The sequence below is a fragment of the Trachurus japonicus genome, chromosome 24 (assembly GCF_045865225.1).
Source record: "Trachurus japonicus isolate A0001 chromosome 24, Traja_1.0".
NCBI classification, from domain to species: Eukaryota; Metazoa; Chordata; class Actinopteri; order Carangiformes; family Carangidae; genus Trachurus; species Trachurus japonicus.
The window spans coordinates 13,515,330-13,659,508 of NC_140930.1; the positions used below are offsets into that span (position 1 = coordinate 13,515,330).

General features: G+C 43.8%; 1 protein-coding gene across 1 annotated transcript; it reads left to right on the forward strand.

The window, feature by feature from the left end:
• Positions 1-7,914: 7,914 nt before the first annotated feature.
• fut8b (fucosyltransferase 8b (alpha (1,6) fucosyltransferase)) lies at positions 7,915-103,260 on the forward strand. The gene is made up of 10 exons (XM_085770280.1): positions 7,915-8,168; positions 58,368-59,000; positions 68,878-68,996; positions 71,406-71,568; positions 76,164-76,278; positions 83,459-83,696; positions 90,017-90,263; positions 99,396-99,572; positions 99,666-99,816; positions 101,336-103,260. Exons 2-10 carry the CDS (start codon positions 58,798-58,800, stop codon positions 101,672-101,674), a joined length of 1,752 nt encoding a protein of 583 aa, XP_085626406.1. The 5' UTR covers positions 7,915-8,168; positions 58,368-58,797; the 3' UTR covers positions 101,675-103,260.
• The last annotated feature ends 40,919 nt before the right edge of the window (positions 103,261-144,179 follow it).

Sequence of the window (144,179 nt, forward strand, 5' to 3'; positions counted from 1 at the left end):
TTACTTTTCTAAAGGTTGCTTCTACACCCAAAAGCAGCTTGTTGTACATAAAGTATTTTATGTGGCAGCTGTTTTACAGCTGTAATTATAATAAATGCAGGCCATGATCTCATAAAATCTGCAGGGGTATGTGAAGAGGCTGTATGTGCACCGTAGTGAAAACCTGAAGGATGCACAAGGCTGAACAGATGACATAGATCATATATATTTATTACAGCAGAAGTTCATATTCAAGTTTGTTTTATTGCGCAAGAGCTGCATTAAGAGATTTATTTTCATCAGGTTTGAGGAGGTAGACAACAGCGTTTAAGATTCAGGACAAGCCTTCACGTGTTGCATCAGCACAGTAACATGATCCGTGTTCTTACAGCTTAAAAACCTTTTTCCAAAGTCAACCCATTTATTTGATATTCATTGAATGAACAGGCAGTGCCCAGACCCATACATCAAGTAGACAAACGGTGTTATTCAGTTTCTGCTGAATACGCTCGCGACCTGCTAATGGCTCCCTCCGCTGGTTCAGATTCAGGCAGCAGTGTTTTATTTCAGAGAGAGAAGATGAGCAGTTTGCAAAGGGAATGAGACGGAGGCTATCTGTGTCAATCTAGAACAACCGTCGACGAACACAAGGACAAACTGTGACACCAATATTTAGCTCCTCAATGTGACAGCCTTGAAAGACCTTCACAGTAAATTCACAACTTTATTCATATGACTCTCAAATGACTGAGATGATAAAATTGACCATATAAAGAACTTCTTTTAAAAAAAGAACCTTTATACCTTAGCATTAATGTCAAATACTGTATATTAAATGCTTATTATCCATCTTCATTCAACCTCCTCCTCTCTTTACTCCTGTATTCATACGTTTTCTACTTCCATTTATTTTATTTATAAATGATTTATTTACTTTCAACAGATTGGTCCAAGCTTTAAACCTCATCTTGTAAGATTAGTTTATTCACAAACCACCATTCTTTTCTAATTAAATATTGAAAGATGAAAAATGTGTTGCTGCAGCAACACTGAAAACGAGATCACATGTCTGTCCCCAATGAGATTCATTTACACAGCTGGCAGAAATTCACTTCAATCAAACTAAATTGAAGTGTTGGCTAATCATAAAATGAACAACAATTTGTTACATTGTATTTAATCAGATTTGGAATTTATGAGGAAATTTTAATTTGAGTGAAATTTTCACTTTAGGAAACAAGTTGTCTTAATAAACTAGAGACCCTCCTTTGAGATAGCATGCTCAATTTGCATGCATATGTAGTATGAAATGTGGCATGAAATACCCGACTCAGACAAAACTCAGCATCCACGATGTCATGGAATACACAAATAAACAAAATGTAATTAAATAACGCGGTGTTGGTAAATTAATACCATAGTCACAGTCATACTCATTGATTTATATCACTAAAATACAGGTATGGTAAAAACATATGGTGTCTATCATATTGTGAAAACCATAAATTGCTGTTTCAGTGCATTGAATCCTCATCAAACATAATGTACATACAAAACGCATCAAATAGAGCCACGACACAGTCGTCTTATCCTACCTCTCCCATACATAAAATGTCTTATCACTATCTGACATATGGGTGCATTCCTGTTGACCAGTATATGACGAACACTGTGAAATCTTCAAACATACAGGAAGCTCCTCGTGCCATCACTGGAGGCCACTGGATGTTTCTCCATATGTCTCCTATTATATCTCCATCACAGCTGATCAGCTGCATACTGTACATAATAATGCAAATGTATGCAAATTTATATACGTGATGCAGTGATGAGCTCTGGCAATCAGACAAAACTTTAATCACTAGTTTTACCAATTTCAAATGACACTTTAAAACATGGTATGAACACGATAGAATCCGAGCAGCATTAAATTATTGTGCAGTCCCACATTATATTATAATTGTACAGTGTTACAGGCAAATTGTAAGATTTAATGAGCTGCAGGGTAGCATCAAAGTAGACAGAGCTTCACACAGTGTACACACACTGAATCAGGCCTTGTTATTGTTTTTGTGGAAACAAAAATTACTCTATTTTCCATCCAAATCCATCATTTGGACATCAATCTAAACTTAAATCATTCAGCTACCTGTCTGTAATTGACACAGACATTAAATAGAGGCTAACTGGTTAGCTAAGCATTGATGAGATGGTGTAACAAATTGCTGCAGTGCTCATTAAAAACAGTAATAAACATTAAAGAGCCCATAACGGAGCAAGCTGTCTTACCTTGAAGCAGGTGTTTGTTCTTTGCTTTCCTCTGTTCAGAATTAAACATCTAATTCCAGGAGACTGAGCAGATTTGTCTTGTGGATTAGTTCGCTCCAGATATCACCACCCTGAAAAACAACAAAGCTTCAACTGCCATATAGGCACAGCCAAACTGGGACTTCCTCCATATAAGCCTCTGTGTTTTCACCCCCTTGACCTTTGACAAAAGTTTTCACTCCATCACCATCTTCCTCAGAGATACTGTTGTAGCTGCATGTTGGTAGTTCAGTTTGTAACAATGTTTGGGTTGGTCTGTATTATAACACCATTGCTTGGTTAACCCACACTCTTTGCCTTACAGATACTGTAGAAAAACCCTGTGCATCAGTGCCACCCACTGGAGCTTGCAATAAAATCATGATAATGTGACAAAGAGTATACTGTCTGTACCTTATCATTCTAATCTATCATTCATTTGGTTTGCCATGAATCAAAAATTATGATTACATGTTTTGTATCTAATTAATTTGCTGTCTAGGCATTGCTGTAAATTTGTAGTTCAAACCTATACTAACTCTTAACTCTTCAAGGGATAGTTCAACATTTTGGCAAATTGGCCCATTGCCATAATAGTAGTAATAGTAGTAATAGTTTTAGGAGTAGTTTGGTTACCTTTAATTGTCGGTGCAAGCTATTTTTAGAACAGCGGAGCAGAGCGGCGAGCTGCTCAGAGCTACGCTATGGAGGCTCGTGGGATTTCTTGGTTTCCCTCATCAAACTGATCAATACACAATCCAACAACTCCAAAACGCTCTGGTGGACAAGTTGTGACCTGCACATTCACCACGCTATGAGATAATAACGGAACGTTACGAGACGGAGTTGTTTTCTAGGTAAATTCATGCAAAACCACAGATGCGTGTTCCTGTCAGGGCAGTTTTTCGGCAATCAGTCTCTGCATTTGACTCGAAAACAACTCAGACACGTTCTGTTCTGTTATTATCTCATAGCGTGGTGTATGTGCAGGTCACAACTTGTCCACGACAGCGCTTTGGAGTTTCTGTTGGATTGTGTATTTGATGAATTTGATGAGGGAAACCAAGAAATCCCATGAATCTCTGCTCAGCTCTGAGCAGCTTGCGGCTCTGCTCCGCCGTTCTAAAAATAGCTTGCACCGACAATGGGACAAATGTTGAACTATCCCTTTAAGTTATACTGTATATATATATATATATGTGCAATTTGTTATGTGTTCAAAATAATCTACCATCACTACTATATTATACTATATTTACAATTGTCAAAACAAAGAAGCGTTCACCAGCTGAATACCAGCTTCTACATGATGGATAGTCTCCATGAAGACACTTCATCAGTGCAGTTTACACATCTCATCAGGCTTCACTATCGCACCCTGAGTCAAGCCAACATCATTAACAGCAGGTTGGTCTCTCTTACTATTCATACACCATTTTACTTATCCCTTATTTAGCCAGGAAGGTACCACTGAGATTCAAGAGACCGGTCATGACAGCAGCACAAGCCGTGCCTGAACAAGTCATAATAACGCTCCTGCCACAAACGGAACAATTCCATCTGTGCCACTCACACCGTCAGCGTTGGGGGTCAAAAGGGGCTTTATTGGTTCTGACCTCATTTCAAAATTCATTATAACTTTTAATTTGCAATTTCCGTGCAAGCAAAAACCAACCCTCCTAGTGTTCTCATTTCTCAAAAGTTTAATTTCTGCACAAGTAGTACAATACTGTTTTTTTAAAGAGGCTTCAAACACCTGAAGGTTTTATTTCACTGGTCTAATTCTGCCTTCATAAAAAGACCTCACTTTACCTTCACTTTACTTGAGTAGTGCAGTTTGGCCTGGCATATTTAGGCCACCACAGGCTCCACTGGTGCTGTTGTTCATTAAATAATGCAAGTAAAATCCATGATACACCTCTTGTTTCATCACATGTTAAACAGTGTACAGGAGGGAATACTTCACTGAATACGTGACAAATTGTCCCCCATTGAGATAAACACAGGTTGAGTCCAGTCAGCTACAAATGCCATGTAGAGCAGAGTTCAGTGCCCCACAACAATCAGTGTTGATTATGATTATGTTGCTGAATATGAACAGATGGATCATACTTAAGATTCCAGTCTATTGCTCCTCAATAGAGGGCTGCGGTGCAGAAGATCTTGCTTTCCTAACCACGTCTTTTGAATGCACAGGATGTTACCATCCCCGAAATGCTCTTCACCCACAAAGCTCCCCAGCCAGAAATGAAGTAGGGATGTTGCAATTACATGTTGTGAATAATAAGATCTTGGACAGCTCTGAAGCAGAATGCCCATGAAATGTATTTCATAATTAAAATGTTCTTGGTGTCAAACATTTCATAAAATGTTTAGTAGCACAGAGAAATATATTTTGGAAAGGCTTTATTAGTGCCACGGTGATGCATTCCTTCCCAAGTGTTACAAATTAATGTTGGTAATGATATTCTAATGATGCTCTAATCATATTTTAATTATTCGGTTCCATTTTGTTAGTTTCATAGTATGAGATGCATTTTGTGGCATGGTAAGTGACACTCTGCCCAATGTGCATTTGTTCACGCCTCTAAAAGCCTGCTCACATCTTGGATTTTTTTCTTCTCCCTCTTCTGAGAATTAAATAGCGGTCCAGTCTCATTATCAGCCTGCATTTTCATACAAAGTGCAGCATCTGGCTCACAGTAATCCATGCTGGTTCTGCATCCCTAAATTGAGTAGAGTTCCCGTGTTCTCCCTTTAGATTCTCTACCCCAGTATCTCAATCTGAAAAGGTCAACGCCGACGGAAAGGTCGGCAGTGATCGAGCTGCCTTTTCCCCACTGAGAACACCAACAGTGATGATGTTATCACAGCGGACAGACAAAGTTCTCCCGTGTATGTGGTCAGGGAGGTGTAGGTGGGTGGTTTACGCATTTAACCACGGTGATGTGTTTATTTTCCCAGCGGATGACACATGACTGAAATGTCTCCTGAGTCATATAGCCTTCTGGAGAAACCACCCCATACTGACTCATCTTTTCCCCTCTCTCAGAGACAATGCACTGTGTCCTTTGCACCACATGATGGCGCTACTGCATCAGCTTTTATGGGTTCAGAGCCACTAAGTAAGATGGAAAATATTTGTGTGCTAAAAGCAGGTGGGGGTTGTTATTGTGATTCAGCTCCCCTCCACGAGAGTGAGACTTCTCTGAGGCAAGCAGGATATTTTTCAAAGATGGATTTTGAAGCAGCAACAAATGAAAAGCCTTTGGGTATTATGAATTTGATTTAGTGGCTTAATTCTCAAGTGAGTCTAAAAAAAAAGGAGGAGGGGGGGGGTAAAAACATTCACATACAGTAGTTCACAGAGAGTTGCACAGTAAATTACATGTTCAAGGGCAACAAATTGCCACCTGAAAGCCTGTTTACTGTTGCACAGCAGCCATCCACACAGGCAGCCCTTGGCCTCTCTTTACTCTTCACTGAGATTTTCTTGACCCCAACAACTTATATGAACAGAATGGATGTTTACACATTAAATAGCAGCTGCTGCACTCATATTCTTCATGTGACATAGTGAGGCACACACAGGGAAGCTTTGTGGAGTCGGTCAAGTTGATGAACTTCTGCTGCGTATACGTACAGTTGACCAGCTCAAATTACTGTAAAATGAATGTCATGTAGTCTGAACCATGACAGTGAATTACTGAATAAGCAGGTTTCACAGGAAGACTGCTGAGTGCGATTATGTGCAGCCTTACAGTGTACAGTGGTTTGGAGTGGTGTGACTGATGAGTAGGTCTAAAGCCCTGTCCACTTAGCTACTTATATAGACAGGCTAAATATGATGAATTATGCCATTTTTGTTTACAGCAAATTAATAAATAACCTCTCAATAAGCTTTAAAGTTGTGAAATGCAATACAGTCAACAGGACTTAAAGGTTTAGGTTACTTATGCTGAGAACATACTGTTCTTGATCACTGTTTTAATTTGCCCCTGCAGGCTGCCAGCACTGGTTCTACAACATTACACCCGAACACACACAATTACACAATTTCACAATTTCTCACACTGCTCTTATGACAGGTATCCAACCTCACAGAGATTATTGATTTATTTGACAAGGTAAAGCTTTTGAGAAATCAAATCCTTGGCTCACCCCAGCACCCAGGGGCTTTCATTTTGAACTAACCACAGTCACTATGGCAACACTTTCACTTTTGATTTCCTTGTTTTATTTCACATCTTCTGTTGTTGTTTTAGTCCTTTAGTCCTGTACTCCAGTTGTTATCTCAACCAACCCAAAAATAGCTAAGCATACTGTGTTTGGGTTTTCTTAACAGATAATTGAGATGTAGTTTGTGCTGATTGCATTGGGAAAGGGGGATGTGAGACCATTAATCTTTCAGGTGGTTGGAGATGAGTAATGGTGGAGTATCGGTGGGTGTCAGTATGGTCAGTTCCGATATGTGTGAGGTCTGCTTATGACATTAGGCTTAGTGGTAGGCTATGTCTTGGAGAGGCTCTGCCCTGCACCGATGCTGCTGAGCCCAGTGTGAAGGTCGGACAGACTGTCATCCTTTAGGAGGAGGAGTGGAGGAGTGGAGGTGGAGGGGGGGTGGGAGTGGAGTTGTGACCTCGCCTCGGTGGCATCGGTGCATGCCATCGTGTGAGCCCGCCTGCAGTACAACAACCGGACACTGGTTCGCGCACTGCAGCTTCCACTTCCATCTGACTCCCCCAGCACGGTCTGCATCAGCCGGAGTCAAGCCAGACAACCAGAGCCGGGTACGAGCCGGAAGTCACACCGCTGCGCCTCCAAGATAAAAGACACTAAACGACAAAGTCGCATAAATGTGATCATACATCTTTATTTCAAAATTATCATCAAACTGGTATTGGGAAAGAAAGTATGTTTGAATTAAAACCCAGAAAAGGGAAGTAAAAAAAAAGAAAAGAAAAGAAGTAAAAACAACAACAGAGGCAGTTCATGATGTTTTACACAAAAAACAAAATTATATTTCATTCAGTAGGCTACAAAATAGATAGATAGATAGATAGATAGATAGATAGATAGATAGATAGATAGATAGATAGATAGATAGATAGATAGATAGACTCATTTGGTAGCATAACAAATGCATACATTCTGATAAATTAACTAGGCTATGTCTCCAAATAGCCTACAAATAAAGAAAAAATAATCTGTTCACATTAGACTTATACCCCACAAGACCTTGAACAGTTGACAAACAGTTAAAGAATATCATCGATTTATTAACTGATTGATACTTATTCACTTTTATTTAGCCTACGTGTTTCCTTCTTGTACATACAGTAGCTACTTTATGTGATTGGATGTATTTATTTATTTGTTTATGTTTTTACAGATTTATTTATTTATGCTTTTATCTCCTTCTCTCTATATCCTACTATGTATTTATTTGTTTGTTTATTTATCCATGTATTTTTCAAGGTAACTAACAACCTAAATTGACTGACCAACTAACCGACTGACTTATGTTATTACTCTATGGAAAATTTGAGGCTATTATTTTGAAAAGTGCAGACAGGATGTTGAGTGTCTTCCCCCTGTAGTCTGGTTGACAGCGGCCGTCCAGCAGATCCCCACAGAGCACCCTCGCCTCGACTGCCGTATTCGGAGATCCCAGCTCCGCCAGTTCCTGTTTCCGCCGCAGCCTTTCTCTTCTATCTCTCTCTCCGTTTTCTGGAGCAACAAATCTCGACTGCCCCTGCTGCGTCAGTCAGACCCTGCCTCTTCTTCTTTCTCCACCTCCACCTCCTCCTCCTCCTCCGCAGCAGCAGCCGTCCAGTCCAGTCGGATGCCGCTGGAAGCCGGGCGGCGTATATCATGACAAGGTAAGATGGTTAATAGCGCTGGTTGGTTGCATGGCGGAAATGTTAAGAAGGGAGCAGCGGCGGTCGGCAGACAGAGATCTCCCCCCGCTACACCGCTACATCCCCCGGCCTGTTGACTGCTGCTGCCGCCGCCGCCGCTGCTGCTTCTGCTTCTGCGTCGCACATAGCGGTCACGGTAGGCAGGGATACCTCGGATCCGTTATTCCTCCTACAGCAGCGGCTACACGGCTATTTTTCCCCCCTCTCCTTCCTTCCTCTGTCTTTCTTATTTTTTTTGGTCGCTTTGCTTTCAGACGGACGTTGGAGCTGCTGCTGCTGCTGCTCAACGTAGCCTAGGCTACAACGTTACGTTACGTTACGTTACATCCCCACTAACTAACTGACTGACTAACTAACCCGCGTCCTCCTTTTGCTGCGTTGTTGGAGAGACGTTGAGGCAAGTGGGCATGTTCACAACAATTTGTTTTTTTGTTTTTTTACAGAGATATCCGCTTAACGTCGTCGGCCCCAGGGAGTAACATGTTTTTTTTTCTTCTCCCTTTACCGTTACCTGGGCTTTGGAGGCAGTGTTGATGAATGAACGAGGAAATCAAAGCGGGTTTCGGTTTTTATCAGGCTTTATTAACGCGGCTAAAGGCATCAACAGTGCTGGGTGCGTGTAGCCTCTAAGCTAGCTGCGTCTGTTTTTCTGTTTCTGTTGTGTCGTCGGCATCTTCGGCTTGATACGGTTTTAAATGAGAGACAAATGACGTTTGACCTCCACCTTTGTATACACACACAGGCACACAACGTGAAAATGAAGACACATGACAGACGGGAGGTGTAGGCTATGACAAGTGTGCCTCTTTCTCTCTGTCTTTCTTTCTCTTTCATTCTCTCCTGTGTTGTAGTAGCTATTATTGCAGGGCTCCAGACTGCACCCTAAATAAGGGGAAGCATTTTGCCCCTAAAATTTGAGACAATGCAAGTACATTTTTAATCTACTTGCAGGAAGGGGCGACTCAAAGACTATGGTATCTGTCATTACAGGTGGCAGGCCAAATGTAGGCTATGTGACGATCATGAATGAAAAGGAAATGTTGAATATTTGCTTTGCAAGTCGATTTACAGTGTGTGCACCCTTACATTTTCAGCTCGAGCTCCTAAAATTTTAAGTTAGGGGCCACCGTGCTCCTAGTAAGATAAGTTAGTCTGGAGCCCTGCAGTCTGGAGACCACATTTTTCAGATCTTGGTCTCAGTCGAGCTGGACTCAGGTTTTTTTCTCAAGACCAGTCAAGACCGAAGCTGCAGTGACAGCTTTTAACAGCAAATGTCTCTCTCTGTCACTTTGGTTTATGTAATGTAATTCAATAACTGTAAGGTAATTACGATAGTCTAAGATAGGTCTTTTCTTGGTCTTAGGCCTATATGCTCTTGTTTTGGTGTTGACCCTCGATCTTGGGTTAGATGGTCTTGGCTACAACACTAAGTTTCTCTCTCTGTCATTTAGTGTCTTTTCCTTCATTGTGTTGTATGTGTGGCAACTAGACAAAGCTCCCTGTGTTTCAGCCTTAGTGATGCTGGCTACTATCAGGATTGCTATGTAATAATCAACCCCATCCAGGTGTGCGTTTGTTTGCCGTATCCGGTGGCGTTGTTGACTGTGTAATAAAGTCTCTCTGATAGGTGATTATGAAATGAAATGGCTCATATTTTCCGGGGAGGAGTCTTTCCTCACCATCACCCTCCTCACACAGAGCCCTGATAATGGTGATGTGATGATAATGTGGATGGCAGCACCCACATACGTACACAGACAGTTGTGTTTGTGTTTCAATGGAGCTCAGCTGACTGGTGGCGCCAGCACTTGGGAATAGTTAAGGTTCACTTCCCCAGCAGGGGCACCCATTAGAGGATGCACGCCTTCAACATGCCACCAGTTGGCATGTAAAAAAATGTAGGTGGGTGTAATATTGTCATGATTACAGAACAAAAGCCAGAATCAAAGCATGTCAAGGAAGAGTCTTCTTTTTAATAAGACAGTTTGAATGGAAAATTAGCACAATATTTTGTGGCTACAAGGTGTATTTCTTCTGTGCACAAGTGATTTTTCTTTCTTTGACAGATAATGGTTCGACGATAAATTATTACCCCGTCATGTTGTGTAGTGACACGATTATCCCCAAGATTCGATCCCTTTGCAGCCAATGTCCATTGTGTCCTCATTTGAATTGTAGCTGCTGACAGGGGAGAAACTCAACACCTATGGACGACTAATGCATCATTAATGTTATCTAATAAAGTCAGCCTTGGTAACTGGAACCAGATTGATTGAGTTAGTAGCCCTAATCCATTCATGAATAAGTAAACAGGCACGTGTATATATATACTGCGGTGACAGCAGCCTATGTCTATGCCACAGCAGGCGAGCTGTTGTCTTGGATCCCAGTGCCAGGGACTGTGCTGCTACAGATAGACGCCTGTTTGAATTTGAACTGCTTAAAAACTGTCAGGGGCCAATTATTTTACATAAAGAAAAGTGACTCATGCTTTGGCAACAATTTGCTTTGATCTGGGCTTTGCCATTTTTGGAATGAATAGGCATAGCCATGGGTGGACCCATTTATATATCAGCCCAGTGCAAATAATAACATCAGAGCAGTTCATTTTAGGCTGCCTAATTTGTTGATGGAAATAAAAAAAAATGCTTTTAAATCAAATAGTTGTGATAACACTCCAACTAACCCTAGAAATTTACTTGGCAGGTTTGAAGGTTTTTGCAGATTGTGTCGCCCAGATTGTGTCGTTTCCGCGTTGCTGAGCTCATTGCATTGGACAAATGTTGCATTTGCTGCCATGCACCTACTGTGACACACGATATCACATCTATAATACAGGAGGCTGTGCTTTCTAGAGAAGTAGCACCCCCCGCCCCCCACCCCCCAACTTCAACTGATCTATTTTCTCTCTTTCCCCTTTCTTCGTTTCCCTTCCTATTTTCTCTCTCTCTCTCTCTCTCTCTCTCTCTCTCTCTCTCTCTCTCTCTCTCTCTCTCTGTCCTTTGTGCTTCCACTTTCCATGCATCATGCCACTGTCTGTCTTCATTCTTGACTAATGAGTTCATTAAACATATTAGTGTTGCTCTGCCAAAGAGGTTAGATGCAGTGCGGCGAGCAGAAGAAATGGGCGGTGACTTTATTTTATAGTTTTATCTGTGTTTAACACTGTGCACATTTGTCACGTGGCGAGCACCATTTCTCTGTTTGGTTTAGTGCAGCAATCCACCGCCAAGTGGAGTTTTATTTAAAATAGCACTTGGATTTGTTTTTCATTTCAGTTCTGTCTGCAATAACAGCCTGTCACCTGCACAGCAGCCTCTGTTTGCATGAAAAGCCATTCTAATTTCAAGCATCACAGTGTTTTGGCTCAGTGTACAGTGTGTGTATAATGCTTGATATTGGCTTCAGTGTGCTGTGTATACATCCCCTTTTTGCACCCTGTTGTCCCAGATATAGCTGTTTTTTTTTTTTTTTTGAGAACGTCAGACGGATGAGAAGAGAAGGCTGAATAGAGCTACGGCGCAGGAAACAAACAACACATTTTGAAGTGAAGAGGCTATGCAAGACACAGCAATGCTTGTAGCAAGCTGCATGAAACAATGCAACCAAAAAAGGAAGCTTCATCTGGTTGCATTGTTTTGTTGGTATTGTTAATCTCTGTGCAGTGATTTTCAGCTCCCCAAAACAAGATAATGTACTGCAAATAGAGCAGAAGTCACTGAAAGGGAGCCTCTGCCTCCATTGTTCCTGCTTTGAGGAAGGGAAATATTGTTATTATCATATAGGGATACATGGACACCCAACAATTTCTGATCCTTATTATGAAAGACTTGGGATGTCAAGACAAGGAAGATAACAAATAGCTGGTTCATGCACATGGTTCAGCGAACAATCACTGTATGTCCAGTGCTGGCATTTGGTTGGCATTTATCATGTGAGACTAGAGTTTGGTGTCTGTTTTCTCTCTCCTCTCTCCGCTGTAGGCTTTTTAAGACACCAACATAGAGATATGAAAATATTCATTAACCTCTTAAGATGTTAATGACTTTGTGGAGAATGTTAATGATGTCTTGTGCATTAGGGTAAAGACTGTAGAGCTAACCGACTGCGGGCCATGTGCAGCAGCGTACCTGCAGCCTCGTATAGCTTCTTGTGAGCTTGCAGAATGCAGCGTTTCTAAAGGGCAAAATCTGTAGGAAAAAGGCCTTTGTGCCATCACTCTCATCCTGCCGGAGGGGCCATTATTATCTGAATTGTAAGACAGAGTGTCTGTCTAGTGATCGTACGAGCCAATCACAGGGCGAGTGTGGGGCAGGTTTCCATGGAGAAAAGCGGGGCCGGGCCGTGAGGCTGCTGGAGATCAGCTTGAGCAGGCTAGCCTGATCCAGGCTGATAGCATTCTCCGGCAGCAGAAAATGAAAAGGCCCCAGCAGGCCTGCCCTGCTCTCTGCCTGTCTAAATGCCTCGCCGCTTGTCTACCTGTCTTACTCAGCTGAATGTCTGAAGACAGGGTGGAAGAAGGGGAGATCTGAAAGGGAATTCAGTCAGACAGGCACAATAGGAGCTTGGCCCCATAGCCATGTGGCATCAGATTGGATTTGTGTAGCGACTGGATCTAGATCACACACTGCCTCGGCCACAGCTGTCTAGAGTGGGTTTTGGGAGGATGTTTGTATGTGTACTGGCCTGCGTTTGGGTTGAGGGATGGCTCTGAGTGCGCCCTGTCCCTCTTACTGTTGTTGTGACCAGTCAGAGATCCTGACCTGGACTTCCCCTCAAAGAGTATGTTACCCTGGTTCTGTTTGGCCCTGCAGGGAGGCTGCCCAGCCTGCGGTGCACTCACATCAGAGAGGATGTGTGTGTGTGTGTGTGTGTGCACACTCACTTATGTGTGCTTGCTTTTGCTGTATCTCGGGGAGTTATTGCTGCAGCAGCCTGAGCTGGGAAGTGGGTCTTACGACATTTCTTCTCGGCTCATTGGAGCCATCCAGAAATAGGCATGTACCCATCCACATGCTGCACTTAAATTCTCTCCTTCCTCGTTTTCCCCCTTTTCAGTAGGAAGCACTTAACTGCCCCTTGTTGCACCGTCTCCTGTGTGCCTTTGCATTAATTCGTACCTATACTGCTTTCAATATACTTATATCTCAACCTGTCTGTGTGTATTTATTCTAGTTTTTTCACTGTGTCTCTGAATGTTTGCCATGAAGGCAAGAAGAATGCAGTGAAGTTTGTGGTGCCTCCTTCCCACAAGGAACTGAATTCACATGGGTATGACACACAGGGAGAATTTTTAGCTCATCTGAAGTTGCTGAGCGACTGACTGCGGGACACAATCAGCCACCCAACCCCCCCTGCTCCCTGTCAACCTACCAACCTACCAACCACCCACCTACCGACAAAATCCCCTGATGTTCAGTGCTCATGGCCCATCAAACAGCCATGTCAGCCCCTCTGAGTCCACAGCTCAGACCAGGATCAGAGCAGGCATGGAGGGCTGGAGGGATTCAGGGATGCTGCTAAAAATGCTCAGCCGCCTGACAAGATACACTCTTTGGATCTTGTGTACCCCACAGCCTCTAACTTAAAACAGGATCCAAACCTTCTTCAGTCTCCAAAAGGGGCTTTTTTTCTAGCACCGAAGCATCCTGACAGCACAAACCCACACCAGTGGCATGCACGGATGGATGGGACAGAAATTTGGAGAGCAGGAGAGGCAGATGGGAATGGAGGGGAAATTAGGAGAGGAGACAGAGGTAGTAATTGGGACAGCTGCGCAGCCGGAGGCATAAAGCAGTCAGATCACCAACCTCTTTCCAATCCCACCCCAAAAAATAAAACAAGAGAGCCAGAGAGCCAGATGCTGACCATTAGGATCACAGTGACAATAGCCCAACTTCATTCTGCGGCCTGAGCGCAGAACGTAAAGGCCCACAAAGACGCACACATAGGGACAGAAAAGAACAAGACCATGAGTCCATCTGACAGAATGGGTGCATTTCCCACTCATGGGTAGAAAGGTTGTTTGACAGCCCTGCCTCTGCACAGGGGTTTGTGGATATTATGCTGTTTTCAACAGGAAGCCCAAATTCCCAACAGCCACTCCACCTCTACCCACACTCATGAGGATTATTGAATGGCCTCCATTTAGCCAGTGGTATCTGATCCAGTCCTGGCCAGTACTGGGTGGCCTGCATGTGACCTCCCCCACAGGTCCTGAGAGAGTCCCACCCCGGGCTCCTGGAAAGTGGGACCTGGACCATGATGAAAGGCCTGCATTATCTTTCTCACAGGCAGGGGGGCTATTTATGTCATTGTTGCCTTTCCTGCTTTCTGGAGGGTTTGTTTGTCATGGCAGGGGGCTGTGTTTGTGTTTTTTCCTTTTTTTTTGCTGTTCCACTATTGATCCCCTAAGGGGTAAATTCATCTCTGTGACCTCCGTTGAGAAGTCAGAGTGGAGGGTCAGCGTCACTGTCCTCTAGTCCTCTTAGCTGGAAGGGATTCACTTAGCACTCAACGCCCCCGACGTCTGTGCCAAGTTCACGCGAGGTGAGGTGGTTAATGTGCGCGTGTCCATCTCCATATCTATCAAAGAGTTCATTGTAAGTGTGTGTGGCATGTGCAGTGTGTGTTACTCGCGGCTGGTAGTGTAGGGCGGCGGCTGAGAGGATTGCGAGGGATCGTAGAGGATTGGCCTGATTGGATTTCCGTTGCAGGAGTCTTGTCACCTGGCCCAGCACGGCGCTCTGGAAGACGGCAGGGTAGCAATCAGACAGCAGTGACACGGTGAATATCCAGCAAAATCTGCATCCAGACACTGCAAATACAAATATCTGCTGCATGGATGTAGGGAGAATAGACTTCCAAATACCAAGTGCCAAATGTCTGCCAACTCCTTGATTCACATCTTTTGAAAAATCTTCCCTTTTTGGAAAATAACCCACATCCGACAGTTAGGAATTCATTATGGTGGATAGTGTGCTTGATGGTGTTTTTCCTGTTGTCTATGAAAACGACCAAATGCAGGGTGTGTAACGTCATATTCTTTTATATTTGATAATCCCGACTCTTTCACATCCACTGCTCAGAATCAGCTGCTATGCTGGTGGAAATGCAGGCAGCAGTGGTCGTTTCTCCAATAAATATCCTCAAAAGACCAGAATGCAATGCAGCTACAATACATTTTCTGTTGTGTGACTTGACAGTGCAATGCTCCCAACTAAAGCTCTGATATGATTCTTTTTTTTCTTCTCCCCTCCGTTACATATAGGTCTATAACACACCACTAAATAAACAGCTTGTTCCATTGAGCTTGTCAGGCCTTTTTCTCTGGAGGCTGTTGAAAAGCACTCTGGGAAATATAGGAAATCACTAACTGAAGTCAAATTAGACAAGGAAGGCTGAAGGAAAGTGGGCACAACAAAATAGTAATTATAACAATTGCAGAATAATTCCTGGAGTGCATTGTTCATCACATATTGATGGTTTTCAACAGTGTAAGAGTATCTGAGGGTGGATTGTTCTCTGTAGTTCTTCTCTCCTCTAGCGCTGAGATGAGTTTAATCGAGGATATCAGTGAAGGATCAAGGCGGTATTTTACAAAGAAGGGCTGGAATTATCATCAGATAACTGAGGCGCTTTGAGTTGGACACATCTGGTCATTAATTGTACACAGCAGTCCTTTTTTGGACTTTTCTAATTTTGTCCATGGAGTGCACCTGCCCATAAGATGCAGTGATATGTCTGCGTGTTTACTGTACATACTGAGGTGTTGAAGAGTGCACTACTTAGCCTATTACTTTTTCACAGAAAAACAGCAAAGACCAAGATCTGCTGCAAAGTGGGGATAAACCATACATCAGCATCATTTTTGACATATATTGCTGTTGCAGTGCATTTGAAGAATAGATTTAAGGTTATATTAACTCAATAAATGTGACTTGAAACATTTCCAGCAGCTTCGCCCTTCGGACCTTTCAGTGATGTCCAGTCTCTTGTTACTTAATGGTATTTCTGGGCATTAAGAAGTTCTGCGTGCCAGAAAAGTCTCATTCCCAGCATTTCTGTTATTGATTGAGTTATAAAATGAATTTATAATCCTCAAGTTGCAGGCTTTGCATTATGGATATTGCATTCTTTGACACTGCAACATCAATACGAAATTCTCAGCCACTGAACAGTGGAGAAAGGAGCTTGTTTGTAGGCTGCAAGGGCAGTTACTGTATGTAATGCGCATGTGAAGTGAAAGTAACATGTGTTATCATGACATCCACACAGATTGACTCACTGGCTGAGTTTTCCTTTGGCCCATTGATTTTTCACTTTCACATCGCTTCTGAAATAAATAATTGTGGAAGTGAAAAAAGCTGTGCATTCCTAAGTACACATATAACCACAATGTTGAGGGTAATTTGAGCTGTGCATTTACAAGAAACGTGCATCTCAGTCTGTCTCATTATCTTCATGTGTCATCCTGTGGCCTCTGACATCTTTCCTGTGATGTCGCGAACGCTGAACGTGTCGCTTTTCTAATGGTGTTAAGAGACAGAGTTCTGTCTGTGTTTCCTCCAGCTGAGAGCAGTGTGGAGCCCTGCAATGCAAAACCTGTGGTCTCCCAGTGGTGGAACCTTATCCATCCCATCTACATGAGGCACATGTGGTTTCTCTCAGCACAGAGCTGGTGACAGACACAGTGGAGGGTTAAGTGTTCATCTGGTGTCTCTGAAGCATCTGCAACACAGAGTTCAGCTGGTTTCTTTTTTCCCTTATTCCTTTTGTCTCTCTCGTCGCTCCACCGCACAGTTTCTTTATCTCTGGTTTTCTTTTGAGCTGGTGTCATAGAGGTCACTAGTTTAAACTAGGGATGGAAACGAGAACTCAAGCACTCATTGTTGACCTCATTATTTGAGTAGTGTTTCACTTTTCACCTGCAGTGTTTCTGGCTACAGTAGTTTAACATAATTGGTATTATATGCACCGTGGCATCCAGTTATGTTAATAAAGCCTATTTACTTTATTTACCTAATTTACGATTTAGGCTGTTGATTGAGAGATATGCAACATACTACAGAAGTCCAACAATGTAATTGAAGTGCCTGTTCCAGTTGTTCAGTAAATGCATTTGAAATTTCACTTGTTTACTGTGTTTTCAGTCTCACCTTTTTAATGCTAATATATATAATTTGCATATGATAGGCTATATATACATATAGCCTATCATATGCAAATTATCATCACATACATATCATTTGCGAGTACTTATTGATGGGGTAATCAAATGTTGAAAATACTTGAAATGCCCATCTCTAGTTTAAACTCTGAACCCAGCAGGATCTTCTGATCCCTGCACTAACCTCTTAGTCAGACTCATAGACCACCTCTGCTTTACAACGTCAACACCTCTCCACTACACATCCAACTGCCTCTGCAAGCTTGTCGATGCCCCCCTCAGTCCTCTGTGTGTGTTTGTGAGACTGGCAGCAGTGGCATTCACCTATGGCAAAGCCTTTGGCAAATCAGCATGAGACCATTTGCATCTGACATGCCTGTCATGTAGCCCCAAGGCTGTGGAGCTCACAGTGTCATTTCCTCCTCTTCCTTCTTGTCTTCTCATGTTGTCGCAGTAGCACATCCTCCACCGTAACCCCACCACTCCTCGTTGCCGGTGCCATAACTGCAGCGAGGACTTTAAAGGTCCCGCCTGACTGTTCCATCGCTCAGTTTTTTTTACCTGTGGTCTGGGAGAGCAGTAACAACATGCCAGTGAGATATAAGAGTCCCTAATAGGACTCAATGAGATGACACAGCAGTCTGAGGCCTATTATGCTGCTTGAGCTGTGGGACAGACGGGGAGAGAGGAAGAGGGAGAGGGCAAGAGCGAGTGACTGACCACCTACCAAAAGAAACCGGTGAAGCATGCCTCATGGAAACAGCAGGATAGTGAGACAGAGGGCCGGATGGACAGGATGGAGGTAGCCTGAACCAGTGGGATGCATTCTGTCTGTCTGTGTCGGTGGCCCAGAGCTAGTTTTGATGAGTAGCGAGGAGACACTCATGTGATGGCAGCCACGCTACCATGTTTTCAAAAAAAGCATCTATGGAATAGCTGTGTGACAAGCCGATCCAGAATCAGAAAACAGTTGTGCCTGTTTTTTTTCCTTCTTCTTTTTTTCTTACTTTTCTTTGATCTTGTGACAACAGCAAAGAATTGAAGTTGGCATATCAACTCAACAAAGAGCTTTTAACACCCAGCAAGGGTTTTGCCACCTCCCTTTGATTTGTGGAGTAAATTAGGGATTATTGTAGATGAATCCAGTGTTATGGTTGTCCTCCAACCCTTGATATTTTAACAAAGAACCAAGACGCTGCAGCCACCTGAGCTGCTGCGCTGTCGCATCAGAAGATGAATGAGGCCGGCCACAAACATGCATGGCATACTTATTCATCATTAGTGCTCATGCGTACCATTGAGAATGTGTTATTGAGAGTGATAATGGTACCCTGTAGTCATCGCAGGATAACCTGCCCCGGCTGAATTTGAGAGTTAATTACATGTTTGCAATCCAACTACTTGTCGCAGTGAGTGGGGAAGTCTTTACAACATGGAGAGGGCCAGGGTGGCCAAGGTCAAGCTGCGAGGGTCAAGCTTCATCTGTATGCTTACCCCTCTATTTGAAAGCTGACCTATCCACTCGTCTGAAATAACAAAACGCCTTCTGCACTGGGTCTCGTTTTCCGTTCGTAGCGGCATCATCCGCCTCACTCGGTCTTTGCTCTCCTCTGGCAATTGGCGCCCTAATTGAGGCACTCTTGAGCCATGTTTAGCACCGTGGCAACGTTGCCCTGCAGATAATCATTGTCTTGTGGATTAGCATAACAACAGAGGAGAGGCTTTGCTTTAATTCCACTAACACTGGACCAAGCTCCTTTGTGTCGGCTCGCCTGCCGGGCTTGTCTTAACTGGGATTAGAAGCATGGCCTGCTAGCGCCCACCAGGCCCCCACATTGCGCTCATGCCCCTGCTTTTGTTCTCCAGTGAAACCTCTTAGTGCCCTTGGATCTCTCTCAACGGCAAAACCAGAAAATCACAATTTCCACCTCACCATTGTGTTCTGAACCATGCCCGAGTGTTAAACTTTAGCACTCTATTCCAAAACTTAACTTGAAAAGAGAGAAGTTGGGCTTGAACTACTCATGTCCGCCGAAAGCCAACACACAGAAGAATTACCCCCAGGTTTCATCCTGGCCTTCTCAAAGGACTAACATTAACAAGGCTATCTTTGTATTGCCAAAGAAAGGTGGAAACATCTGCCAACTTTCTCCAAACAGCTTGCTCTGCACCGAGTTGTAAATGTCCTTTTATTAGTAGGCTACTCTCGGTCCTTGAAGGTGCGCATGAACCCTCCAACCCTTATGAAGTAAATGATGTGTTTCAGCTCAGGAGTCACTACGCTAAGCGTCATCTTAAGATGGAAAGTATTTATAACCGGCTCCAAACGGCCACTGCCAACTATGGAGAGGAAAGCTTGTTGTCATAGAGAGGGATGCGACAAGGTGGTATAGAGCGCACTCTCAGACAGTCTCTCCTTAAGGGCATTCATGATGGTGAAGGGAGTGAAAGGAGTACTTGTGGGAAGCGAAAAAGAAGAAAGAGAGCTGGAGAGAAAAGTTTAGATCGTGTATACTTCCTCACCTACGCACACCTGGCCAATTCTCGCAGGAAGTGGGCGTGCTATTCAGATTTTCCATTTTCAGCCGTTTTCAGAAGGTGATACCGAATTCGCTGGATGCCGTCCCGCCAGCTCTGACTTAATAAAGGTGTGGGGGAGGGGATTTCAGGCCCTGTCTGATGATCCGACAAGCAATTTGTTTGAAGCGCACTGATGTCTTAATCCTTATTGGAAATCAGAAACTATTATACACCCGAATGTATATTAAAAAAAAAAACACTAGAGAAATACTCCAGATTTTTAATTAAAATTACGAACATGTTGCTTTTTTAACATGAGTGAAGTGGCCTGCCTGGCTGGTTTTTATGAGCAGTGAGTCACAGTTGGTAGCAAGTGGGTTTGGTTGGCGGCAAGTGCAGGGAGAGAAGGCAGGCGTGCGGCGGGAGCGTGCCATCCTGTCCTATCCTGATCTGTTGGCGCAGCGCGCTAAGAGCTCCCATGGGAGACTGGGTGTAGCCACTTGTCTTGTTTCTGCTGGCAGAGGGGAGCTCAAGAGCAGAGAGACGGAGGAGTGAAGGGGAGAGGAGAGACATGGCGGTGGCGGTGGGGGGGGAGTGGGGGCAGCCGCTGACCCTGTAAGCACACGAGATTAAGAGGAATAATAAAAAAGGGGTCTTGGCAGTGCTTCACTAATGTGCGTGGTAATTTAAAGATGCTCCGAAAAGAAATGTCAGTGATGCGTGGGTGGGCGAATTTAATGTGCGTCTGTGTGTGTGTGTGTGAGTGTGAGCTAGAGTGAAAGATGCACACATCAACAATCTCCATGGAGGATTCCTGTGGTAAAGCATTTCTCAGTTTCCCGAGCAAACAAGTGGTTGAGGCGTGTAAAAGGAATTTCAGGCCCTCTCAAAAAGATGACCACACCAACGGAGCTCCTTTTGAAAGATTAACAGAGTCTACACACTTTTGACACACACACACACACAAACACGTCTTTGTCGCATAGCTGATTTATTCTGTGGAACGGTGGTTTCACACTTTTTCCTTGCCGCTGACATTATCGTGGTATCTCTCCCTTTGCCAGGCTTTTTCCAGGCTAATTTACTGTGTTTAAGGCAACCAGCTCACCAGCCAGCAGTGTTTAATTCAGCTTAACTTGCAGTGTCAGTACTTGGCAAAGCCGCGGCAACACAACATAGCCGGTAGCTCTGGATAGCATTTCTCCTATTTAATACCAAGGTTTCTTTTCTCGAGGACTCCTACGATCATTTGCTGACCCATGTTCGGATCCCGCGAAGACAATAGGATTCAGACTGAATAGCTAATGACACTGTGGGCTACTTGTGCTCGCCTCTAGTGTAGTGGGCTGTTTACAAGTGGGCACAGTGTATAGGGAGGAGGGAGGGCGAGCGGTGTGAGGCAGGACGCAGGAGCAGGTGACATCTGTGACCCAGCACAACAGTGGTGGATGCTGGACACATGCTCCTTCCTCAAAGGCTACTGGCACAGTTTCTGCCTCGTTGGGCTCATGCCCACACACACACACTCACACACACACACGCCCTCAGACTCACATGTTTGAAATGCTTCATCTGAATGAGTTCACTGTATATGAGCTTATCTTGAAATGATAACCTTCAGCCAGCAAAACCTCGAACATATACAAGCTACAAAAAGCCTCACAACTTACAGCGACTGGAGATAATTTTCAGCTTTTTTTCCCCACATCATCAACATCAGGATGGACAGCTTAGAGAGAATGACCTCCCAGTATGTGCAGCTAAAAGCTCAGACGAGGTCAGTTTGTCTATTTCACACCAAAATCAAATGGAAATTACGGCTGTCGCAGTAACCCGCAAATCTGTAATATCGCATTATAGAAGAGGCATTCATGGTGGTGGGTGCCAAGCAACCGTGCTGCGTTCATGATTCTCTGTCAAACTATGGTGCAGAACAAGTGCATTTATGGGAAAACGGTTGTAAACTGGACAAGCAGGATGTATCAGGACACTTGACTTGGACACTTTGTCCTGTCCAAGTATTTAATACAACATGACACACATACCTAAAATCCCTTCACCACAATAGCCATCTCAGGAATGGGTGTCGCCCTGTTCTCATCAATGATAAAATAGAACTACTTAATCACAGAGAGTACACACTGACTGTACACTTATGGACACACACACACACACACACACCCATGTGCTTCGTGGAACTTTTTCTCCAGCTTCACAAAATGACAATCAGATGATTGATCTTGCTTGGTGAGTTATTAACCCATTATATTTACCAAGCTATTAGCTGCCTGATAATTGAACTGTTAATTAAAACAAAGGCTTTAGTTCCCCCTATTGAATCCCCAACTCCCCACACAGAGCTCAACACCATTATATACTCTAAAGAGCAGAATATTAACTCTCTATCCATTGTCCCACTATTTTCACAGATCCAACAGAATCCACACAGGTTTTTGTCACATTGTTGAAAATCTTACTCTAAGTCAAGAGGTATTAATGTTTAATTATCTTTTAATGCAGGGCTACATGATTTACATACAGTCTAACACCGTTCTTCACTCCCCCCCCCACCCTTCTCCATATTGCCCATCCCTTCTCCTCCCCTCTCCCTGGAGGGAGTGCATTTCTCCTCCTGTTTTCTCATTGCACTCTGATAAAGCAGACTCTCCCTCTGATGTCTCTTATCTCCTCTCATCTCCCGCAGTAAAGACAGTCTCTGTTTGTTTTATGCTTCCTGCCAGCCCCCCCCCCCTTTCCTTTACATTTTTTCCTCTCTACTCCTCTTAGGTGATGCCCAGTGCCTCTTCCCAGTTCTGTATGCAATGGATCAAAACTGTCAGAATAATTTAATGGAGTGCTGACCTGCCGCCTGACCCCCGCTGTTTATCAAATTTCTATCATATACTGTAGCTAGAAACCCCCCCGCCCCCTCAGCACCCTCACCCTCACATTGTGTGAGAGGTATAGATTTGTTGCTCCATATTTCTGGCAGTGCAGTGCAGCACTCTACCTGCTTGCTTGCTTACTGCCGTTGACAGAGTGTGTGTCCAGTGCAGGTTATGCTTGGGTGCGTCAGGGTAATGCTGCTGGCTAGCACACATCCAGGAAACAAACAACATATATTATATTGGAGGCAAAAAGAGTGGTTATCACCGCAAAGAGAAGGAAAGGGAAAAAAAGGGAAAAAGGTCAAATGACTGCTGGGAACTGCTGCCAAACAGAAATCATAAGACTACAGTAAAATATCCAAATCCAAACTGCAAAAACTGAGAAACACAATCCATTTATAGTCATAACCGCAATAATGTTAACACAGGCTCAAAATTGCAACTTTTCCACCAATAAAAGTTCTCTAACATAATGTTAATATTGTACGTAATTGCACCTATATTGTATGTATTTATATGTAAATATTTAGAAAGGTGGTGTTAAAACCTTATTGAAGTACAATTTAGATTATACAAAGCCTCAAGTTTCTTTCTTTCAGTAAACCTTAAACACAATACTTAATATTTTAACTACTGTGCAGATGAAAGTGGACACACTAACAATAAGCTTTAAGATTACAGCGAAACATTACCATCTGAAGAAGTGCAAAATAAACTGAAATAGTGAAAATATTGTAGATGTGTCAATTAAAGTGGGGCTGGAAACCTAATTGCAAGTAAAGTACACATCATTACAGATTCTAAAACACTCACGCATTCAGATGTAAATTATGGTATCAACCAATTATTCATAAACAGTTCTTCAGAGACGCTCTTGAGGAACTGAACAAACACAATTTGAGCTTTTCTATGTGGGGTCTTGTGTTTTTTCCAGGGTTACTGTCATGGTGAAGTCACGATTTTACCTTTCACAGGTGGAGAAAGTGACAGTGTATTGTTGAGCTGAAGTGGTTGTGGTGTTTTTCCAATTCATTTTTTCCATAATAGTCTCCTGACCCCTGGTGGCTTTATATAGCTCTGATAACATATGTGGACAAACATCACACTGTCTTTCAATTCAGAATCCCTATAGGTCTCTGTAGTCACAGTCACAGTAAAACAGCTTTAAGTATAAGTTTAAGTATGACGTTTGAATGTCATGAGGGTCATGATGTGTCTTTAAGAAGGGTCTATTCTGTGGTTACCTTGGACTAATATCTTGTCTTATACTACAGTTGATGCTTCATAGTGATGGTTGCTCATGATGACTGTTGGTAAAGAGGATGCAGACAGCACTGAACAAATCAAGAAGCTACACTTACATAACAGGTTTGAGTGAGAGGCAAAATCTATCGAACATCTGGACTTGACAATGACTTGTCCAGATAATATTCTATAAGATTGTAGAACTGCTTCTTGCTTCCTTTTTTGTGGAAATGTCCAGCCGACTTGCATTGCAATGCACCCCCACAGTGATATAAATCCTACCAGCCAGCACAATGGAAAAGTCATAGCAAACAGTGATTTTGTACCAGACTCAGCTTTGTCAGGATGGGTGCCTATGTGAAGCATTGATGCAAGCTACCAAATAATATACTGTAGAATGTGCATGGTTTTGTTGTTGCTTAATCATTTTTCATTATAAATTATTATTATTATTACACCTGACGAGTTGTTTTCTGGAACATGGGAAAGAAAGAGGAATCCATTGTTGTACAGTCAAGTCCAAATATGAGCCACGCTAATGTGCTAACCACAATTAGCCTCTGAATTAGATACTCATCTTGATGAAGTATTGTACGAACACACACATAGAAGCTGTGCAGATCCCAGTGGCAGCAGCAGCTCGCCCACTCAAACAGACGTATTTTCAAACTTGATCAAAGAAAGTCTCCCCCAGTTGCCAATAACACTTGTTTCAGTGTGGTAACATGGCAACTGCAGCCAAAGATGTCTCGATCTAAGGGAAAGTTGTTGTGTAGTTCTTTGGTAGGCTGTTATATACAGTATATATTGAAGTGGTCAAATGTTGTTCTTATTGTAGTGTAATTTAAAGTTTTTAGGTGCCCACATTCAATTCACTCAGTGGGATACATGGCAGTGGTCAGTCATTCAGTTCCTATGTGGGTGGGGTGTGGTTGTGACTGGCAGTTTTGTGGGGCCTACAACAACCACGGAGCCACAACCCGATTATCAACTTGTAAAAACCCTAACCCTAACCTGATACACACCAGGTTCTGCTCCGCAGGATTTAAAGCTTATCCCTTTTGCTTCTAGTACTCCCTGTCTATTGCAGCGTGTTGTTTTCCCTCCTTACGTTTCCTTTCCACATTTCTCTGTTATCTGATTTATTGCCATGCATGCACTTGTACTCAGTGTGTCATCAGAGAGTGGGTGTGGCCAGCGCTGTGAGATGCCTGAAAAATTCAACCTCGAGAGCAGTCCAGCTTTGTAGTATTTAAAAAGAGTATGTATTATGCATTTTTTCAAATATGCATACGGCTTTCTGATATTTTATTCATCAAATGATCAATGGAGATAATACGAATAAGAAATTGGTGATGAAAAATAAGTGTTTGATGCAGCCTTGAATTCAATATCTGTGCCTTTTGATTGTTGGTCAGACAAAACAGTTCGGAGATGTTGATTTTCCGTTTCTTTAACCAAACTGGATTGATCATTATTTTGTTGCAGCAGACGACTCAAGTTTGTCTATGTTACATTCACACAGTTCCACAAAAAACAGAAGGAAAAAAAAGAGCAGCTGTGAGTGAAAACAGCAACATGAGTAGCTGAATAAATCATTCTATGAAGAGCTGGTTCGCCATAAAGGTGGAGATATCCTTTTAACAGGCTAAGCAAATAATGCCCCAAAATGATTAATATAGAAATAGCTGACTAGGGGATGTTTGCAAAGAGATGAAAAAAAGAAGTGAACCTGGGAGAGGGAACTGGAGAGCAAGGCGACTTTATTTTATGATACATAGCGGGACATATAAATCTTACATCTGAGTATTTAATTAAACGGATCAGCCACTTGATCAGCGTGCATCCAATAAATTAATTCACAAACGGTAACTCACACCTTCATAGCAGCAACCTTGTTCATGTATTCTGATTTTTTTAAATTTTTTTTATCATTCTCTGCATAGACTATAATGAGTCTCCACACTTGTCATTTTCCCAAACAATGGAAAAACAGAGGGGGTGGAAGGACATATCAAAGGACACAGTGTTTGATAAAGGGTGTTGGTTCTGGTACGTGAGACAGAAAAATTAATTTTCTGATGCCGAGTGTGAGCACGTAGGCACCTTATCACCATTAGCTCTGATGTCACAGATAATGGCGGCGCACCTGCGATGTTTTCAGTCCAGTTGCACTCTTGAGGGGGGAAGGGATGGAGGGGGTGTGGGGCACGTGTGCAAAGGATTTGACTGCGCTGTGGAGTCTGAAGCCAATTCGAGGCTTTGTTTTCCTTCACTAACCCCTCGCCCAAATGCCTCCGTCTGTCCCCCTGAAACCACTCAAATTAATTTTTCCACTAAGTTTACCGTTGGCTTTAGTAGCCATGAACTCTGTTAGAGAAAGGGCTCTCACTCAGAAGCAGGGCCGTTGTATAGGGGAGAAAGGTGATGATAATTCTAGGGGCCCACAAAAAAACCCAGTAGTCTAATCTTTGTATGACTGATTTATTCTGCATAAGACCCTGACTAATACTCATAGTAATGTTGCATTAGCATCAAAACAAAGTAGGCTGAATAAAAAATGATAATACATATGTAGTCTAAGAAAAAAAACTGGAAAAGTTAGGGGGTAGGGGCCCACTTTAGTATTCTTTAAGGGGGCCCAGAATTCTTAGCAACAGCCCTGCTCAGAAGTAAAGGTGGCGGAGGAGTCTGGGTGGTTTTCTCTGTAATTACAGTACTACGTCCTGTCCGGTCGACGTTGACGCATCGATCCCATTTCCTTTCACATCTGTTTACTGTAAAAGAAATAATGTTGGGTAATTTCCTTTCTCCTTTTTACATCAATCTGTCAGCCTCTCTCGTAGCACTTGCCATTCATCCAAAAGGCTCAGGTCATGTGATTAATATCAAAGGAGGAGTATTTGTGTTTTGAGGCGCCCGTGTCAATATGGTCTGACGCACTTATGATATCTTTTTTTCCCTCCATCTGTCACTGTCCCTCACACTTCATTTGTGTGTGTGTGTCTCAGCCCATTTCCCTATGATATGATCTATGTAAACACAGGCGGCTGACAGATCGACAGAGTTGTATCAAATGACCATATGAACACCTCCTCTTGATATCCAGAATGTTCACTCACAAATACACACATACACAGCTAGACAGACAGAGATCAGGTGTGTGTATGAGATGACAGCCTGCTCTCTCTGTCAGCTCCTCGTCTCCCACCAGCCTTCCAGATGGCCACGGTGTCGCCGCCACACCTTTATGCCCACACGACACTCCCTACATCCTCCACCCCCCGCCCCCTCGCCCACACCCCCTGCTTCCTGCTACAAAATACGCAGTTAAAAAATGTGGAAGTGACAAATAAATAAAAAAAAACATCTTGTACAAAATACCTAATTAGCATTAACCTCACATTGATTATAGTTCGGGGGATTTCTGGCACCACTTCACCTACAGTGCATCCCAAGGTGCACGGAGGTGGGGAAGTCAGATCTCAGACAGCACTTATTGTGAGACCAATGCATTTCAAGGAAACACACAACTCTTTCACATTATTCTGTCGAGTACTATAAATAAGAAAATATTCTTCAATGACAAGAAATGCACAAGGCGTGTTAGAGACTATGTCTGACACTCAGTTTTCCAGCCTGAGCTATAAACAGAAGTGACAGACTTTAGTTCCTCAAAATCCTACTCTCATCAGGCACAACATTAAAGCCAGTTCCCGTTTTAATGTTGACTTCATGTTAGGCTAATATTTGCTGATAAGTGTACATATAATGTATTTATGGAGGTTTTTTTTTTCCCAAACATACAGTACTACATGCCATTAATTATAATACCAGCCACAACATTAAAACAGCTGAGTAACTGACTAACTGATCAGTGTATCATATAGCATGACCACCATTAACTTTTGCCATTCCAGTGTGTCCCACTTTTTACCAGCAGAAAAGAAAAAAAACTGTATAATGAAAAATAGTCATTTGGGTTTATTCTGTTTGAATGAGGCAACCAAATAAATTAAACACACGGCAACGATTTTGTAATTTAATCACAAGCTTTTGGTGCTTTTCCTTTCAGTCGCACTTTTATGAATTGTGGCTCTATTTCAATAAGCTTCGTGTCAAGGGAACGATTGAAAGAAAGAATGAGGTTGGTGCTGATGTTTAGGACTGCAACTAAGGATTATGGCGGTGACATAACATTTCACACACTAACACCCTAGAATCTAAAAATATACCATTCATTATCACATTTGAAAAAAAAAAAGCAGCAAATCCTCACAATTGAAAACCTGAAACCAGAGGGATTTGGCATTTTTTGCTTTCAAAATGAGCTAAATGAATATTATCCCAGTTATTAAAAGAGGCGCAGATTACTATCTTGTTGATTGACTAATCAATTAATCAAGCAGTCGTTTCAGCGTGTTACCATCCTCCAAATGTGTTTGATTTTTCAAATCAAAGGAATTTGCCATGGGAAACGACCAACAGTACCACACACTGTTTTTACAACAGCAAATGAAAAAGCTTTCACAAAAAACAGTCCGCAGATTGAATCGCTGTTGCTTTGGATCAGTGAGGGAAAGCAAATACAAAAAAAAAAAAAAAATACTCAGGAGTTTTATTTTTTAAAACACAGGTCATTAAATTATTCAGTGAAAGTTTGCAGAGGGGCGCGTGTTCTTCTCCTGCTTCACATTCACACGGCAAACTCAGATTCGCTCGGGGAGCTCTGCAGGAGAACCGCACGTTTGTTGTTCTTCCTCTTCTCCTTCTTCTTCTTCGTGCTACACCGGAGCAGATTGGACAAGAGACTGCTCTGCTCGTTGGGTGTAAAGGGAATGACGGGGCGGTGGGTGTTGGGGAGGTGTAGGGGGCGATGGGTACCAGGGGTATTTATTTATCCTCCTCAGCAGGGCCAACTTCCTCCATCTCCTTTTTGACCTGTTGCAGTTTCTTCCCATGTTCCAGCTGTCAGCGCGGCCACTCGTTCATCTTTTGATTCTGTTCCTGTCATCAAACCTTTTCACTCATTATTGCTTTGTGCTTCCACCTATTCAGACGCTGTATTCCCATTCACTCTCCCTGTGCTCCTCGGCGCCTCTTTTCATTAACGTGCTCCATTCACTCCATGTTGTTCTCTATTAATACATTCCTTCCTTCGCCCCCCCTCCCACCTCCTCCTCCCACCCCCCTTTACCCCTGGTGAATTCCTCTGTACTGTACTGTATATATAAACTCCCCATTTGTTGTCACAATCATCTCTCCTGCTGCCCCACTCCTCCTCTTTCTTTCCGTTCCCCTCCTTCCCAAGCGTCTCTCCGCCATGTGCTCTCTGTACAACCCCACCCACCCCCCCACCACCCTCCTTCCTCCTTGCATTTGTGTCTCTCCCTGCCTGCCTCCATCCTTACTGCAGGGTTGAATCATCCCCCATTTCTGCTTGCCTTGTCACGTTTGGCCCCCGTGTGCATCTGTCCGGGCCTCATCACACGGCGATGGCGCTTGCCGGGCTGACATCTCGCCGCAGCGCTAAGGGCCTGTGATGTCCATGACTCCGGCGATGACCTGTCCCTCACTCCTCAAAGCACTGACATCATCAAATCAAGACACATCTCCGCCCAGGGGGCTATTAATGGCCAAGTATGATATGAGCCACGTTTTTATCTACGCCATATCTAGAAGAGGAAACGGAGACAAGGGGGGTTTATATCTTTGTCTTTTCCTTTTCTTTTTCCTTTTTCTGTGCTATCAAAGACACATTCTAGCTTGCTGCAGATTTCCACGCTTTTTCATGTAGTTCGCATCCTGCCGTCTCCTCACTTGGCATTCTCCGGGTGTTGTCGGAAAAAGGGGACCACATCAGCACTATTCTCTTCAGAAGCGTTTCCTTCACAGGGGAGCCACCCCTCCCACCTTCCCCGCGTTACTCCCCCACTTCAAAACGACACACCTCGGATCACACGCGCGCACAACGCTCACATGCGCACGTACACTCGGGAACAGCAGAACCTCCATCCTTGATGCGAAAAAAAGGAAAAAAAAGTGCACACAAATGAAAGCCCCGGCATCCTCCTTGGTGGAAAATTGAGTCATGGTCCTTCTGCTCTCGTAAACTGACAGACAAGCCAAGCGAAAAATGGAATCAAAATGTCCCTATATTGGGGGGAGTGAGTGTGTGGGCATGAGCAGTGGCACTGTGTGGTTCTGTAACAAGCACATGCAAATCAAGTCAAACCAACCCCAGGCTCATTAAATAAAACATGGGAGTAAGGACAAAAGCCTGCTTCTACTGTAACCTTGCATATTCATAATGAGCGCTCTTTCCTAATGTGTTACGCAGGGTGACATTATGTGGCTGCGTGCAGGGTGTCGTACGAGCTACTTCTGTTTTTCAGGTTTCTAATTTGAGAATAGAAGAGGCAGACTAACTCTTTTTAACCCTTTGTTGCCAAGAACTCCTTCCTTCACTAAGATGTTGAGTTTTTGTGTGTGTTGTGTGTGTGTGTGTAGTTACACAACATTTGGTTTGCAACTAAAAATGAACATGCACAGCAACTATTTACAGAAGCTCCACAACAGTTGCTTTCCAGTTGCACAGTAACGCAAAAATAGCTATCAACACAAAGACACAAAGCTTCAGTGAAGGATTTTATTCGACATTTCAAAAAACTAGAGGTCATCGGAGAAAAGAGCAAAAACTACACAAGGCTGCAAATCAACCTTTTGATGTAATTCAGTTCTTTTTAAATCCTGCACTCGTTTTGCAGGGTAGACTTTTCCATATGCTGCCCCCTCACCCGCCCCCTGTTTTTAGTTTGCTGACTGATCCACAGGTGAGAATCAGCTCAGCAACTTGTGATAGGTGGGCAGAGGGGCCATTAGATGCCTCCACTGATCACTGTAACCCCCCCTCCACCTCCTCCTCCCCCTCCTCCCCCTCCTGCCAACCGAGCCAGAGGAAAGTGAAAGAGAGCCCATTTAGATCAGGCCACGCCGATCCATCGCCCAGAGTGACGGGTGAGAGATCTGCAAAGAGGGGCCGGGGCTGTGACAGGCAGTGTTCATTAACGCTCCAGCCCCTGCCGAGTCCAGTCAAGGGGCTCCACACACACACACACACACACACACACACAAGCCCCCTCAAACACTAAAGCTCTCCCCACACACACACATACACATGCACACACACACACACAGGGCTATCCAAGCAATGAGACAGGCGGGCTAAGCGTGGGTAGTGATGGCTTCACCGCTTCAATTGATGGGTGCTTAGAGGGGAGTGAAAAAGGAGAGAGCTGGAGATATGGGCCCGGCGAGGCTGAGCGTGAGAGATGCAGCGGCGGCGGTGGCGGTGGCAGTCGGCGGCGGGGTCCGCTGTGTGTCGATGACTCTCTGATAGCCCCAGCTTATAGCGCCACTTTCTTTCTGCTCAACATGCAAATCCATTACATTAACCCACATGCTGCCCAGCTGTTTCCATCAAAACGCCTCAACCCTGAAAGTGTCTCTCCCTCTCCCTCTCTCCCTCGGCTGTCACCAGACGCACTACAACCCTAATAATAAAGCGTCCTCACTATCCAGGTGTTGAATTACACTGGTAAAAAAAAAGCGGTGTTATATTTTACGGATATTAGGCGTTTAGCCAGTGCTTGTATTCAGACTGAGTCACGGGGAGGGCAACGATAGAATTAGTTTATAGCCGTAAATTGCCAACATTAGAGGGAACCAATATTGCATAAATATCAGTCTCCAGAAGGAACTGGCATGGCTCCGTCTGTGGCAGAATGCGATCGTGAATCTACAGTTGCTGCGGTGTGACAGACTTGGCAGCGAGCGGAGCAGTGTCTGTCACAGTACAGTGCCTGTTTGTACTGTCATTCAAATGTTTACCCCCCCCAAATATCCCATCTGAAATGTAATCAGCAATGTGTGCATTGATTGTAAGCCTGTTTGGTGGTCTGATTGACTCAAATACTGGACAAACAGGCCGCGGGTGGCTGCGAGCATTTTCCTTAGATAAAAAAAAAAGGACAAATGCTGACTGCAGGAATGTCGCCCCTGATCTGTCCTTGACTCAGCTGGTGGGGAAGACAGTGAGAAAATGAGAGTGTGTAAGGCGGAGGGTGTGCGAGGTGCTCTGTGAGCAGTCTGCTGGGTGCAGGTAATAGGAGCTATTCTTTAAGGGCAGATCCAGGTTAATAATTCCTGCTCATACTCTTGCACACTGCAAATACTCAAAATCTTTCCGAGAATATTTGTCTTATTTCTTGTCAAAATGTCTATTTTCTACCCGAAACTAATCTTTTTCCACTTAAAATAAGACTCTTCACCTAAAAGGATCTTGTTTTTAGATAATTTTCACTAGTTTCAAACAAATTTCCATGCATTCCTATGCATTTTTTTTTTTCAAATCACACAGGTCGACTTCTGTCATACATGCATTATTTATGATTTATGCAGCTTCACCTCTGACATCTGGCGTCATATTCTGTCTTTTTTTTTTTTTGAGTCACAATCATGTAAAATCTAGTTTTAACTGCGTGCTGTCCGTCAGTTGGCTTGAGCAGGAGACGGTGCCACAGAAAAGCCACAAGATGTTTTATTTAAAGCGAAGACACAGAAACAGGAAGAGAGATGCTTCCCCCTGGCTCATTTCAGCTCTTGCATTGTTCTCAAATTTGCACATTAATATGACACAGAAGCAGGAGCTCCATTCAAAATGGGTGCGTTTATAGTTTGATGCAATTTTACAAAACGGATTACAGAAATTCAAAGTCTCTAGTGTTGTTATATTTGACATTTAGAATTAAATGGGGATGAAGAGATTCAGTAAAGCAGATTTTAGGACGACTTAAGTCGTGGTGCATGCATGGAAAAAGGTTTTAAAGCCATGTGGGAGTCCTTTTTTTTTTAGGAAAGTGCAATATTCCCGCGGGAACACGTATCTGTTTCAAAAGTGGATGCCTTCCCTCTCTTTTAATGAAAAAGAAAGGATTCTCAGGTGCCTTCAACACCCTTCATCAGGCCCTGTTTTCTGGTTTGAAACTGTCATGCACTCAACAGTGTTACAAAAGACTTCAGTGAAAGTAGCAGTGACGGTCGCCTTCCTCTGATTTGCACGGATGGCGCTTTTCCCCAGAAGAGTCTCGAGTGTGATCACATGAGACAGTAGGAGGCAGACACGGGACCAATCAAGACTCATGAGCTGAGCCCGTACATGTGTGTCGACTGTATGCAGATGAGCAGTTGAGGGGCCGCTGGACATGTCACAACCGGTGTGACTTGATTTAAAGCTCCACTCAGTGTGTATATGTGTGTGTGTGTGTATCCCTTGGAGCAGTTGGGAATGAAAACAGATCAGGTCTTGCTCCATCAGGAGTGCGGCGTCAAGCAGGGTAATGAATTCCAGGAGGCTGAGCGTGCTATCGAGTTCATTATTCCAGCTTGGTTTAGGAGTAATTACCATTTCGCATCCGAAGCCGTTCAAGACTGGGTTGCTCTTGTCAAATTAAGCCAAGTGTGAATTCAGATAAATATTTGCATAAGCGTGAACGGCACAAGGTGGGACTCGGATGGAGTCTGAGATTGGCATGGACATACTGGGTTGTTTTTTGTTTTTTTTTCTTGTTCCCACATCCGTAGTTGTGGTGGTGGTTAGCTGATATCCACATAGCAGAAGGGAATGTGTGTGTGCTCCTCTCGTTGTTGAGGAGCTGATGAGGAGAACATCCCTGAGAGGCCTGACGTGAACTTGTGACATCCTTTTATTCATGCTCGTCTGCGTTCCTTTTTTCTCTTGTCATATCCCTGCATGAGATTGAATATGGCATGATCCTAATAAGCAGCCATGTATAGAGCCTACATCAGATAAGCAGGCTCATTTAGGTCTCTGAAGAACGTCATTAATTATAAAAAACAGCAGGCCCCTCTAGGTGTCTGTGTTGGTACACTCAACTCAAACTCCCCTGACTTCCCTGAGCGCACGGTCATGATGGCGAACGCGCAAATGTATCCGCAGGCGATTGACAGAGCAGCGTCAATCGCCAGCGTTCACTATCACCAGGAAGATTCATCAGGAACATCCCTATGGGCACGTAGCGAGACCAGACTCGGTTCTCTGATGTCTGTGGAGTTGGTAGCGTCGGGAGCAGCTTCACAGTTAATAATGGCACCTCCTGGCCTTTCTCTGCTTAAAAAGGATCCTCAAAACAACTCTCGCAAAATTTCAATAACGTGATTTTGCAGCCTCTGCAGATTTAGCTAAAATTATTTATAGATTTGAGATCCCAAATTTGCAATTCAAAACCTTGAATTAATAATTTGCACGTATTCCCTAGTAATTAATTCCCCTGACTGTGGGATTTGTACGACAGTGTATTGGGGCCAAAAAACAAGCCGGAAGAATTTTCAAAGTTTAAAGTCGCAAATTTGCAAGAAAATATCTTTTTCGATGCATGTCACACTTTACAAGGTTGGCCCTATGTTGCTTGTTTTGCATTTTGCCTACAGTGGAAGATCTTTCTTACTTTTTCCTCATAAAGTTGTGACTTTAAACTGGAATTTTTTGAGTTTTGAACCACCAAAACTGAACCACCACTTCCACCCTGTCTTCCAGCTTGTATCTTTACAAATACCGCTGTGGATTTACTTATATTCTTTGTTTTTCTTTTCTTCCTCCCTACGCTGTGTTCAAGGATGTGTGTTAACTCAGAAGACAGTCATTCATCACCCATGCATTTCAGACTGTATGAAGCCATAAAGCACACGGGAACTGTGATTACGCTTCATTATGTTTAACATCACATTACGTGTATAAGAGTTTTGTCTCTACTTTGTGTGGAGCCACATTAATTCTCTGCCCATGATTTAAGTAAATAATACATCTGCAGCTGTTTATCACGCAGACCCGTAATGTAGCGGCAAAGACAACACGCTGTTCAGGGGAGTAAAACACACTTTTCTTCAAAGAGCCCTGAGCTGACGATCAGTATCATGATGCATCTCCACAAATAAATTGGTAATATTGCCGCCTGTGGTATGAGGCACATTCTGCACTGATCAGATACAAAATGGACTGGAAATGGTACATTACCACAATGCTGACTGTGTGCACAGTGAATCCTCACCCAATGGTATTTATCACAGAGGGCCTTTGTTGTCTTGAATAAATAGACATATTACTGCGGGTCCAGAGTTCAGACCACACTGCCGGCTAGCCACAGGCACACGCCCAGCGTCTGAGGGAAAAATAAGTTAACTGCTTGCAGGGATTGAAGTGAAGTCGTTATGACGGATTACCGTCAGTCGGATTCCAGAGAGGCCGCGTATGAGATCACTGTGGATCCGAAGGTTGGGGAGGGAGAACAGCAAGGGGAAGGGGGGGAGGTGTTACGCAGAATGTGGCGGCCCTGTAGGCTCACTGTGCAAGTTGTGCAGGAGCCTGCAAATTATGTAAGAGCCCCGATTCCCCCTCATATCAAAGCAGGTGTCAATGTTTACAACTTGGATGAGAGATGGAAGTAGAGCGATCCTTCTGGTCATGAAAACAGAAAAACAAAACACCACGAGAGGGAATAGCAGGGTTTCTTCCTGTGTATTCCAAGCCCGACAGCCCACCGAGCCTGAATCGACCCCCGCCCCCCCACTGCGCCTAAGCATGGTGGAATTTGGGGCAACTCGGTTGGAAACTTTGATAAAATGCCTGGAAAAGCTCACCAGCGACTTCCGTTTGTTAAAAACCTCAGGTCAACAAAGAGCAGCCAGCAATAAACCCGTCCCGAGTAACACTGCTGGAGCCACAGCTGAAATGGCCATGGAGCATAGTGGGATAAATCCCAGTGGATCCCATCGGTCAAAAAAAAGAAACGAAAAATCCATCATGGTTTTATTGGCCCTGTCTGTCCCTGTCTGCCTTCCCTTCACGTCATCACACCACCAGGTGATTCAGGTTATCAGGCACAGCCTCGTTTTTTATGGAAGGAAAGCTCCAATGTATCAGAGATTAATCAAACTGTCAAAAATAAATGGAGATGAGCTTGGCAGGCCTTTTAGTTCATGGTGCAGAAAAATCAAACAGCCTGGTGTTTCTGTGGTACACCACAAGAGAACTCAGTATGACAGTAATGGCATAAAAGTACCTGCATTAGAAAAACGGCGGCGATGGTCATGTGTTGTGGGGTGGTGGTGAAATCGTAATTTAACTCATAGCAGGCGTCAAGGGGCTGATGGAGAGTACCACTGTCCGCCCTTTTTCTTGGCTACCTCCTGAATAGAAAAAATATTTCAATATTTTACATAATAAGGCAAAAAAAAGCTGGACAAGCTGCTCCTCTGTAACTTCCCTGGAAAAAAAGAGTCAGAAGATGTTTTTCTTGAATCTCTCTGCCTGAGCAGTTGGACGGGTCAGTTGAAATATGACTTTAACATTTGTTTCAGCATTCAAAAAATTCCAGATGGCTCTGAAAGGGATAGACACGTCTTGGCTCTCTATTAATAAAAAAAACAAGTTATTGTGAAACGCAGCAGAAATGATGAGTTTCCTCACTGAGGGGTTTCTCTATTTCAGAGTGGACCCTTACTTTAAAAAAAAAAGGGGAAAAAAAGGACGACACAAAGTTAAGTTTACTGTGGTTGGAAGTTCACACGTTTATAATTCATTGAGAAATCCGAGCAGTGACGGAAAACGTTGAGGGAAATAAACCTGGATACTTTCTGGCTGGTGCATTGCACAGTCAATAAAAAAAGAGCCCTGCAAGGCCAAAACCTCTTATTAATTTATGTTATGTTGACTTAATCACATGCACAGCAGCTCAACTGTAATATGTTGTTTACAGGCAGTGCATTTGTTTGGCTCTGCTCCTTATTACCACCGTACTAATTTATATATCTGCCCTGAAATATACCCGTGGAGTTTGTGCTCGTACTGTTTCCCTCTATAGATGTGACAGCGGCTTGTGTGTTTCTTTTTGAAGAACATAACCACTGCTGGTGCACTACTGGGATTTGTAAACTTGAAATCACAAAGATATCTTTCTTTTTTTTTTCCACCCTCCCTCTCAGAAATGTGAAACTTGGAAAGAAATAATAATCTAGCGGATTTCTGCAGGGTGAATATGTAGTTGCTAGGCAACAGTTGTTGGCATTCGACAGGAACCCTCAAGTAAAGGAGATGGTGAAAAGAGGGCGGGCACGTCGGGGTGTGTTTGTGGCAAAACGGAAACATGAGTGGATCGAAATATGTTGTATGGACAAAATGGCAATTTCCTCGGGCCTGAAGTGGCGATGTTGTTTTGACAAATTGGCCCACATGCAGGACAGTTGTTTACCAAACCAGGGCCATTTGAACAGCGTGGCCCGCCATTATTGCTGCCATTTGAGAGAGCACTTACTCTGAGCTCTAAACTTTCAAATCTTCTTTGCTTCTTTAGACTTCTAATAGTGGTAACTGTGATTGTTCGTTAAAGTGACGTAAAGCTGCAGCTCTCATCGCTTGTTCCGACTGAACGCGCACCTGTACATGTTTTTATCTCGCCGCCACGTGTCTTTAACGCGCCCTCGCAAAAACTCCCCCAGCGGCAATCACAGCCGCGCATGTTCACCCTCTCCAACTGTTTTTCTTTTGTTTTCTTTCATCTTCTTTGACTTGTCGTAGCCATTACCCGGCTCTCTCTGCCCTCTGGCAAGCAGTGAAGAAGTCCATGACATTGATGCAGGATTTTCTTAACACGCTCCCCCATCCAAGCCCATTTTCTTCGTCAGATTGGGAGTTTGGATATTTATAATCTCGGGGCACCAGCTAATGGTATTTGCAGAGCAAAATCAGTTTAGCGCGTGTTTTCTGTAATGGCTTTGACTGCGTGGCATTGCCAGAGGCATTGTCTTGAATGGTGGAAGGATGGCTCTAATTTGGGCTAATGGGTGACTCAGCCGTCATCATCATGTGTCCCTCAGTGGGCTGCAGATGGCTGGTTGAGCCATTGGGTGCAGCAGAGCCACCGTTACACACACACACACACGGTCACGCAGCGCAACACAACACAACACGATGCATCAAGTCAGTGACACATGCAGCCAACGCTGACATTTGTAAAGCCACATCCAGTGTGGAGTGGAGAGTAGAGAAGGAGGAGGGGGAGGGGTACGAGGATGAAACGAGGACCGGCTCGGCTATAGGTGCACAAAACACAGAGGAAGAGGTTAATCAGTAGCCAAGCTAATCGAATCATTTGTCATCAGATTAGATTAAAGCATTGAACCTTCCCTCGGGCAATCATCTTGGGAGATAGCTGCGGATGTGTGAGGCACAAGTATCAAATAGCTGTGAAATGATAATGCATGGTAAGTGACTGCTCGCTTTTGTTCAAATCCAACTTATCTGCACACACGCTCGAAAATAGAGACGAGGGGCGAGCGAATCACCGTGGCAACTGGAAAAAAAAAACGCAAGGTTGGGTGCTGCCAGGCAGACGGTTTAACAGGGGGATGGCGGCGTGCGTGGCTTTTGTGCTGGATGCTGGACTGTATGGAGGCTGGGGGTGGGGAGGTGGGGGTGGGTGTGTGCATGATGAGGGGTGCGGTGGGGTGGGGTTCGGTGGGGTGGGGTCCGCCCCAGTGGGGGCAGCGTCTGACTTGAGTGCTGCAGTGGCTAGTTTACATTCCACAGAGTCGGCTAAGCTTCACCAACCTCTGCTCTGCTTAGACATGCACAGACTAACACACACACACACACACACACACACACACACACACACACACACACATATACACACACACACTTATACTTTTGCAATTTCTCAGAAACATACATATTGACTGTTCCTGTTTCCCTCCACCGGTGTAAAATATCCTATACCTCCATCTGCCCATCACTTCCTATACGGCCACAACACAATCATACAGTATTTCCTCTCACATCAGCCACGTATGCAGATAACAAACCACCTCATCTGTGGCTACTATCTAACCCCCATTCCCCCCCTCCCCTCCCCTCCGTACCTAAGTAACCTTAGCAACGGCGTCACTTTGCTTCATTGCAGTGGAGGCTGGAGGGGTTGGGGTGAGGGGGGGGTGTAGGAGTTTGCAGCAAAAGGCGGGTTAGCTTAGCTAGCCAAGTCCCAGAGGAGGAAGCCAGCCGGTTTACAACTGTAGCTAACAGGATAGCCTCGGCTGCACCACCACCATCACCATCACCATTAACCCCTCCCACCCCCCCCACACATCCCTGTGCACACCTTCCCCCCACCCCCACCTCCAGAGACCCATTACCAGGGGTCAGAGCTCTGGTCTCGGGGCAGCTGCACTGTGCAGGCCTCTGTGTGCTACCTGTCAAAGATCAGCTGCGTGACCTGAGTACATATTGAGGGGAGGAGGAAGGGAAACCAGAAGGGGGGAGTGGGGGAGGGGGGTGAAGGTTGGATTATGTGGAGGTAACTGGTGTCTACTGTTGTATCATCTGTGTCTATGTGTCTGTGCATGTGCGTGTGTGAGAAAGCTGCTGAAGGAAAGAGCAGTGTAACAACAGCTGTTTGCACATTCTGCATTTCTCCACATATTGATTTGCTCCGGGCAGCTGGTCCAGGTAAATTAATGGCCCCTCAAGTAAATTTTGGTTTTATATTTAATTTGGCTGCCGTGATGCTGCTAACTGGTGTTTACACCTGCTATTTTTCTAACAAAGATTTGCAGCTTTATTTGGCAACTTAGCACAGCGACGGGGGGCAGATGCAGCTCAGGGGGTCGAGCGGGGTCGTCCACTAATCACTCCACATCCACGTGCCAAAGTGTCCTCGGGCATGAGACCCAACCCCCAAATTGCTCTCGATAGCAGTGTGTGTGTGTTTGTGCGAATGGGTGGATGAGATGATAATTAACGAAAGCTCTTATGAATGCGGCATAATATTTAGCATTTATGATGGCAGAGAAGACGCATAATGTTGTGTATTCTGGAAAAAACAAACAGGAGCAAGTGAAATGTTTCTAACCAAGTGCCTTTGTTTTGGTTGTTAGTCGATAGAAGTGTTTAAGTGGTTTCTGCTGCTGGTTTTCTGTGAGTTGTATTCTCAAAGCAGTTGTAAATCGCTCTCTTGTTGTGCGCTTGTGTGAATGTTTTGTACGTTCTCAATCATCACTTCTTGTTCAGCAACAAACATCGACATTTTGTTTGAACAAAGTAGCAAAATCAACTGACGGGAAGGGAAACTTGATCTGGCTTTTTCTTTTCTTTTTTCTATACATATATAGTTTATGTGATTTTAGGCAGTTTCTATTTTTTATTCTCCTGTGCTTTGATAAAACAGTGAGAGATGGACAGAAAACCTGAGGAAGAGAGACATGGAGCAGTTAGGTACCACACACTACCAGGTTAGCCACCCCCATGTGTTTTTACAAGGAAATCAACACATTGAACTAACAGTGATCATAATACCTAGCGCTTATGATGCAAGATGCGGCGGGTGGACAGTTACATCAACACATGTATAAACTGTATTGCAATAGTATGCAATCGCCCCGCAGGAGATTATTAAACTCATGGTGTTTGATTATCTGTGTCAACTCTGTTGTCATTTTTGACCAGTTGGAATGAGGAATCCAAGATAGCTGCACAAATAATAGCAATAATAATAAAAAAAGAGAAAAAAACTGTCAACATAATGTGATCCAGTACTGCTCCTCCGCATACAGTACTACAGCCTCAGAAATTACCATAGAGTTGAGTCAACACCTCTCTGACACAGTGTCAACACAAAAATATATCATAACCTTCACAAATGTACTATCTATTGCAGCACAGTTGCACCGTGTTGCATTAGAATTTATACATCCTGTGGTGTTGTCTCCATACCTGCTGCGTGCAGACAGCTGCCTCTTGGGTCCATACGTTCAAACGCAGTGACAACACGCGGCGCGTGGCCGGTACGAGATGCGACGGGAGATAATTGAGTGTACGCCGGTGTTAGTGTGTGTTTGTTTCGCAAAGCCGGCGGGGCGAGCAGTTGGGAGTATAATAGTCCAGTAAATTTGCCTGAGCAAAGTTAGGTAACGCTCGTCTCATTAGCTTATAATCAAGTGAGAGACTTTCGGGGCCTGAGCAAAGATGAGATATTGAGCTGACTGAAAGGAAATGTCAACAAAAAATGCTGCCAAAACACAGCCCACTTCAATATGGACACACGACTGGAAATTGATGAAAACAACTGTCAAACAAGTTGTGGGCCGAGGATTTAATAAGTATTTTACAAGTCATTAATAAACATATCCCACTCCTCCGCCTCCACCGCCGCCGCCGCTGCCTCCCCCTCCCCCCTCTGTCACCGAAACTGACTGCCAACAGTTGGGAAGTGCTGCAGGTCTGCAGGCCTCGAAGAAAAACACACACTGTGCCTCCGTGTGTGTGTGTGTGTGTGTGTGTGTGTGATGACAAATGTATTTCTGTGAGCATGTGTTCCTGTAGATTGGTTTGAGCCCTGTACGCTTGAGAACGCATGCCTGCCCCCCCCCCACCCTCCTCCCCTCCCTCACCCCCTTTACTCCATTGTCGCCCCCAGCTCTGACGGAGCCGCTGGAATCAAATCAAATCAAATCAAATCAAACTCATTTCATGCCCCCCCCCCACCATCACCCAACCCCCCCCTCTGAAGAATTCCTCTGACGTCCCTGGCAACGACAAAAATGGAAGATGACATTAAGGCAGTAAACATCCAGCTGAGCGCACATGGGGATGACATACAACACATGCATGCAAGGGTACACACATATAAACACACATACATGCACGTATCTCTACATACAGATAATTTAAAGTAGTGGCATGTGACAGGTTGTGTACATAACGATCCCTTCTACCCCTGCAGTCCCACATTGCCTAGTTGAAAGGACCTGTAGCCCAGCATGTACATCTTTTTTTTTTTCTCTCTCCCCCCTCCACTAGTCGGCATATAATGAGAAAGCACCATTATGGGTCTCTGTGCTGCTGCTGCTGCTGCTGCTGTCGCCGTGGCCGTGGCCGCCGCTGCTGCTGCTGCTGCTACCACAGTTACCCGTGAGGTCTTTCTCTTTGTTAGTTAAGGGGAAGAACAGCCGCAGACGTCCCTCGCTCTCTGCTTGTTAGCCAGCAGTAATGACTAGGCTGTGGGGAGCCAGGCAACCAGGCCAAGGCGCTGGCAGCCCGTTCCCCTCTGCTGGCCCTCAGCTCACCGACAGGAAGGGGAACAGAAGCAGACACCACAGAAGACTCGCTGGGAGGATCAGATTCGACAGACTGGAGGAGGCAAGAAGGGATTGTAGAGGCAGGGAGGGTGCAGGAGATTTGTACCTCCGGACCGGCCGAGACTAAAACCAGACCATTACCGACACACGTGCACGTACACAGGAGCACATGGGGGGCCAGCGAGCACCTTTGCTGCTCACAGGGCTGGCGTTAGATCAATGCTAGTTGAGCAGCTCTAAGATTAATGTGTACTTTGTACAAAATGTGCCTCGCAGGTTTGTGTGGTTCTCGCAGCATCTTGTGTTTGCAAGGATGCGATTAGAACATGGAAGCCGTTTGAATCGGGAGACCTTTTGTAATAGACGACACGGTAGCTGAGGATTTTAAAAAACACAAACAGGAGTCACTTTTATCCCAAAATAAAATAAAAGCAATCCTCCCCCCCTTTTTTCTTTTTTTTGGGTACATGAAAGAAGACATTTGCAAATACATTTCACAGTCGAGCCGTTTTCTCCCCTCTCATGTTTCTTAGCGGTTTCCAGATGGTCCGCGGTTATCTGTGATAAGTGATCTATACACGCGCTCATATCCTGTTTGCTGTGACGGAGAGGTATTATCATGTTGATTGTGTTTACGTTACACATGAGCAGATCAATAATTCAGAGGCAGACACATGAGCCATCTGCATTACAAGGCAATATAGCAGCAATAACACAAAACGGCCCGTTTGTCACCACGTCGACCACCACGAAAGCCAATGGGTATAACTCTATGTGTCATGTAGTAATAAATGTACCAATATGGATGGTAATATACATTTTAATGCACTCAGAGGACCCATAAACAACGTTCAGTATGAGAGACAGAATCTGGAGGAGTCATTTGCTTTGACGTCTTTTTTTTTTTTTTTTGCAAGCCAGTGTTTTGGTTTGCAGAGTTGGTGATGATAGCATCGATGCAGCCCGAGGCCTGGATTAGCCGTTGAGGAAGCATTTTGTCGCTCAGCCCGGCTAGTATCAGTGCGTTGCGTCAGGGAAGTCGTCAAGACCCAGAGGAAGGGAAGAGGAGTGCAAAACACAGGCACGGGCGAGGACAGATTTAGTAGTTTACATCAAATTCAATGTATGAAATGAAGTATTTGTCGCAGTGCGAGTGTGCGCCGGAGAAGATGGAAGTGCTTTTTTGGCTCCATCGTTGTCATTATTTTTACTATTTAGTGCCTCAGCCCAGGGCCATAATCTCATGTCCCTTTTGGTGGATTGCGAAGTGCAACGTTGTGTGAAGACACAAACAACATCTGCAGCAGTGGCAACCAGGCACTCCCTCTGTGCCTCGTTCTCCTGCCAAGTCCGCCCACATCCTCTCTCGTCTGCCCAGGCCGCCATCCCATCTTCACCCGTACTCGCTGTTTCTGTTGTTGTTTTTATCGTTGTCGCTGCCTTTTTTCTTCTTCTTTTTTTTTAAAGAAGACCCATCTTTCATCCCGGCTGTTGACTCAGACCCCGGCCCGGGTCCGACGCCGTGGGCTCACTTGAATGTAACTGAGCTGAGTTGACTGCAGTGCCGAAACACAATGGGCAGTGCATTATTGATCCTGTTTGTGATCTAACCTTGCTGCACAGGGGCACCCCTCCTCCTCCTCGTCCTCCTCATCCTCCCCTCTGTCCCTGTACACATGCATAATTTCTGTAACAAAAGACTGATCTTCCCCTCCTTAATGGGAAGTTTGGAGAACTGTAAGACATTTCCAATAACTCCGGATTCAGCATTCAAGCTCCACTCCCTCTGTTTACCCAGTAGTGGATTCTTGTTCAGGGCCTGTCAAAGGTCAGCGTGGCAGACTGAGAGAAATAAGAGAGACTATAACGAGAGTGAGAGGAGAGAGGGAGAGCGCTCTATTATAAATAGATGCCATCAATCAGGGGAATGTCCTTCATTTGGCATGCGTCAGTCCTGGAGGGAGAAATGCATATTCAATCTTGAACAATGAGTGTCAGTCACACCGCTTTCATCAGACACATGACAGCTGTGCGCATTGGATGGTTACACACTCTGAGAATAGGAGCTGCGAGCAAACGAGGGGGGGGGTGGGAGGGGTGGAAGCCCAGTCATTGCACAAGGGAACTGAAGAAACGACAAATGAGGAGGGGAAACAAAAAGAGGGAAGGAAGATTGATGTCGTCTAGACCGGTGTCAGCGCCGATGTTTAAGACGCACGTGTACGATTATGTACATGTAATGCTGCTGTTGTAGCTGTCAGATTCACAGGGGTCACCCACCCACCCACCCACCCCCAACAGGTTGTTACTTGACTGATCCTCACGAACAGAGGAGGGCGGCAGTGGCGGCGGCGGTGGCGGTGGGGGTTTGCTGAAGTGTGTTGGTGTGTTATTGCAACAAGGATGCAGCTGCTCCCAGTTGGATCGAAATGTTCCGCCAGCAGTTGAAGTGTTTAGTCTCTCCCTTCACTTTGAGCTTCTACAAAAGTCACGTTGTGTAGAAATCCTGCTCTGGCTTTTAACCGAGCGCTAACAAGGCCTCGGCAGTGCCTGCACCCTGCACAGGATAGAAGGGAGGTGTAGGCAGGGAAAAGAAACGCACCTGTTTACAGCAACTGCTGATAATCACATCTCCTTCTTTCATAGGTGAGGTATGAGGTAGGAATGTGTTTGCTCATGTGATTGCATCAGCTGGGTGTTCCCACTAGCTTGGCACACTGTATTGAGTTTTTTTTTTTTTTTTTCCAATCTGCTGAGGAAAGAGGAACTATGGAAGTCCGGTCGCTTTTCCGCTGTTTTGCTAACCCTCCACTTGGCCATGTGCATTTGTTTACAACAAAGCTGGCGAGAAATCAAATCAATAGAGCGGTAGATAACGTTATATATACAATGTTACAACGTGCATATTTGTGTAGTCTAATCTGTCATTAACAAGAGATTACGGGTTACTGGGCGCCTTTGTGACGCGGTGCCACAGAGATGAGAGCTTGGACACCGGGGCGGCGGCCCCGATCTTGCAAGGCTGGTTTTCAGCCAAGAGACACAACACGCACATGGAAGGTAGAGACTAAAGAGCCTCCATTGTCCCTCGTAACAAGTTAAGCCATTTATTAAACCATCACAATTACTACAAAACTGTTTAATTGAGGTAAAAACGTAGCATAGTTAAGCTACAAATCCTGCATAGTTCCTCTTTTATGTGATTTGAGCAACAGGTCCTGTTTAGTGGCAGGTTGTATGTAGAGAGGTTTTTTCCCCCCTCTTCCTCCATTAATAGGGGTCAGGGAAAATGCAGTGCCGCTATTTCTATTTAATAGCATTTAAGGAAGTTCATCCCCTGCAGCGGAGGTAGGGTTTTGTTTTTTTATGCAATGATTGTTGTGTCTCTTTTATTGTTCTTTGGAAGGAATGCACACTTGAGGCATTTAAGGGCCAAACCCAAATGACTACACTTTAAAAAAAGCCTCTGGTTATGAAAAGCCGCAGAGGGAATGTTTGCACTGTAGCCTGTAATTGTCAGTTTCATTACACTAACAACCGACAGTATATCCAAGTCAGGCAGATCAAGGCTGCATGTTGTGAATGTAGCGTAGTTAGTTTCTCCAGCAAGGCAGAAAGCCTTCAGTTGTGATGACAGGATTGTTTTTCCTACAACACCAGAATAAACTCTTGTTGAACTGCTGAAATAAAACCAGGCCGTCGCTGCGGTGCTGCATCCCCCACCAAAAACAAAAAGAATCCCCCAAAAAACAAAAGAATAAACAAACCAAAATCTCCTGCGAGTGTTGGCGTGCACATGGAAGAGCTACGCGATCTATACATTAATATAAAAGACTTACAAACAGGGCACATCGAGTGGAAGGGGCAGTGGAGCGGAAGCTGATTGGCTGAGCACACACACACACACACACACACACAGAGCAGGAGCGGAGGAGACGGAGGAGGAGAAGTCAGGCGAACGAACAAGTGTGGACCCCAAGCAGAAAACACAACCTGACGGGGACGAGGAGTTCTGTCAATATGGCTTGTGTTGTGACGCGTGCAGGCTGCTTCAGCGGAGGGACAAGACTCCAGCCGCCGTCCCAGACTCCACTTCGGTACATCTGCAGACAAACTCACTCAAATCCAATCTCACCGCCGTCGCTAAGTCATTACTCATCATTTTAAGCGAGGAGGAGGAAGGGGGGCGGGGAGCGTATTCTAACATTTTCAAACAATCCAAAAATGATCTAAAGCAAAGCAATTAAATGGGGAAAATTCAACATGAGCTTACCCAGGTCTTGATCCAGCCGGGGTCCCCGGTGGGTTTTGGGTTTAAATGTCAAAGCTCGAACAAAAAAATCGGCAAAGATGAGGAAGAGCAAATGGAGTTAAGAGGAAGTCAGCGGGCCGGAGTGAAAGCGGTAGTGTAGTGGGGGGAGCGGAGCTTTTTGAGAGAGTTGAGAAGAGGACAAGCGGCACGGATGCAGCCAGGCGGGAGTGTGGCACAAAAAAAAAAAACACACACCCATCTCAACTAGTCAATTATTAATTTCCTAGTCCGCTCGAACATTTATTCATGCAAGCCGCCAGTCCATCACAGGGCCAATCCAGACGGACCGATGCATGCAGCTGTGGGGGCAGTTTTTTTCGAGGTTTCATTTCGTCTCACATGCGTGTCTCTGGAGTGCAGGGTTAGTCGGGGGGACTGGAGCACCTGGAGGAAGGTGGAAGGTCAGAGGTGGAGAGCGGACGTGGAGAAGGAAGGAAAGATCACAGCTGAGGGGACGGGGAATGTGGGGACTCGAATGTTTAGTCTGACAACAAATCAACACAACGATGGAGTTTGGTTTGTGTGCGGCGCGTTCTTCAAACCGGCTGACGTTCCTAAATCTATGGAAAGCTGCTTTACGTCAAGACGGAAGAAGTTATCTTGCAAACAGCCTCCTCCTGCAGCCATCGCTCCTCCTCCTCCTCCTCCTCCTCCTCCTCTGGAAGCTTCTTCTTCTGCATCGTCGCAGGACCAAAAAAAATATCAGGCCGAACGGAGGATAAATAAATTTGTCACTTGTTACTGCTGACGTCTTTTTTTTTGGCAGTGTGGGGGATTTAAGGTCACAGAGCAAAAGGAGCCAGGGGTTGCAGACAAGAGGAGGGAGGTAATGTAGCAGAGAGCGATGGATGGGTGGGAGCGGTGTGTGTTACTGCTGTTTATAGAAACTCCTTCTCTGTATTAGTCAGGACTCCAGCCCCTTGGGGGGAACGCTCTTCATTCTCCCCCCTCTGTCTTCGTGTCTGCAGCCGCCATCTTTCTTCCGATTACCACCTCCCTGGCTCCCACTTTTCCTAGCACACTACTTTTTTTATTTTTTTATTATCCCCCCCCTTCGCCGCCTTTGTTGTTCTCTATGACTATTTTTCTCAGGGTGTTCTTGCTGTCCAGGCTTTCTAGCGCTGTTTACTTTTTCCTCGTCCTTGTTCTCAGTCTTCCATCGCCTCCTCCTCATCCTCTTCTTCCTCCTCCTCCTCCTCTCCATCTTTTCTCTCCCTCCACAGACATGACTTTATCATTCAAGCCTCAGCCAGGGGAGAGGGCCACTCTTGCCCTGAGCCAGGTTATAATAGGAGTTAACCACTGACGGTAAATTCTGTCGCAGAAGATGAGTGAGGTGGATTTTTTTTTCTTTCTTTTTTTTTTTTATTCTGGGGAAGAGGCTGCGCTGCTTATTGTGTTGGAAACGTGGACTTATTGCACAAGAGACCGCCGAGCCCCCTGTTCTCGTCAATCTCCGCTTTTATTGGGAGATTGCGATAGGAGCTCAGGACAATTTTTCTCGCTGTCGTCCTCTGCGGCTGGTGTCCCCTAAACACTGGCTTCAGCCTCAGACACATTCCTTCTCTGTCTGCTCTCACTGTGCTGCCATTTCTGACCCTCCCCTCCCCTTTGCTTTCCTGCCAGACCTCCACTTTTAGTCCATTTTGGTGTGATTTTTGACACCGTATCACAAAGTGAAACACAGCTGTGCATCCACATTCAACCTGAAACCTGAAAATATAATTTGTGTATATATATTTATGCATGTGTGTGTGTATGTGTGTGTGTTACACTTTCAGCCACCTTTTTCCCCCCGCCTCATCTAGTGCTCATTGTGGACTGCAGCCAAATTACATAGAACTGTAATCACAATGTGAGCCTGACCACTTCCAAGTCTCGTTTCAAAGGTCTGATTGTAATCTGAACAAAATCCATATTCAGTGGATCCAGGCGTATCACATTATGCGTCACCGCATATTCAGATGATAAAAATCACACAATTTAGCGGCGTGTAACAGTAGCCGTTCCCTCTCCCTGTCCTCTTTATTCCTCCTCCTCCCTCCCCAACCGCTGATGCTCTCCTATTATTCCCTTTCCCTTTCTGCCGCGTATTCAGTCACTCGTTAGGCCTCTTTAAAAGTGACTGAATGGAGGTTGGCACCCTCTGTATGGGGTCACGACAGCCCCCCCTCACCCACCCACCCACCTACCCCTCTTTCTCCTGCTCCGCTGCCCCTACCTCCACCTCCCGTGCTTGTCCCTGGCACCCCAGGCCGTGAAAGGTCAGCCGTCATTGGGACTCATTACGAGGAACAGAAACCGGAGCAGACAGGAAGTATGTGTATGTCTGTGTGTGTCTGTGTGTGCGCGGATGTGAGCAGCAGCAATAGAGCTGAAGGTAGATGGATAACACAGACCTTGAGCTTCCCCTTTTCTGTTTCTCACAAATAATGACGGTCAGGGCTCGTCGCAGCGGTGCACGGTCGGCCTGTCTCGGAGGATTGTGTTGCTCCACACTGCTGTGCATAAAGTAAATGATCAGTTACTTTGTAATGATGCTTAGTTCCTGCAACCCTCCCATCCCCAAACAAACCCTCAGTCAAACTCACACACACATACACACACCCACACACACAGACACTGACACTTAATGTCCTCTGCTCCAGGCATGATACATGCTGCTGCTTGAGTGGCATTGACTACTGCTCTTTTCCCTTATTCCCTCTTTCACACACACAAGCACGCACACAAGCACGCACACTGATGCAAAACCAGTTCATCACCCTCACTGACACGGCAAATTTACATCCCCGTCCTTGACCGCGTCTGAGCACTGAGATCCACCTTCACTCGTCAGGAGACAGATTGGGTTGGCAGGTGGGGGCCTCCGCCCAGGTCCGTGGTTTTTTATGCGAACATAAAAAGTCATAAAACACAAGAACGATTGGTCCTTCTTTTTTTTTTTTTTTTTTTTACTGCTAATCACATGTCCCTCCATCCCAATTAAAAACGTGTTTGCATAAACCACCGGCACAAACAAACTGCACCCAGAGCCAGAGAGTTGTGTGCTGTTGTGTTTGTGTGTGTGTGTGTGTGTGTGTGTGGGTATGGGTACCTATCTTTGTGTCACCATGTGAGTGCGCGTGCACGTGTGAAATGCGCTTGCGCGTGTATCCTGCTGTCAGCGAATTCTCCACAGAGATAACCTTGAAGGAGAGGCTGTGTGCTTAGCTCTGATACTGAATGCCAAGCTACAGCGGGCTCAGCGGTTGCGCGGCTGCAAACTTCTCTGAGACCTTTAGCCACTTCTGCGAGACTTAATCCCAAAGTTGCGATGAGGTGGGGCCCGCTAAAGTGTGTGTATGTGTGTGTGGGTGGGGAACCTTCTCAGACGTTTGATGAAATACAAGCACAGGTAACACTTTATAATAAGTACACACTGTTAAGCATTAGTTAAGCATTAATAAATACTGAATTCTTAATTTATAACGCATGAATACTCATTAGTATGTAGTTTACATTCTAACATTACAGTTAATGCTTAACCCTGTGTTTATAAACTACATACTAATGAGTATTCATGTGTCATAAATGATGAATTCAGTATTTAATGCTTAATAGTGTGTACTCATTATAAAGTGTTACCCAAGCGTGCCTTTAAAAAGAGCTAACAAACATTCGATTCTCACACTCTGTGTCCAAATCGCACTCTGTTAGAGTCGGATTGTTACATCGGCCGTTTTGATTTGCTTTATCTGCACAGCTGAATCGACATGTTAAGTGGCTCCTGGGTAGAAAGTTGCTCAGTGCCCTGTTGACTCCCTGCCTACTGCCTTTTGTGCGGTACATTTGTATCCCGTGGCCACAGAGTTCCCAGGTTGTTTGCCAACTTAGTGTTTGTCGTGGTGATTAGATAAAAACACCGTTTGTAAAAAATATGGATCATGTAAACTGAGATAACAAAGCTGCAATTTGACGTGAGCTCCCCTCTCTGGAGATTCGGTAACAAGATAAGCTAATAAGCCAAAACCTGCCGTGGTTGATATTGTATTTTGGTGGTGTGAAATTTCCCGCAATTAATCACTTTAACAAATCCAATGACATCTGAGCCAGTCTGTGGCCAGGGAGTCGTTTCCTACTCGAGGTGCATGTTTGCAGACACAAGAACAAATTGCAAAGCAGCAAACAGCCCATTTGACCCATTTCTATTATGCATGATTGACCTTTTTCTCAATATACAATGTGTGCTATTACTTAATTTGTTATTTAACATTTATATTCCCTCTTAGTGTTTACTTCTTCCTCAGCTGTAAAATATCTCCCAGTCAAATATATCTTAATGACAAAATGTTTGTTCGCATTATTTATTAATGCAACAGAACAGAAAACCCGCTGAAATACTCTTATTGGATTTCCATTATGCAAATTGATGGTTTTAGTATAAATTAAGGTTTTGTTTTTTTTAACTCCCCTGAACTCCTCCCAGTGCAGGACTGCAGCCAGAACCTTAGAAAAGACACGAGTCCTAATTCACCCAGTATAACCCTCACCACCCCAATTAAACATCAGACTAGATTTAAGAGGAAACCAGTCATTTTCCCCACACATTTCACAGTATTTATCCATTTAACCTCCGCTGTATAATCTGCTTTTATAAAGGACTAAACACTGTTTCAAAGGATCCCTCGCTGTATGGATAATTCTTTATTTCATTTCAGTTCTGCTTATTTGTTTTACACAAAAACAGACACCTTTACAGACTCAACACAATGTCAGAATCCGTTTTTAAAAGCTCCTCGGTTGCAATTCTCCCTAATTGTAAAAGCTAAACTCTCCCTCAGGATGTGAACCGCCCCAAATTCCCATAAACAATTCTGACGACACGACCTCGGTGCACTAGGTGTTAGCCACGGGCCTTTTCTATGTGTACGTATTAAAACCCCATCGCAGTTAACTTTGTGCGTCATGCCCTTTACTCTCCCGGCTCGCCATCTGTTTTCTTCTCTTTCCCCCACGCTTGTCCCCACGCCAGGCTTTCTCTCTGCCATTTAGCCTAAGTTAATGGATTCCTGCACATTCAGCTTAGAATTGTTGTGAAGTAAACAGCAGCTCATGAAATATTCACCACTCTCCTGTATGTGTGTCAGGCTGTAGGTTTCTGTCTGTCTGTCTGTCTGTCTGTCTGTCTCCATGTGTGTGTGTCCGTGTGCACCCCTCACACACCCAGACAGGGAAACACACGTGCATTGAAAACGCTGGAGGTGTGCATCCCCCCCCCACCACCACCACCACCACCACCAAAAAAAAAAAAAAAAGAAGCAGAGGGAGTCTCTGCATCTCGGCTCTGAGCCAAGCGAGAAGCAAAAAGGGAGCGCTGGTGGTGGGTGCACTCTGCTGCTGCTGAGTGAGTCAGATGTTTGCTGATATTCATATTGATGAGACGAAGGGAAAAAAAAGAATCACAGAGTCACGCTGAAAATTTAATGTTAACTTTTTTTTTTTTTTCATTTAATCGCAAATGGCAGGGGTGGGCAAAATTTCAGGTTTGTGTCTTTTTCTCTCGTCCGTCGCTGCTGCTTTTTTTTGGGAATAAATAAAGGTCAGATACCACAGGTACAAGTTACAAGTGTCGCACCCTGTCATTGTGTTTCTTGGATGCACAACAGTGTCTTTTGTTTGTGTTTGTGATACTTTTTATTTGAAATGCGTCAACCCCGTGTCCCTGACACTGTGGTGTGATCTCTCTCTCTCTCCTGGGAACGAGGCCAAAGGGCTGAGAGGTCGCTGGATGCAACCTCCAGGCCAGCTGAGAAAATAACCAGAAGAGCAGCTCAGTGACCATTTACAGGAAACTCTGGCTGCACTATGCAACCATCGGGGTGAAATTAGTGAAGCTTTATGGCTACAAAGAAAGAAGGCTGTTTCTGCAGAACGGCTCGCTCAGCAGAAAACATCCCTCGGATAAATAATGGTTAAAAATTGCTGCCAGAGTCGGAGTTGATGTTTCTCTTGTTGCCTTTCTGTGGTTCAGACACCTGCAAGCTGCTTCCTGCATTGTTCTCATAAGCTGATTTATGCTGGCAACACACCACACGGTTTTTAGGCCCGATTTTGGGTCTGATTTGTCCTCCCCAGTGATCGGGGGGTAGACATGGCTCAGTTTTAAGCTTGTCACAAAAGATTATTTGTCCAAATAATCCTCAAGTGTGTTGTGTCAGTGCGATTATTTTACTGCTCTCAGTCCAGTCGGAGCCTGCACTCCACTCTACATCTCGAACCGTGAGCTCTGCCTCCGATCGGGCCGCTGCTGACGGAAATAACCGCAATGGCCGATGAGAGTGAGCGGAGCAGGAAGTGTCACCAAACAGATGTTGCGTATTTATACAGCTCACAAACAGACTGAGTCAAATGGAATATGCAAAAAGAAGACCAGTCTTTATGTAAGGGATAACCTGCTTCGCATCATTCAAGTCTCTGCATCGTCCATTAATAATTCATGATGGCATTTTCCCACTTATACCATGGTCACTTACCAAATAAATAAATATTAAATATCAAACTTTTATGTGTTTTACAGTTTTCCACAAGCCATGGCTGAGCGGACTGTTTTATATGTCGTCCACCAGTGTGAAAGAGGAAACCCACTGTGGCCGCAGCGTAGAGCCACAGCGACTGATAGTCGATCAGTGAAGGGAAGTGAGATGATGATTTAATCTTACGTGACACAAAGTTTTATTTCAGAAGGCCAGTACGCTTCTTGCCAAAAAAACTGCCCCCGATGTGACACGCATCGGCGGTTTTGCATGAATTTACCTCTAAAACAACTCTGTCTCGTAACGTTCCATCATTATCTCATAGCATGGTGAATGTGCAGGTCACAACTTGTCCACCAGAGCGTTTTGGAGTTGTTGGATTGTGTATTTGATGAGTTAGGTGAGGAAAACCAAGAAATCCCATGAGCCTCCATAGCGTAGCTCTGAGCAGCTCGCGGCTCTGCTCCGCTGTTCTAAAGAATAGCTTGCACCGACAATTAAAGGTAACAAACCTACTGCTTTGACTATTGGAATTATGGCAATGGGCCAATTTGCCAAAATGTTGAACTATCCCTTAAAGGAATAGATCTGTGGAAAATTCAAACAAACCTGCCGTCCAGTTGTAGGTAACATTTGTTATATGTCAAATAGATGTTTCTGCAAGACAAATAGAGATGTTTTTTTTTTCCCCCATCGGCGTTTTTTCCAACACAGCTCTGCATTAGCGCCCTGATCTCCTCCTACCTGGTTTCCACACACACGCATCATCTCTCTGCTGCCACACTACATGCCATAACATGAACCACACTGTGCTGCATGCGGCCCCCGGGGGCCTCCTCCTGGTTGTCCTCGGGCAGAAGTGGTGGTGTAGGTGTAATGGGAGCCGTCCTTAGCCAAGCTCCATGCATAATTCAGTGGCGGACCTCATCGCAGCGCTCGCCGCCTGGAGACCTGCAGCCCGTTGATAGATGACCTCTGCCGCGGCCTGAGTCACGCTGAAGGCTCACCAGCAGGACTGAAAACAGGTCATCTCTGCTTGACCCCTCAGGCTCCTCAGTCGCTGCCGCAGCGCCGGGGCATTGTGTGACGGCGGTGACAGTTCGCCCCTGTGGTTTTTTTTTTTTTTTCTTTTTTTCTTTCACATACAAACCCGCTCCAGCCTTTACCGGCCCGAGCCTGCTCGGTTGCCGTGACAGCAAGGTGAAGGGCACTGACGATGAATGATGGTGTTAGAAACGCAAGGTTGAGAGGAAGATTAGGGGAGTGGAGTGTGTAGGTGGTGAAGACAAGTGCTCCCATCGTGAACAGAGCGGGTCCACTTGTTCAGTCCAGAGCTCTGCACATTCAAAACCAAGCAGGCACATATTTAATTTTGTCCTCGCAATCATATTCCCACTATTCTTGCAGGGTAACAGAGGAGGGGCTTCGTGGAAGAAAGTAGAATTAAAAATTAAAAAAAGAGGCGCTATATGACTAACGTCTCTAAAACCCCACTGTCAGCACATCTGTCACACAGTCCAACTAAGAAATGATTGTGCCACAGTGGGGAACCTTTATTTTTTTATTTAACTGACGTTATTATAATTTCCATTATTTATGTAGCCCTCTATTCATGACAACTGGAGGGCAGATGTGTGGGGTTAGAGGAAATGCAGACATCCTGAGCGCCGGGCTCACACTGGGCCATATCTCTGCTGGAATATTACACTCAGATCTCCATCAGTGGAATAAATTATAGCAGAGTATCATTTTCTCGTTAATCAGACCACTTTCTACTGACACGCGGCTAAACAGGCGTCTCCATTCTTTAACTTTGTGAAACACAAGCGGTGTGAAGCCGCTGAATGAAGGGACCGTGAGGGTTTCTCCGCTCCTTTGCCACTCCATCACATCCAAGGCCGAGCTGAAAGGCATGTTAGAAAATGAGCAGTGAAACCTTTTTTTCCACTCATTTTCTGGAGCCATTGACTGGGTTTCATAATCGCCATTGTGTGCAGTCGGTAAAGGCGACTTTCATTTTCAAACAGAATTAACCGATAATCCGTCAGGGGTTGTGCGCTCCGAGGGTGGAGGAGGACGTCTATGTGATAATGATTGTTCAATTGGAAGTGGGTGATCCCAGGTTGTGTTACCTGACCTCCGCTGACTCCCGGTGCTCCCGGTCATGTGAGCAGATTAGCTCGCACTGTTTTACAACCCAGACTAGGGATGCCCATTTTGAACTGTTTTTATGACCGATAACAGACGCCCGTTAACGATTATTAACCGATAAGATTAAAACAGGGTGATCGGGAGCGATCCTTTTTTTCTTTCTTTCTTTTTTTTTTTTTAGCAGCGCCATTGTTACAGATGATGCACATCTATGTCCGTCTGGGCTACATTTATTATCTGACCTTCCCTCATCAGGACTGCGCTGCATAACTGGCACATACTGTCAGTCCTCCTGTGTAACGTTTTGCTGCGAAATAAGGAGCTAATGTGTGAAAGTAGCTAATAAAAACAAAGAAATTAACCAATAGTATTAATCTGTCAAAGTTCTTTTTATTTGTTAACAGTGAAAGGGCTTTTCCAGTCGTAGATTCTTGAACAAAAATGAATATAAACGTCCACACGCTGCAGTTTGGAGTATGGATGGTATGAAATGAACTGATCATAGGTGACCTGATATCCGAGGTAAATACTGATTACGACTGGAAATGCCCTTTAAACGGTTAATCATGTGCATCCCTAACCCAGACTAAAACATTACAGTGAGTTTGCTTTTGCTGTAGTTTTATTGATTGATTGATTTGAACTCTTTTGAACATTTCTGACCTTCAGTGTGACAGGTGTTTTTACAATGTGCTCAGCCTTTTGTATCCGACTGTGCTGATCTTTTTTTCCCCCTGACCTTGTGGAGAATGCTATGCTAACGCTGTATTGTAAAGCTATTAAAGGGAGCACTATATATATATATATTTGTATCTAGTGTGGCCCTGAAAAAAAAAATCAAGAGAAAGTTAGAATCAAAGCAGCCGAGCGTGAGAGTTCCTGACTCTTGAGTCAAGCCGGGTGCTAAATATTCCCATAACGTCGTTCAACAGAATATTTTATTAGCCTATTTTTCTGCCTTTTTGAATTCCAGGTTTTCTGTCAAATATTTGCCTAACTGGAGATAAACCTGACGATATGGTGAGGGTTATTTTCTCAGACTTTGTACCAATCCCTCTGGAGCCATGGGGGACACTACGCAGCTGCTAAAGTGCTGTTCCTGAGAAATAAACAGACCTTCGCTTTGCTTTTATTGTCCTCGTTGTATATAGGTGTACAACAACATTTCGCTTTTATCTCTATTACTCTGAGTGATATCACAGTGTCCTGGGTAGACCATTAACTTCAAGCTGTCCACGTTAATTTCCCCAATGCTCTATTAACGTCCTGGTAAAATATTTAAGCCCGGGTTGACTTTGAAGTATAAGCAGAACTAGCCAGAAGTGCTATCTCCAGAATTTTTTTTTTCCCCCCTCTCCATATCCGATTTGGCGGCGGTCGCTCGTCGCCTTATCCTACTATTTTGTATTTATCAGTTTTAGTCTGCTGAACACAAACCTCATTATGGCTCCTCAAACACAGTGACAAGAGTTGTTGCAGCCGGCCCTTTTTAGTACAGTCCCGGCCGCGCATTAGCTGGTGGAGTGCTACCCTCCAGCAGCTCTTATTTTCCATAATAAAACACAGCTCAGCACATCCTCCGTGCTGCATGCATAAAGAGGAGCAACCCATGTGTCAACCTGGGTTAGTCACAACAGGAGCACTGACAGGGAAGGAACGTCTGCACAGATTCCACTAATCCCACATCATTCAATAAGAAATGAGGGAGAAGAAGTTTGCGCCTCATTGTTGTATCCGGTGATCTCAGCCGACCGGTCTGCAGCAGACAGACACGCACAGTCTCCTGCGTTATATATTTTTTTCCCTTTCTTTACAGCACACAGCACCTTTTTTATGTCTCACTTATCAACCATCCTGCCACGGTAAACATGATGAGCTACTGTTAACCTACTTCTGTGCTGCCAGGCGATGGCGAACCCCAGCAGGAAGACTTTCCTCTTGTCTTGAACGCTCGCAGGCAGAAACACCGGAGACGCCACCGCAACATGTCAATCAACCCCCTACCCATCCATCCATCCATCCAACACATCATCCACCCTCCACCCGTCTCTGCCCCCACCCCACCCCACCACCAACACCAACACCACCACTCACACAGAAAGTCTTAAGATGCTTGGCATAATTCCAGTGAGCTAGGGTACACACTCACAGATCATAGACACATACACACACACACACACACACACACCTGCCAGTCTTCATCTCATCACACGACTAGTCTCACTTGCGTGGCAGGGCTTTGTTGCGGGGTGGGAGGGTTTAAGGGGGGGGGGGGGGGAGTTGACAGCGAAGGTCGCTTCATAAACCCGGCACGCGTCCATCAGTCTCCTCCACTGCCTCGGGATGAAGGGAAGTGATGATCCAGGGATTTTTTCGCTCTCCCTGCTCCGTCGTGCTGCTCGCCCTATCACCTTGACAATGTTGCACTGTGTCACAGGAGGGTCGGGGACGGGGATGGTGGCGGCGGCGGCGGCGGTGGCAGCCGGTATTTGGGAAGGCGGGAAACACTCTGTGAGAACTTTGTGGGATTTAGTCGCCTCCAAACAAATCCACTGACTGCCAGGGCTTTAACTAAAAAGAGAGAAAGAGTCATGATAGGCTGTGGTCAAGGATGCGGTGTGGGATGCTGAGGAAATGAAAAAGCACATATTCTTTTTTCAGTGGTGGCCTCTGTTAAGTGTAAGAGCTTCTGAGAGACTACTGTGTGTGTGTGTGTGTGTGTGTGTGTGTGTGTGTGTGTGAGAGAGAGTACGAGCGTGTGTCTGTGTGTAATGTGCAAGCAGGCAGGACGTGGAAAGTGGAACATCCCCGTCCTGCCTCGACAGCAATGCAGCATAGCTCAGGGACTGCACATCACTATGTAAATGCAAATTGCAGTGTCATGCTGATCAATCCTGTAGGCTGCTGCTGAGACAGGGTAATGTCGGGACCAGTCAGCAGCATCTCGGCTCTGTCTGTCTGTCCGTCTGCAACTGCGCTCCCCGCCGTCCGTACGGTGCCGTATGAGCCCACGTCTTGCGCTTTGTAATATATGTCAAGCGGTCTGGCCGTCCCAGCCCCGCGATGATGCGTTTAATTCGCTTCTGTTTGACCAACAAGCACATGAAAGTATTTGCAAAGGAGAACTAACCCCTGCGTTTTTCTTTGTTTCAACAGGATGCGACTGTAATAAAAAAGAATCCCGTGGGACTGGAAGGAAACAGCAGGACGGTGTTGGACAGACTGGTCGACCCGGAGCTGGGCGGAGGGGAGAAGACGCCAATCAGGACTCCAGCGGACGTTTTAGCACGCCAGCCATGCTTTAGCACCCACAGGAGAGGCTAAAGCTGATCTCTGGAGAAACACCCGCTGCCTTTTTTCTTCTTTACACACTCCTGATCTACAACAGAGCACACATCGCCCTCATCATCCGTCGTTCACCGTCTTACCATCCCTGCGAAGATGCCGATGCCAAGTTTGGCACTGTGGCACTTGTGGTGACGAGGCACAGAGCGTGTGCGCGCACATCCGGCAGGCAGTGCCGGCGGGTCGGCGGGTGGACAGGCACACCGAGAGGCATTTACGTGTGGGGGGGCGTGGTTGAACCATGCGGCCCTGGGCGGGTTCGTGGCGTTGGATTACCCTGGTGCTGCTGGCCTGGGGCACGCTCCTCTTCTACATCGGCGGTCACTTGGTGAGGGACAGCGAGCACCCGGAGCGGTCCAGCCGGGAGCTCTCCAAGATCCTGGCCAAGCTGGAGCGGCTCAAGCAGCAGAATGAAGACCTGCGGCGCATGGCCGAATCGCTCAGGTAACGGCTGAGCTTCTTAAAGGGATAGTTCACCCTAGAATGATATTTCGCTCATTATCTACTCACCCTCATGTTGACTAAGGGCTGGAAGAATTTTCAGAGTCCACCGTCCCTTCTCTGAGTTACAGGGGGTCTTGGTGTAGCAGTGCATTTCAATGCCACGGTAGCAAAGGGACACCAGAGCTCTTCGTAAAAAAACACACACAAAAAAACATCCAAATACCTCCATGCTGCTCGTATGTAATGTCCGTCTTGTGCTGAAGCCCCAAATTGCGTAATTGTCCCGAAAAAAATTAAATAAGTCCACATTCCAAGCATGTTTGTAGCATTAGCTCCTATGTCTGTTGTCCGGCTCTCCCGCTGCCAGCGCGCATGCGCAAGGTTCGCACTGATACTGAGACCGACTGAGACTCGAGTCGGTCTCAGTGCGAACCTTGCTGCGAACCTTGCTTGATAATGAGCGAAATATCATTCTAGGGTGAACTATCCCTTTAACTCTGTAAAACCATCAGACATGGAAAAAAAACTTCTTTTTAAAACCTTCTAGATGTTGTTGCAGGAGGCTTTTCATACACACATGTAAGTGTTTTTGATGTTTTTTTTCAAGTTCTAGTGAGTTTTTAGGGAATGTCAGTATTTCTTCACACCCTCTATGAACAGGCTTCATTTGCCCCACAATATACAGTAGTGACTAATAACAACACAACACAACAGTCAACATTCTAGTTACAAAACTATATTTTGTCACAGTCCACAGACGACAGCTTATGTACAAGTGTGTGTACATGCTAAGCTGGTAACCCTTTAATTTACAGGCCATTAATTACGTGATAATGTCAAGAAATAGCCAAGAAATAACGGTCAATTTCATAGTAATGTCATGGTTTTTTTTATAACAGCAAAAGATTAGACATGCTTTTCAATTCATGCTTTGAATTCTTTGGGAAAGGCCAGACATTTTCTCCACCAAGTCCTTTTCAATTGACTGTTATTTCTGGGCCATTTCTACACAATCAATTGTCATTTCTTGACATTACCATGAAATTGACTGTTATTTCCAGGCTATTTCTAGACATTATGCCGCAATTAATTGTTATTTATTGGCTATTTCTTGACATTATCACATAATTAGCGGCCTGTAAATTAATGGGTTACTGCTAAGCTTATTAGGTATACTGGCACTAAAAAGGTACCCTAGACAAAGGGTACCTAAACACTAGACATAGATATATTTTTTGTGTTCCCCCTTTACTTGTGAATGTTTTGAAAAAGTATCCAAATACATGTTGGTACCAGAGACAGCATGCATACTAGTTTTTTTTGCTTTCACATAAGAAATCTTACCTCGCTTTGTGAAAACTGAGACAACTTGGAGACAACTACAAATCCACTTAGTAGGAATATGATGATCTGAAGGACAAACTGTGGAGTTGCTCTTGGTGCTTCGATAATTTTTTGCCAAATCCGGCGACAAGATAAAGGAAAGAAGAATATTGTTTTCAGTTTGGATCTGTAAACACAGGTTCATCTCTTTGCATTTGATTTTTTTTTTCATCATTACTGCATGAAACACAGTCGAGCAAACAAATGTTAATTCTCCTCTTTCGCTTGCCTGGTCAGTATAGTTTTTGTTTTTGAAGAACTTAGAATGCTGTGGTGCAACGCATCATTACCTTAAGTATCAGCAAAGTCCAGAGAGAGAATAACTTTGAACAAAATGGCCAAGTGCAGCAGAGAGATGATTGTTTCTTTAGCTTCTGAGAAAATATAATCAGCACATGATTAGACCAGTGTGAGGTACATTTCAAAGGAAAGCTGAGCTCAGTAGCGTTGGAGACGGACGGATAGATGGATGGATCGACTGTCGAGTACTTCACCACATTTTATTGTTATTTTGGCAGACAATAGCACAAATGCATGAGCCCATTAAGCACGCAGCGTCTTTCACACGTCGGAGCTCTGTGTAACAGAGAGACAGATGGTCGTGCTCTTATCTCCGCACGCCGACCGTGTTTCTCTTTACACATAAGCGCCGGGTCTGTACACGGGTGCGTGCGCAGGGGAATGCGGCGGCGTGTCCTGGTGCGCGTCATATTAACCGGGAACTGGAGCTTCAGATGTTGCCATGGCTGCTCCTCCTGTGATATCCCGATTCACTTTGATGCGGGGCCCTCGTCGGCACGCACACAAACATAAAAATGCACACGCGCGCGCGTTGCTTCAGACAGCTGGTCCCTGATTAAACCCCTTGCGTTTGTAATTATTCAAAATTGGCTCAAAAACAAAGGTGGAATTCATGGCATAAAAAAACAAGCGCGGCTTTCAGTCGACCAGTGTCCAGATGGGTCCCCGACACACTGCGCGCTTGTTGCTTGTTATTGAGTTGGGTTGTTGATCTGGGACCGAGGCCTCCACAGTTGTTTACTGGGGCGGCGCTACTGTGTCTTCTCCAGTCCCTCTAAGCTTCAGCTAAGTATCCGCCACAGCGAGCCAAAAGGCGGGCGACTGGCTCGCCGGGGTTAAGCTCTATGAGCTATCGACACAGACAGGAGCCGGCCCGTCCTCCGCTCAGTCCTCTGCCTTTGTGTGTGTGTGTTGGTCAGATACAAGCCCAGGAGAGAACTCCACCACCACCACCACCACCACCACCGCTTCCTCCTGTAGCATCTCATCCTCACACTGGAGCCTTAATAGACGCAAAAAGGCTGTTAGTGAGCTGCCCATCATTCCTGCTCCCAGCCCCTCCCTCCTCCTCCTCCTCCTCCTCCTCCTCCTCCTCCTCCTCCTGCCGCTCATCCCACTCCCTCCTCAGCTTCCTCCTCCTCTGCCTCACTCCCAAACTGCTGACAGAGGCATGGCGCCCGGCCAGGCTCCAGCCTGCAGGTTGTCACTGACTGACCGACTATGTAACAACTCACTAGCTCACTGATCGACCAGCTCAACGCACGCCTGACTCTATTCACTAAAGTACGAGTTGTGCAGATTTTGGGGCTGAGAGCATGATTCTGAATGTTTTACAAGAAGCAGAAAGAGCTTTTTTATTTTTTGCAAAAACCCCACTGACATAAGATAATAAAGGTTTTATCTAAAGCACCTAACCTTCGCATTAGTGCTTTCATTTTTTATGAGAGGCCTTACAGAGATTTAAACCCATAAAACTGACACTATTAGACTTCTGTATGGACTTGTTGCTCGGGAACTGCAGCATCGACGCTGATTTATGATTCAGAGTAAGATTTAACTTGGTTAGTGTCATCGCTCCGCAGCAGCGCATGATGGATGTGTGCGGCATCGCCCTGCATTCATTAGATACCTGAAGACACCTTGTTTACAATGTCTCATTCGCTTTACAACAGACAGCGATTGTCATGCCGATGCCGTTTGTGAAGGATATTGATTTTCTTGATCACAAATTGCAAATTTTCTGTAGCATCGCCGAGAAGATGAAGATATTTAGTCATTCAACCTGCTCAATAGATTCTTCACACACTGCTGATCATGTTTTGCCTGTTTTTTCGCCGAACACGCCGTTTTTCGTCCGATTGGAATTGTCATGTGAAATTAATTCACCCATCAATCAATGACTCGGACTCAAATTAGTTATCACCTGGTCGGGCCTACAGATGCGCTCCAGCGGTTCGGTCCACCAGGGCCAATCCGTGAGGGTTTTTTTTTTGAGTGACAGGCGGCGGCGGCGGCGTGCCAGCCCACCGGTTTCACCCAGCAGCTTTAATGAGAGGTGAGCGCGGGGTCGAGCTGCCCACAACCAGCCCGTCTGTCTGGCTCCGCCCCCTCTCCGCAGCTGTCAGTCACCTCAGGCGAGGGAGCAACGGCTGCCGCGGAGACAATGACACGCGCCAGCCCGATGGTGTGACATCGCAGGGAGCGAGGGGCGAGAGTGACAGCTGGGCTGAGCGATGAGGACCTGATCGATCTCCTCCTCTTCCCCCCAGCCATGCCAACAGAGGGATGGAAAGAAGAGAGAGGAGAGGGAGGAGTGTAATGGATGGCATGAGGACTGCAGAAAGTAAAGAGCAGCAAGGAGGAAATGGAAAGTGAGATGAGGAGGAATGGGGGTACTGGCTGGAGTCAATGCACTAATCTATTTTATATGTTATTTCACACCAGTTCACTTCCAACATGATGGGAATGTTTGGCCTTGTGCGCTACCATTAAAAAAAAAACCTAGGTGGTATAAAAGCCAGAGCAGCAAACTGTTCATGGATCAGTGAGATAGTGAAATCAGCAGACTCAACTGACCCAGAGCCGCCCCAGCAAGAGAACACTGACCTAATGCAAAGGAGCATTTTCATGTGGAGAACCATGTGACCCAGATGACAGGACAGATAGAGTAGAGGCCAGGGTAATAGACCTTTAATGGTGCAGCCCCACTGACTGTCAGTTACTCTCCTTCGTGTATGTGTGTTTTACACTTTGCATCCAGCTACGTGTGCTTGCGAAATCCCATCCACACATGCTGCGTTTGCATATGTCTTCCTCATTTGGGTCCCCATCATTCAAATGTAAATGCAAAATGTTTGAAGCTGACGTGCAATGTGGATACAACAAGGCCACTGTCCGCTGGTGCGCAAGGTAAAACAGTGAGAGGACTCATTTATCCTGTAAATGGTGTTAGCCCTCCACCACCCTCCCCCTCCTCCTCCATCCCAACCAAACAGATGCTGCCACCGCTTCCAAGACCTGAACTCCCATCGACCTGGCCGGCACCCAGGCCCCGGCGAGGGAAGGTTCTGCTGCCGCACGCACACTGAGCCCCATTGTGGGAGCTGTCTTGTGTTCAGGACATCTCTGTCAAGCAGGGGGCTCAGAGCGGAGCCGGCTCTCTCTCGTCTTGCCGAGACGTGGAAAGCACGCGATGGCAAAAGAATGCAGCATTCACAATCGGTTTAACTTGGAATTACAGTGTCAGACATGTAACGCGGATGCAGTCAGAGGACGGAGATGACGAGATCAATCGATTTGATGTAGATAGAGATATCTCCACAAACACAACAGATGCACTCCCACAATAAATACAGGCACCACCTTGTTCCTGAGACTATTTCCTCCTCAAACTTGAAATCTGCTTGCAGCTCTGACCGGTGGTGAATGATTTCCATGGTCATTCCAGATTTTTCCACTGGTTAATATTGTTTGCTTGGCTTTTCCCACCGCCGCATTCCTGTGGTTTGTTTATTAGCGTGACTTATTGGAGTCAAGTGGTTTGGTGTAGCACGCGGTGGGTTCCCAGGAAAGGCTGGAGTATGTAATGTATGCCAGTCAAGTGTTTTTGATGCATCACAGACTGCAAACGCTCACACACACACACACATGTACGACATACGCATGCATGCAGAGCACGGGAACAGTAAATCAAAGTTGGGTCTCAATATAAAGGCAAATTGCGTTAATGTAGTCTCCTTTCATCTACACCTCCCAGAACAGAACACTTTACATCTGCATCCATATGTATGGTTTCCCTCGGCTCGGCGCAGGTTTTCCTTTTGAAGTCGACCGGAGTTATATTCAATCTCACCGTGGAAATATGTATGCGCCGCAGTGCCACCCAGGCCCCCACCGTTCAATCTGCTCCGCCCGGCTCTGATCACCCCGTGAACTCCATGGTTACCGGGTGCAGGGGTGGGGATGGGGTGGGGTGGGGGGGGGGGCAGGAGCCAAGCGGAGCGACAGCTGGGGCAGCATTTCAGAGGAAACTGGGTTGCATGCTGAACCTCACCTGCTTTCCGGCTCAGTGCTTTGGCGCCGGTGGGGCTCATCACCTCTCGCTTTTCATAGCTTGTCTTTCCCTCCGCAGTATCTCCCCCTCCCTCCCCACCCCCACCCCAACCGCCTCACCCGCCCCGCCTCCCCCGGAGTCAGGAGTTTCTCTCATCTGTTACCTCTCCTGTATCGTTTGATTAAGACGCTGTTGAATCCAGCTGCCTTGTCTAGTCTCCGCTTCGGGTCCTCTAGAGATACCGTCAGGGATCAATTGTGTATTTGTATATGGTGTTTTTCTCCTTCCTGTGCTTCCATATGTGTGTGTGTGTATGTTTGTGTCTGTGTGTGTCTGTGTGTTTTGATACCGCTGAGTGTTTGGATTTATTTTATATCTGCATATCTCGGTCGGGGATGCTGGTGTTTTTTCCTGCACCAGCACTGTGTCTCAGCAGTTTACGTGTCTCTTTGGAGCATGTTAGCTAACCTCTGTACCACGTCTCCTCTCATTAGCCTGTGCCGCTCTGGCCTATTTCTTCCTCTTCTTCTCCCTCGTTCAAGGAGATATGGTGTCGCTTTTATAAAACAGTTTTAGCAGCACTTAAGCCCCCTGGGAAATGATGTCACTGAGGAAATAGTCCTACTTCCTGTACAATGGTGTAACAAGCAGGTTAGGGTGTGGCTTCTGGGAGATCTTGTCGAATATTGTTTGAGCAGACTCACAGGCTGTGAGAATAGAAAGTGGAGTTGATACGAGGAAAGGAAATGCACCTGGGTCTCATTTCAAAAGATCTGTGTCAGGCAGCTGAAATGGGAACGCCGCATTTCAGAAAGAAAAGAAGTGTGAATTTAAGACGCGCTTCTAAACATCCATATGGAAAGGTTGATCCTTGTCCATCACACGGTTACATAATGTTGCAGTTAGAATATCCTCCTTTTTTCCTCCTCGGTTTATTTCCATAGCTTTGAAGCACAATGCTCAGTTAGTGCTCAGTGAAGTGAGGGGCCGGGGCTTTCTCAGGGGCCGGGGCTTGAACAGTGAAAAGAGGGGGAGGGGAGGGGGTGGGGGTGGGAGCTGTGTAGCAAGAAGAGCTGTTGCAACTTTAAAAGTCTCATCTTTATGCCTGCCAGCGACTGATGTTCCTCACTCAGGGAGCAAATTGAGTTTGCATGCCTTGATGACTCATTAACATGGCCTTTGCAGCACTCCACCAATGCCCCAGTGCATTCAGACATATTCCATTTTTAATAGTTTTATGTAGAGGAACTGATATGGTTTAATGTCAGTGGCAGTGCTGCTGCTGCTGCTGCTGCTTCTTTTTCTTTTTTTTTTGTCTTTCTCCTTGGCTGGTTTGAACTCTGTGTTCCGGTCATGTCAGATTGCTCATTTGTATCTTCATTACACGCACGCGGTAGTTATTCATAGTCCGTAGTTCGACACAGGGGTGTGGAAACGCTTATTTATATCTTTCAGCGGTAATTGACAAAAAAATAAAACACTCAATTTTAACAGATTACTTTATATTAGCAGATTAAATGGACTGAAAAGCAGCCGAAACATCATTTCAGCTATAATGCACAATTAAGCTTCTCAGCTGTAAATTCACAAAGCCAAAGAGAGTACAATGCGTCTGAGCACACATCTGTCACGCATGTTCACATTTAATCAAGAAAATGCTGCAGAAACCCCCGAAGATGAGTTTGTACTGTAGTGCAGCTCATTGACGAGCAGCTCATCAGCCGTCTTGTGATCTATATGTTTTGTCGCTCTTCACACCTCTAACACCACTAATGCTAGAGATCACTCTGAATAATAATCAGAGGGGATTTCCGGTGTAGCAACAGATAAATGGTCAAAGTACAGCAACAAATTATATTTAATGTATTTGCTGCACTTGAATAGTTCAATGCAATGTGCTTTTCTTTTTCTTCTTTTTAAAAAAAATCTCTGCTTTTGTGCATTTTTTTCCCCAGTCAAAGTCACAATACAATCGCATCTCAGTGACATGCTGTGGTCTCTCTCTGTAAAAGGATGCAGAGCTCAGGGTGCATGGTACAGTAGATAGGGTGGACTTTAGAGACATGGAAAATGATGCAGTATTTTGATCTGGAGCTCAAAATAAATAAACCAGGACAGGGCTCTGGGAGGCTGCACTGTGGTGTCTCAGCAAATGAAATAGAATTTTCAGTGGTGAGCACTAAAAGATGCCAGGTCTTAATGTGCTCTGCTTTCTCTGCAACTTCCAAGTCTAGAAACGTCCAAGTGAGAGTCACGTGACACGCGACTTTCAGGAGCTATACTGTATGTAAGGCTGTGGCTACAACTGTTGCTGCAGTCAAATTCGAAATACTGCAGCAAGTCCCCCCCCCCCCCCAGACTCCAGATACTGGTTTCCAGATAGCCACACCCTAACCTAGCCCTGCTCCAGCTTTTATAGCTATGGTACCCCGAGACTCACTCACACAGTCTCTATTGAGCCTCCAGAACCGCGACGAAGTAGAAATACAACGAAATGAAGCGGATAAAGCTGTAAACATGCACTGGGAAAATGGATTACTGTGCAAAAAGCTAGGTGTGTGTCCAGGAGAAAATTAGCCGCCCCGCCATCTGTGCTCAAATTCTTCTCCGCTTTCAGCCGTCTCCATCTTTCAGACGCAGCTCGTATGCAGAGCCTGGTTTTGTTTCTGCTTTTGTCAGTTTTTGAGAGTTTGAGACTTGGCACAACAGGCCAAAACACAACATTTTTTAAATACGAATAATCTGGCTGTACTGTTGTTGTTAGTTAGTTAGATCAGTATTTCAATGTTCACATGTTTCTTTAGTCACTGCCACTGGTGACATATTGGGTGGTTTTATGAGTACTGGCCATACATTTCTTACATATAGCTCCTTTAAGACGCACACTGGACTCATCGGTTGATTTTTTAGATCATGAACAACCTCCTTGTTAACAGCTATTACAGTAAAGAGGAACTATGCAGGATTGTTTATTGCTTAACTATGTTAATTAAACAGCTTTGGAGTAATTGTGATGGTTTAATAAATTACATTTACTTGTTTTAAGGGAGAATGGAGGCTCTCTGCCTTCCACATAGAGTCTCTTGGCTGAAAAACAACTTTGCAAGATCATTGCCTGCCGCTCTGGTGTCCCAGCTCTCGTCTCTGTCTCTCGTCTCAAACGCGCCCTGTAAACCGTAATGTCTTGTTAATGACAGATTAAATTACACAAATATACACGTTGTAACATCGTATATGATATAAAACGTTATGTACTGCTCTATTGATTGAGTTCTTGCCGGCGTCATTGAAAACAACTGCACATGGCCAGGAGGAGGGTTAGCAAAACAGCGGAAAAGTGACCAGACTTACGTAGTTCCCCTTTAAAACAAGGTGATTCTGATGAACAGTGAAGCAGAGTTGGGGCCTCGTGTCGTGTTTCTCCACAGACTGACTTCAGTTGATGGTGCAAGAGGAATTTCACAGCACTTGCACAGTAACAGCCGCCATGTTTTTTTTGTTTTTTTTATGTTCCAGCCAAGCAAGTGGTGTGCATCCAGGTAGTCTGAGTTATAAAGTCTGTTTTGAACGGTGTCTTTCTCAAGCTTGTTCATCCATAGCTTTGCTACATCAACAAGAAAAAAGCCTGAATCGTGGGGTTGCTGTAGTTTGAGATTTGTCCCTGTGTCTAGTTTGGACTGGAAAGATGGTGTGTAAAAACAAGTTTTGTTTACAGGGGATCCAGTTGGTGCCGGACCAGCTGGTTGCAGCGATTCTAATGAATGTTTGCTGGCCTTAAGCAGTTTAGCCTGTCAGACGTACAAACAGCTGGTCACATGTTTAAAAAAAAAAGATACGTTTTCTGTTGTTATTCAGGCAAAATAGTCATTTTAAAGATGTCAACTTGGGTTTGGAAAGTAAATAATGGACTTGATTTGATGTTAATTTTACTCAACTGAATAATTGTTGATAATGAACATACTGTAATTATTTCTTGTGGCACCACACCAAATGATTCTTTTACTGGGACATGGTTTTACAGTTTTAAGCAGAATACTTATGGGAAGAAGGACTATTTTCGCGCTCTCTTGCTTCTACCAGTGTAGACACGCTCCCATGCTCACCCATCTCAACCTCTTCTTGTGTCTCTTTCTCCCTCAGGATACCAGAGGGTCAGGCAGAAGCAGGGTCCCTGGCTGCAGGGAGGCTTCGCTCCCTGGAGGACCAGCTAACCAGAGCCAAACAGAAGATCCACAGCTTCCAGAAGCTCACTGGAGACGGTAAGAAAAAAAAAATACATAGGTTGTGGGGGAAGGAGTTGGCACCGAGGTTGGACATATGAAAGGACTGATATTGAAGGTGCAGGGGTTGAATATATTTGGTCAGAAACAGCTCTTGTGGGCCTCCGCCTGCAGCTGGAGTCCTGAGTGTCGCCCAACGTTAAAGGGATAGTTCACCCAAAATTCAAATTTCACTCATTATCTACTCACCCCCATGTCGACTAAGGGCTGGGAGAATTTTCAGAGTCCTCCATGCCTTCTCTGAGTTACGAGGGGGTCCGCGCAGCAGTATTTGTCCATATAATGGTTGTGAATAGTGCTCACTTTTCTTCGTTCAAAATGACACACCAAAAAACATCCAAATACCTCCATAGTGCTCGTCTGTAATGTCCCTCTTGTATTGAAGCCCCGACATGAGAAATTGTTCCGAAAAAAAATTAAATAAGTCTATATTTTAAGCTTGTTTGTAGCGGAAGCTCCCAGTGTCTCAGTTCACTGCTCTTCCTGTGTCAGATTTGCACTGACCGGCGGAACAATTTCTCATGTCGGGGCTTCAATACAAGAGGGACATTACAGACGGGCAGTATGGAGGTATTTGGATGTTTTTTGGTGTGTCTTTTTGAACGAAGAAAAGTGAGCACCATTCACAACCATTATATGGACAAATACTGCTGCGCGGACCCCCCCGTAACTCAGAGAAGGCACGGAGGACTCTGAAACTTCTCCCAGCCCTTAGTCGACATGAGGGTGAGTAGATAATGAGTGAAATTTGAATTTTGGGTGAACTATCCCTTTAAACCAGCCACGATGATGACGGAGGCTCGCCGTCGGATGGGCAGGGTCACGTGGGCGTTTGCCACTCTTAAGCGGTGGTCAGAGGGGCAGGGGAAGCTGTTGGGTGAGAGGCGGGGGAACGTGTGAATGAAGTGGAAGCAGAGTGAAAGCCTCCAATGGCAGAGAAGGAGGGAAAGAGCCAGGGAGAGGAGAGAGGAGAGAAAAGAGGCAGACAGAGAGAAAATAAAAAAGGACATGTGAGCGTGGAGGGCAGCACAGGGTCAGCCTTTCCATCTTGCCGCAGGGGAAGAAAAAGCTAAAAATACCCTCCAGCTTTTTTTTTTTTTTTTACACAAAGGGAGGGAGTGAGGAAAGAAGAGAGTGCAAGATAGGAAAGTAAAAAAAAAAAAAAAAAGCAATTTTCCCTCTTCACCACCACCTCCTTCTCCTCCTGCTCCAGGCTGTCCTTCCTTTCCCTCTGTTTTTTGTGTGTGTGTGTTGTTGTTTCTCTCCACAGAAACCAGAGCAGGCAGCTGTGCTATCCAAGTGGGTTACTCCACATTGTTTGGTGCAGGTTGGGTGTAGAGTTCCTTCCTGTTGTTAGCGAGTGTGTGAGAGAGCGCACATGAGAGAGCCATGAGACACAAAAAAACAGTGATCAAGTGCTCCTTAACGAGGTCAAAGCAACACCCAGGGACAAAGTACGGAGCATGGAAATCCTCGTTTTTATGGCTACACCGAAACCTTGCTTTGTGCCATCAGCCTACTTCTTCTCACATCGTCTAATCCTCAAACGGTCCCAGTGTCCTTTCCTTTCCCACCTGGTTCTTCCAGATTAGGTGACATCATTTACAGCAACATCATCATCATCATTGTTGTGTTTGATCGTACTATGCTGTGTATCTTTTAGGGCGGTCCAAGTTGTTGTTCACTCTGGAAACAATAACGCGTTAAAAACATTAAGGCATGAGTAATCACATTACGTGGCTGAGGTGAAACCTGTCTGTGTATCTGTGTCACCACCCGTCCATTTAAAAACAGAGAACACCCTGTAATTGAAGGTTAAATAAATACCGCGTCCCATTCTGAATCAATACTGGACGGGGTTCGTCCCGTATTTTCCGTCTTTAACGCAGCATCATCCCATCTGCATCCTGTAAAGACCTGTCCGACTGCCGTGATTGGATAAAACTCACTGTTTGATCACAGATGGGAGTGGGAAAACAGACTGTCCGACTAGTTGTAAACTATGTTTGCGAGTGTTTCCCGTGGCGGACGGTGGTTTCCATTCACAACAAAGCCTGTGATGGTGATTTGTTAATGAAGGTTAGGGTGTGCAGTCGGATACATGGGCACTTATTTAATACACTAATCAAAAAATAGTGCTGTGCCATGATGTGTTATTATTTTTTCACCAATCAGTTTAATTGCATTCTTAGATTCTAATGGATTAACTGTAGGAACATAAATTACATTCTTCAACATTATATAAGAAAGATTAAAAGAAAATACAAGTAATATTAGTATATTTAGTATTTTAATCGCAATTAATCACAAAGTAGTATTGCAATTAATCAAGTTAATTTTTTTTAATGGTTTGACAGCCCTATTATCTTTACATTATGTTGCTTGCAGGCCCCGGGCCCACTCAGGAGGAGCTGCGGAGAAGGGTGGAAAACGGCGTTAAGGAGTTCTGGTACTTTGTTCGCAGCGAGGTGAAGAAATTGGCCACCGTTGAGCCCAGCGAGAGGCAGAAGTACGCCGACACACTCCTGCAGGACCTGGGACACCAGGAGAGGTGGGCAAATGTTTAAAGAAGTAAAAAAAGTTGAAAATGTTAAGTTCCAACAAGTATTTGTAGAAAAACCGGTGTCACCTCACAGCAGGAAGTTAAAACAGAGCCTGGCCTGTGGGGCCTTTTCTGTGTGGTGGTGCCTGCTTAGTTGTCTGTGAAGCTTTCCTCCCACAGTCAAGCACATTAGGTCATTTTGTAACTGATTTCCCCCTGAGGCGTGAAAGTTAATACAAGTGTGTCTGTCTGTCACTGTGTTTGTCTTCCTTACACTTAAAGTCAGGTCTGTGCACAGTAGAAGTAGGTCAATTATTGATGATATTTACCAACAGCAAAATAACACATCCCAGAAAATAATACATGGAATAATTTGATATTAGTGTGAAAGTGATGTGGACAAAACAACTGAGATATATGGTTACTAATTAAAACATTGATGTTTAATGTAATACACTGAAACAGTGAAGTGTAAAGCACCTGGTTTCACAGTCATAGTATATAACTGAGCCATTTAACAGATGTTTCCCCTCTTTATGCTAAGATAAGCTAAGCTAACTACTGATATACCATCATGGATCTATTATAAGACCATAGGGTTAAGATAACTTAACAAGATAATAATTACCCTAAGATAATATAATACATCCATCTACCATGCATATATATTAGCTTAATTTGCTATCCTAATAACCGATCCAATTATATTTGTTCTCACTAAAAAATACAATATTTAAATACAGCTTAACTGACATCAAAGACAATCATTAGTTATGCATTGGATCTTTTATTTTTAGTCTTTGCTACTTGTTAATGCATTCAGTGTTGATTCACAGGCGGCTGTTTACTGGCACTGCCCACTGCTGATGTCAAACGTTAGGACTCAAGCAGTTTCTGGGTCGAGGACTTGAAAGCAGCACTTTGTAGTGTTTGCTGAGAAGCAAAAGGTCAAAGGTCACAGACACACACTCGGTGTCATCCGGCCGGTGCCAGGTTTCCACATGGCTGAATGAAGAAAGTCCTGTTGTCACTTAGCCAAGTGGGTTTTTGTAATCCTGGTGAAGTGGCTTTCATGGCCCATTGTCTTAGTCGTTGTTGCCTAAGCAGCTTTCCAAAGACTGATTCCTCACCCGGCGCACACAGACATGCATGAATACACACCGATGTACACACACACAGTCTCCGACTTCTACATGCATTCACTTTCATGCCGAGTCCCACAGATTTCTTTGTATGTGCTGCAGGCAGAGGCTGGGAGAGCCAGAGCAGATAGGGGCAGAGGTGGAAAGAGCAATGAAATGTTTGACTCCGGTAAATGCACAACTCCCTCATTAAGATTCTGCTCAAGAGGAAGGTGAGTTCCTTGTCTCCGCAAAAATGTTCCCAAGTAAAATATAAATGGAGCACGTCTGCATCATGAAGAGCTTTCAGATAAGTTTTATTGACAGGGAAACGGGAAACAGTCTGAAAGTTTATTGAGATATGCCGAGAAGCAAAGTTCAAAGTTCAAGTGTGTAGGAAATCTGCAACTCTGCACCCACACACCTATGTATCGAAACACATCAGTGCATCAATAATGAAACAAGTGTAGAAAAACCACACTTTCCATGCCAAGACAGGTGGTTAAGTTAAGTTTCAAAATTAAAAGCTACAAAGAAAAGAAAAGAAAGAAAGATTTGGACTTGTACAAAACCATAACTAACAACTGGGAAAGAAGATGTAAGGCTTTGTCAGCTACATTAATCCACCTGTTCTGATCTGCTTCAAGAAACAAGAACAGAACATAAATATAGGCAAAGGGTGTTGTTTTGTGGGTATTGTAAGATGTATTACACAGCACTGCAGATTAATGTGTGTGTGTGATCTTGGCTTTGAGAAAATAAAAGCTAACCTACAACTGAAAGAATAATAAACCTAACAGAGAAATAATAGAAAGGGTTCAGAAGAGGAGCCATAGTGAAAATTAATCACTGTTAATCTACATGATCAGGCAACAGAATGTATCCGGAGGAGGTAGTAGTAGTAGTAGTAGTAGTAGTAGTAGTAGTAGTAGTATGGGTGGTGCAAGGGAAGCTGGGTAAACAGTACTCTTCATGTTATGTCATAATAGTCATAGAACAGTTCACTACAGGGCTCTGAGCCAATCAAATAATGCCTCTTGTTGCCTGGCGATATTCATGCTGTAATGTAAACCTGAACCTCCTTTGTGCTCTGCTGCCAAGACCAGCGGCTGCAGCCCTGACGTCTGCAGCCCGAGACAATGAGAAGCACTGGGGAAGCCCACAGGACCACACATACTTTATATACACACACAAACACACACACACACACACACACACATAGCAGCACATCCCAGATACATATGCAGGACGTCACGGCCGCGTGGTGTTCCCCTGTCTCGCTGCCAAATCCCTGAGCGCTTGTCTGTTGATCCCTTCTTGTTAAGTCTTGCGGCCGGCCAGGTTTGCTTTTACTTCCCACAGACGGTCGGTGATGACTCCCTCGTGTCCCCGCCGGAGGAGAGTTTGACATCCATCACACACTCACTGTGGTTCCAGCTTCAAAATGGGTCAATGAGTAATGATACTGTCTTAGTCTTAGAGAAAGGCGCTATTCACCACGCTGCACTGTTGAAATGGGACGTGGTGCATTTGTCTGCTCCGTGTGTGTGCGTGTATCTTTGCACGCACTACTGAATATATGCAAAAGAACTCCAAGTCACACAGGATGTGACTGATTTGGGTCAAAGAAGTGAGTAATAAATTAAGCTTGCATAAGTGTGTGTGTGTATATGTGAGTGTGTGTGATGTGTTTGCATCTGCCCTTCACTGCATATATCAGAGCTCTTGGGCATGTTTGTAAGTGGAATGGTCACAAAATTTGGCAGTGTGTGACATGTACACAGATTCGCTGTCACAGGCTTGCAGATGGCAGACTTAATCCAAAAAAAAAAGAAAAAAAAAAGGGATAAACATCCAGAGAGACGTTGTTGTCATCAGTCAGCGTGACAGAAACGACACTTTTTCCATAAATATCCTTCGAGCATGTTGAGCCTCGGTAATGTTTAACACGCCACTGCACTGTTAGCATATGCTGCTTATCAAAAAGCTTTTGTAGGCTTTGGAGTTGGCCTCGAAGACACTCTACCTGCTGGAGTACGCAGATCGCACTTTATAGGTTTACCGCAGCAGGAACGGTAATGTTTGTGCAGGAAGTCAGAGAGGCTGAAGTTCATTCAGTCTGTGTTTCAACAGAAGACGAGGCTTCATGTCTGGACAGAAATAGGGTCACAGACACGAGCTGCAGATCCGTAATGCCAGATGTATAAAATATGCAAGATCACTTAGTCAAGATCATGTCACAACATAGTTCGTCGGTATATCCGAGCATGGGTTGACTATGTTGGGAAAAACCTTCTGTCACAGTAGAAACTGCTGGTCTGTTTTGGTTTTTTTTTTTTTTTTTTTGCAAAATCCAGGTGGTTCAATAGCTACAGAAAACAGGTTTAATCACATTCATGCGAAAATCCTGTTAATTCAGGATTGTTGACAGATTTTCCGAGGTGTTGATGTTTCTGGTACAACCACAGATTAAAGGTCTAAGTGGTGATCTAAAAAAAAGACCCTGGGAAAACCCATCCGAACCTAACTTGCATACAGAGATTTTCAAAATAAGAGACCTGCAGGAAAATGATGGACCACCATGCACGCCTTTTGAGTCACATTTTCCATCTTAATTTCCCTCTAACGCTGCACCACATGTCCATAGTCCACTCACAAGTACCTGGGACCCATTGCAATAAATGTCATAAAAAAGAGTTGTGTTGGTTTTCAGTTACCCAGGAACCAAGTGTATCTATGGAAACCTGCTTAAACAGTACGAAAACATCTCAGGCGGTTGACAAATTTCTGTTCTCGCACAGTATAAATATTTATGTTCAAGAATTTTATTTCACTTCATTTAATCCAAACGCACAATTTTGAAAACGTCTGTGTTCATTTCTAGAGTGTCATTGTGTGTGTGTGAGTGTAAAGTATGTGTATGTCAGGCTAAAGGTCCTGTGACTAGTTTTGTGTTTTTCTGCACACACACACACACACAATTCTTAACTACCATGGTCAATGCAGTAAACGCAGCCACTGGTGAAGGAGTCTCTGTGGCCTTGGTTTCCCACCGAGTCGCCCTTTGATTTGCATGATGATCATTAACTTGCATCCGTCTGAATGGCTGCTATGGGAACAAAGTGCTTTACTTTACAAGGCGAGGCTATTCATCATTTTTTGAGAATGTACACGCATTACTTTACAGCTGTTTGAATAAGAACCTAGTGTCTATAAATGGCCGTGTGGGCGACGTGGCGTTTTTCACATCGCAACAAGAGGAAAGTACTGGTGAGCGGCCGCTCGTTGTCTGCAGTTATTAATGGCCACATCTGGAGAAGACGCTGTTCTGTTTAGTTCTTACACAAACATGACAAGACACATATGATCAACAGAGTGCATCACTCAGTGTCTTAAGATCAGGTGGTTTATTTGCATGTGAACATATGTGAGCATAAATAATTCAAGATTTTTGTGTGTGCATGTGTTTGTGTGTGTGTGCAGGTCCATCATGACAGACTTGTACTACCTCAGCCAGGCGGACGGAGTGGGCGAGTGGAGAGTGAAGGAGGCTAAAGACCTGTCAGACCTGGTCCAGAACAGAATCACCTACCTACAGGTAGCTACAGACGCACCTGCTGCTCCGCCAACTGGCACTGTATTATCTCTGACTCACACACACACATACACACACATATATACATAACCACAGATACATTGTCAGCATCCATGCAAATGTTTCCCCTCACACATACAAATGCGAGTATGTGTTTTTTTGAGGGCATGTTTCACACTCGCTAGTCTCATTTGCACCATCCATAACTGTCCGCATCCGTTTCCCCCTGAGGAGCAGGTGAGGGCTGTGATAGCAGACGGTTCCAGCAGGCGCATCTGACAAGCAGGATCCGTGTTGCTTGTCAGCGCTTTAGCGACACATACACACATGCATGCATGCTGCGCCCAAAACACACATACACAAATGCAGACTTGCAAAATGACAGATTTGACACACATACATATGCAGAAATGCAGTACAAAGTAATAGATTCACATAAGAATCGCAATTCTCATTTAATATGATTCAGAAACGATATGAAATGTCCCAAAATCGATTTTAAAAAATAAAAGAATGAAACAAATCTGCTGGCTGTCGGCCTCCATTTCCTTAGAATTTAAAAGGCAGCATGTTTAACTGCACTATTTTTTAGAGGCACTTTTAATTTTGCTACTTAAGCAATATGTGATATTGCTTTTATGCAACAGTTTGAACAATTCCATCTAAGCATGGATAAATATTTAAAACTCAATAAATGTGAAAAAGACACTTAAGTCATTCTGGGATCTGAGTAGATCATGAGGATCCTTTGCACACCAATAGACTGAAGCAGAAGTCATTATGAATCAAATCAAAAATCGATTTTGAATCGAATCGTAGCCCCAAAAATCAGAATCGAATCGAATCGTGAGATAGTAAAAGATTCCCACCCCTACAAAGTAAGATACAAACACACATACACACACCGGCTTACTCAGGCTTTTAGATAGATGCACATATGCTCACTGCACCACATGCACATACACAACCTGAGACCCAGGACACATCCACTCAACCCCACTACAGCGCCTCGCCTCTCCTCCTCTCCAGCCCTGGCGGGGCTGCGGGGCTCTGGGGTGGGGCGGTGCGGCCCTGCAGCATTAATGAGCCGGTGTGTTTGATGAAGAGGACCCAGTCAGTCTGGCTGGGCGGAGACAGCACCACTAACAGCTGCTGTCACCACCGCTGAGGGATCACACCGCTCCACCAGCTGCCATCACTAATTCATCACACACACACACACACACACATGCATAGAGATGGTCGTGCGCAGATGGATTCACCCGCACCTACACAAGCACACACACTCGTGCGCACGCACAAACTCCACGAGCCACAAGATTGATGCACATGCTTGTACACAAAGAAATGCCCTGTGTGTGTGTGTGAGTGCCGTGGTGTCACTATCTCACTCACACACAGTCACTCACAAGTCTGTATGTGTACACACACACACACACACACACACACACACACACACACACACACACACACACACACACACACACACACAGACTCCTCCCTCCTGTCCTGCTGTCTCTGCCATCCGTACCAGCTTCTCCCTTCATTCCTGGTTTAACCAACTCCATCTCTGCATCTGCTCCATCTGTCCCCTCACAACACTGCGTGAGCACTGATCTGCTCCTTCAGATGGATTTCTGTTGGACATGGCTTTCATCTATTTTTGCACTATGAGCCTTTTTATAGTGGGATTAATAAGCAAAATTGTGTTTTTCAACTTTTTTGTTTTGTTTTGTTTTCTTTTTCCACTGCATCTCCCAGAAATCACTTGTCACTCAACAAGTATATAGCTATCCTCTACTTTATAGCAGCAATAATCACTATTTTATTCCTGGTAGAAATTCCAATTGACTATTATCATCAACTCTGCTTCAGCTTTGTTTTTGTGACTTTCAGATCACTGTTATGATTTCACAGCTGCTACTTTACTGTTCAGCTTCACTGTCATCGCTCCCTTCAGTGTAGCTTGTGGCCATAGCAGGCAGCTGGTTTCAATGAAAGAGCTTTAAAAGCTTTAAAACACACACACACACACACACACACACACACACACACACACACACACACACACACACACACACACAAACAAATTGCAGACAAACGCAGTTGGCTAGAACAATGGTTTATAAAGTGGGGTGGGGAACCAGTGGGCATTAGAGGGTCCTCAACAGTTTGATCAAATCACCACTATTGTATTTGCATTCATTCATTATGACATATATTTAATATCATATTGAAAACCTTTTTCCCATGCTGATCGTTCTATTGCCAGCAGTCAAAGCATAATTAATCTTGTCATAAATAAGTGTTTCCTTGTCGATCTGCGTCTGCCGTCGAGCTGCTCTGCTTCTGAAATAGCTCGCTTGTTAGCATGAAGCTAGCTAGTGCTGCAAAAAGGAACAAACTCTGATAAGGAAAGGTCTTAAAGTGAAATTCCGGCGTAAGTGTAAACCATGGTCAAACACACCGTAACACCGAGTTAGACCCCCCCTCGAGAGATCAATTTGCCCGACCGCTACATTCACGAGATCCACCAACTTCAGCAAATACCGCAATATCGCCACACACGGCGCTCTCCGGATCCACTGTCTGACCGCAACCAAAACGCCACCATTTGCCCAAAATAATGCTCAGAACTGCACCAAATGTCATCAATAGTACACACAGGGTCCCAGCACGTAGTACGAGTTGTCAAACATCTGCTAGCTTTGCCTGTTTTCTTTAGCAAGAAGATGCAACTCAACTCACCTTCTTCTCCTCCGGGAGCCGCTCGTTGGTGAGGAAGCCCTGACGAGTCGATCACCGAGTGCACCGGAGTTCCGCAGCTCTTAAAAATGCTCATTTGCGCCTATATCGTGGCCAGCACTCGATAATAATAGTTATAAAGTGATATGCAAGATAAAAAAAAAAAAAAAACTCTGATTGTATTTCCATGAGGTAATTGTTGATTGAGCTGCGGAACTCCGGTGCACTCGGTGATCGACTCGTCAGGGCTTCCTCACCAACGAGCGGCTCCCGGAGGAGAAGTAGGTGAGTTGAGTTGCATCTCCTTGCTAAAGAAAACAGGCAAAGCTAGCAGATGTTTGACAACTCGTACTACGTGCTGGGACCCTGTGTGTACTATTGATGACATTTGGTGCAGTTCTGAGCATTATTTTGGGCAAATGGTGGCGTTTTGGTTGCGGTCAGACAGTGGATCCGGAGAGCGCCGTGTGTGGCGATATTGCGGTATTTGCTGAAGTTGGTGGATCTCGTGAATGTAGCGGTCGGGCAAATTGATCTCTCGAGGGGGGGTCTAACTCGGTGTTACGGTGTGTTTGACCATGGTTTACACTTACGCCGGAATTTCACTTTAAATGTAATGCACTAGAGCTGCAATGATTAATCGAACAATAATCGATTATTAAATTAATCGCCAACAATTTTGCTAATCGATAATTGGTTTTTAAGTAGTTTTTTCAGAAAAAAAGTCCAAATTCTCTGATCAGCTCCTTAAATGTGAATATTTCTGGCTTCTTTGTTCCTTTACGACAATAAACTGAGTATCTCTTTGGTTTGTGGACAAAACAAGACATTTGAGGACGTCATCTTGTAGTTTGAGCAACACTGAGTGACATTTTTCAACATTTGTTAACATTTGATTAACCAAACAACTAATCGATTAATCGTTTAAATAATCAACAGATTAATCGATAATGAAAATAATCGTTAGTTGCAGCGCTATAATGCACATATAGTTTAAATTGTGTTAATGAGCATAAGAAAATATAGGTTTGTTTTTTTGCAGAAGGGGCCCCTGGCCAGAAGCTGATGCTGTTCAGGGGCTTTGGCTAGGAAATGATTGGAAACCTGCGCTGGAGCAATTAGCGGCTAAAGAGCTACGTATTTCTTTCAGACGCTGGCAGAGTGTACAACAAAACAGAGTGTGGTTATTGGACTAAGGATACGATCCGTTTGAGCAGGTGTGAAAACAGTAATTGCACTCAGGTGTGGATGAAGACAATTGTACCAAAAACTTTTGAAAACGTTGTCTCAGTCTGGTCCCAGTTTTTTTTTTTTTGGTGCAAGTTGTGAACTCGGTCTGACCCCACAAGCAGGCGAACTCACCTCAGATTGAGTTTCCACAGCCTTCTTCCTGTGGTTAAGACAGACAGTCTGATCAATAAGCAGAATGAACCTTCTCATGTGGTTTGTAACGATGCATTTTGGTTCACTTGATTATTTCTCAAAAGGTAAAAGAAACTGATTGAAGGAGAAAATGCTCCAAATTACAAACTCATCAACTGAATCAGAGCGTGAGAGAGAGAGAGTCACCGAGTGGCCAGAAATGTAACTCCAGATTAATACTAATGTTGCTTCATTTGTGTTTGATATGTAAATAGGCAACAGTTTGCTAACTGGTTTACCATATCAGCTTCAAAAGGTGCTATGTGAGCGCTTTGATAATTCAGTCCTGGTAGATTTGGCAACACCTGTGGTTACTGACACTGAAAATCCATTTGATCCATTTCAAATTGGTGCATGTATTGACCACACGGAGCAGCAAACACATATTTAGCTGCAGAAAGAGAAAGACTGTTGTATCTGTTCCCAGCACAGACAAAGGCATAGAAATGAAAGGCTTTTGTGTCGTCCACATCTCATCCATCACATACATACATCCCTCTCTGTGACTCCCTCATGCATAGGCACACAGTTTGAATCCTGTGGCAGGAAAGGAAGCCTCAGTCAGTAGCAATGAAAGCTACTGTACTGTACACAGATACAGAACGCAGAAGATGAGAAGAAAACGCCTGCAGCTGATAGATACAGAAAAAGAGGCTTGAAATGATTAAAAAAAACCAGACTCCTCCTGCTCTTGTTTGAAATTCCTGATGATATTTGACTTTTCTCTTCGGCAGTTCAGTCACTGTGGATGTAAGCGCTCAGGTTTACTACAGAGCTCCTCTAAATGACAAACTCTTGATTGTTAAAAGTTTAAAATGTGTCACAGCGGGTGCGTTATGGCTTTTCTTCTTTGCCTCAAACGTGTCCATGAGGAAAATGAAAGAAAAAAACCTAAATAAGCTTAATGATGTGCTGTAAAGCTGCAACACAGAGTACAAAATGTAGTTGTACTTTAAATATCATCAAGAGTGCTCACAGCTTCCTTTCATCATCCTCATGCATTTTTGAACGCGGGCGACACAGCAGATAATTACCTGAGCTTGACGCGCCGTTTTTCAATTCCAGTTGTTTTCAGCCACATTCCCTGAATAAACAATACCACTGTGGTCCCTCTCGCCACAGAATCCCATCACTCTGCAACTACCTGTGTGTTTCACACTCCAAAAAAAAAAAAAAAAAAAATGACACAATTTAAACAGGCACTTAACCTACAGTACAGAGAGCGGTACTTGGAGGCTGCCTCTGTGCATGCATCTGCCATCATTATCCTTGAACCGAGTCTCTCAGCGCTTCGGAGTCATTCCAGCTTCATCATTATCAGCCGGGGTGGGGGGCGGGGGGGGGGATCCAGCGGTGGCCTCCATCGCCTGGCGCCTCACGCCACGCATCGATCTCATGGAGACGTAGCGGCTCAGATGCTGAGCTCTGTCGACAGAAAACAAGCCCTATACACAGGTCCGCCTTGTCAGAGCGCGGCGGTGCATTATTAGTACAGTAAGTTAGCCTCCACCTGTGGGGCGAGGAGCAAACAGGGCAGCCGGGAACTCCGAGGAAATACCTGCGAGGTTTTCCTCTGTCAGCTCCACGGCTGCTCTGCTCTGCTCTCTTCATGTTATTGAACAGCATAGGTGGTAATCAGGTTCAGCACCTTAAGGAGCCCCCCCTCCCTTCCTCTCCTCTCTCCTCCTCTCCTCTCCTCTCCTCTCCCTTTTTCTTCTCATTTCCTCCATCATCACAGCCTCCCGTTCTCTTTTTCATTTCCTCTCCTCTGTTTTAAAAAAAAAATCCTCTCATCTCTGTCCCTCTTCACTTCCATCCTTATCCCTCTCTTCCTCCCTCTCCCTCTCCTGCTAGTGTGCGATAGGCAGCGTTCACCGGTGGGTGCCGGGCGGCCTGATTACTGTGAACCATCCACAGCTGCAGCAGCCTAATGAGGAAAACACTCCCATCAGCCGGTAATTGCTGTTTAGGAAGCCGGTTGGCACGAGCGTTTCGGAGTCGCTCAGACTGGCTGCCGAGCGAATCACAACCCGCCCGGCGACTCATCGACAACACAGCATGTGTCACTCTCTGCTGGCTTCCACTATTTTTTTTTTTTCCTTTTTTTTTTTTTGACACAGAAAAAAGAAATCCTTGTTTCTTCCATCAGCGTTTCCCATTTGGTATTCATCCCCTCAGACTTTGTATGATATTGAAGTTAATTTATGAGATGAGGAAACCATGTGAGGGGAGAAGAAGAAAAAAAATAATGAGAATGAGCGCATGGACAGGAAGCAAAAAAGGGGGCCAGGGAAAGCAAAGGAATGAGAGAATGCAAGAGCAACAAAAAACGTTGAGGAGGAGGAGGTATTAAAAGATAAGGCCAGCAATATTATTGTCAACAAATCCCAGGGAAACGCCTCAGACTGTTGCTTTCTACTAAAGACTTCAATCTTTAAAAAATGGTAACAGATTTATTGTCTATTTTTTTTAAGCCTAAATAATTTCCTAATATTTAATCAAATGATACTCAAACAGTAGTAAATTGTGTGGGGTTTTTTTGAGAGGAAAGAACCACACTGGTGTATGGGTGTACGGGGGTTGGACTTCATCGCATTTAAGAAACGAGTCACGCAGCAGCTCATTCATGTGTTTTTTATACTGTCTGCACAACAACAGTGAGATAGAGCTATATGGGGTTGCGACTGCACAGACAATGCAGTGTGTATATACACAGAATATACGTGTTTTATCCTTTTAAAAGATGGTAAAAGAGGAATCTGTAAGGGCGTCATGGAACCTGATATAGAGGAACTGGCTGGTAAAGAGAGCAGCAGAGAACAAGATTGAGCTGGTAACAAAAAATTAGAGCGGATCGGAGTATGAGACAGACAGGCAAAGGTAACAAAGAAAACAATACCAGCCATGTGTTATTACAAGTCAGAGAGCAGGGCTTTGAGAGGTACAAGACGAAGGTCAAGCAATAAAAAAAAAAAAAAAAAGTTGAAACATTTCTTTTTTCCTCTCGTCCTCCCAGAACCCCCCAGACTGCAGTAAGGCGAGAAAGCTGGTGTGCAACATCAATAAGGGCTGTGGATACGGCTGCCAGCTCCACCATGTCGTATACTGCTTCATGATCGCTTATGGCACCCAGCGCACGCTCATCCTGGAGTCCCACAACTGGCGCTACGCCCCCGGCGGCTGGGAGACCGTCTTCCTGCCCGTCAGCAACACCTGCACTGACCGCTCTGGAGCCACCACTGGACACTGGTCAGGTAGGTCCACGCACACTCCTACACACAGCACTACGCAGTCGCAGGCTCGATGCTGTGTGATTGGTTGCTAAATAATCAAATTACCCCTCAGTCCACCCCAGCTGAAAAATAGGGGGCGGCCAGACTTTCTCCTTTGTGCTGCTCCAGCAAAAACAAAGTGTGAATTCTCTGGCTAAGCAGGACTGTGCAGTTCCTGGCAGCGAATGTAGCGGCAGCAGGTTAGTGCTCAAAGGTTTAATTGCTAAGAAAGCCTGTGACTGGGTTTCATTGAGCAACACGATCCCCTGACCATACAGTAAGCTCCTACTCACAGTCTCTGATGCAGACAGGAATGGCTGGAAATGTGTTTGTGAGCATCATCATCCTGACTGGTCATTTCCTGGGTAAGCAAATGTCTAAACTGAGCAGGGCTGTATATTTTTCTCAGTTTCAGGCCCAGGTTGTGGCAGCTCAGACTCAAAACATTTCATATTTTGTCTTTAAAAGCTGCGTTCTGAAAATCCACTTCCACATCAGTATATAATTTAGTGTTTTAAATATCAGCGTTGGCCTCAAAGGAATATCCTCCCTCTGAGCCGGGCTTTGAAATGCAGTTTGCAGCAGTTTGCAGGGAGCTGAGGCTGTACTGTATCCCACGGGGACCTGGTCATTCTTACCTTGAAAAGAACTTGGGGTTGCTGTATAGCGTGCCCACTGCTGACAAGGTCATGTGCCGAGGTGCATGGACCTCTGGGAAAACAGGGCTCGTGGGATGTGAAATTTCACCTTTCCAGAGGGAGAGGAGCCGTAGCTATTAGAAATATCTGTGAACCGAGCGTTGTAGGAGAACAATGGGGTTACCTCGGTGCAGCTGAGAGGAAAGGAAAGGAAAGGAAAGGAAAGGAAAGGAACGTACTGAGAGCCGCCTTGCACCTATTGGCCGACCAGCAGAGCCATATTGGAGAGTCTGGGTTGGAGTATCCTCCGGGAGAGGGTTTTGCCTGGAGACTTCATTATTCTGCTCAGGGAATTTCAATACTTAAAGGTGTAATGATGGAAAACGCTGGAGGCGGTTGGTTGCAGGGAATAGTCTGATCCGGACTAGAATGGTGTTCATATTTTTGTCAAACTAGTACCACGGCTCTAGGGATGGAAATTGGGGTTCAACAGTCAATCATTCAGTCAGATCGTCGAACACTTTCGACTGAAATCTCTCAACAACTGTTTTTTTATTTATTTTTTTTTACACACATTCATTCATGATCCCCTGAGGATGATTCCCACTGAGGAGCCAGTCAGACTTTTCACCTCTCATCTGAAATATCTCCACTTCTACTGGGTGGAGCAGCACACAGGTGCATTTACTGTATACGTAGCTCCCAGACAGTTTTCTGCTCCTCTCGGGTTGAACTGTAATGACATGGCTGTTCTTTTACCAGCATGTTAGCATGTTAACTGCTCCCTAATAAAACTTGATGGAGTCGATAGTGTGACTGTAGACTCTCCATCTTGGTATTTACGTGTGTCATTAGAATTCAGCACCATTCATGGGCTGTTTATAATGAACACCATGGTGTAGCATGAGGGGGTTCATATGTATACCTGGCACCAGAGCACTTCAGACCAAAGATCGATGTGCTTGCTCAGAGGAAATGGATCTCCTTACCAACGCAAGGTAGTAGCATCATTTATGAATGAGATTGCACAGAGCAATGAATTGAAAATGTGATTTTAATATGATTAATGGATGGTCCCAATGGCGTTAGTGAGTATGTCTCCGTTAATCTGAGAAAAGCATAGCATTTGTAAATTCAGTGGAGATCAGTGGTGATGTCTGTCCCTGCCCTGCCCCCCTCCCTCTCCTCCCTCTCTCCCCCCTCCTCTCTATCGCCGTCTTTCTCGTTGCTTTCTTGTTCTCATCGCCGCATCCTTTCAGCACTTCATTTTTCTCCTATCGCTTCATTTGACTTGTGCTCTCCTGGGGTCTCTCCTCTTATCTCCTGTTCTCCCACCGCCTTCCCTTCCTTATTCTCCTGCCTTTCATGTGTCCTTTTCCACTATCTAACGTCTTCCTCTGGTGTCTTACAAACAGCCTCCTATAGATCCATATTATTATACTATATCTGGCTGCTCGTAGCCAGCAGCCACCTCACTATAGAGCACCACTCCCCTCCTCAGGCCTCTTCGCGACCTCAAATCTTGTTCTTATAGAGCCCTGGAAATCATACAGGCTCTATTTGCTCTTGACCAAACCAGCTAACTAGCTAGGCAGAGCTAATGTAAGCCTGTTGGATGCTTGGCTACGCCTGTGGTCATGCCTGTTTTGTTAACAGTGCAGACTAGAGCACTCCTCAAGGCACTGGACCACTAAGGGATGCTAAGGCCTTGGATTAAGAAGTAGATATACATTGAATATCTCATTAATTAAGTGCAGTGTTTCCCCATGCCGGGAGAATTACAGAGTTTGACTGGAGTTAATACTGATTTGCATTTGTGCTTTTTCCCTATGCTGATGACTACAGTTGATTAAGGGTTGTTGCACATTGACCTTTGCGCCTTCAGGATGCTGTTACGGCACCAATCCTTTGTGCTTACCTTCACACAGGAGTGTACATACTGTAGTGCTTTGGAGGGTCTATAGGTGTTTATGTGGGAAATTGACCGTGTGTGAAGTGTTTTCCCCACAGGATGTGAGACATTTATAGACAGAGAGAAAGAGGATGCATGGTATAGACATCAGCAACAGGGTATTTCTGTCAGGGAAACATGTAGCCTTAGTGGAAAATCAAAGATAGTGATGAAGTCATTAGGAGACCTGCTGATTTTCCCTCTGCAAGTGGGAATTTCCAGATGACGGCACAGGCGATGTGGATGTTACCAGGAAAAAAACACATGAATTTATCAGAGTATAGAAACAGAAAACCGATAAAATTGGGTCTCAGCTTGTGACATGTCTCTCTTTTAGGTTTAGATACCGTTTCCTTTTTTTATGCTTATGCTGATACGATACAAAAACACTCAGATCAAAACAAAAAAAATCTTTATTTCATTATGATTATCTGACGTTTACTCACCTTGTCTTTTTTTCCTGCTGGAAAGACATGATGGATATTAGTCCTGATATAATAAGCAAATGTTGGTTCTGACACCAAAATATTTATTTTATTATGCTTGACTTTCTACAAAGTCAGGCATATTTTACAAGGCTCTGAAACTTCACTTTCAATCAGGATATGATTACCAATCTGAATCTGTATAGACTCTGTCTTATTAGATAATGGTTATGTTATGTATTGAGAATGTAAATGTTGTTTCTTGTCTGTGACCGGAGATGCTACAGTATGAAATCTTTTGATACTAGTGCCAGTACCATATATAGATGTATATTATATAAGCCAGGCAACAGGAGATTACTTTGTTTGATGCTTTGCTTTGAGAAACATAAACATATTTTTTCCTGCAAAACCCAAAGGCCAACAATCTCTCAAATGGGAAAAAAGCAAATATTCTCTAAGCAAAAGTGGCTGCACCAAAACTGAAGCTTGAAAAAAAGCCTGAAAAATCAAACACTTAATTCAAAATTGGCAACATTTTCATTTTAATTAGGAACCACACATAAAATCTGAGCGGATGCTGAATGCCAGTTTTTTTTTTCTTCTTTTTTTTCTACACATGATAGTTTTTGATACTCACCAAAAAGACGGCCTCACTGTCACTAGAGCCAGCTGGTGCATGCTGGTCTTTTACTACAACCTTAATGTTCAGTGGATGACATGAGAGCACTCGGCACCACCTCACTGGCCTGGTAAAAGACTGAATTCTGAACACACACATTAGGTGAAGGGGGGGGGGGCAGTCTTCTTGTGGAACAATGGTTCATTGATCAAAGGGCTAATTTGCCAAAGAGAGTGTATTCCTTTGAGGTTCTCTGTAGAGATATTACTGCCTTATGACTGAGTCTGTGAGCTGCAAGAGAAACATAATGTTCTCCGCCATTTAAAGACTGGAACAGAATTTCTCTAAGTTCATAAACTCAGTCTCAAATGTATTATGAATGGGGAGGAGGCTCCGTATTTTTTCTTTCTTTTCTTTTTTTTTTTTCACTGGATGGTGTCACTCTTTGGCTTCTCCAGTTTCATAGCAATGCTAATGTGAAAAATGTATTAGGCTCGGTACACATGGAGGGGTTTAAAAACAGTATAGGCTTTCAGTGTCAGTGTCAGTGTCAGTGCGCAGCCATATGCGTTAAAAGTCATGATGCATCCAGGAAATGTATGCAGAGGCTCGAGATGAAATTTAGAAGAGCTTTGTGATCTAATTAAGTAGCTGTGGGAGGAAGACATACTGCATATCTGTACGTTGGTGCCAAGAAGTGCAGGCCTCAGAATATGCCCGTTCCCCCTTATGTGAATCATGCCAATATAGTTATATAAGCAAAGACAAGCCTGGGAATATTTTTTCAGTTCAATATTTAATGCTTCTTCCAATTTATATTCAGTTCATGCTTCAGCGCACGCACACTCACACAAACTGAAGCCTCTGTTCGTGTTGTTTTTTTCATGTGTTTTTGTGTACCCTTACTGTGAAAGGCCATTTTTAATGACTCATTATGCCATTTATTTGGAAGTGTGTTGTGGAGGCTGGGGCGCTGCTGCAGCTGTGTTAGAGTCAGTCTGCAGTGGTTAAAGAAGTCACTTTAGGCTGACAGAACATGGACCTTAAACTTATTTTTTTTTATAAATCAGGGGTTTACACGGGCACACACATACACACATAGACACAAATGCAAACACACAAACCCCAAAAAAAAAGAAAGGGAAAAAAAAACAAAAACCTCTGCGGGTTTTAAGACTAAAAGGGAGTGAAGGTTGTGTCTGCCAGGCATATCCCTTCTGGTAAGATGAGATTAGCTGGGCTTCTTTGTGTGTATGTGTGTATGTGTGTGTGTGCGTTTTGCGTGTGTAAATGCACATTTCTTTTCATTGTTTTGTTATTTTGGATCCCCACTACTGGACCACTCTGCCCCCCCCCCCCCCCGCTGCTGCTGTTCACAAGAACCTGTACATGTTCGCACTCAAGAGTGTGAATGTGTTTCCGTGTGCATTTTGGTATAGGCGCATGTTTTCCACCTTTGTTCACACATGCAGGTGTGCATCGTGCATGTGTGTGTGTGTGTGTGTGTGTGTGTGTACAGATGGTTGGCCTTGATGTGTTGTGGAGGTCTGGCAGTGCATGGGGGGGCTTTTCTGCCGCCCAGAGAGGTGACCTTCGTTATTCAGCCCTGCTCGACCCGCTGCCGAGGGGCTCCTGCCAAACAGGACTGAGCCTGGAGGGGCCGACACCAGACCAGCACCCACCCCACATACCCCGCCCCCCCTCTCCAATCGAGGTCCCTGCCTCGCCCTCTGGCCCTGCACGGCCTTGATTGAAAGGAGCTTACCTTGGCCTTTAAGCAAGGACAAGCAAAGAGCAGCTGTCAGTCACAAAAGCTGGACTCTCCGGGGTTGAAGGGGGGGAGTGGGTTTAGATTTAGAACAGCAATGAATATATATAACAGAGCTGGGGAGGAATACTGAAATATCACCCCGCATCACCATTTAATATGTTTTTATTTTTGACAGTTGCATGGTGGCACCTGCTCAGGAAACAAACTGAGGTGTGAGTTCTTTTACTGATTGCGCCTCCTTTAAGACCTGAGGAGGATGAGGAGGAGGAGGAGGAGGAGGAGGAGGAGGAGGAGGAGGGGGGTGAAGCTGTGCCAAGAGTTTGTTGATGTCTCTAGAAAGAATAAAAGATGCCGGTTGTCTTTGCTGAAATTGCCCAATAAAGCTTTTACTGAAACGGGGGTTTGAACTTTGGCTGCTCAAGTCAAGTCATCCTTAAATCCACAGTAAGTCTCTTTTAACCGGGGCCAGAAAAGTAAAAGAAAACATTTCTTCAACCTCCGGGTCACTCGGCTGCTGTTTTTGTCTCCAGTTTTCCTGAAATGGTTTGTTGATACACAGAAAATGAAGCAATCATTTAGGTAACCTATTGATCATGTAGGTCGTTTATGAAGGGAAAATGCCCAACAACCCCACATTAGCTGCTTTTCTCTGCCGTGCATAATTGTAATAGAAAATCTTTGGCTTTTGGACAAAACAATAATCTGAAGGCACAAATGTTTTGGCTCTGGGAGACTGTGATGAGCCGTTTTATAGATTAAACAACTAATTAGGAGACAAAATAATGTCTCCATTGATGAGTATGAACATAAAATCACATTAAGTTCCAGCCTGAAACATCTTGTCAGCGACGGTCGTGTCTCATTCTGCACCTGCTCTTCTCTGGCTCGTCTATAGGAGAGGCCCACGACAAGGACGTCCAAGTGGTGGAGTTGCCCATAGTGGACAGTCTGCACCCTCGGCCCCCCTACCTGCCTCTGGCCATCCCCGAGGACCTGGCCCCGCGCCTGCACCGTCTGCACGGCGACCCCTCCGTCTGGTGGGTGTCCCAGTTTGTCAAGTACCTGGTTCGCCCACAGGCCTGGCTGGAGAAGGAGATCCAGCAAACCACCGCCAAGCTGGGCTTCAAACATCCCATCATTGGGTGAGAACTCGCAGTTATCACATTTCAGTGTGTGTATATGTGTGTGTGTGGTTGAGTCGTCTCCTTTTCTTTGGTTATAAACACTTGAGTAATAATGGGCTGGTTTCTATAGCATTCACTACATTAAAGTACTTCACAATCAAAGCAAACAGAAAGCATAGGAAGAAGAAAACAAAGACATGGCCGCGAGCGCTGTGGAGGAATACAAACACGGCTTTGGGTGAGGTTAATACGAGGTTAATACAGTAGTATTAAAAGTAACTTAATTTGATGGGAGCATTTTGTTTGGTTAATTTTCTACCTTTGTTTATGCTTAGGAGCCGTTCCGCCTTTTCATTTCCTAAATGCTTTACGCTCCTACAGCTCATATTCATGCAAATCAACTTGTTTAAAGAAACTCCATCGCTGTGCTTTTTCTCTAATAGCGCTGGGACGACACGGCTGATTCTACCTCTCTCCTTTGAATTAATGTTCCCTTTTTTTGAGGCGTTTGTTGTCCGGTTGTCCTCTTCAAGTCTTATAATACTCAGGATCTGAAGACACTGAATAGGGATCTGATATATTTGTCTTTCTTACACAACGACATACTAAAAGGCATCAATGTCTGATTTTTTTTAAATCAGTAAATCCAAAGCACACAGGGAAAGACAAGCTTACTAGACATTTATGATGATGATAATTAAAAATGAATGGCCTGGCAGCTTTTCTTTTATCTTCAATAGTCTTTGTCAATTAAAGGATAAGGGTGGCTTTACTCAACATTTTTCTTATTGTCATCAAATCCCACTGAAACAACAATGAATTTATCCGACCAACAATAACCGTGTGTGTAGCCGCAGCCTGATACAGCTCCATCCTCTGAGCCGTGGACCAACGTCAAAAACTCTTAAATAAAACATCAGTGAGCCACACTGTTGCACCGGGTGACATATTCCTCCATTGCAGGAAACAGGGGCAGTGTAGTTTATTTTGAATTCCATATTCGGGTGCCATAAATACTATTATTAATCCACATCAAAAAAATAAATAGATAAATAAAAATAGGCCCCCGTTCAGACGCGGCATTAACATGCACCTCTGGTGATTCAGTCACAAGTGGACGGCTCTGAGCACGTCGGTTCACACCTGGCATTAGAATGCATCTCCACACGCGTCTCGAGTGATCACTCCTGATTGGATCTCACTCCCCCGCTCAATATGCAAATAAACACGTGCGCGTTGTTGTTTTAAGCCAGTTCGACTATGACAGACAGGTCTGTTGTCAGTGTGTTAGAGAGAGAGAGAGAGAGAGAGAGAGAGAGAGAGAGAGTGGGGTAAGGAGGGGTTGAGTGAATCATCACGCTGCACACAGCTCTACCACGAAATAAGGTTTTATCCATTTGAGATTGGTGAAAATATTTTCACTTCATTACCAGCTAACTAAATGCCGAGCCTATTTTTAATGAAACTATTTATTTGAGAACGTGTTTTATTAAAGATTTATTATCTTATCTTCAGTTTTCGACAAACAGCTTTGGGCGCTGATTGCTGCAGACAGGGGAGGAAGTTGATGAGTTCTTTAGATGGAGACAGACGGACAGACATGTTGTTGGTTATGGTTCGTTCGTTTTCTGTTTTGTTATTGTGGTGCAGTGGTTATCACAGCAAGAAGTTCCTGGGTTCGATTCCCATGATTTTTTTTTTTGCATGTTCTGCCTGTGCCAGCGCGGTTCTCTCCAGGTTCCTCCTATAGTTCACAGACGTACACAAGTACATTACTATAGATGTCTATAGATGTGAATGTGAACACGTGAGCACTGTTTGTCTCTAGATCAGGGGTCTTCAACGTTTCTCAGGCCAAGGACCCCCAAACTGATGAAGAGAAGGATCAGGGACTCTTAAACATACCTTGGTGTTGTGCATCCAATACTAAGCTATTCAAATAGCCTAAAACACTGGGTCATATATTTATGTTTTTTATTTTAATCATGTACACAGTGAGTAGGGCGGCCGTTTCACTGCCATTTATAAACAGACCTTGTTAACTGATACCAAGGCCAATATCAACAATGTCAGTCAACTGAATGATAATCATGCACACAAGCTGTTCAAATTGACATTTTAATTTATTTTAAACATAAATGTAGAAACTAAAAAATATTACAAAATTTTCTAATCAACTAAAAATTTTGCGACCTCCTCCTGCAGTACTTTCCCCCCAGGGGTCACAGACCCCCTGTTGAAGACCTCTGCTCTAGATGTTGGCCCTGTGTTCCCCACCCTTGCTCTATGTCAGCTAGGGCAGGACGATTAATCGAATTTCAGTCATGATTTCAATTTTGAATTCAAATGATCTCTTATATAATAGAAGAAAAACAATTATTTTGTCATTTTCCCAGACAGTTAATACTGTGAAATGCGAACGAGGCCACACGGAGAGCAGCGCCGTTTGGTCGACAAGGAAGATAGAACAAGTGTTTCTGCCCCCCGCCCAGGTCGAATGGAAATGGCAATAAAAAAAGAAAAAAGAAAGAGTCTCTTTGAAGCAGCAGCTCTACAACGCGCACAACTACAACATCCACCTTCAGTTCTACTCCTTCGTTTGTATGTATGTATGTATGTATGTATGTATGGATTTGGATGTATTTGGATGTTGTCTAGAAGAACAAGACAAACTGTCCACAGCTCATGGTTCATGCTGAGAACACGTGTGTCTGCCAGTTCATTCAAAGATATAAATGTCAACCTCCTAATGAAAAACTTGATAGGTTTCATCCTCTGGGCAGCGTGAGTTTCGGTACAGAGACTAACCATCTCCACCCCTGCAGCCGACCTGCTACTGTGTCTAGAAACACAGAGCAATGCCAGCGTTCTTCTTTAAAAACCCACTTTCCATGCAACGCACCTCGCTGTCCTAATATCTGAGAACACCTCCTTGATATTACTTTTCATGAAACTTGGCATAAACGGCGCAGATGAGATGATACCAACCCGCTCCAAATATGCCATTATTAGATCTTATTTCAGTCTTTGATATTGCTGCAGCTTTTTATTCTGATTGCTCAGTGTTGCGCCCGTCTCCAGAGATTCTGTTCTCACAGTTTGACACCGACACGGGACTTCTTACGTCCAGCGCAGGATAATTGGAAAGTGTTCATCAGCGTGAGGCGCTCGGTCTCCCACGAGGGGGTTCGCTTCACGTGGAAACGTATGTAGTCACACTATCATCAGCCACTTCTGATAATAGCTTCTAAGACGCAGGTTGGACACGTTTAGCTGTTTATTTACTCGTTTGCTTCTCTCTGTGTCATCAACCAATGTCTGACAGCCTCTCTTGACTCGTAAATAATCCCCCCTCCCCCTCCCTACAGCAGCATTCAAACCTGGATCAAATGAGGCTGTCTTCAAATAGGCAAAAAGGCTCTGCAGTGGTTTTACCCTGTACAGTCTGGCGGACTGGGAGGACGTTAGGACATGGATGCACACACACACTCAAACATAGTGGGAGGAAAAGTATCAAATGACTTCCAGGAGCTTAACATTTCTGGGAGCAGTTTAAAAACAAGCGCTGAGAGTTTTATGTTGTAGTGGTTTGTGAAGAGCGTCTGTCATCAGAGCCCTCACATCCACATGTTCATCGTCGACGCGCCGGCTTCCTTCATCACTTTCTCTCACCTTCTTCTTTACATTTCGCTGCGAGCCATCGTCACCACTCTTCCTCCTCCTCCTTCTGCTTCTTCCTCTTCTCTTTCTTTGCCCTGCTCTTCTCTGTCTCTCACTTCTTGTTACGCTCTCTCTGTCCGTCCCTTCTCTCAGATGCTCTTCTCCCTTTGGTTTTTTTTTTAACCTCTCTTCCTTTTCATCACCCAAGCAGCTGTCGTCTCTTTCTCGAAGCCCTCTTTGACTCTCCTCCCCCTTTTTATTCTCTCTCTCTCTCTTTCTCTTTTTTTTGTGTGTGTGCGACTCAACCCAACTTTTTCAATCTCCCCAGTCCTCTTACATCCTCTCATTTGTGATCGTTCCTCTATCTTCATTTGTTCGTACCGCTCCCAGATTTTTTTTTTTCCACATTTCTATATTTCACACTCACCTCTCCCTCGTGTTCCCCAGGCGCAAATCTGTACCCACGATTCTCTCGCTCTCATAGTTTTTCCACACATCTCTATCACCGCTCTTTCTGTTTCACTGAACACATTCTCACACACACACATACATATGTATCCAACCCTTTTCTCCCTTCATATCACTGGGGAAACGGTTATTGAAATGAAGTGCTGGGTAGAACAAAGTTTTTATCCCCTCTTTTTCTCTGCTTTCCTCAGCTCTTGATGCATCCACTCCACTCTGCACTGATGTTTTCTAACAAAGTGCCTGTGTGTGCATCTATCAGCACTGTGGGGGAAGGCGGCGTATGTGTGCGTATGTAGGAGAAAGAGAGGAGAGCGGGGTGGGGGGGTGAAAAATGAGATTGAAAGAGATCCACAGCATCAGTGTGAGAAAAAAATGAGGTGAGGGCGGAGGCAGTGGCGGCGGCGGCGGTGGGAGATGCAGGGTTGATGGAGCGAGCACCAAAAGGGGACAGAGAGGCGGTTTGTCCCCAGAGCGCCCGACAACCGCCAGCCGACCCCCACCGCTCTTTAGCTGCGGCTCCCTCAGGACGGCGAGCAGCAGGAAGGCTCGAAGCCACCGACTAAAAGCAACTATATCAGCACAACTCCATCCTGCCACCGGTTAATGCTGCCTAATGGCAGCAGAGACAGTCGCAGTCGGAGACAAAAAAGAAAGTGGGGCGGCTTCTTCCTCGTCTGCTGCTGATGTAGGCCTAATACAGCAGCGTTACCAAGAAGTGAACAGGGTTTTATACAGTAGCATGCAGTTTTGAAAAAGCACAGAAGCTCTCAGGATGAAACGCAGCAACAAAAATAACTTTTTAAAGAATTAATAAAATGAAACTCTGACAATTTGCAGAAAAATTCCTCTTTCTACTCACCGTTCTTAATAATTAGCAGCTAATTAGCACCTCCTCATATGTTTTTTCACTTTCTATTGGCATTATTAAGACTTACTGATATCGACTCATTGAAAAAAAACATTCTTTTGGTGAAAACTTGGGTGAACAAGAAAAAATATGTGTCTGCTTTTGCAAAAGACAAACAAACAAACAACCATCCAGACACTGTTTCATGAAATCAGTAAACATGAGGGTTATTATTATTATGCTGTGAATTAGAAGTTGTGTTGTTAGTTGTAATATTACAGTAACTGATATTTTCGAGGCAGCAGAAATGAGCTGGAAACATTCACAGTTTATAACCTTTTAAGATGGAAAACCCTGTACTGTACTGCTAAACCTACTTATTTACACATTAGGCAGATGAGGAGTTTATTAGTATTCATTTGGGTTGCGTTTCTCGCCGCTTGATCAGAGCAAGTGCAATATTCTGTTACTATGGGATGTAAAAGCTTTTTTTAGGAGGTTGAAACTGGTGAAGGACACTGTGGACTTCAAACAGTGACATGAATGTGAGATGTGATAATTGTTAAGCATCGTAAGTGACCCCCCTTTCACACACACTGTCATTTGTTACTATGAAGTATTGATTAGTGCATGATATCACTACCACGAGGGAATAAGTTTGAGTTTGTCGTCTGATTGCTTTAAAGGTAATGAATGTGGTTTTAAATCTGTGCAGACAAGTGACAAATGAAAGGAACATGATATACGATGAGTGGAAGGACATAACAGATGCAGGTGCTTCTCTACAGGGCAGAGGGGTTCACTGTTGTTGAGTGGGATGTGGATCGTTTTGTGTGTCATGTGACAGCGTTCTCCATCTGCGTTATGAAAACACTAAATGACAGCGTGCCCACGCATCCTGGAAAACCTGGATAATTAAATGTCTGGACCAAAACATGTGGAAAACAAAAGGGAAAAGTAAAGTCCTTGAAAATAATATCTCCTCCCTCAGCTTCACTATGCAGCCAATCCTAGTGTTGCCAACTTAGAGGTTTAGATTCTAGATTTAGTGACTTTTCAGACCTCTCTTTTGTGTTTTTTCCCTTTTTTTAAAAAAAAAGCACCAAGCAACAAATCTAGCGACTTTCTATAGAAGCAGAGCAGGGCAGCAGCTTGCAACCGGTTCGTCTTGATTGGCCAGATTTCGCTATTTCTGTTGTCTGATCAACAGAAGTTGATATGTGAATGAGAACACCTGTATTACGAATTCAGATAAATGTGAGTAAAATGCTGTATTATGTGTGTGACGAGCTGACAATGGCTTAGCTACATTGTGCAAGCATGTTATGATGATGTCATGAATACTGTATGCTAAAAAGCACTTGGGGTAACCTAGCAACATTTAGATCATCGCTGAAAATGTCCTAGCAAATGATTTTTCGAGAAAAGACTGGGAATGAGGTTATATCCGTTTAGAAAAAAGAAAAAAAAAGCGGAGCTCATCACAACCTGTACAATCTGTTCTCGGAGCAGCGAGGCTGATGTTGTGCAACACATGGAGGCACTTTGCGTTGACGTCATTTGTCACCCATCTGTAGCCATGAACACATCCGGAATTACTCTATTAATCCCCAAAGGAAAATTCATTTGTCTGTCAACTCATCAACCATTTGCAGAAGAATTTAAAAAAAAAATATCTGATGGCTGAAGGTACAAAGGATCTTCATGAATCAGGAAATCCAAACAATTACACTGACTTGTCGAAATGGATGCAGTGATTCTACGGGGTGTATAGGTGCAATATGCAATGAGTTGTTTGCTAGAGATGTGAGTGCCAGTCAGTGGGCTGCAGGTTGCTGCATATGCACCTGATAGGCAGCCAGAACACTGAGGTCACCATCCAGCACATCATTTATTCAGCCCACTGTACAGCATATGCTATTGGCACAATCTGCTAGAATCAGCACTTGCTTTTGTCCGGTGTGGGTGTGTTTGATGTCTTTAATGTATGCTTTTTACGCCCACCACGAGGATCGCCCTGCCGTGCCAGTCGCTGTATGAACCAGGGAGAAATGAATTGAATTATTGTGTCGCTATAGAGTGGGAGAGTGCAGGGCTAGGGTAGGATAGGGTAGGGTGGGGTGGGGTGGGGGTGCAGGGGGGGGCTGAGGGGAGGAGGAGAATTGCTAAGAGAGCCGAGTGATGCCTCAGCATGGCCTCTGCTGCTGCTGCTGCTTCTGCTCTGATGGAGAGAGAAAGGGACAAGACAAAGAGGGTTCACAGGAAGTGGAGAACAAAAAAGACATGAAAGAAGCGTAGAAGCAGGAGAGGAGGACTCTGACAAAGGATGGAAAAGCTTGGAGTCAAGACCTCTGTCCGATCAGAGAGCCCGGGCTGAATAAAAGACGTCAACACCCACACTACCACACCACCACCACCGCTCACTCTGCTGCTCTCAGCTTCATTCTTTGGGTTTTATTCCCACTTAAATAAAGGCTCTATTTCTCTTACTGAGCCTCTTTAATTGTCACTGATTGATTGATCTCTGCCCAAGTGGGAGAAATTAGGTAAAACTTGTTTATTCAGTGACTTTTTTTTCTCTTCTTCTACCTCTCACATTAGAGTTAGAGCCAGCATGGATGTTAGAGAAGCTGTTTCATTCCCTGAGGCAACGGGGGAAATCCTAAATGCAGGGAGTAAGAGCCCGATACTCTCCTCCAAAGTGCCTCTGAAACTGCTCCTGGGTCAAGAGTAGACGGCTGGATGCAACGGGGAGGGGTGGGCGAGTATATGAGCGTGTTAAAAAACCATTCGACTTTTTGAAATTTCATTTTCTCCCGGAGGCCAGAAGTCACAATGCAGATGTGGTTTCGGTAAGTTTTGTAATTGAATAGTTCTGGGTGGAATAAAATAAGTGTTTCAGCATCCATCAGTTTGAGGGATGCGCCCGTGTCAGGAGTGGAAATGTGTCCGTTCTCGCTCCTCCTTTGTTCGCTTTCTTTTCCAGGGCTGTGCTCTTTTTCCTCATACGTACGGCCGCTGACAGCACTCTCTCTTTGTCCTTGCTTACTGGAAGCGATGACAAGGACACGGAAGAAAAATATAGTTGTGCTGGTGATTTCTCTCTCTGTCCATCTCTCTGCCCCGTTTGACATTTCTCAAACTCCCGCTGCAGTTTTTTTTTTTCTCTTTGCCTTTTGTCCTACAACATTTTCTCTTTTTGTGTGTGTGTGTGTGTGTGTGTGTGTGTGTGTGTTCAATAAGTGGAAAGATTCCTCAAGCCTGCTCAAGAGCTGTTTATTTTTTACAGAATTTACTGAAGAGGAAAAAGGGAAAAAATACTGTTGGTGACAAGTGTTTGACAAGTGTTTTTTTTTTTTTTTAACCAGTGGAGCGGACCAACAATGTTTTGTTAGTACATAAGATTTTTATTTCCCTCATCCACTTCCTAATGCTAGAGGCATCCAAAAATATATGCTTTAGCTTCTACCTGAGGATACAGGTGTTTTGTTTCATGGGGCAATGTTTTCTATTGAATCCAACTCAGCTGGTATAAATTCTTTTTCCATCAGGGTGGACATTGTCTCATAATTTTGATTTTTTTTTTGTCTAACAGAGGTGTAATGTTCGTTCCTTAATGGTTATAAAGTTTCTAAAAACTGAGCACCTCAGCTTGACTGATATTCATTATGGATGAATTGACAGATTTTCTCAGTCAATGACTCGGTTGGTCTATAAAATGTCAGTAGATTATGAAAAATGGCTGTCTAATGGCTTTTTGTGTCCAACCAATAGCACAATGATATCCCACTTACTGGCATAGAAAGAGGAAAGTAAGAAAATCAAATAATGTTCCCATTTTCCTCCTTATGCCTTAAAATTGCTTAATTGATTATGAAAACTGTTGCCAGTTCATTTCCCGCTGTCTACTTGACTTGATTACTGAACTGATCATTTCGTAAAATCTTGAAATTGAGACCTGTTGTTCCCTAACCATCCAAACACACCAGCCCAATGTTACACTGAACCGTGCCCTTGCTCTGCGAATCCGCCTGCAAATGCACAAAAACAACATCAGCAAATAAAAGAAGCAGAAAACCAGACGAAAAGCTTTTTATTTACAGTTGTTGTTCGATACAATACCAGGCTGTAACCCTGCCCCTGTGTCCCCTGTCCGTCTGTCTGTGTGTCTGCAGAGTCCATGTGAGGAGGACGGATAAAGTGGGGACGGAGGCGGCCTTCCATCCCATAGAGGAGTACATGCTGCATGTGGAGGAGCAGTTCCAACATCTGGCCCGACGCGTCCACATCGACAAGAAACGAGTTTACCTGGCCACCGACGACCCCTCGCTGCTGCAGGAAGCTAAGACCAAGTCAGTGTCCCGGAGGAGAGTGTGTCGGTGTGAGTCGGTATCTCATCCAGTGTGACTCCAGCTGACTCTTGACTGTCGTTGTCCCCCCTCCAGGTATCCAGATTACGAGTTCATCAGCGATAACTCCATCTCGTGGTCCGCGGGCCTTCACAACCGCTACACCGAGAACTCGCTGAGAGGAGTCATCCTGGACATCCACTTCCTGTCCCAGACCGACTTCCTGGTCTGCACCTTCTCCTCACAGGTCAGTCCACGTGTTGAATACGTTTGATTGAAGAACATAAAATGGTATGTTGACGTGTCGTTGCATGAGCTGAGAGAAGCTGTCGGAGATAATGAGAGGAGCTGACTGAAATTATGACATGCACTCGCTTGGAGACAAGAAAGCTGAAAGCGGAATAAAAATTAATTCGCTTTAACATGTAGAAAACAACTGTAAAAAAACAGGTTTTTGTTTGAGGGCCTAAATTAATTAACTAGATTTCCATTAGAACATAAAGACTCTCATATGACTTCTATAATTGCTGCTGAATACAAATATATCCCAATTAGAGTTAAATTGTTACACTGATAAAAAGAAATGCAGCACAAGGCCCCTTTACTGTCAATTTGATTAGAGCTTTCAAGGACATCTAATGGTGTTTATCAGATTTAACCCAGTTGTCACAGAGACGGCTCTGTTGTAATCACACGACCTTAGTGGCACCACCTGATGTCACATGACCAAACTTCAAAGCCTGGGTGATAACAGTCGAAGGCCACCAGATGTGACTAAAAGCTCTGGGAAATGTTTTAAAGAAGTGGACTTTAGGCTTGAATTGTTTGTTTTCAAGCTTTATCTTCTTGACCTTCAAGCTTAAAATGTTTTTATGCCTCTGCAGCACGACAGCAGTGGCCGGAGGAATCATGTTGTTGTGTTGTTTGCTTGTGAACGCAACATCTCAGTAACACCTTGAGGCATCCCCCCCTAGGCGTAAATGTTGATTTGGGCTGATTAGTATTTGTTGGTCAGAAGACGTCATGTTGGTCATAACTAAAGAATTCACATGCTAATAAAGAGTCACAGCGCTGGTTAAAGTACCAGAAACATACCGTAATTAAATTTTAAAAGTGGCCAAAAGAGCAACGAATAGAAATTAATGAAACAAAAGTACTTGATAACAAATTCTCAACGGGGCCACGGAAAACAAAACCAGGTCAAAGCCTTTGTGTTCAGATGGGCTGTTGAAGCTGCAGCAGAGACAATTATCAGTTGACGTTTCCAGTTTGTCACAAGACAAACCAGAACTGCACTGATAATCGCAATCATGTGATTGTCAACAACAGCATTGTCCCATTTTCTGTCACATGTTCCAAACCATAGAAAACAATCAGCCCATTTATTCCAGCTTTAGCGATACAATGGCATTTGTCACCCATTATTCTGATCATCGCAGCCTCTGAAGTGTCGTTTTATAGCGTGTTATAACGCAGAGTGGATGGGCTTCTTGCCAGCCCTAAAAATAATGTGTTAGCCACATAATTCCTATTCACACTCGGGGCTTATTAGTGCACTTCAAGGATCTGACTAGAATGAGTCGCTTAGCACATTTTATCCCTCTTTAACCAGGACTGAAATGAAAGGTATATGTCTGACAGTGAGAAGTCCTTTTGTCCCTCTATCAGAGTGTTCGCATACTTCCGCAGCATTGTCATCAAGACAGATTCCTCCACATTTATAGATCTGAGACTGAAAATAATCCCCGCTTCCGTCTCTGTCTCAGGTCTGCCGTGTGGCCTACGAGATTATGCAGACGCTGCATCCAGACGCCTCCTCTTTCTTCTACTCCCTCGATGATATTTACTACTTTGGAGGTCAAAACGCCCACAACCAGATCGCCATCTACCCCCACCAGCCGCGCAACAGCGAGGACATCCCCCTGGAGCCCGGCGACGTGATCGGCGTGGCCGGCAACCACTGGGACGGATACTCCAAAGGCATCAACCGCAAACTGGGCCGCACTGGCCTCTACCCCTCCTACAAGGTCAAAGAGAAAATCGAGACTGTGAAGTACCCGACGTACCCAGAGGCGGACAAACTGCTCAACTCCCAAAAGAAGTAAAAAAAAAAGAAGTGATTTTAAAAAAAAGTTTAAAAAAAATATAAAGGAAGAGAAGGAGTGAGGAGAAATGCGCAGACTCCGATTCCAGGGAAGGAGGCTGCTTTTGTACAGAAGAGAGAGAGACATACTTAGTGCGCTAAGCTGAGAAGAAAAGAAAAAGCCTGTACCCAGGGGTGATAGGAATAAGAATGCACTCTGTGTGTTTTTGCGTGAGAAAAAGTGTGTGTGTGTGTGTGTGCGAACGTGTGTGTGCGTGTGCGTGTGTGTGCGCACTTGTGTAAATGCCCGTGCATTTTGTCAGGCCAATGGAGGACCTGCACCCTACCACTACTCCCCCGCCTGACGCGCTGACGTCGGGCCTGTAGAGATGTAGACGTGAACATTGATTTTAAATAACGCAAGAAAACAATTAAAATCTACACAAATAACTGACCGAGCTCACTCTCCTGAGACAAAGACTTGGACTACTGTAAGACTGGCACACCCCAGAGCGAGCTTCGAATCAATGACTGAGAAAGAGAAAAAAAAGACAAACTGGAAAAAAGTGTTTTGATTTTTATTTAATTATTTTCAGTGGTTTTGATTCTAATCTTGCCTTTTTCTCTTTTTTTCTCCTGTCTTTTTTTTGTTTGTTTACTGAATGTACTGTATCCTCTTCTTGCCATGCTCACCGCTGCCCCCCCCCTCCTCCTTCTCCCCCTGCCCTTCTCCACTCACTGTGCTTCCTCCATCTTGTCTCTACATGTGCAATTAATTTTATAATACCATACTGTGCTTTTATCAAAGTGTTTTTAAACGGTCTTAATTTTGTATGTATGGGGCTTGTGCATTGTATACTGTACAGTGTGTGTGGGTGGGTGGGTGGGTGCGAGGATGTGTGTGTGTATGTGTGTGTGATCAAGCGTGCCTGTGTGTGCTGTTTTAAGTCTAAAGGGGCCATGTCACAACCTGGTGCCTGGTTGTTGGTGAGCAGTGTGTGTTCTTTTTTTTCTTTCTTTCTTTCTTTCTTTCTTTTTTTTAATAATTTTGAAATTTCTGGCTTTTCCTCCCAACTGACTCGTGTTTGTGTGGCCAGCGGGAGACTGGCGGCGACAGTGGGGAACCGCCTCAGCCCCCTCCCCCTCTCTTCAGCCCCCTCCCCCCTCCTCCCCTTCTCCAGCACTTGGAACAATGATGATCTCCAGTCACTGCGCTGGTGACCTCTAGTGAACAATGGTAAGATTATTTGGAGTTACGGTGAACTCATGGTGCACGCACACAACGCAAGACACAGGAGCCGTCCCGACCGAGGCTCACCAAAAGAAGCACTCCACTGATAATGTATGTCCTTCTCGGCATCTCTGCTGTCTCTTCTGTCCATCTGTTTGTTTGTTTTTATTTTATTTTTTTATTTTTTATTTTTTTTTACTTTTAACATTGCTGTTTTAAAAATAAATGAGGAAAAATATGCCTATGTTTAGAAATGATAATGCTATGTCATATCAAACTCAGAGTCCCCATCATGAAGGCTTTTTTTCATAACTTATGTTCTCGGGCATTGTCTTTGATAACCACAGATCGAATAAACTTGAGAAACAAACACGGCATTCTTTTCCCTCCTCAGTCTGATTCTGTTCACCATCTGCTCCTCCGTCTCTTTAACAGGTGACACCTGCTCGTTCAGTCACACCGAAAATACTTCAGATACATTACACACATGGCAAACTGAGGATCAAGGGGTTTTCTTTTTAATATATATATATATTTGAAGAGTTCATTTCCTGAAGGGTATCCATCTATTTTTGAAGAGTAAAAGTAATTACCTCAAGTTCATCTTTTGATATCTCCATAAAAAGGAGGACCCTGCCTCTAAAATTGATCGTTTTTGGCATCCCGTGATTAGAGCTACCTTCAGCCTTCAAAAAGCACCAGTATTTGTTTTATAAATCATTCAGTAAGAGTGTGAATCCATTTTCAAGTCATTTCAGAGCAAAAAACTGTTAAATCTGTCTTTGATTTACATTTCAAACTGAGAGAGCTGAGATCAGTGCCTTCAACTGAGACATCACCATCCTTCATTTAAATATACCTCATGACAGCTACATGACATTTCTGCCCCAAATACCAAAACATTTTTCCCCATGGAGCCACATCACAGGTACGTCATTAAAGCACCAGTAGACTTCCTGTTCTTGTCTAGTGTCCTACTTCCTACTTCCTGCACGTCTAAATTGTTTCTGATCTCGTTCTCTGTGTCTTATTTAAGGGCTGTCTTGTTACTTTCTTACTCAGGGGGCTCGGGGAGTTTCATTACAGACCTCTTTAATTTCAATGCTGATCTGCATGCTTCATTGGGCACCCATAAGGAAAGCTGCAGCGGTGGTAGCAGAGATGAGCTTTTTGGCTTGTGCGAGGGAGAATAATAGTTTTATTGCTTTTTCTCTCCCCCCGCCCCTGCCTGACAACAATCCACAACCAATTTAGCCCACATTGACATCACATTCACAATGCACATGCAGCATACAGCAGTTCATTGAACATCTCTTTTCACTGAGAAAAGAGTCCCTGGTGGGCTTTATAAGCTCACACGCTAACTGGAGGACACTTTAATTAAAATACACTCGTTGCTGTCACACTGGCCTGGAACAGTCGTTTAAGAGAGACGTTAGTTCAGTTAATTATTCTGTTAATTGGCCACCGCTTCTGATCAAGAACATAGGCTTTTAGTAGGCGGGTTTCTTACTCTACGTTAACAGGGCTCCCACATTTAAGTGATGTGTTGATAGGGGAAGGTAACACCCATTTAGATGAGCATGTGTCAACAGGTTAAATACTCTCAGACCTTGGTTTGGTTAAATCTTAAAGCATGGCCATATGGTTGGTTCCTCTTTACTGTGCTGGTCATGAAGAATAACGCTTTATGGTAGCCTAACAAGAATACAGCAGCTTTTCTGATGCACGGTAGAGGTTTGAATTAAGCATACACAGTGCCACTGCTGACATGTTGACATATAAAAAAAATCCCCATAAAGCATGTTTTGTTAGCATGATTGTAATAGCAAGATTGCAACTCAGTTATGTAAATACTAAGAGCTTGTTTTACCGTAACTGTTTACAGTGGAAATTAAGGGGGAAAAATAAACCATCAAGACCTTCTATGCCTCAAACAGGTCTCCATTTTAATGGCATCATTGAATGATTTCATTATATATTCTAATTTCAAGGGTGTGCAAGGGGCAAGAGGGTGGATCGGACTCACGGATCCTATTATATAGATCCATGATCGGACTATGCGCAGACGTAACTCACAGGCAGCCATATTGGGTCAGTCAACTTGCTCTGACTGACTGCAGTAGAAGGGTGATCAAGTCATCCAGTAATTCAACTCTGTGAAATTTTGTCTGTACTGTATAACTTCAACTATTTGCATAATATTAGCCTACTATAGTTTTACTATAATATAAAAGTATATGATTTTTAGTATGCAGTATCATAACTGCATTTCTGATGTTTATAACCTAAACCAAACCGTTTGAAAATTGGTCAAAAACTTCTGGTTATTTTAGTAGAACATGCACCAGCTCTGAGGGAGCAGGCGGACTGAGCCAAGATGGCGGCTGTGTGGGGGCGCTGTGTCAGGTCAGGTGAGCCAGGTGAGCCATCGAGTCTTGTCTCTGGGCGGAGAAAAACATGGGGTTCACCAATTGGCTGAGGAGGTCATACCCTTAACCAATCACGTTTTGATTTATAGTGGGAGGGGCCAAAAATCCTTTGCGCGCGAACACGTTCAGAAGCCTCGAGGCCACGGCAGGAATCACAGCCAGAATGTTCAGATATTAGTTTGCTACTCACCCAAACCCCTCACAGTGAAAGCTCAACAACAAAAACTTAGGGACTCCTCAAACTTATAGGCGTTGAACTATCAAAAACAAACATGCTAGCAGCTGGAATTTGGGGGGAAAAAGAAAGAAAAAGTTTTCATGGTGAAGAAGCGAAGATGAAGAAGTTGCACAACTTGCAATGGATTTAACTTGGAATACCCATGAACCAAGGGAATAATAATCGAGGAGATTAGACAGTTGGGACGTCACAGCTGTTTAGGATGAGGTAGGAAACTGCTGCCATTTTGTTTTCTTGCTTGTTTGCTGTTGGAATCTGTTTTATTTTTGTGTATGCAATGCATGGTTACTGTGAAATGAGCTGAACCTTTGAAATGTGGAGAATTTAACAAAGCTAACAAGGTGTAGCCTGTCAGTACTGACAACAGTTTTAGTGTTAGTATTTGACATTAATGTCTTTGTATGAGTGTGTTGTTTGGCTGCTTCGTAAGAGCTTTGAACTGGTCGTCAGCAAACAGGTGGGTTTTAAGAGGCTTAGCCCTTACAGTTGTTTTTTTTACTCCCTCTGTTGAAGCTCCCTGTGTAAAACAAAAGGATACTGGCGGAGAGAGGCACATTGTTGGGGTACAGTGGAAAATAACATGAATGTCTGGGCCTGACTCAAGTCAACATTGAGCAGTTCTTGTAGCTCCCGTCCCAATTATATGATGAGTCTGCATTTTACAGGGTATTTACAGGCCTAGTTTACAACCCGAGGTGAATTTTTTGCAAAATGACAGAGGATCCTACAAATTAAGCGCATCCATCCTCTGCACATCCTGAATACCTGTGTAGAAATGCATGAGTATTTGTTCAATAATTGAATTGAAATATTCCAGTGTGCATAGAAGTGGTGGGCTCAGTGACAATGCTTGTGTGGCTAAAAAAAGACCATAGGCTCTTATGACTTCATCTGACTTGTGTGTTTTTGCAAAGATGTAGACCTTTTTGTATTCTGCTCTTTATCTCTTTCAGTGAAATTGTCTTTGGAAGTGGTTGTTTCAGCTTGTGTAAAGAGAGTAGACAATTACAGTGACCAGTAGGCTATAGCTCTGTCCATGCACATATCAGAGTATTGTTTTATCATGGCAGGTTTGAACAATTGTGACCATATCCTGTAATGCTCTGAGTGAGAACACACACCAACATTTCAACGTGGCGGTGTAGCTCTGATGGAATTCACATTATGCAGAGATAAGTGGGTACGCCATCGCCTTGTGGAAATCCTAATCTTGTAAAGGGCAGCTGAATTAATTCTGACTGACTCATGAAAAAAAAAAAAAAAGGGGGAGAGGAAATGGAAATGATTATTGTAGTCCTGACCGGCTCCAATCAGTGGGTCTGTTGGCGCAGCGGTAACAAGTGAAGCCTGCCCTACGGTACCTGGCCCACATCAAAGCTGAGGGGAGGAACTTGAACAAGAAGCTGTCTGGTTTTCACAGGGCAAAGACGATTGTAGGGTGTCAATCTTTCTCCTCTTCACCTTAAATCAACTCAGAAACCAGCCAGCAGTTTGGCCTATATTACCTCAGTATTTTTAATCCCACCTGTTATCTCCACTCAGTAAAAACCTGAGTATATAAACCTGATTCTTGGCACAGAGCAAAGTCAGTTTAAGCCAAAGAGGGAAGTACAGAATCACTCAGAGTAACAAAGACGTTTTGTTTGGCACATGTACTGTACTTTTAATATGATCTCTGTAGTGAATCCAGAAAATCACTCTTTCAAATGGAGTGCTGACACACCAGAGGAGCGGTGTATTGTTATTTGAAAAACAGGTAGCTCTGCAAAAAGTTTTTTTTTTTTTGCTACAACATCATTTATCTTTATGAATGGAATAAGGGATGTGTATTTTTCCTATTTGCTTCACGCAGCAAATTTAGCACTGCAGCAGCTCAGATCAAAAACAAACTGATTATTTTTGATCATTGGACCTTTGCAATGAATTTGAACATAATGTTTTCACCAATTTTATGCATTACTGGACTTCTAAACTGATTATATTATAGGGAGACATTATTTTTTTAAACTTCTTCAGCTTTTATTGTGTCTAAATTATTGCTGCTGATACATTTATTACATGTTGACATTTAAAAAAGAAAAACTTGCATTGCATGCTCCTGTTTAAATGTAAAACTGGCTTCAAATTCCTAATTAAATATCATGCTGATTTTTGCCTGAAATATCATCAGAACGTGCTGACAACAATTTCATGAGTTGCCTGTACCGGCGGTGGAGTTGTTGGCAGTTTCATGAGGAACACAGCTGGTCTGAAAGCTCAGTGATGTGGCACAGATAATGGAGCCGCAGTCTCTCGACTCTCTGTAGCTCCCTTTGTTGTAAACCAGACAAAGCGCTTTGTAGCACCGTCAAGATGAAGCCCGAGTGTGTTATTAGCACTGTGACTATGATGTCATAATAAAGGCACACTAATACATGGTAATGATTGCACTGAATGTAGTATTGTGATAGCACATGGTTACTTTTTAAGGAGTAATTGTGGTTTATTACCGAACAAAGGTCGTATTCTCATACTGTAGCTATAGGTTTGGCAGTCTGCAAATCTGCAACATCAAAATGTTGTTAACACATAGCTACATGCATCAATAAAATCATCCAAATATGGAATATATACCAATAAAACACCATTAGTACCATGTATTATGCAAGCACTTTTTGAATTTTTACTGTACTTGTAATAATTAAACTTAAAAAGTTTTAAAACAGCACTTGTGCTTCTACGCTGTAGTTTTAAGTCAAATCAAAGCTTTAATGGTTTGCTGCCGATCTGAAAACCTCCTTTACCACTGTACGTGTTTGCATAAGCACACATCTCTATATGACGTTAAGATGGCTGACTGTATAAATACGGATAAAAGAGCATAAATCATATAAAGCCTGGCAGCAACAAGTCAATCTGAAAGCTGCAGCTTCGCTCTCAGTTGTGTGACTTTTATTTGAACCTGCCTCATCTATGGGTGAATACAGAGACACCGTCAAAGCCGCCGCTGTGATGAAACATCACCTGTCACACACACCAGAGAGACCAGCTAGCTTTTTTCTTTCTTTATAGTCTCATTATGCCACGTGATCACCCTTAATTATTATTAATTCAGCAGTCAAAGACTTCCGTGGGTGTGCTCAGATCAGATTTGATTGACAGCGACCAAACAACCCGCTGTCATCACATTCTGCGTAAACCCGACTGCTCCACATAAGCAACCACTTCCAACTGACCCCATTCAGAGCAGCAAGGACACAGATACAGATGCTTTTCACCACTGGAGTAAAGAAATAATACAGTTTGATGCTCCTACTTGTTATTATTGCTATAAATGATCTGTTTTAATAATGAATACAGTGGTTTAGATTAGTGTAACATTAGTTACAAGGCCATAAGGAAACCATGTGCTGAATATGACAGTAATCAACTTGAACTTGAAATAAAGTGCTACTTGTTGAGGCAACTTTTTGCATAATTCATGTACTGTATGTAGATCAAGTGAGATTAATCTTTGTTTCAACTACTCATTTGTTATTGTACATGAAAAAGACCATATAAGTAATATGAACTTAATTTTGTTGTTTAGATTCAACAAAGTTAGACTTGGTAGGAGTTACTCTAAGAATAAGAAATAAGACCAGAGAATCAAACTCTGAACCTTAATGCAGGGAGGCAATGTGCTAACCATCACACCACCATGCCACCTGTACAAAATATTTCACACATCTATTTTTCAGACAGGTGCATCGGAAAGTGACAAGCAAATCCAAAACGTTCGCACACTGTCAAACTTGTAAGGAAGATATTTGATAGCAACGTTTTGCTGCTGGACCTTCATTTTGCCTGATGAAGGAAACTTTGCTATTAAATATCTTCCTTGCAAGTTTGACGGTGTGGGATGTTAGCGACTCTAAAATTTCCCGTGGTGCGTGAATATGACCATGCTGTTTGTCTTATTGCTCAATCATTTATAACATACAAAAAAAGTCATTCTTACTAAGTAGAACTTTGTTGAATCTTGATCTGCATAAATAAATAATGCACAAATTTGCCTCAACTTTTTTAAGTAGAGCTGGTAGTTTATGTAATTATTGAAATTTGCATGAGATCAACTTTTTTTTTTTTTAAATAGATGATGGGTATTTGGTGTCGATTGGAAAAGGGTGAAGATAACAAGATTTTGTTTTTTTGGGCTGATTTTTTATAAACATAAGAAGATTGGCTTGCATTACTTTATTATACTTGAGAAAAACTAATCCTTTGTCTCTAACGAACACAAATTGATTCAAAACTAGATTTATTTGTGTAAAGATACAAACTTGAAATTTCATTGTTAATATCACAAAACACTTATTTTTAACCACAGCAGGTCGTCGAGGCAACCAATCTGTTGTCAACACCTGTCAGCATTTAACAGCACATAAAATCTGTCACGACTCTTTCTGAAAGGTTTGTCTGTGTTTTTTTTTGTTTTTTTTAATAAGGAACCAAGATTGAACAAATAGCAATCACTTTTAGTTCAGATCACACCTGGCCCCCAAAACTTTCAGGTGATTTGTGAACATGCACATGAACCTACAACCAAGCAAATGAGGGACCCTGTGTCTAACTTTATTTTCCCGTGTGAACAATTTGTCTCAGTAATTAGCTGCCACCACTGCTGCTGTGCCTGGTTTGGATAATCTGGTTAAAGTCTTGGCTCCATCACAACTTTTGTCTGAATGTCTCATGTGTCTTTCCCCCCTCCCCCAGTGGACTTCGCTGTCATGTTTGCAATTCGTTTTTTTTTTTTTTAGATTTGCAGTCAGTGTTGTGTCATAATGACCAATAGAAACATCCAGAATGTAAGAAACCAGTATATATTTCTTTTTAAAACTGCAGTTTTTCATGCTGCCTAGATAGTGTTGTCACATTTTCACAGTGACCTAATGGGCTGTATGTCGATAGGCCGTCTGCGCTACTGTACGGCACAAAGACTAATGTCCCTGTTGAAACGTCTGCTGTCACTCTGTGTGCCCAATGTGAAGTCTGCTGCAGCAGGGATGGAGAGGAGAGTCCACATTCCCCCCCACCCCCCTCCTGCTGCTGCTGCCTGCGGGGTTCAGCCCGCTGTGATGACCATTAGCGTCTGGCTGAGGCTCCGGGAGATAACAGGTGATTTAAGGCCCTGTACCCCAACAGAGCCAGAGAGAAATGGCCGGCTGCCGCTTATCTCCCCCTCCGCCATACTCCACACACTTTTACATTAGGCTCCCCTATTCAAAGCCATCTGTCTTCTCAGTCAGAGTTTGATAAAACCGCCTGCGTACCTCACGACGGAGCAGGAGGAGCGGGAGACTGAGGAGACACACACACCTCCACCGCTACGCCCTGCATACTTATATATACACACAGCAATTCAGAGGATCATGGTGGAAGTCGACAACACCCACACTGGCTGAATACTTTATCCACGCTGACTTAGAGCCCCGGGCGACACAGTGGGACTCGACAACAATAGCTGAGCGCAGCAGCACACAAAAAGATACTGTACCTGGTTGTACAAAGAGAGACCCGAGTGTGTAACATCACCCCTGGACTAATTGCAATTCAATGGTCTGGGTAAGATGAATGTGGTGGGGATAATAATCGCCTACGGCTGCATTACATCAACCATTCATGCACGGTGCCAAACACTAATCACAGCAGGTGCACCAATGAAAGCTCTGGAGATGTTATCATTTCTCAACAGAAAAAGAAAGCATTATGTGTTATTCAGGGCTTTCTACCTCAGAGCAGTGCAGCGACAATGACGGGGATATCATTCCCACTGATTGCTCAGAAGGCTTTGGCATGTCTATAGACTGGTGATTAAATCTTAATGCTTTAACATATTGGGCAGCCTCCAGCAGGAAGAGGGGGATTACTTCATCCCTCTTGGTTGTGCATATGTGAGGAAATATCCTCCATCCTCTTAGGGCACAGGAGGAAAAAAGAAAAAAATCTGGTTATCTTAAGGAAAACACACCAAAGATCCGGAGGAGGCTGGATGTAAAGATGCAGACGTGGAGGAGCAGCGGTTGTATAATTGACCCCCGTGTTTTGCTGATTTTCCCTCTGTGGCGGCTAAGTGGGCAGTGGCTGTCGTCCTCCGGTGTCTGCTCTGTAATTATGGTGTCATTGTGTGACAGAAGAAAAGCCGGAGCTGCAGCGAAAGGACTCAAAGTGAGAGAAGAAATAAATGAGAGTGAGCTTGTTCTCTCTTGTCTGTTCATCCCCCCCATCCCCCCCACTCCTGTATCTTCTACATCTCACACCTTCAGCCTCTGACCCCTCAAAACCTGATGACCAAGCACCAGGGAGAAGTACCTACTGTTTTTAAGCATATTGTACAAGTTAATATCTCCCTCCTTTTATTATGGCCCAGGTCTTGAGTGCATGTCGTCATTGGCAGAGCTAAGATGCTGTCATCTCTGGGAGGAGTAAATCACAGGAGTTGAAAGGCCTCGTTCAAGTCGGTTTGACCCTTGAATCCATCGGCCATCAGGCTGGACCGCTGCCAACATGGCTCAGTTGTTACACTTCTTAAAATGCTGATGTTTAGCAGATTTAATGTTCACCACGTTCACCATTTTAAATGAATTAGGATGCTAAATAAGCTCAAAGAAAAGCTTAAAACTGAAACAGCCAGCGTTGGGGAGCAGGGTGTGGCCTTTGGCAGCTCTTTCTTTTTCACAGCTTTTGATTTGAAAGTAATTTATGTTTCTCATTAAATGAAAATGTGAATATATGGTGAATTAAATGCTCACTAGAAATTCATGCTTTAAGCGATTGGACTCAAAAACTGGTCTATTGAATGCAGTTAGATATCACTCTGTTTCAGTTGTTTAAAAGGAAATCGTTGAGCACTTGGCAGTACTGCTGCAGCACCTTGGCTCGGATGCAGCTTCTAGGTGGAAGGCTTTCTTCTGTGTCTACACGTCTTAAATATGGATATGACTTTGACCACTTAAATTATCTGCATTGTGGCTCTCTCTTCCATGACACACACTGTAGAGATGATTGGATCTTCAAGGGCTTAATGTGAATCTCAACAGGATTAAAGGGATACTTCACTTAAATCCATAATTCACCAATTTTCTACTCACCGTCATGCCAAGGAAGGGTTTGGAGAACTTTCTGAGTCATCTAATATAAATGCTTTTGGAGTTCCAGGGGGGGTCCGGCTGGCAACGGATTTTCAGATAATGGCGGCGGATAGAGTTCACTTTTGAACAGCCAAAACATCCATGTTTACATCATACATCCAGTGGTTTACAACGACGAACGAACATCGCAGCAAATCTCGAGAGACAGAACAGAGATCAAATACATTTTTTCCGAACAACTTTTTCATGTGGCGGCTTCAGGACACTTGGGTCAGTACGGACGAGCAGTATGGGGGTATCTGGATGTTTCATAGTGTGTGTTTTGGACGATTCAAAAGTGAACTCTATCTGCCACCATTATATGAAAATCTGTTGCCAGCAGGACCCCCCTGGAACTCCTAAAGTGTTTTGATGACTCTAAAGTTCTCCAAACCCTTCCTTGGCATGACGGTGAATAGAAAATTGGTGACTTATCGATTTTGGGTGAAGCATCCCTTTAATGCAAAAGATTTTAAAAAATGTATTCTCTCATTTGTGAGTAAGAAGTGGCGGAGCGTTGTTTCCGTGTGCTCCACTACACCTGTGATCCTGTGGGAATCTCTGAGTTTTTATGCTAAATGTCGCAGCAAACCATCTCATGGTTTCTGAGATATTTCACGAACAGAAAGGAAAATGTCAACATCGTAGCAGCACCAGAGGGAACCAACGTTTCCTCCTCTGGGATCCATAACTGTCTGTAGCGTCACTGTAATCCACTCAGCATAGCTGCTGAAATATTTCAGTATGTAATATCTAGGGGGCTAAGCGACTGATGGCCGGCACCGCCGTCCCTGAAGCCACGCCCCCTGGTTCGGCTAATCAACCAATCACAGACACAGCTGACGGTGCTTACTGCCTCACTTTGTATGTGCCATACATTTGTCTCTGTCTGAAATGAAAAATGCAGAAAAGCTAAATTGTAATTGCTCAGCATGGAGTGTGAGGATTGAAGTGGTCTAAAAAAATAAAAAAGAAAGAAAGAAAGAAAAGAAGTCTTCCATTAACACCGGCCAGATGATGGACTGCGCGTGTGGCATTTCAATGGAAAAGTGGCCACTTTTGCCAGATGGCACCCAGCCAGCAAAAGGCCTTATTCATATATTTCTCCTGCTATGACAAATTCACTGCCAGGCCTTTTTTTTTTTAATAGACCTCCAAAAAATCTTAACTGGCCCGAATACCAAGAAAAAAGGTTCAGTGTCAGTTTGATTATGCATAGTTTAATCATATGTTAATTCAGGCACATGTCTCTGACATCACCCCACAATTATCCAGTTAATATTAGAGGAAGCAGGTGTTTAAGGAGCCTTGGATGAAAGGTATTACCTATAAGCCTTATTATGAATAAGCCCTAATGTTCCCATCCATGTTAGTCATCACAGTAATTCTACAGAGGATGTTTTCTCCATCACTTAGTTTTGTTACTCTTTCTGGGCAGGATTAAAGGAGACTGCTTTTAGCTATTTACAGAGTGTAACTCTGATTCGTGCAGATAACTGAGGAGCTGATACCTGAGGAGCGAGTTTTTGTTGTTGTTGTTGTTGTTGTTATGCTTGAAAGCTGAATATTCAGTCTCCAGCCTCTCCAGCCCTTTAAGTCAGTTTTGCGAGGAGCGCTCTCCTGTGAGACACGAGCATGTAGTCCTGGCTTTTGAAGCTTGGCCCGGTGAAGGTTTTTTTTTATAATAATGATAAAAATAATAATAATAGTCATGGAGTCTGAAGCTTGGATTACACATGCTGTTAGATGAGTGCCGCCAGCTCCAGCTTCTCTGTGATGACGGCCTCGCCCTTGACCCAACTCTTTACCTGCTTCACTGTGATCCTGGCCACTGTCATCTCGGCTGTAGAGAAGGCTGCTGGCTGCAGTCGCTCTCTCAGCGTGTGTGTGTGTGTTTTAGTGTGTACATGTGCGAGGATGAACATGCAGGTGCACATATTAACACACGGTTCAGCTCTTGTGTGTGTCATATTCTTCTTATGATGACTTGGAATAATGTCAGATTTTTCTTCATATATACATATATCTCCCTGTCTTTCATCCCCGCCCGTCTGATCCCTCTCAGTTGTCAGCCGTCCGCCCTGCAGATTGTGCATTGGCTCGTATTTCACAGTGGCCTTGGTGACTGTTTTCAAGATCGATGGCTGTTTGGCTCCATTTTTGAATGATATTGAGAGGAGACATGGCGTCGTTCGGTTTTACTCTCACTGTGGTGTAATTTCACCCCTGACACACATTACAGACGGAGGGTCAGATCACACTTTCAGCCTGTGTGTTTCCTCGTAGTTCAAAGCGTTCAAAACCGTCGATTAATTAAACATTAAGGGGATATCACTTTGTTGTTAACTGCAGCTTCGCTTTTGCGTTTTTGTTAATCGAGAGCGCCGGCAGTAAATTAACCCAACTCTTGCATGGTGGTTTTTATTCCCGTGCCCCCATTCAAATCAGTGAGACCTTCGCCAGCCGCCCCTGTGTCGCCCTCTCTCAGCGTGAGAGCAGGGTGAAATTATGAGCAAGTATTTATTAGGATGCCTGAGCACACTGTTCATCAGCCGCACAGCAGGGGTTATTTCATTTCCCAAGTTTAGTGGAAAATTCAGGTTATTCATATCATCCCAGATGTTTACCAATTTACTTAACATCCGTAACGCATCCGCAATACCCCAAAGCAAACAAGCGCCCCGGTTAATCACAGGTTACTCACTGAGACGCTGATTTCTGTCAGCTCCCGTGCAATATGACATAATCCTAATGTCACCCAGCCAGAAGGGGGAGGGGCACACGGCCGAGCCTTAAGCATTAGGAGAAACTGCACAAAGCATACGACTCTTCAAAGTGTTGTTTTGCTCAAATTACCTAAAAAAAAAAGCCTATTTTCTCACTTACCTCAATAGCCATGTAGGTATCTCTGGTTTTCTGAGTTGTCTGTCTTTTTAATTCTAGCATCGACCCTGACTCGGTGGAGGTTGAGTGCAATTTTGACTGTGGCTCTTACAACACAGAGAAATCCAATACTGATGTGTCTCTCTAGGAACAAAAGGCCTCGTGAGAGCAAGTTTGGTTTAAGAGAACACGTTGGCTTCACTCATTTTCCGTGTAGAAAATTGAACTTCGATTTAATGTTACCAAAATAAAGTTACATCAATATGTAAACCATATAAACGCGATGTACTGTACAGTACATGGTGGCTTGGCCAATTAGGAGTTTTTCTTTTTCTTTCTCTTGTCGATTACATTAGGAGTGACAAGTGACGCTATTCAGCACCAGGTAGGAACATTTTCACTCTCCAGTAGCTGAGTCAGAGTTGTTAGACAGAACAAGTCTCCGTCACCTCCTCCCCTTGACCATCCAAGTTAAACCGCTATCCAAGTTAAACTGCTTTGCTTTAGCAAGATGATGTGGGCACCTTACTTAATGTCAAACCATTACCTCTTTATTTCTGTCACTGTACAAGCTGTGCACTGACACAGCCTTGACAGCTCCAGTCACAAGCGACAGCACTAAATTTGTTATATTCTACCCATCTGCTGATTGCAGACACAGGCACTTCAAAACTCAGCAGTCTTTTCAGTCTGAGGTGACATTTTTATGAATGAAACTTGTCCAGGAATGTAGCACAGAGTTGTGGTTGTAGCAGTTTGCGGATGTCAATTACGTTAATGGGCGAATCTACTCATGAGCAGGCGGCATTCATCAAGTTGATGCGGTTGAGAGTTCTTTTGTGCGTTCAGCCTGGAGCACGTGTGCAGGAGCAAAACTCACAGAAAAGAATGAAAGAGGTGTCGGATAGGAAGAGAAAAATCTTCTTTTATGAGCCCTAGTGTCAACATTACTATGGAAACACACATATGTATCACTGTGAGCAGTTTTCTTGGAACATACTTCTCACTTAACCAAGTGAAATGACATTTAAGTCTCTTAAGTTTCATGCTATTTTCTCTCTTTTCTCTTTAAATAGCCGTCAAAGTTGGAAAAACTACTTCACTGTGACTGACATTATTATGTTGTGTATATATTCAGTTCAATTCATTCCGGACATCTCATAGGTTTTCTGAAATGTAATGTTTATATAAATATGCATTAATTTGCAGACATGTCTGGCACCGATATCTGAACATTGGATACATCCAGGCTTAAATTTCGTCTTTCATTTTGTTGATATAGTCAAAGGTTTTTACAGCCAAAGGATTTTTGATGGATCAGTTTTATCTCTCCATGACATCAGAAAATACTGCCATGTTTTTAGGATTCAAATTTTTTTGCATAAATCATACTATGAATGATGGATGATGAAACCGCTGAGTGAAAAGTCAGAATATAGACAGGAATCAAACTGGAAAGTTTTCAGTGGAGATTTCAAATGTTGGACTGTGTTAAAAAAGAAACTTTTTTTTTTTTGAGGAAACAGTCTTAAAAGATATTTACTGGAAAGACGGGATATCTTCTACAGTACAAAGGAAATGACCATGTTTGGATCTGAATGTAAACTTCTGGTGATATTGCAGAAATCTACAGACACAAAAAGTCAACAGAGTGCAGGACAATAAATGTGACTTTTGGACGTCTATCTCCAATTTAGGTGTGCATGGAAAGTAAAGTAGTAGTCTTTTTTTTTTTTTTTGCCTGTCATATTTTGCCTCGAGCTGTGAGGTGTACTGTGAAACGGCCAAAAGCTTAAAAAAAAACAACCCTAGATGTTTTGTTTATCATTTACATTTGTTATGGGGAAATGTTGGGGTGTTCACTGTTTTTATGGATCCGATAAATATTTCATGAGTTGGTAAGGACTGACCGACCTGCAGGTCTAATGAGTTAAAATTCCCATGAGTCTGTGCAGTTTTCTGCTAGTTACACACTTCTTCAAAACAAGACGCTATGGATGGATGGCCTCACATTGGCTTTTGCGGATCAACATAAATATTCTGTATCCCCACTGTCGACGGCGGTGGGTACATACTGTGTCTGGCTTGAATAACGAGATGCAAAGCATTAATGTACAGGACTGTGTCTTCAGATTGTCACTGGATGAATTTAGTTCAGGCTTTATTCACCCTGGGATTTTTTTTCCTTTTTTCTTTTTTTTTGCTGAGCAGGCATGTTCTTTTGCATACTTGTTCTTTTTTAGCTCAGCTCCACTTCACAGTCCCAGATTCCCACACTGGGAGTTGCCCGGTGCAAACCACAGCGAGCGCTCCACTGTCCGACGCCGTGGAGCTTCACTCGGGCAGTCCGCTGTCAAATTTGGTGCTTAAAAGCACCTCAGCAGCAGTTAGTGCAGCGAGGTAGAGCCGTATCCACCCACTGACAGGTTTCTGCCTGCAACTGTGAGGGAGCCGGGAACGGTTTGTCTAGCCTGTGGGGTAGGACAAGACAGAGAGTAAGCTTCAGCCTCCTTCTGGATTAATAATGCAGTGACACTATTCAGGGTCTCCACGACTAATCCAAGCCCCTGAGAGCCCCTCAGTGTGTTGCTACCTACCTCCATGTACAGGCTCTTCCTGCTGCGCCTCGTGGGCCCACCGATCTGGCTCAGCGCTCCTAACATGGCGCTAAAATCTCACTCCAGCCGTCCCTGCAGAGCCGCTCTATCTGCTGTGTGCTGCGGCTGCAGAGAGAGAAGGCCCTGTCACACGTTGGTGTCATGATCAATATTCCTGAGAGTGTCCGCCAAGGCCCCTCTGAGATGAGGTAAAGACAGATCTTATCTACTGTGTGTGTATGTGTGTGTTTTTGTTTGTTGGGAGGGATGGTGTGTGTGTGTGAGTGTGTGTGTGTGTGTGTGTGTGTGTGTGTGTGTGTGTGTGAGTGTGTGTGTGTGTGTGAGACAGAGCGAGCAAGCAAGAGAAAGACAGATGGAGTAAGAGTTAGATGGAGAGCGTTCGACACCGACTGAACAGCCAGGCTCCATTGGAGATAAATGTAGGGGGATGCACTCTGAATAATTTATACACGCCAAAAATAAAATCAAAAACCTTGTTCTCGCTCCTTACAGATAGATGAGTTCCCGAGGATCCCTAGAGACGTGCAGACAAAGTAGCGAGGGTGGGAGACTGAGCCGGGACACGGCAGTGTGCAGGTCTTACCTTCAAAAAAAAAATAAAATCCAGACACCATTAGCTCCATATGATTCATAACTGGTTAATGAGCATTCATATTTCATCAGTGAATTTGTTTGGCTTCATTTGGTCTAAGGGGTATGGATTTGGAGTTTAAATAATAAAACAACACAGGGGCGATCATGCACGAGCATAAATTACACACAACCTGGAAAGGCCCCACATTGCTTTGTTGTGACAGAGCCTACAGGATGACACCAAGGTATGTCTTTAATCTGTCAGCGCACAAACAGGCACGGACTGCTAATTACTTTAAATGTCAGACACAGTTCTTTGTATATAAAGTTGATTATTACTTCAGAATATCTATGGCAACAAAACCTGTGCTTGATAAAGCTCACTATTTCTGTTTTATTTCAGTCAAATATACATATCTGCATAATTCAGTGCATATTCAGGATGAATGCAGCACAGGTACTGTAGTGGCCAACGGCTAATTTAAAGGGAAGGTATGTTCTCTTATCAAAATTTTATTGTTTTTTGTTTTTTTTTAAGTACAGAGCAGAAATAAATAAATAATGCACATGATGCATAAACCAAACACATTTTAATCAAATAAAACAATATGTGGCATTGGGCAAAATTAAAAATGGATTAGCGAAGTGGAGTAATATATCTTTTTAGACTTTAAATTAAATTTTCCATCTGTTTCACTCCATAGATTTACAATCTTTGGCGTAAAGGATTTTTTTTTTCTCACTCCATGTAATATAGATATCCACTGCACTCAAGGAGGCCCTTAGGCAAGTGCAGGTCAGTCACCACATATCAGCTAGGTGTAAATGGGATGTCTCCTTGACCAACAACAAGCTTGATAGGCTCATGAATTTCCATCCATAGGTTCTGACCTTCTGGGCATGCCCACAAAAAAATAGATCAGAGTGCTATGATTGTGCCCACACGTCCTGCAATATAATCTTAGATTGACCTTGTGGAGACATTAAAAAAAAAAAGGAAAAAAAATCCAGTAAATCCTGTTTGACATCCCAAACTGCACCATTATGCTTCTTATGTTGTGTTTACATTCCTCACAATGTTTCATCATTAGCAGATCGTAAGACAGGCGATGCTGTTGCATCAATTTCACATTTACTCAGTGGAGAAAAGCATAGCATGCACATGTCATTGTGTCAGACTAACAGTCATTTATGAGGGATAATGACTGGAAAAACAGAAGGAATCCCAGTTGGTGTTGTGTTTTTTTTGTTGTTGTAGTTGTTGTTTCTTTTCTTGGCTCTACCAGCGTTCGGCCGCTGTTGCGCTAAAACCTCTGTGAAAAGGGCAAAGAGGTAAGAAAGGGAGGAAGCCAGGCTCTTGCTGCTGGCTGAAATAAAAATTGCTGGTCTGTTTTTCACACTTGCAAAGAGCATCGGCCGAGCGGCGTCAAGTCCAAGGATTGTCCCCCTGGCAACATGGATGTCCTGTCATCCAGCCTCAGGATTTCTCATCGTGCCCTTTAGTCACCGTCCAAATTCTGCGGTCACAAAGGGCTGGCGCCGAACAACTGTGAAGTGACACAGCCAGCGCAGCAGTCGCCTTCCATATCTCTTTCATGCGCCCATACTGGAAATACCCTGACAATCTGATGGATTATTTTTTATTGGAAAATTTTACCTGCAGAGCCCGGCGTCCAGTGGCGTCCTTCCTCATTTCTTGCACATAATCTAAAGTGAATGGGCTTCCTCTTCCCTCTGCTTCCTCCTGACTGTAGTCTGCAGTAAAACCATATTTTTTCCCCAGGATTTATGAGATTCAGCTTGGCAAGACTCACACATTCACATTAAGTTTTTTATTTCCCATTTTTCTTGTGTCACCAGAATCAGCTTCTCCCCACATAATTTAGCATCACACACACTGATCAGACATGAACTGGAAGCATTAGAAACACTGTCTGTGGTTGGTTCTGATGCACATTTCCTGCCTTCATTCACTGTAATGGTCTGTGATGTTGTTTTCAAAGCTTCATGGCTTGTAATTTTAAATACATTTCTAAACATATTATATTTTTCACCATAATATAAATGCCACTGTAATTTGCGCTACATCTTTTCATGGCATTATTTATTTCACATCCCAGAGAAATGAGAACTTAACTGGGTACTCTCTATCTGCTGCAGCATCAGTGATAAAGTCTTAAACTCTGCTCAGAAATAAATCAAGACAATATTTATGAGCCAAAGTAATGTTTTAGTAAAGCAGATGTTGGCTCCACAGTCGGTATTTATGCAATGTTGCAACAATTTAGCATAAAATAAAATACTCCATCATCATATTTCAACAGTTTTTTTCCCAGTTCACATAAGAAAAATGGTCATTTAAACACAAAGAGAATCATACTGTACAGTGAAGTGCTACAATCAAAGCCAGCTTGGATTCAAGTGTGTAAAGAGCATGTGCATATCTAAAGCAGACTAAAAGAAAAATGCTCTTGAAACTGTGCAGGAGAAACAATGAGAAAAGTCAACAAAGGATTTGAATTCCAAATCCCTAATTGTTCCAAAACCCAACCCACACATGCACGTGCACGTAGACGCAGGTAAACAAAAGTAAGCGGACCATAAAATGCAACAATCAAAGCAAAAGTAGCAGGAGAAGAAACGAAAAACACAACAGGACCAACAGCTTCTCGCCTTGTTTAGTGGTCCCATAAGGACGCAACGCTCATTATACACCACAGGGCTAAACCGTTGGGTGGCTCATAAATTAGATCTTGATCTAAATAGATTTTGGTCTTAAAAAAAGAAAAAAAAGAAAACACATTTTTAGCCCGAGGGTGCTAAAAGATTAAAGTGAGGCCATGTGATGTGCCTTAAATTAAAAAGGTCTGTCCCCTGATCGTTCCAGGACATCTCACTCTCAGCCTCAGTTGAATACACAGAGGGAGCATTAACTTATCTGTACCAAATGTTATGGCAGCTCATACAATTCAGTAGAAGTTGAGATAGTTCAGTCCGGAACAAAAATTTTGGATTTACTGACTAAAAACTGGTTTTAAAAAATGTAATAAGTGGTTAAAGTGGTTTTATCTCTGGGGCCTGAATGTGGTTGTTGAAAACCGTAACGGATGACCGAGATTATCTGGGGTGAAGAGAGGAGGATTTTTTTATTGCGTGAGCCGTGGACAAATTGAGCCGCACGCATGTGACCGACTTGGTACACATTTAATAAAGCATTTTTATGGAGCAGAGGTAATGTCTATATCTGTGGTCTTCAGATTTATTATATTGTACTGCATGTTTCTGCCGCCTGAAGATAGGTTGCAATTTAGATGAGTGCCCGTCCAGACAGAATTACAATAACTGGTAAGAGGACAAAAAGGTAAAATAGGAGGAAATTGTCTCCCTTGTTATTAGGATGATAACATTTTCCAATTATTTAGCTTCAGCTGGCATCACAAACCTGACTAACCCCGTATGCGATATCATTACAATCAATTCCTGTTTTCACAAAATTTGCAATAGACAGGGATTTTTTAAATGAATTTTATATATTAGCCTTAAAGGGATAGTCCAACATTTTGGCAAATTGGCCCATTGCCATAATCCCTATTGTCATAGCAGTAGGTTCGTTACCTTTAATTGTCGGTGCAAGCTATTTTTAGAATGGCGGAGCAGAGCCGCGAGCTGCTCAGAGCTACGCTACGGAGGCTAATGGGATTTCTTGGTTTCCCTCATCAAACTCATCAAATACACAATCCAACAACTCCAAAACGCTCTCGTGGACAAGTTGTGACCTGCACATTCACCACACTATGAGATAATAACGGAACGTTATGAGACGGGAGTGCAGATGCAAATGCAAATGCAGAGACTGCTTGCCAAGAAACTGCCCCTGACGGGAACGCGCATCAGCAGTTTTGCATGAATTTACCTATAACATAACAACACATAGCTCAAATCATCTTAAACTGAGTTCTTGAACGTGACGATGAGTTCACTGAACTCAAATAGTCTCCACAGTCACTAAATCTCAAGCCAATAGAGCTTTGACCTACAGTATGTGGTCCAACTGGAGAGTGTCATCATGTATGTGCATTGTGCAACCAACAAATCTGCATCAACTGGACCAAAACCTCTGAGAAATGTCTCCAGCGTTTTCCTGGCTCAATGCCACAGAGAATTGCGAGAGCAGTTCTGAGGGCCAAGGGGTCCAACCCCATGCAAACAAGGTGTGTATAATCACTAAACTGTTGATACCTAATAATTCATGACACTTTGACACACAGGGTTGGAGTTCATATAGAGAGCTACCTCCTGAACTGATGCAGAAACGTCTTCAGTCACTGAAGGTCAGCTGAGGGATTACAAGGAAACAGAGAGCAATAGACTGTCAGTGGGGGGGTTTGTGTTGAGGATCTCATCCTTTTGAAAACTTCCTAATAATCACTTCAGCATTAAGGGGAATCTGTACATATCTGAACTGGCTTGGAAATGCCTTGGAGTAATGTCACATGTGCGGCGAACATACAAGCAGCTCAATTAACACCCCTAAATAGTCATTCATCTCCCAATTTACTGTAGAATTTACAAGCTGCACATCAAATTGTTTTGATATTTTGATTTGGCGCATTCACCAGAGACACAGTGGGAAATTAAGATGAATTCAACAACATGAAAACCAATAAACACCACCTAAGAAGATCCGCCAGTTCTCCCTCTCACATTTGGAGGTGTGAAGACACCTCCCCGCGGGCTGCAAGACAACCCTGATTATCAGACAAATCACGTAAACCCGGGTAATTAGGGGATATCAAGTTACTGTGAACAATATGAAAGCTTTAATTGAGCCATTACCTCAGTGTGGGTATTCACAGTAATCAGGTGCAGTTTTCCCTCACGCGTCAGGCGCTGTGGGTTTGTCTCTGCTCTCACAGCACATTAGACAGCGTTCGCCCCTTTAGCCTTAAGGGGTCACTGAGTCATTTAAATTTTCAGATTTTCAATATTGGATTTTTGGCCCTAAGGGAAAGAGGAAAATAATGATTTATTGCACTGAGGGTTTTAACGGCTGCCTCTACTGGCATTTAGTGAAACTAGAGCGGTGGCAGTGTGTGTGTGGGTGAGGCCCTGGGAGTCCTCTTTAAAAGTACATAAATCTGTTTTTCCTGGATTATTTTAATAACTCTACTTAAGAGACGAGTGCTTAAAGAAAATCGCACAATAGCTTAAAAAAAAAAGAAAAGAAAAAAAGAATGAAATGTCCTTCACGTGGACTTTTTTTTTAAAACATCCTCCCTCCCCTCACCCCCTCCTCACTCTTGCTGGGATCTGCTGAGTGTGGAGCTACAGTACATGTGGATTCTGCTGACAGGTGGGATTTCCAATTATTTGATCTGATACTCAAGTGCTGACTTCACAGAGTCACACAGAGGCTGGCTGTCTGCTGGACCCCCCCTCCATCCCATCCCATCCCCTCAGGCCTGGGGACACGGGGGAGTCCGTCTACAGTGGGTACGGCTGTGAGGGGTGTGTGTCTGTGTGTGTGCAAGTGTCTGTGCATATGCAAGTGTGTGTGTTCATATATTAGTGGAGACAAGAAGTGTTTCACAGTGCTGTCTTTTGGGGAAGTACCTTTTGTGTGAGGACAAAAGCTGTTGCCGTGTTCTTGTTACTACTGTCTTCTCTCTGATGCAACGAGCGAGTGAGGTCAAGGTGGTGGAGTATAATGTACCTGAATCAGCATCCACTCCACTTTCCGTTACAAACATTTGATCTTAATTACTGTAGTGTTATAGCTACAACATTGACACCTGCAACCTTTGACCAGCCCCAGATCTAATACAGTTTATCCTAGAGCCTTAACTAATGTTTGTGCCAAAAACGTCCCACAGAAAAAGCCAGTGTACCAGCCAAGTGTACGTTTTATTTTGCCCTTTTTACTTTGAAGCTACATTTTCTCAAAGGTGTGCATCCATTAAAGGAAGACTACTAATGCAGGCCCATAGGAGTCAATACCAAAGTGAAAACGGACCATGTGGAACAGGTGCGATAACAGGCTGATGCTATACATGTATGAACCATAGATCATCTTGAAGGTTACTATATAGGTTATGGAATTACCAGCTGTCTGACTGTTAATAGCCTCCCACATAAGTGGTTGGGTATTACATTGAGTGTGAGGTAAAATGCCTGTGGTTATGAAAAATTTAATGAAAAGTAACTTTGCAGAATATGTATTATTAATACTAATCTGCAGATGCGGATATGAAACACATCCTCTCCACATTGTCGAGGCTGCTGTAATCTACCTGTCCCTCCAGTTTTCTTACTCAACCTGAATCGTCAGCGTTTCCCAGCTCAAGTTTTTTTTTTTTTCCCGTCCTCCCTGATTTCTCTTCCGTGTAGTGAAAGTGTTTAACTTTGTCTGACCATATCTCATGGAAAGATAAGCCCAGTTCAAGCCAGAGAGCAACCTTCAATCGACACCAACAGGACTTCCGTGGCAATTCTGACGCCCACGAAAACTGAGGATGATTAAGTCTCTTTTGTTCAGGCTGTTAAAACTCTCAAGGAGAGTTAGGCTGCTGCAGTGTTGTGTCATCCTTCACAGCCTCTACAAACACAAGTGTTTTTCACTTGTTGTGTCCGATTAGACCTCTCCTGTCGACTGTGGGGACATTTTTAACACCGTGGTTGATTGACATTTCCCTCACACTCTATTAGCTCTATTGCATCTCTCAGGGCAGTGCAGTTTACACCGTCTCGTTACACTGTAACACCAGATATCACGCTGCATTTAACTTTGTCTTCCACCAGTTGGGTTCCAGAAAACCCATTGGATTGCGGCGTAGCACCAAATAAGTGTGTTTAGAAACAGAAAAATGTGTTCCAAGTCAGGGGAAAAATAGACTTTATCATTACTCTGAAGGCAGCACCATGCACAGAGTCAGTCCATCACGGAGCTCTGCCATATTTAACATGAACATCTTTCTTTTACTGGTTTTTAATAAGAAAGGAATCAGGACTTTGCAGTTCAACTTAGTAGTTACTCATAAGTTTTGTAGGAAAGTAGAGAACTACTGTAATTAGTGTTTTATCAGATATCGGTTGGTTGGCTCCAGTATATTTTCTGCAGGCAGAAAGTCACTGGTTCGGTCATGTTTGGTTTGATTGCATTTGATTAGTGTTTATTGCACCATCTTGTTTACTTTTTATTCTGAAATTGTTACTCAGAGGGTCTTTGATCTTGTAGCGAGTGTGACAACTGGGAAAATAGCTTAATTTTCTGTCATAATCACATCTAAAAACACACTTGAAGACATGGGATTTATGTGTTTATTGTTACATCCCCAGCACTTGTTTTGGTGTTTTCCTCTCTCCCTCTCGCTCTCTCTCTCTCGTACACCAGGTATCGCCCTGGTAACTGCATGCAGCTGCGCCCACTCACCAATTAGCCGGAGGTATAAGAGTGGAGAGAGGAGCCCGGTCGGTGCCAGTGGGCCAGCATTTGGCAGCTGTTAGAGATGTTTGGCTCCTTGCAATAGAAGGAGAGTGCTACAGTGTCTTTTTTGTTGTTGTTTCAGGCTTTGACCTTTTTGTTTCGTTGTTATTTTTTTTTGTGAACCTGGTTATTTTGTTACTTTTCATTTTTGGTGATTTAGTTTGTGATTTAGTTTTATAATGAAATTCCTTCGTTTTGCATCGTTCTACCTCCTGATCTTTCTTTCCTTCCAATTTACCATTTATTTTTGTTCACTGTTTGCTGATTTGTCCAGCAGACCATGAATAGATTCATATTCAACAATTATAAAACACTATTCAAAGAGCAGTTAATTAGAGCAGTTATATCTACCAAAATGAATTCTGCTACTGATCTATAGTCAGAGCAATATCTGAATAACTGTTTACTTACCAGATTTACAAAGAGCATCTTCGAGGCAGCCCGGGTGCTACAGTGACTCGCTATAGGAAAATGATGAGGCAGTCTCATTTGGCTGTGGCTAGCTTGGAAGCATGATAACTTTAGCAATGTAAAACAGCAAGATCAGTTTTGGTAATGTCAAGAAATAGCCAAGAAATAACAAATAACTGCACACAGTAATGCCAAGAAATAGCTTAGAATTTCATGTGATGTTTTTCATAAAGGCAAAAGATTACACATGCTTTTTATGCTTTGAACTTTTTGGCAAAGGCCATAATTTCTCTCCACCAAGTCCTTGCAATTGACCAATATTTCAGGGCTGTTTCCACGGAATCAATCGTTATATCTTTGCTATATTCCTATGAAATTGACCATCATTTCTATCCGCTAATGCATGCACTGCTCATCCATTCAGGGTCTCAGGGTCCCAGGTGGCTGCAGCCAGTCTCAGTTGATATAGGATGAGGGCCATTATTATTGTTGGTAGCAGTAGTAGTAGTAGTAGTAGTAGTAGTAGTAGTAGTAGTTATTGTGCTCAGGCTTGGTTCAGACTTTCTCAATCAATGAATGCTCTGAGTCTCTTTTCTGTATTGGCTGGTGGCAGAACAATGGTACAGTAAGAGCCGAAGTTATGGTCCAGCCTGATACCAGAGTATAGTGAGAGCCTCTGGTGGCTCCTCTGTCTCTGTGTTAATGATGGATGACTGCAGTTGATGAGTGGGATCTGTCAGACATGGTGGAAGAGCCTGATGAAAAGTTAACTTCTCCCAAAGCAATTAAGCTCTTGGGAAGTCGGTGTCACACCCAAAAGATGAAATGAGAGATGGACTGCTGGTCGGCTGTCGCAGCTTCTCTGTCGCAGAGGACCGCAGAGGCGACGCGGACAGTGAGCATAGCCACCTGTAGAGGGCGGTCAGTCAGAGAAAGACATGGAGGACAAAGCTGAAGGTGGGAGGCAGAGGTCCCCCGGGTTTATAGTGATGGTGATAAAAGAAGATTTGCTGCAACACAGTCACAACACCAGGAAACAAAGAGGATGAGGGAGACTTGAGTATTTTTACAGCATTTAAGTTTGCAAGTGTGAAGCAGAGACAGACCAGAGACCACCACAAGGAAAGCATGGGGGTGGTGTTGTGGAGTGCAGTGAACAGTTTAAAGGAGACATATTCTGCCCCTTTTCCACAAATTAAAATAGTTCCCAGGTGTCTTAAAGACATATCTGTGACATGCTTTGGTCAAAATACCCCAAGGATCAAACATCACAGCTCTTTTTTCATCCTCTTAAAACAGCCCTGTTCAGAACGGCTGGTTTCAGTGCCTGTCACTTTAAATGCAAATGAGCCACTGCTTGCCCCGCCCTTTCTACTGGTACCAGGTAGGGGTGGTATTATGCAAATCACAGATTTTTTTTGTCAATTCTCACATTTTGGGGGCCAGATGGCAAGACAAACACCCTGTTAAAGAGACTTCAAAAAGTGACATTTCCATAATATGTCCCCTTTAATAATCCAGACCAGCAAAACAATGAAGAAGACACTTTGAAGAAAGATTGTGCAAGTTGGTGAGACATTATAAACGTTAGTGTGATATGCCTTTGTCAGGGCTCAGGGACAGACAGCTGCTGACAGAGATCTAACAGGAACTGAATGTGAGTTGGACACAGGGAAGCAGAGGTGGAGGTCCACGAAAGATCGGTTCATTCTTGCCTTTCAGTGAATGTATTGTTTGACATCCACCCTAACTTAAAGAACATGTGAGCGTGTGTGATGTTTATAAATATTTCAAATATACTGTACCTATCTATTTTCTGACATAAAGGTATAGGATGAATTCAGCCCAAAGGGTCCTGAGATTTCAACAGGAAAACAGCAACGTTTTTTTTTTTCCTTGCACGATACTGTTATATTAGATATTCTACTAATATCCTCTTCCTCCATCGACCACTGCTCCAATATGCCAAAAGCTAAACCTGAGAAGTCACAAGATGATTAATGGTCTCTTTTTTTTCTCATATTTGCTTCAGTTTTTTTTTTTTTTTGAAACGTTAGTTCTGGCCGTCAAGTGTAACCGTCAAATTCATGCAAATGATGTAGTGAAGCAATATGTTCGAACCGTTTGACTGTAAACATGTTTGGCATGTCTCAAAGTCATGGGAACAGACACAGTGCTGACGTAAAGGTTGAAGTCAAGTTGCAGTAAACCACAGAATCACATTGGCTCTCAGCTGCCACTTCCTGGCCCGGCCTGCTCCAGACATGTGTTTCACTCTAGTTATTCATGCTGGGAGGCTCAGTGCACCTTCCAGTCACATATAACTAATGACCTAAGTCAAACAGCAAGACGATCCATAAAAATAGACTTGATTCATTTTTTTTCTTTTTTTCTGAACATACCAGCCATAGCTTCAGTCGCCGCTTGCTTCCCAGCAGTTCAAGTCCCTCCACATCCGTAAGCCTCTTCCTGTGTTAGGATTTAGATTTATGTGAATTCAGCATGTTTGTCTATTCAGTATGACCATATATATATATATATATATATGTGTGTGTGTGTGTGTGTGTGTGCGTGTGTACTGTATATCTCCAGTGAACTGTTGTGGATGTTTCTGAAGGGAGGGCTGAGGCGGAGGGGGTGTGTAAGCTCAGAGGACTCGCAGTATCACAGGAGTTAGAGTCTCGTGGCAAAATAAATACGTGTTATCGCAGAAACAATTGACAGAGGTGTTGCCTCACATTGATAGACCCCGAGCAATCCTTCTCCGCTCTCATATCAGATAAAGCTTTTTTATATGTCTGCATTTGTCCTCTCCAATATAGGTTTTCATTAATTTATTGAGGGATATATTTCCCCCCCCGCCGCCCAACATGTCACCCATTGGAAGGCCTTTGACACTGTTTATGAGATGGAGAGCTTTACACATAAACTTAACTGACGTTATCTGCGCCGGTGTCGGCTGAAGAGCGGGCGTAGTCGAACACAACAGCATTGCGGCGCTGCAACCTCCAGATGAAGGAGCGCGCCTCCATATGCACTGAATAAACAAGACTTCCTGAGTGGGATCAGACTAATTAAACAGGAAGCCTTTGTTTGGCTTTCTTCGTCCAATGTGTACGTGCATGTGTGTGATGTGTGTTTATGGCAGCACACACATCATCTCGTGCTCCTTCTACTGTCACTCACCTGAAACCCACAGGCAGAGATGGAGGCCTCCACCAGGAAATAATCCCCCACATAAACATGTTGCCTCACAAAACTTGTCACATCCATATTTTTATATTTAGGCCATCTTTGTAGCTGAGACAGCAGTTAACCTCAAGAAATGTCTGACGGGGTGAAGTCGGTGTTCTGAAAAGCAAAAAATAGACACGCCATGAAATGTAATGCATTTACAAACAGACACAGGCAGGCAGTGTATAGCCTAATGTATACAGATTAAATCAAAACAACAGCCAGGACTCTGATTTGCTCTCGGTCCATTGTTGTATTAAAGTGTTAACATTCATCAGTTGTGTTTTGAAGCTGTGTCCCGCAGTCAGACATGTGAAATCTGTTTTTTTTTTGTTTTTTTTTCCAGCGCGGCTCTGACAGTGGGAGAGTTGTGAAGGCTGATATGAAAAATCTAGAGTCTTTCCACAACAGATCCCCGAGAAATGTTTGCTGTGTGTTTTCAGCTCAGCAAGATATACAACCAGGAGCTCTGCGCTCAGACCCGAAGCAATAATATCCTCCGTGAGATCACACCGATCACCGAGCACTGTGCTGACTGGGACACATTCAGAGCTTAGACCAGAACCAGAGTCAAACAAAAAACAGCAACAGGAAGGATAGATGAATGTGACGCAAGCACAACATGGAGCCAATTAAAGTACCAGAGCTCATCTACTGGAACATTTAACCTGTGTTAGAGGTAAAAAAGAAATTTCAGCTACTGCTTCCTTTAACTATATGTTACTTTTCAGCAGCTTTAGTCACTTGTTATTTTTCAGGTAACGATTTTGGATTAAAAACTAGTTTTAGACCAATTAAGCCGTCGATTAATGGCATCTTCTTTTTATCTGCAACAATGCTCACAAGGCCGAAGGAACAAAAAAAAAAATCTATGCGAAGACTACATCCTTGTAAACCAATCAATGTCTCTCTCAAGTGCTCTAAAATTGTGTTCATTGTTCACTCTTGTTTTTTATTTATTTACTTTACAAGCTAACCGGTTGGCATTTAAGTGAACATTTTTTATGAAAAAAATTCTCCAGAGTGCAGCTCTATTTGCAGACAAAGTGTTCAACAAATGTTCATTTACATTCAGCAATATTGTAGATTGTAATTGTTATTAAAATCTTGTATTTTATATCAGATTTTTATTTTTTTTTTAAAGAAAGAAAAAAGAGAGAGAAACCACTGAAAGTCATTGGAAAAACCCACATCGGGTTGATCCTTATAAAAACACATACAGCACTGTGCTTATACAGTTAATGTGGATTAAATGACCCCAAATCCAAAACAAGCAGCTGCATGCCACGGTTCTTCTTTCACGTCTTCACCTCGGTGTCTAAACTAAACGAAATCTCTCATAGTAGGACTCGTATAATAAGAGGCTGAATAGGCAAACTGGTTTTTAAGGCCATTGAGCTCAGCTCCACCTGGACCAGCTGTAAAGTTAAGTTTACACATTAAGACGTCAGTTATGTGCCGCTCTCCTTTATGAGGAGTGCTGCAAGGACAATACCCTTACACCTTTTATTGCCAATACCTTTTACTTTAGAAAATAAACAGATGTCAGGCTTTTGCGTCTGTTTGTGTGTTCAGTTTTGCTTGAGTGAAGGATTTGAATACTTCCTCGGCGTATGGAGGTAAACTCACTGCATGCCAGCCTCTCCCTGTGGAGGTGGCTGAGAGAGGAAGAGGCTCCAGCTGCAGCAGCAAAAATGTGGGAGTGAACTGTCCACTCCCACACTTATCAGGAGCTGAAAGACTGCAATGTTCGCTCCTGTGTATGTGCAGGTATTTCTACTCGGCTGCTTCTACTCGGTGCATGACAGGTGCTCAGATGCCGGCTTAGATGACGCCTGAGCAGGTGACGGAGAACGACGGCCTATCTATCTCATCTGTACCCCGCCTTTACACACACAAGCATGCACATGTGTCCCCTTCATTGCTTTCTTCACCCAGTCACCTGAAGTGCAGCATGCTCTCAGATTTGATCCCTGAATTTGATCCTCCTCCTCCTCTCTCTCCTCCTTATCGTGTCACAACCAAGGTGGGTGCTGGATGAGCCTCATGATGTTGCTTTATGGCACATAAATCAAGGAGAATATTACAATGAAATCTGTAGGTTCTTGTAAGTAATTTCGCATCAGAGTGATTTATAACACGGCAGTGGATAGAGACAGATACCTGGAGGTTTGCAGCAGAGGGTGTCCTGGTGTGCCGCGCATATACAGCATATAAATATAGAGGAGCAAAACGGGAAGAAGCACTTGTCCCAGAAGCGCGTTGCCTAACTGTTAATTAGCATTTGAAAGATTTCTTTAAATAGAAAATTTTTATGTTTTCCGACATAGCTCCACGGGGAGTCTCCAGGGTAATTTCACAACACCATAGGATTATGTTAAAGTCATGAGTTGTGAGTATTTTGGCTGCATTTCTGAGAAGTCATCTATTGTCCATTTAGCATGGCAAATGACTCTAAATACTTTGCATACAAACAGCTGAAGTGGATGATGTTGTGTACTGAAGGCAAACTCCGCATTGATGCATTAGGAAACAACACCACTCTGCATCATAGCCACTAAATGGACCTAACAGTGATGCACAATCCAAAATTGCACTTTTATTGCAACTGCTAATGTGCTTTCAGGTTTCTACGAAGTTCAATCTCCAGCTTCAACCATTAGTGGTGCACACATGTTGCGAGTACAATGTTTCCTTTCAAAATTGCTCCTAATGGGTCACAATTTATACAACACAATAGACATTTAGTGTGGCTGGGTTAAGGGTTAGCATAAAGATTCAGGAGTGCTAGCTCTGTCTGGCTTAAAGTTTAAAGGTCTGTCCACCCAATTGTAATAATCAAAGCCTTAATGTAGTATCCAGGAAGTCATGATGCAAAGCCTGCTGGGAAATCATGTGTGATCGTTAGCGGTTTTGGGAGGTGGATTTCCGAATAGTAGCTGAACTGAGCATGAATTGCAGTATTAACTGTTTATAATGTATCAACACACTCGCTAGCACATGTCCAAATCGACTGGTTTGATTTAATATGTCCATAATTCATTAATACAATGATTAAATACAGTATAGATGAGCTTACCAATCAACATTTAATCATTCATAACTCTGTTCACACAATAATTAGTTATCAATAATGTTCTATAAATGATGAATTAAGTATTAAAGGGATAGTTCACCCTAGAATGATATTTCGCGTAATTGTCCCGAAAAAAATTAAATAAGTTGTAGCATTAGCTCCGGAGTGTCTGTTGTCCGGTCTTCCGCTGCCAGCGCGCATGCGCAAGGTTCGCACTGAGACCGAGAGACCGACTCGAGTCTCAGTCCTTGCGCATGCGCGCTGGCAGCGGAAGACCGGACAACAACACTAGGAGCTAATGCTACAAACATGCTTGGAATGTGGACTTATTTAATTTTTTTCGGGACAATTACGCAATTTGGGGCTTCAGCACAAGACGGACATTACATACAAGCAGCATGGAGGTATTTGGATGTTTTTTTGTGTGTGTTTTTTTACGAAGAGCTCTGGTGTCCCTTTACAACCGTTGCATTGAAATGCACTGCTACGTCAAGACCCCCTGTAACTCAGAGAAGGGACGGTGGACTCTGAAAGTTCTTCCAGCCCTTAGTCAACATGAGGGTGAGTAGATAATGAGCGAAATATCATTCTAGGGTGAACTATCCCTTTAACTATTGCTTAATAGTGTAAAGTGTTACTGCTGTATTTTCCAAAATGTCTAACTTTTCCTGTAAATAATTTTGTAGATAGACTTGTACGTTTTGTACTAAAGATTTGGCTCTGAAAATCAAAACTTTACATCATCTGATACGGATACATGATTTGATTTTCACCTCAGGAGCCTTGGATGTCCCGAAATTACTTCAGCAACTTTGTTCCTCTTCGATATATTTCTCATCAACATGTTCATTTGTTGTAGATGTAATTCTATGAATCCAATATTCTCTCTCTCTCTTTATATATATATATATAAACATAGTATATACGTATATGGTATTTGCTGTGTGCATCCGTGCGTGCTTGTGGGTGTGATCCTATCGAAACAGGTCGACACTTCAGAGGAACTCTCCCTGCCGATAATCCTCTACGGCCTGAGAACAAATCCCGGATAAAGTTGCCTCTAACCACCTCAGCCTTGCGGACTTTGATACGACGCTGATGCGTTTTAACGCCCCGCAATCAGATTATGAACACAAAAGGTTGCATTTCATATTCCAAACACAGGCATCTCAGAAGAAGAGCGCTGTTTGCTAAATTATGGCTAAGGCAGGTGAGGAGGGGGATGGGTGGGGGATAAAAAGACCCAGCGATGGCCGGTTCTTGGGTGAATGGAGGTTTCCTGGGCTTTGGTGCGTTTCATCCAGAGTAATGAAAATTAGGTCCCTCAACACAGAAATGACCCCAAAGATGAGACAACCCTTTATCTTCCCCTTTCATCCGACAAGGATTATTGATTCATGAATGTAAATGATCGTTCAGGGTTTGATGTGCCCTTGAAGGTAGTCTCTCTCTCTCCCTCTTTCTCTCCATCCTTTGAATCTTTTATCGAGTCCATGTTAGCTGCAGTTGCCTAAAAGTAAGCATGACGCTGAGAGCTGAGGCTTTGGGGTGGAGGGGAGGGGAGGGGGAGGGGGAGGGAGTGGTGGGTGATCTTCATTTCCTGCAATATTCATATCCTCCTGTATTATTTTAGCCTTTTTTTCTTTTCCACCTCAGTAGGAATTCCACATTTGCTTTAAACGACAGTGGGAGCCGGTGCCTCCCTCGCCAGCTCTGCAGTGTTGATAGACATCATTGAATCGGATTATTATTTTTTTTTTATTATTTTTTTTTTGTGCAGCCACGGACTAATCTCCTAATAATGAGGCCCATCTGCGGCAGCGACAATAAGTACCACCGGCACCTTCACTTTGATAGTCAATCTTGGTTGACACAGACAGCATCATATTGCTGGACTAATCCACTGTCCGATGTCACGGCTTCCTAAATCTAATTCACCGCCTCCCGTTTGGGCCCCAGATATTGCTGCTGCCTGTACACCTGTTGATTACAAACACCGCTCTCCTCATACACCTGCCTGACGACACACACTCACATATACACACACATACACACACCCCTGCCGCCTGCTCTCCCTAAAATGGTTTCTCCCACATAGTTTCCATAGCAACAGTCCAGTTTTAGTGTTCTTTTGTTTTTCCACAGATGAAGAGTGGCTAATTTTTCAGAATAAGGGTCTTTGATGATAAAGAAAGCTAGGTTACGAGATTTACATAATGAATGGATGCCACGCTAGATCAGTCACCACCTAGCTACTGATGATTGCTTTTTTTTTTTGATGAATTTCTTTTCCTCCATGTCCTTAGGTAGCTCAGCTGCGGCAGCCCATTGTGTCCAAAAAAAAAAGAGAGCAATGCTCACATTCATCTATTTAGGTCAGTCTTTGTCTCTTTTGTGCCACCGTAGCCTTAAAATTGTAGTCAAATTGCACACGCCCGAGGGCAAACATGTCACTCGAAGCCCGAAACAAAAATGGACCCATAAGTTTTCTGTTTCGACCTGAAGTTGTGCTTTTAAGGTCACACAACCAGACTTTGTCGCTTTGGGGCAAACTTACTTAACACTTCATGCTTTAACCTTTTTCTCAGGCCTTGAACTCGTGCTCACATCCTTTTCCGCCCCATCTCCCTCCTGCCAAGTGCAAAGTGTTTATGTGTATGTGTGTGTGTGTGTGTGTGTGGGGGGGTGCTTTTGTGTTTCAACATGTGTACAATCATATATGTTTGTGTGCTCGGGGTGGGTGCTGCCCTCAGAGTGGGAAGGGCTTTAATCACACTCTGACAGATGTGTGTGGTATTGATTTGCAGCTGTTTTGTGAGCACTGCTCCTCCAGGCCCGTTGGGAGGAACATAAACCCCTCTATCAAAGTGAAGCCCCCACAGGGTTTGCACCGCACTAACACCCCGCATCCCATTTATGTCTGTAAGAACATGTGTGTGTGTTGTTTTTTTGTTTCGGCGGGGGGTCGGGGTACAAAGGTGAACCCGAAGTACTCGTTAAACCACTCCAGTGCTCACAGGGGAAACGTATGGCTGGCTCTCTGCTGCTACCAGATGGAAATGGTCGATTCCCCCCCTACCTCCCCTTTGGGAAGCAAACCTTATAAATAAACAAAATTTGGATGAGGTTCACGTTTCAGGGCACAAACCCGTTGCAGCAGTACTGTATAGTTGGGTTGGCGCTGAAAGGCGTAGTAGACACAGGGAGCAAACCGGAGCATTTTGGCCCAGTGAATCCTCCGCTTTGATAAAAGATTTCCTTGCTCCAGTCAGACGGCTGAAATTACATGACCTCTAATGTGAACCGGTGCCAGAGTGATCAGCTTCCTCTCCGTGGCACTGTCTCCTCTGCCTTTGTCTTTTCCAGCTGGCCACCCTTTCATACACACCCAGACACACTTTGAGCTCCTCTCTCTGTCTGTAGTCGTGCTCGCTCGGCCTCCTCCTCAGTCTGGGAAAAAAAGAGAGCAAAGAAAGTGAGACCCATCATTCCCTTCCTTCACCTCCTCTGCTGCCAAATGGATGATGGGAGAAAGGGACTGTGTTTACTGCCATGGCTAATATCCTCGTTAACACTAATCTGTGGGGAGTGTGAGGAGGGAGGCTGCTCGAGAAGTGAGAGAGAGAGAGAATGAGAAGGGAAGTATGGTGGAGGAGTGAGAAGGGGTCGTGGGGGAAGAGTTAAAAAAAGAAAAAAAAAGAAAAAGAAAAGGAGAACCAGACCCAGCGAATGACCAATGGACGCATACGGGTACTCGATTGCTTCCCCGATGGACTGTGATTGGCTCAGCAGCCCCTCCACTTCAGGCTGGTCCATACTGCACACACCCTGCCCCCCTGCTGTATATATACAGCTCTGGAAAAAAGATAGCGGACCATTTTACAATTTATAGGTACAGCATTTTTCCTTAATTTGAAATAAAAAAAAAACATTGTCATTGAGAGCATCTAGTTGCAGAAAATGACAACTAGTCAAAATAACAAAAAAGATGCAGTGTTTTCAGACCTGGAATAATGCAAAGAAAACAAGTTCATATTCATTTTTAATAGGGCCGGGACTTTAACGCGTTAATTACGATTAATTAATTTAAACAACACAGCACTATTAAAAAAACAAAAAAAAAACCTCTTAAGGAAGAGTTCAGAAATCATAGCAATGGTTTTTATACCCTACCTGGTTTAATATGATTTGGTTCAAGTGGTCATCTAATCAGTGGCTCATTAAATAGAACGAGGTGTGCATCTGTTGGAATTCAGTAGACATTGGAAAGGAATTGCTGCCATACATGATGATGTATTAAGAAAAATTTGGAGTGGTCTCTTTCATTTTTCCAGAGCTGTATATGTACACACACTCACATGCCACCATGCAGATTCCCACATACGTGCAAACAAATGTGCTCATTACCAAACCAACGAAGCGGGCAAGGCATTCACATACAATCTATTTCTTCATTAGACAACACAGCCAGTGGATCATTACGCTAAGTACGCTCTCTGACAAGCCTGAACCTTGAACAACAACGATCCTCTGAGTGCTGCAGTGCCATGCAAAGTTCAGATTTTCACGCTTCGGTCCAAAAACACGGCCCCTGGGTTTAACTTTGTGGTGGGGAAATAAAAGTAATCGTTGTAGTAGTGGCACAGAGTGTTAAGTTGCATCAGACAGTTAGGGTTTAATAGGATGTGGTAAAACAGGGCTTATAATTCGTCAGAGGTTTGTTTTGCTCACGGAAAAATTGTTTCTGTAAAATGTCTCTGTTTAACAGGTAGTTTTTGAGTTCTCAGTTTCTATTGAATGAGTACAATTCAAAGATGTGAAATAGCTCATAAATGTACATATTTGACAGCTACAACAGTTTATATTGACAAATAACACAAAGAATGAAAAATGTTTTGTGGCAAGTGTGTTATTTAGTTTCTGCTCAAAGCATTTTTTTCCACATTATGTGAAGCCTAATTCTTCCTCAGATGTTCTTAAGCCGCAGTAAAACAGACTCTCTCATGGCTCATTGCTCAGTTAAAATGATAAATGGCGTAAACCAGAATGAGTGATACTTAAAAAAAATAAAAAAAAAAACAGCTCCAAAACACAGATGGAAAAGGCACAGAACCAAGCTTATAATTTCATGATGTACCACAGCACTCAAACTCGTGTTACAAGTCAAACTTTGCATCAGTGTGGAGGCAAAAACATCGGTGGGGATGAGAACAGTTTGGCTGTCAACTTGACTGCTCCTTCGTTGTCAGCCATTTCTCAAACACAGCCAAACATTTTGTTTTCACCCCCCCCCCCCCTTTCCTGATCGCATCACTCCTGTCAAAGTTAGAAAGCTATTTTTTTTCTTTAAGCTATCATCCCCGCAGATCCATGTCACAATTTCAAATAACAAATTGAAGACTTGGACAGAAAAAGTCCCCCCATGCAGCCGCGTACAATCATAATGTCAACATGACTGTGCCCATCTAGTGCATTATCCACTGTAAAAATTCCCAAGCAGTGCCCACACACTGGATCCACTTCTAACAGCTCAAACTTGAACTTTGACAACATGTTCACTGGTAAAATAACAGAGTACAGACATTAGTCACACATCACTGCCAGAGCCTCCGTCTTTGCTTTGTCGTGTTGCTATTGTTGTTATTATTTCTGAGTGGCAGAGGTGTAATGACCTGGAGGTTGTTAACGTCCAACGCTGGTTGTGTTTTATGGCCGCACAACGCTGTGCAGATTTTTTATTGTTCTGCACTTTAAGTTATATGTGATAAATCCCAAGGACAAGGGTTGGAAATGTGATTGTCAGGTTATAAAACACTCAACATTGGGCTTTTGCTTATCGGGCTGTTGATGGAGGCTCAGGTGGAGGGCAAGGGGTGCAAGAGCTACACAATGTTTACTAATTAGATGGCTGCTGTGACATTTTGAATTTTAGCTCCTCTGTTTTTTCGTGGTTAAGATAAAATACAAGACAATTGTGATGCAAGAAGAACAACTAGCTTCTGCTCCTAAAACTCCAGCCAGGACTAGCAGCATTGGACTTCTACTTACTTTCCCCAAATCTTATGAAGCTCGTAAATATTAATAACTGAGACATCAGAAACTGTTGTGGCTTAAAGAATCCCATTGACTGCCCGCTAAACCCCTCCTCTGTTGAGTTATTGGTAACCATTAGTAACTGTAAAGAAACACAACACGGACAGAAAGGTGCTGTCATTTCTTGGCTTCTTTCGGAAACCGAAACCACAAGAACAAAAGTTGAAAGAATTAATCTAATATTAATGATTAATATGCAATCTTATAGTATTAATAGTTACATAAGCTATTCTATATTTTTCTCATATACAGTATATTCATATTATTTGAACATGAATTCATCTTTATTTTCATATATCTCCTTTTTTATCTTCAGCCACTATTTTCTCTACTTGAGGCAGCTGCAACATGTTAGCATTGCTGCCTATGCTACTTACTGCTGCCAAAAGTAGTAACCTAGTTGTGTAAGTATATTTCTCTAAATTACAATTACGTATAGTTAACATATGATGACATGCTGGAGTCTATTTAACCCCCCAAAAGAGCATATTTTAGCGTGTTTGTGCGGTAGCATTAACCAGCTAGCTTGTTTTGTTAGGCTATTATCTATCTGTATAGACTTTTGAATAAATATTTGTTGATATGTGCTTGTTTTGATTTTGTTTATACTTAAAATTATTATGCTTGGATTTTTTTTTCTTTTTTTTTCTTCTGTTCAAAGTAAACTGATAAACTGATAATAATCATATAAAAAAAATAGAGAGGCTACCTTCAGTTCTAGCCAAATAGTACTTCCAAGGCCAAATGGAGGCATTTCATTGGTTTAGTTGAATTAGATATATCAGGACCAGAAAGCCTTGTATTTTTCTCCATTTTATTTTTGCTTTTAATTAAAGCCGCAACAGAAATAACCTTTTATTTTGTAGCACAATTCCACCACCATCACTGTCTGCAACTTCATATTTGTTGAATCAGACACAGTAACCAAGAGGGGCAGGCTTTAGCTGACTATCATTTCCCCATTGACTGTCAGAAGAGTCTGTTGGATAAAAGGGTGAAGGAAGGTCATTACTGTGACTTATGGGTCGTGTTGGAGAATTAAAAGCCTTTTTCATGAGCTTACCCATTCAGAAGCTTCAGCAGCAGCTAATCTAGACACGCCTTTGTTTCTTTTACTTATCAGCACAGTTACAATTGACAAGTTTAGTCGATAAATCTATGGCTGAGTATTCAGATGTCACCCCGCCTTGCAATCCATCTATTCTTCATTCTGTTTCATATATTTTTTATCCCATGTTGGGAAGCGTTCGATTCCATGTCTCTCACTGATTTCTGTTTAACGATTTTGTCCTCATCAAATCTTCATTATTCACTGTGAGCAGACTGTCTCAGTGTGTGTTCATCATGATTACTGCGCTGAAAAATGGACAACTGAGTAAATGCATAAAGACTATTTAAATAAACATTGTGGCATTTCCTACATTGATGTTTTTCTTCTGGCCTCAATGGCTTTAAAAACATACATGTGTCCAGCTGTGTGTACATGCTTGGGCAGCACACACATACATGCATGACAAAGATGTCTATGTCTCATTCTGAGGCACGTGTGGCTGCCTGCATGCATACAGTGTGGCTGAAAAAAGCCAGCAAACCACAATCACTCTCTGGCTCTCGACAGTGTTTCTCATGCAGCTCCTCTGGGGTGAGAGGCACTAGCAGAATGTGTATTAAGCTCCATCTCTTATATTCTGCATGCTCCAGCACCGGGAGGATGGGGTGAGCATCAGCGCCAGGACTCTGAGTCAATATTAATCTGCCAATATGAAAGACTGGATTATCACTGAGGTCGATTGCCCGGGCCTGATGTTAGAGAAGCGTATAATGGGAGGGAGAGTCGGAAGGAGGGAGAGTCGAAATGGACGGGGCTGCAGGATGGCAAGGGGGGGCGAGATAGAAAACTTCCACTGCTTCTGCATGGTAAACCTTGTCACATGTCCTGAAATTGATTTGAATCAAGAGGATAAAGTTACTGCAGAGGGCAGAATTACAGGAGACAGGGGCGAGTGAGGAGGGAGCCAAGGACACTGGAAAGGTGGCTGTCATAGCACGAGCCCATCTGCTGGGTAACTGTGTGTATACATTACTTAGCTTACATACTCTGTGTACGTGTACTGTATGTGTGTGTGTGTGTGTGAGGGGTAAGGTTGAGGAGGACGAAACATAATGTTTGGCCTTAAGGCTTGAGGAAAACATGCAGTCAATTAGTTGCTTTAGTCTCCAAAGAAAAACTTGGAGGTTAAATCAAAGTTTTTTTCCAGTAGTTTCTAAAAACTCAGTCAAGCAGAAACCAGAGCTGGCCTTTTTGTCAAACCAAGCAGGTTCACAAAAAAAGTGCATAAATTACTATAAGTTTAGCAAACTGTAAGTTTTGTTGTTGCTCCAATGCCAAAATGAAAAGCTGTTGACTTATCAGACAGGAGCGACTTCAGGGCAGCCCGGGGGGCGACAGTGACTCGGTATCGGAAAGTGACAAAGCGGTCTGATGTCTGATGATGGCTGGGGTAAGGGTTAGATGGTGAGCAAGGAAAGGAAAATAAGTGATAGACATAGAGGGTTGCTTTCCACTCTAGGGAATTAAAGCAGTGAAGTTTGATGCTGATCATGCAAAACTTCTCCTACAGTACACTGTTTAGTAAACAGCAGTTAATCCTATAGCAATAGCAAAACTCTGTCCTTTTAATCTGCTCATAACAACTGCTTTGTTGATTATTCAACATCCATCCATCCAATGGCTGTACCGCTTATCCATGCGGGGTCATGGGTAAGGGCTGGAGCCAATCCCAGCCAACACAGCCAGCCCGAGGTGGTGGGGGGTGCACCCTGGACAGGTCACCGGTCTATCACAGGGCCAACATATACAGCAAAAACAAACAAGATGAACACATTCACATCTATACCTGGCAAATTAGAGTTACCAATCAACCTTGTGCTCCAAGGTCACTCACTTCACATGCAGAAAAAGGGTCAGGAACATGCACACTCCATACAGAGGGACCCTGGGCATGGGAATCGAACCCAGACGACTGTGCTAACCACTGCACATCCAGGCCACCCTTGTTCAGCATAAACCTGTAGAACAGTGTTTTTCAACCTTGGGGTCGGTACCCCACATGGGGTCACCTGGAATTCAAATGGGGTCACCTGAAATGTCTGGTAATTGAAAAATATGAAAATATTCTTTTAACTAATTGTTAGTCTTTTTTAAATTATGATTAAAAACACCACACACAATCTTAAACAACTGTATTCTATACTTTCACTTTCTCGAATATAAATCAAGTTCCAGTAAAATGCAGCATATAAAAGTATCTGAGCTGACGCATGATTGACGGCCGCGATCACATGACTGCACGCGATCAGGGGTTGCCAGAAATTTGTGATGTCAGAATGGGGTCACAACGAGCCAAAAAAAGGTTGGGAAACACTGCTGTAGAATAATTACTTGCACATTTTGCATAATTTTCCATAAACTGGCTATAATAAATGTTTTGTTTTTTGTTATGTGCAAGATGCCGCTCATCAAACACAATAACATCCTCAGGGGTGGACTTCCCCTCCAGTTTTATGGAGCTTCGTAGCATCTTTCAGTTCATTATTTTAGTTTTCCAAGTGATATAAAGTATGTGTAGTTGGAGAGGTGGTGCTTTCTTACAGTGTTAGTGCACATCGGGGTCTGTTTTTTTGGCGTGCTCCCAGTGTGCAGTGATGGCTCTGAAGAGCAGTAAAGCATTCAGCAGCACAGCCCAGATTGTGACCTCCTCCCAGGCCTTTCTGCCTTCTCATCTCCCTCCCCGCTGAGATCACTTCTGACTCTTTGTCCTCCTTGACCCACGGCTGAACTGTCCCGCCATTATCGTCATCCTAACAGAACCCCCCCCCCTCCCTTTGCCTGCACACTCTCCACCCCACAGGCTGTTGTTCTCCTGTCCCGCTCCTTCTCCACCTCCTCTCCTGGGCCAGACATCCAGAGCTCCGGCTCCTCGACAGCCGTCTCTGCACTGCGACACTTAGTTCCCGTCCGTTGCCTGCTGCCCGCCTGCTAATCGGGATTGGTGGGGAGGAACGGATCGCTGTGAGACACGGCTGTCCTCTGGAGCCCACGGAACCAGGCCAAGGTCACTCACATCACTCTTGTGCTACCGCTGCCCACAGCAAACATGGGGGGGGGGGGGGGGGGAGGGAAGAGCGAAGGGATGCTGGAGTTACAGGAAAGAGAGATAACGCTGCTACTGAGCATGCACTTAGCAGCCAAATTAGGTCTCGTGAATTGAGGGAAAACACAAGTCAATAGCAACGCTGGAGTTCATTTTATTCCTCAAATTAGCAATTTGAAGAAAAGCATTGCAATATTATCATCATATCACATGCCTATTTACCCCTTTTGATGAAATATTCAGGCATGTCACTGTGTTTGAGTGTGAGCTTATAGGTAACCTATTTTCTGCTCTCTCCTTGATCAACACTCATCAATAATTCACTCTTGGCCCATTAGTTTTTGTGAGAAATGCCGGGGAGCAAGTTAAACTCGTCAGGAATTCATTGCATTCATTGAGCGCAGAAGCATATGGCACACGAGCAGCTCTCACCGATGGTAGTTACACCTGCACACTTAAAGCAAACAGTTTGCAGTTAACCTTGAGATAATATTTACATCAATTCCAAGCCAGTGCCACCTCAGATTGCTTGGAGTGAATAATAGAGTATTCCCAACACTTTTACACATTTACAGGACACACTTACAAGCGATATCGCCTTAGATCTCGGCCAGGAGTTGTTGTGGTGTGGTGCCATTCAGCGGCCCATTTCCCCTTAGAGCTGACGATGTGTTTTATGGAATAAGTTGAGAGATGGATACTAAAGTGAGGGCCTCTGTCAGAAAAGCACACAGTGTTGTCATCAACAAGGCTGTTCTTTTTTCCAGCCCATTGCCTTTGCTGTAATTTGCACTCTCCAGCGTTCTCCCCTCCCTCTGCCACCATTATTTCAGACAATGTTTTAGAAATCGCAGCCGGTTTCCCAGCCAGTGTTCACACATTTGTCATTACATGTCGGCGGGGCCTGGGGATTTTGCTGCTTCACTTGGCAAAAAGCAATTGTGTGCGTCAAA

Excerpts from the sequence above, each read along its gene's own strand:
- fut8b (XM_085770280.1), top strand. The coding sequence starts at position 58,798 with ATGCGGCCCTGGGCGGGTTCGTGGCGTTGGATTACCCTGGTGCTGCTG. Across the intron at positions 90,264-99,395 it reads TTCAAACATCCCATCATTGG|AGTCCATGTGAGGAGGACGG; the intron begins GTGAGAACTCGC and ends GTGTGTCTGCAG. Across the intron at positions 99,817-101,335 it reads TCTGCACCTTCTCCTCACAG|GTCTGCCGTGTGGCCTACGA; the intron begins GTCAGTCCACGT and ends TCTCTGTCTCAG.